General features: G+C 49.3%; 6 protein-coding genes across 27 annotated transcripts in view; 2 read left to right on the plus strand and 4 right to left on the minus strand.

The window, feature by feature from the left end:
* Window positions 1–5,418: 5,418 nt before the first annotated feature.
* On the minus strand, window positions 5,419–15,765 carry Psmd2 (proteasome 26S subunit ubiquitin receptor, non-ATPase 2). The gene is made up of 21 exons (XM_052740125.1): window positions 15,590–15,765; window positions 15,137–15,193; window positions 14,684–14,848; window positions 13,977–14,098; window positions 13,607–13,831; window positions 13,177–13,335; window positions 12,882–13,026; window positions 12,649–12,709; window positions 12,137–12,283; window positions 11,883–11,989; window positions 10,851–10,978; window positions 10,525–10,612; window positions 9,071–9,233; window positions 8,853–8,954; window positions 8,528–8,673; window positions 8,201–8,284; window positions 6,871–7,039; window positions 6,695–6,789; window positions 6,438–6,564; window positions 5,919–6,037; window positions 5,419–5,756 (listed from the first exon to the last, which is right to left on the minus strand). Exons 1-21 carry the CDS (start codon window positions 15,722–15,724, stop codon window positions 5,574–5,576), a joined length of 2,727 nt encoding a protein of 908 aa, XP_052596085.1. The 5' UTR covers window positions 15,725–15,765; the 3' UTR covers window positions 5,419–5,573.
* Window positions 15,766–21,704: 5,939 nt separating this feature from the next.
* Window positions 21,705–57,476, minus strand: Ece2 (endothelin converting enzyme 2). Of its 7 annotated transcripts, XM_052740161.1 has the most exons (20): window positions 56,503–57,372; window positions 50,839–51,122; window positions 38,110–38,187; window positions 37,632–37,767; window positions 37,232–37,447; window positions 36,326–36,450; window positions 36,078–36,224; window positions 35,849–35,914; window positions 30,907–31,095; window positions 29,953–30,095; window positions 29,463–29,577; window positions 27,349–27,459; window positions 25,268–25,366; window positions 25,093–25,170; window positions 24,278–24,381; window positions 23,995–24,105; window positions 23,802–23,869; window positions 23,445–23,635; window positions 23,261–23,356; window positions 21,705–22,588 (listed from the first exon to the last, which is right to left on the minus strand). In XM_052740161.1, the coding sequence occupies exons 1-20, from the start codon at window positions 56,696–56,698 to the stop codon at window positions 22,412–22,414; spliced, it is 2,730 nt and encodes a 909-aa protein (XP_052596121.1). In that variant the 5' UTR covers window positions 56,699–57,372; the 3' UTR covers window positions 21,705–22,411. The 7 variants fall into 7 exon arrangements, with proteins under 7 accessions (XP_052596121.1, XP_052596116.1, XP_052596119.1 ...); XM_052740156.1 differs by lacking the exons at window positions 50,839–51,122; window positions 56,503–57,372 and adding an exon at window positions 39,731–39,861 and having other exon boundaries at window positions 35,756–35,914; XM_052740159.1 differs by lacking the exons at window positions 50,839–51,122; window positions 56,503–57,372 and adding an exon at window positions 38,490–38,797 and having other exon boundaries at window positions 21,705–21,974; window positions 35,756–35,914.
* Window positions 47,360–49,528, plus strand: Camk2n2 (calcium/calmodulin dependent protein kinase II inhibitor 2). The gene is made up of 2 exons (XM_052740166.1): window positions 47,360–47,750; window positions 48,529–49,528. Exons 1-2 carry the CDS (start codon window positions 47,582–47,584, stop codon window positions 48,597–48,599), a joined length of 240 nt encoding a protein of 79 aa, XP_052596126.1. The 5' UTR covers window positions 47,360–47,581; the 3' UTR covers window positions 48,600–49,528.
* A 58-nt stretch (window positions 57,477–57,534) lies between the features above and the next one.
* Window positions 57,535–62,946, plus strand: Alg3 (ALG3 alpha-1,3- mannosyltransferase). 3 transcript variants are annotated; one of them, XM_052740163.1, is made up of 9 exons: window positions 57,535–57,748; window positions 59,712–59,811; window positions 59,908–60,055; window positions 60,150–60,310; window positions 60,759–60,879; window positions 61,410–61,615; window positions 61,772–61,847; window positions 62,388–62,533; window positions 62,689–62,946. In XM_052740163.1, exons 1-9 carry the CDS (start codon window positions 57,553–57,555, stop codon window positions 62,849–62,851), a joined length of 1,317 nt encoding a protein of 438 aa, XP_052596123.1. In that variant the 5' UTR covers window positions 57,535–57,552; the 3' UTR covers window positions 62,852–62,946. The 3 variants fall into 3 exon arrangements, with proteins under 3 accessions (XP_052596123.1, XP_052596125.1, XP_052596124.1); XM_052740165.1 differs by having other exon boundaries at window positions 61,772–61,848; window positions 62,391–62,533; window positions 62,689–62,827; XM_052740164.1 differs by having other exon boundaries at window positions 57,537–57,711.
* An 87-nt stretch (window positions 62,947–63,033) lies between these two features.
* Window positions 63,034–79,552, minus strand: Vwa5b2 (von Willebrand factor A domain containing 5B2). Of its 11 annotated transcripts, none has more exons than XM_052740146.1 (22): window positions 79,206–79,552; window positions 78,602–78,690; window positions 78,001–78,026; window positions 77,634–77,782; window positions 77,385–77,555; window positions 74,875–75,106; window positions 74,562–74,719; window positions 73,796–73,927; window positions 73,437–73,561; window positions 72,926–73,081; window positions 72,215–72,325; window positions 71,927–72,135; window positions 71,731–71,842; window positions 71,092–71,277; window positions 67,319–67,490; window positions 66,918–67,234; window positions 66,360–66,549; window positions 65,910–66,263; window positions 64,391–64,528; window positions 64,239–64,319; window positions 63,945–64,150; window positions 63,034–63,858 (listed from the first exon to the last, which is right to left on the minus strand). In XM_052740146.1, the coding sequence occupies exons 1-22, from the start codon at window positions 79,228–79,230 to the stop codon at window positions 63,310–63,312; spliced, it is 3,888 nt and encodes a 1,295-aa protein (XP_052596106.1). In that variant the 5' UTR covers window positions 79,231–79,552; the 3' UTR covers window positions 63,034–63,309. The 11 variants fall into 11 exon arrangements, 10 of the variants coding, with proteins under 10 accessions (XP_052596106.1, XP_052596109.1, XP_052596107.1 ...); XM_052740149.1 differs by having other exon boundaries at window positions 74,887–75,106; window positions 79,206–79,549; XM_052740147.1 differs by having other exon boundaries at window positions 66,918–67,231; window positions 79,206–79,548.
* A 15,583-nt stretch (window positions 79,553–95,135) lies between these two features.
* Abcf3 (ATP binding cassette subfamily F member 3) overlaps window positions 95,136–101,003 on the minus strand; it is a 14,274-nt gene continuing 8,406 nt past the window's right edge. For all 4 annotated transcript variants that reach the window (XM_052740169.1, XM_052740167.1, XM_052740168.1 and 1 more), the window contains 7 exons: window positions 98,420–98,464; window positions 98,204–98,336; window positions 97,379–97,467; window positions 97,177–97,268; window positions 96,861–96,993; window positions 96,644–96,731; window positions 95,136–96,556 (listed from right to left, as the gene is read on the minus strand). In XM_052740169.1, the coding sequence (XP_052596129.1) occupies window positions 96,398–96,556; window positions 96,644–96,731; window positions 96,861–96,993; window positions 97,177–97,268; window positions 97,379–97,467; window positions 98,204–98,336; window positions 98,420–98,464 (739 nt within the window). In that variant the 3' untranslated portion in view covers window positions 95,136–96,397. The remainder of the gene's footprint in view (window positions 96,557–96,643; window positions 96,732–96,860; window positions 96,994–97,176; window positions 97,269–97,378; window positions 97,468–98,203; window positions 98,337–98,419; window positions 98,465–101,003) is intronic.

The raw sequence follows: 101,003 nt of genomic DNA on the forward strand, positions 1-101,003 counted from the left end.
CATGATCATGTTGTCTTTTTGGTCTCTTAGGCACCAGGTGTGCATGTGGTACACAGACATACATGCAAGCAAAACATTCATACAAATAACTATTTAAAAGTAAATTGTTAAAAATAGGAAGATTTTTTCTGATGGTGGCACAAGCCTTTGATCCCAGCACTCAGGGAGGCAGAGGCAGGTATATCTCTGTGAGTTCAAAGCCAGCCTGGTCTACAGAGTGAGTTCCAGAACAGCCAGGGATACAGAGAAACCCTGTCTCAAAAAACAAACAAAAAACAAAAAGGGAAGGTTTGAAACCAGCCTAACTCAAATTTAAGCTTTTAACCATATATTTTTTTTTTAGATTGTTTAATCTCAGCACTTGGGAGGCAGAGGCAGGTGGATCTCTGTGAGTTCAAGGCCAATCTGGTCTACAGTACAAGTTTCAGGATAGCCAGGGCTACACAGAGAAACCTTGTCTCTCGGAAAAAAACAAAACAAAAAAATCCTGCAATCTAAGCTATGGTGGTAAACACTTTTTTTTTGGTTTTTTTGAGACAGGGTTTCTCTGTAGTTTTGGTGCCTGTCCTGGATCTCGCTCTGTAGACCAGGCTGGCCTTACAGAGATCTGCCTGGCTCTGCCTCCTGAGTGCTGGGATTAAAGGCTTGCGCCACCGCCACCCTACTCAACAACAGCTTTAAAGAAATAAAAGCAAAATACACACTTAATGGAAAGAAACAGGGTGAAAATGTGGAGTGTTTTGTGACTTTTCACTTGTGTTCAGTGACTGCTGTCACATAGGGCTCCCTTTTCTGCTGGCTTTTTCTTTCTTCTTTGTTTGTTTGTTTGTTTGTTTATTTATTTGAGACAGGGTTTCTCTGTGTAGCTTTGGCACCTTTCCTGGAACTCACTCTTAGCCCACAGAGATCCGCCTGGCTCTGCCTCCCGAGTGCTGAGATTAAAGGCGTGCGCCACCACGTTTGGCTCTGTTCCCTAGTGTGGCCTGGAACACACAGAGACCCTGCCTGATAAGTGATCGGATTAAGGGCGTGTGCTGCCTGACTTATTTGTTTACTTTAAATGGCTAGCCTTGGGGCTGGAGAGATGGCTCAGAGGTTAAGAGCACTGACTGCTCTTCCAGAGGTCCTGAGTTCAATTCCCAGCAACTACATGGTGGCTCACAACCATCTGTAATGAGATCTGGTGCCCTCTTCTGACCTGCAGTCATACATGCTGTATACTAAAATAAATAAATCTTAAAAAAAAAAAAAAATGGCTAGCCTTTACCCCCTGAACTCTGGGCAAGCTTTATTAAACCACAAATAAAATATCACTACACAATTACTGTATGAGGAGGAGATTAAGAAGGAGAAGGGGAGAAGAGGAACCGGGGAAGAGGAGGGAGGGGAAACTTTGGTTGGGATGTAAAAAGAACAAATAAAACTATTACTGTATACCTGATGACTCTCTCAGCCCATTACTAACCAGAAAGCACTCTAGAACTCCTTTAAACAAGGTACTATCTAAAAAAAATTCATATCCTAACACCTCCCCCAGACATATGCCCAGAATGAATGAACGTCATTGGTCCCTTATCAATGGAGACTCCAACTTCACCCCAAATACTTAGTTGTTCATTGTAGTGGCTTGAAATGAGAATGGCCCCCCATATATTTGAATACTTTGTCCTAGTTTCAGGGAATCCAAACTCCTCTTCTGACTTAAGCAGGTACCAGGCACACACACAGTGCACATATAGACATGCAGGCAAAACACTCACACGAACCGGGCGGTGGTAGCACACGCCTTTAATCCCAGCACTCAGGAGGCAGAGCCAGGCGGATCTCTGTGAGTTCGAGGCCAGACTGGTCTACAGAGACAGGCACCAAAAACTACACAAAGAAACCCTGTCTTGAAAACAAAACAAAACAAACAAAAAACTCATACACACAAAAATAAACTAAACCTTTAACAAAAAATCAAGGCCTACTCATCTTATCTGAAAACATAACCAGGCTGGTGACATGGCTGTGTATACTTACCCATGCAAATCTGGAGACCTGAGTTCAAGCCCTGGAACTGACTTAGAGGAACTAAAATTTTTAGAGCCCACCAAACTTCCTTCTCCCCTTCCCCTCCCACATCTACTGCTCCAGCTCTGGCTGCATGTCCTATTCCTTATCAACTGACTCTGACACCCAGAGCTTCATCCAGACACATCCTCTCACCTACTCTCATTCAAAGTCCTCAGGAAGAACTCTTAGCAAAACTCAGCTTTTAAACCTGGCCTGAACCTGCATTTCTTTCCTTCTTCTTTCCTTTTTGTTATTGTTTTGCTTTTTGACACAGGGTTTCTCTATGTAGCTCTGGCTGTTCTGGAACTCACTCTGTAGGCCAGGGTGGCCTTGAACTCAGAGATCTGCCTACCTCTGTCTCCCAAGTGCTAGGACTAAAGGCGTGTGCCATCACCCGACCTGAGCCTGAATTTCTAGCTTAATTTCCTCCACATTTCCCTGGACTCCATATACTCAGCCAAGAGAAATTAAGCATGGTCTCTAGAAACAATGAACTGTCCCTGTTTGCCTCTGCTACTCCAAGCCACATCTTACTGTCTTTGCCTCTGTATGCCCATGTTTCTTCTGACCTCAGACTCTCCTGCCTGATCCAGGTACTTACACACTTTCTTTTTTTTGGGGGGGTGGAGGTGGAGGAGGCATTATTGGGCACTGGAACTAGGGCAAACATTCAAAGGCAAACACTCCATTAAGCTATATCCCCAGTTCTCTTTTTGTTTTTTGAGACAAGGCCTCACTATGTTGTCCAGGGTAGTTTTAAAACTCATTATGTAGCCCAGGCCAGCAGTGAACCTTCTATCAGACTCACAAGTAGCTGGAGTTACAGGTCTATAGCACCTGGCTCTGGCCTTGGGCCATCTCAATGGTACCAAGTACAATACTGATCACAACACAAACACACCACAATTGCTTTCATGTGACTTTTCATTACATAATTCAGTGAGGCTGTTGGACAAGATTTCACTCTGTAGACCAGAATGGCCTTGAAACCTTGGAAATCCTTATGCCTCAGCTTTGAGTCCTGTGATTACAGATGTGAGCCAGCACACCTGGTTTGCATTTGTTTTATACTTTTTAAATTACATTTTGTGTGTGTGTGTGTGTCTGTGTGTGGAGGAGTGGGGAGGTTGCATGTGCCAGTCAGCAGCAAACTGCTAATAGTTGGTTCTCTTTCCACCATGTAGGAAAGTGCAGATACATCAAGTTCAGGTCATCAGGTTTGGTGCAGGTGTCTTTACCCACTGGCCCCGATTTTGTTTTTTGTTTTTAAGATTTATTTATTTATTATGTATACAGTATTCTGCCTGCATGTATGACTGCAGCCAGAAGAGGGCACCAGATCTCCTTACAGATGGTTGTGAGCCACCATGATTGCTGGGAATTGAACTCAGGACCTCTAGAAGAGCAGTCAGTGCTCTTAACCTCTGAGCCATCTCTCCAGCCCCCTGGTTTTGTTTTTTTGAGACAGGGGTCTCATGTAGCTCAGGCTGGCCTCAAGCCAAGGATGACTGCTTCTATGCATCACCTCACCCAATTTATGCAATGCTGGACATTAAACCTAAGGTTCTATGCATGAAAGGCAAGCACTCTACCACCAACTAGGTAACACCACTAGCCAACATTAAACTTTTTTTTGAAGACAAGGTCTCAATATGCAAACCAGGCTGGTCTGGAACTCACAGAGATTGCCCAGTCTCTGTCTAAGTGCCCTAACTTACCTTATTGCCACTACATCTAGAAACCAGGTAAGGCAATTAATTGTATCACTATTAGGCAATAACCAGCTCCTTCAGTCAGCAGTCACATTGAAAGGGCACAATAGTAGGCTTGCTGACATCCAAGGTTAAACCTTCACACAGCTGTCAATGAGAGCAAGATGATTATGGAGATCTAAAGTTACTGTTGCTTCTCTAGCTAAGATCCTGAGGTATTGGGGCACTGGCTCAGTGGTGAAAAGCACTGGCTACTCTTCCAGAGGACCTGGGTTTGATTCCCAGTACCCACATGGCATAACCATCTGTAACTCTAGTCCCGGGAGATCTGATGCCCTCTGTAGCCACTTCACACATATCTGAGCACAACACCCCTACACATAAAATAAAAAATCAAGCCAAGTGTGGTGGTGGTGCACACCTTTAATCTCAGCACTCAAGAGACAGGCAGATGACCACTGAGAGTCTGAGGCCAGTCTGGTCTACATAAAGAGTTCCAGGACAGGGTTATAGAGAGACTCTGCCTCAAAAAAACCAAAAAGGAAAAATAAAAATGGTGGGGTTTGTTTTGAAAATCAAGGGGGCCCGAAGTCTCAAATCCCAGAGACATATTACCATAGTAACTAAGGCATGAGAAATATTTCAGATCCCAATCCTTGTCTCTACCTCTCATGTGACAGTGAGCAAGTTATCAACCCCTTGGGAAAATATAGGTCTGTACTCACCTCTGAAATTGCTGGTCTCCAAAACACAAACAGTTATTCTCCCAACATTTATAGCACCTATTTAGTACCAGCTACTATTCAGAGATTAATTCAAGGTAAGTGCTGCCAGGATACCTTTCCATCTGAGCTGCAATGCTTACAAACATTACCTATGATTATTTGGTAGGACCATATGCTACTCTCACTACCAGACACATACATCCACAGAGACTAGGCCCCAGAGTAGTGGATTATACTTGTACCAGCCACACCCAGAATGAGTGCTGCCCATCAATAGTGACTACTTTCCCAGGAAGAAGCTGCTCCTCTTTCCTATGATTCCATGTGGCCAGTCAAAGTCAAGCTCTCTAATTTCTCCAATAGTCCAGAGATGCTATCATGACCAGATCACTCTAGCAGGAACCTCCTAAGAGGAACACAAGGTGCATCACAGGAGACACACAAATCAAGATAGAAAAGAGTGGGACTGTACATTCTTGGGCATCTTTAGCCCAAAGTCAGAAAAGATAGACTTCAAGGGAGGAGTGCACAAAATCCAAAGTCCTTTGAAGGCTGGCTGTAAGAGTTTACACACAAAAACTGTACAGAAGAATCTTCTACAAGAGTCATTAAAGCTGGGTGTAGTGATGCACCGTCTGTAATCTTAGCACCCTCAGCGGGAAGGCAGAAGTATCAAGATTTCAAGGCCAGACTCAAGATACTAAAAGACAGCACCTGGGTGCAGAGGCAGGCTGCTCCCTTGAGTTTGAAGCAAATGTTGTCTACATTGAAAACAAAATAAAATTCCATCAAATCTATCAACTTCTAAGGGACTAATGAGCTTAGTCTCTTTTAGGCTCAGTGTTACTCTGAACAATGCTTTCTCACATCCTCTCCACTCTCCAGTCTAACCCCAGGCCATGACACCCAGTAAATAGACAGCGACCTTGGGGATAAAGGTCTTTATTCAACAAAGTTATCTCACTTACAGTAACAAAACAAGAGGTAACAATTCCCCCAAAGATCTGGAACAGTGTCTACCCATGGCAGGCAGTATGGCCTGCAAAAACATCATCTGCAGCCCAGGGTCTCTAGTGGCCACTTAAAGGTCATAGTTGGGGTTCTTCCGGAGGATAACAAAACCTTCCAGAATGGGGGTAACGGGAAGAAACTCCTCAGTGGCCAACTCTGCCCGCTCCCCATGGGCCAACAACACTGGAGTTGTGTGTGTCTGGAACCCTGTGATGGTTTTAGGCTTCCCAGCCTGGCCCACCACATCCACTGCCTGTGGGATGAGAAAATTGAAGTAAAGGGTTTCCAGTAAAGGGAGAGAAGCAATATCCCCAACTTCCCTCACCGTCCACACCAGTATGTCAGAAAGGATCATATATACGCTGTCCAACTTCTTCGGTACACCAAGCCCCCCTTTTTCTACCCAATACCTCACCTGACCCACACGGACAGAAACTGGCAATGGTCGCAGCTCCTCATCAAATGTGACCAGCATTCGGGGCTGCATGGCAGCCACCAGCCCATAGAGCACATAGTGGGATTTGCCTAGAATGACTGAGGGAAAGCAGTACAAAGAACAAAGAGTTGTAGACACTGCGGCAAGCCTGGCCTGAACTTTAGGAATCTATCCCAGCCCTAACCCACTAACCTACTAAGACCAAACTTTGTTCCTTGTACACCCCACCACTAACCCAAGATGCTTCTACCCTTCTTTGCTCACATCCCTAACCATGAAAATCACTTTTCCTAGTTACTAAGGAGTAGATTCACCTTGAAATCTTTTGGGCCAGATCAAAAGTGTGAGAAGTTAAGGTCTCATGAGGCCTCCCACAAGCCCAACGAATCTAGAAAAACAGAGCTAACTTGGGATCTTGATCCTGACTACCAAGGTGGCCCTGTAAGGGACAGACATAAGGCACACGTGCACCATGCCTAGTTTCCAACAGGAACTCACTGTTTCGGACATCCAAGAAGGAAACAAGCACAGTGAGCAGACCAGCCACAGCTACTTGACTCATGAGCTGCCGATCACTGTGGTAGGGGCAGAGGGTCAACGTGCCCTTCCCTAAATGTGTCAGGCCCTGCAAAACACACAGAAGTGTCCAGTGAGGAGTCATAGCTGAGAAGACATGCTCCTTCTTCCCAGGCCCCCCTGCATCACCACAGGTACAGCGCTGCCACACTAGAAAAAAGAAAACTCCTATTCTTTACCTGTGCCAAGCGCACCATGAAGAGGTTATTGGGGTCCTTGGCATGATACTGGGCTAACTGGCGCAACATAGCAGCCAGACGAGCATTATTGGTACCTAGAAGTAAGAAACATTATAAAAATTTACAAAAAGAACCTTAAATCTTCTAGTCTGTTCAAGATTTTTTCCAGTACTCACCACTGCCCACCATGCCCATGGCAAAAATGGAGTTATAGGAAACTTCCGGATCAGCATCATGAGAGAATTTGCTTAGAGTATCCAGGATGTTGAGTCGCGGATTTGAAACCGAGATTAGTGCCAATGCTAAGGGTACAGCCCTCCGGAGGGTCGGTTCCCCATACCTCAGCTGGCGATAAAAAGAAACAAAATCACAGCATGGGAGAAGAGGGGAAAACTAGTTCAGGGCTGAGACAGTTCCATGGGTTAAACTGCCTGCGTGAAGACCTGAGTTTAAACGCCTAAAACCAAAAAAAAAAAAAAAAAAAGACTAGCAGTGCGGACATCTGCAGTCCCAATGCTCCTATGAGAAAATAAAGCGGCGCAGACAGAGAATCTCTGGAAGCTCTTGGACCAGCTAGCCTGGTGTACTCAGAGGAAAAATGTTAAGAGAATGTGGTGGTTTGAATAGAAATGGCCCCCACAGGCTCATATATTTGAGTGCTTGGTCACTATGGAGTGGTGCTACTCAACAGATTAGGAGGTGTGGCCTTGTTGGAGGAAATGTGTCATTGGGGGTGGGCTTTGGAGTTTCAAAAGCCCAAGCCAAGCCTAGTGTCTCTCTGCCTGCTGCCTAGGGATCCAGATGTAGGACTCCCAGCTAATCTCTAAGCGGTTCTCAACCTGTGGGTTGCAAGCCCTTTGGGGTTGAATGACCCTTTCACGGTGTCACCTAAGACCATCGTAAAACAGATATTTACACATTACAATTCATAACAGTACGCACAATTTGTTAAGAAGTAGCGACGAAAGTAATGAATGAAAAAAATGAATTTCTTTATAGTTGGGGTCACCATAACATGAGGAACTGTATTAAAGGGTTGCAGCAAGGAGAATACTGAGAACCATGGCGCTAGCACCATGTCTGCCTGCAGGCCACCGCTTTTCCCACCATGCTGATAATGCACTAAACCTATGAACTGTAAGCAAGACCCAATCAATTGTAATGTGTAAATATCTTGCTCTGTAAGAGTTGCCATGGCCGTGGTGTCTCTTCACAGCAACAGAACACTGACTAGGACAGATACCCTGTCTCAGACAAGGTCTAGGCACCTGTTGGCATTTACACATGTGTATGTGTTGCACATCAAGTTCAATTATAGGAATAGGATAATGGGTCAAAGGGGACTTCCTTCTCCATCAAGGAACTCTAGACCAACAAAACTAGAATTAGCCAGGGCTAAGGTGCAGCGTGTCGGTAAATCACACCCATGCATGCCCTGAGTTTAATCCCCAGTAAGACACATGCACATGCACACATGCATATTCTAGTCCACGCTGTGCTACTCACCAAGTGACCAAAGGTTCGCAGTGCCATCTCTGCACCGATCTCTTCCCCCATAGCAATAAGTGCAATCCCCAGGACAGCTACTCCCTGCAATGCCAGAGGCACAAGAACCAGTAAATTCCAGGAACAAAAACCAAGTCATCCAACTTGACCTGTGGAAGGAAGAGCTATCCTGTAGGGACACCTTCCTCTTCATGGACAAAACTCAGTTCTGCCATTCTGTCACGTGGCAGAACCTGGGGGAAGAAGCAGAGGCCAAAACAAAGCTAACTCTGCTCCACCTCTCCTATCCACACTTATCTTTTCTCAGAGTGCCTGCCGGCCCCACACCTGATGTGCTCCCATGTCAGCAGGAGCTTCCTTCTTGTCCTTGTCCTTCTTTTCCTTCTTGTCCTTGTCCTCCTCCTTGTCCTTGGAGTCAAAGTGCTCACTGCAGATGTGGAGGAGCTGCTGCACCTTCAGCACATTCCCAGAGCCTTCAGGGGGCAGTGAAGGAAGAGATAAAAATGAGAGGACAGCAAGCAAAAGCGTACTCTGTAAACACAAGAAGCCTTAAGTGATCTAAGGAGCAGACAGACAGACAGACAAAGGGGAAACAGCCTGAGAAGAAAAGGACAAGAGTGAAGTGGAGCTGCTGGGAGACTGAGGCACAGACCTGCATAGGCACATACATCCACCAGAGTGTTGGCAAAACTGCGGAATGGTTCCGACACAACCTCCAGTGCAGCCAGGATCGCCTCGATAGCTTCACCCTTCCCTACAGGAACCAAAGGGTCCAAGGACACTGGCTTGTATCCAGCTCAGTCTGATGCATAGACCCTCCAATTGTGTTTAATTACTGTCAGCTCTTTGATAAAATAAACATCCTCTCACCCAAGTGATTGAGGCCCAGGCCAAGAGGAAGCCAACGAGCATAGGTGTCCTTGAGCTCAGTCTCAGATTTCTCCATGATGGTCTGAAGGATGGTGGAAGTGACATCTCCATTGCAGGACCCCACTGCTATCATTCCACAAGCTAGAGCTGTCACACCTGCTACCTAGAAATAAGAAAATCAGCATTATGCACAGTAAAGTTTCCTTTTCTTTTCTTTGTTTGAGACAGGGTCTCACTATGTAGACTAGGATAGCCTGGAAACCCAGAGATGTCCCTGTCTTTGCCAGTGTATGTTGGATTCAAGGTGTATACCACCATACCCAACCACAGTAAGATATTTAAAATGCTTGCTCATGTGTCTTTATTCAAAACCTACTTCTTCTGGTCCACATTGGGTTATTGATGTCTGTAAGATCAGTGAATACTTACATATGTCAGACATTGTGCCAACCCATTTGCATACTCTTGTTTTATTGCATTTACTTATTCAGCATCTGCGTACACACAGTACATGTGTGGAGGTCAGAGGACAATTTGCAAGTCAGTTCTCTCCTTCCACCATGCAGTCATGAAGCTCGACTGCAACCCTAACAGCCTTAGCTTTGCATACCCTACACACTTAGTCCTTATAGCTTCTGCTTGGAAGATCCAAAGATTTGGATCATTTTACTCTAAAATCTCTGCTTTTGACAATCACACAATATTTATCACTAAAATGACTGTTTAAGCAAGAAAATTTAAGGTTAGCTAATGACTAGCTGCGGCTTAGAATCACATCTAGAATGCCCCCCAAACCACATGCAAGAAGGCCTGGACTGCTTACAAATATAAGGTGTTGGCACTCTTGGAGATCTTGGGAAGTGGTGGAAACTAAGGGGTGTGGCTCATTAGGAAGCCTTTGAATCATTAGGGGATTCCCTTGAAGGGGACAGTGGGGAAAGGGGTTGAATGGGGGCGGGGGAGGACCCTGGCTCCTTCCTCTTTGCTTCCTTGGCTGCTGCTAAAGTGAACAGCTTGGTTCCACCATGTGCTTGTCACCATGATGTGTTGCTTTGTTATAGTGACAGAAAGCTGGCCAGTGCAGTCATCAACCCTTAACTTCATCAAGTTTCTCTTCCTTAAGTGGTTTGACTGGGGTTTCAGAGGCTGGAGCTCAATACGATACAACACAACACCAAGCTTCATCAGGGCTTTACATTCCAGTCTGCTTTTCTCCCCTTTCTGGGGGGTGGGGAGTGAGGTAAGAGTAACAGGGTGCTTGATACACAATTTTATTCTGTAGCCCAGGCTGGCCTGGAACTCACGGAAAATTTCCTGCCTCAATCCCCCAAGTACTGAGATAACAGACATGAGCCATCACACACAGCTTGAAATTGCAGTTCTAAGAGATTTTACTGAGGTGTCCCCCAACCCCAACACACCTCCCCTACCTTTTCCACTAGGAAATGACTCACCTCCATGCTGGACTTGGAATCTCCCATCACAGGTAGCAGCAGTGTTAGAACATCTTCCCGATTGGAGCCAGCATAGGCCAAGCCTAACCTACAAAGTCAGCAGATAAAGTCCCCAACATATACTCAGGGACACAGCAAAAAGAACAAAAATAGAACTGGTCACCAACACATTCACCAAGAGCTAGATACTCAACAGCACATGGCAGTCTTTGGCAATATCTTCTCTAGAATTTAAGCTGAGCACTAACAGAGAAGCAAGTTGTCTCAGAAACCTAAGAACTTAAAAACAAGTAAATAAACAAGGAAAGAGCCGCAAGAAACCTTACCCAAAGATGGAGCCAAGTCTCATGGTATTGCTGTTATGGAGAACATAGTCTGAAAGCAGTGCGAGGGCAGGGTCACACTCATTCCGGACCCCCGAGTTCACGATACCACAGGCAAGGAGAGCTCCTGACTGCAAAGAGCAAAACAGACGTTACTTCAGCGGTCGTCCTCTTAACTACAAAGTGTGCAGCATGGCCTCTGTGACACCTGCATTACCTGGAGTGAAAAACTGGGCCTGCCTAGGTGGTGGTTTGAATTGAGCACAGTCCCCATAGGCTCAACGTTTGAATGCATGGTCCCTAGTTGGTCAAATTGCTCTGGGCAGGACTAGGAGGTGTGGCCTTCATGGAGGAGGTGTGCCACTGAGGGTGGGCTTTAAGGTTTCAAAAACCCAAGACAGGCCCAGCATCTCTGCCTCCAACTTGCAGATAAGACCTAAGTTCTTTTTTTTTTTTTTGGTTTTTCGAGACAGGGTTTCTCTGTGTAGCTTTGCGCCTTTCCTGGAACTCACTTGGTAGCCCAGGCTGGCCTCGAACTCACAGAGATCCGCCTGGCTCTGCCTCCCAGTGCTGGGATTAAAGGCGTGCGCTGCTGCTGCTGCTGCTGCTGCTGCTGCCGCCGCCGCCGCCGCCGCCGCCGCCGCCGCCGCCACCACCACCGCCCGGCTTAAGACCTAAGTTCTTAACTACTACTCCAGGACCATTCCCGCCTGCCTGCTGCCATGTTCCCCACAATGATGGTCGTGGACTGACCCTCTGAAACTGTAAGCAAGCCCCCCAACTACTTTTTTTTTTTGGTTTTTAGAGAGACAGGGTTTCTCTGTGTAGCCTTGGCTGTCCTGGAACCCACTCTGTAGAACAGATTGGCCTCGAACTCACAAAGATCTGCCTGCTTCTGATCTACAGAGCAAGTTCCCAAGTACCGGGATTAAAGGCATGCACCACCATCACCTAGCTAAAATACTGTCTTTAAAAAGGAAGCACTAGAACATGAGAAGAAAAAGTCCCCAGTGAATAAGCTTTGACCAGACTAACCTTGATATAGTCCTCAGAGGAGTACAGATACTTGTCAATCTGGGTGAGGCCACCATCCACATCCCACAGCAGAATCATGCCAAGGGACGCAGCAGCACTTAACATCCCTATGACAAGGAAGACTATCAGCTTTAGAAGGGCCTATCCAAAGAAACTTTTAAAGGGATCCCCTGGAAACTAACTGTGGATCCTTCTCAAGTAACACCTGACTGTCAGGTGACATCTGACCTTATGACAAAAAGAGAAAATTATACCGTGGTCCTTGTTCTTGTAAAGCCATTTGTTGCCATCATCAGTCAGCAGCTTATCTTGACCAAAGGCTGCATTCACAAAACCATTCACAAAAGAGGAGGCCAGGTTCATTCGGGCAGAATCCACCTGAGAGCCACTGCCACCAAACCCTGTACAAGGGGAGAAAGGAGAGGCAGTTTAGCATAGGACCTGAAAGGAACAATGCCTGGTAGACAGTCCCTGATTTTTGTTGTTTTTGTTTTCGAGACAGGGTTTCTCTGAGTAGCCTTGGCTGTTCTGGAACTTGCTCTGTAGACCAGGCTGGCCTTGAACTCAGAGATCTACCTGCCTCTGCCTCCCAAGTGCTGGGATCAAAGGCATTCGCCACCACCACCCAGCTTCAGTCTCTGATTTTAAGTTAGTCCCTTAGTCTATGTCTCCAACAGTGACCTGGACACAAAGTTCATGGGAATTTGAAGTTCTCTATCACAGGAACAATTAATAGTCCCTCCAATCCCCACACAGAGCTACTCACGGTTATTCTCTAGGTGGGTTTTGTAGATGTCATCAGGCACCTTGGGCTCCATGATGTCCAGCTAAAGAGAAGCCAGAGGGTCACAACTGCCTCCCCAGTATTTCCCCAGCTATCCCTTCTGCTATCCAACTGAACAGCAACTTTAACCAGGAGTCTAGTGAAAAGTGGGAAAGAGGTAGCATGACAGGTAGAATTTTAACAAAAAGCTTTAGGGCAAGAGCAGAGAATCTCACCTCCCGAGCTAAGGCCAAGAAGTTGCTGTTGAGTTGTACATTGGACATGATTTCTGTGAGGTCTTCGTATTCCTCCACATCTTCACTCAGCTCCAGGAACACCCCATGCCGACCCAACATGAATGCCATCTGCTTCTGTACCACCCTGTGGGGAAAGCCATCACACCTCCTCATTTTCACCTACTACGGGACAGAGAAGCATCTCACGCTCTGACCAGAAACTGTCAAGTCTCTGATTTCCACACAAATACTCATGCACAAACGTATCTCTTCCTTTACCAACTTCTCTACATACACATCCTTGCAGGAGGTGAAAATGTCTTCTACCAGTTCCATGTCATTGAGCATCAATGCCAATCTCAGAGCTTCAGGGAAGCGGCTAAACTTTCGGAACACACCCAAGGCACAGCGCAGCAGGGCAGAGTTCTCAGGCTCTGGTACATAATTCACACAACTGTAAATGCAAGAGGAGCAGAAATTCAGAAAGTGCACTTAACTTATTTAATTCCTTTACCCAAATATATACTAAATGCCTACTATGTACAAGGCAGTGCACTACGTTCCAAGATAGCTAAGGAGACACAGTTTCTGTCCTCAAGAAATTCATGGCATCAACAAGTAACTACAGCCTAAGGTGACCCTATGAACCTCTGGGAGAAGAGGCAAAAATGAGATTAGTGCCGAAGAAGGCAAGCCTGCTATCCTCCTCAGCCATGCTCACTTACCTGGTGAGATAGAGGCAGACCTTTGAGTATGCATTCTCATCTATGTCCTTCTCCAGCATATCTACCTGCTCAATTTCCATGAGCAGGTCACAAGCCTCATGCTCTGCATTATGAGCCATATTGTAGGGAACAATTTCCTTCACCAAGGTAAGCAATGGTTCCCGCTGGGCTTTCTCTGCGTCATCCAGCTCTTGCCACTCCTTAGCCACTTCTCCTGCCAGATGTCTATGGACAGACACCATCATTAGGGAAGCAGTCCCCGGAGTCAAGGCATTCAGTGTCTGGGGAATTCAATACATCGATATTTTCCCAAGCCAAAAGAATTATGCTTCCAAGTCCCTTCACATTCCCAAGAAAGAAAATATCTTACCTGACATACTCATGACCCCATGATGCCAATTCCTCCTGGGAGCCCACTAGCCGATATTTGAGGCATTCACGCTCACCACTCATGGTCATGGCCAAAACAGATATGATGTCAGCAGCAAAACACTGTAAGGAAACCAATCTTTTAAGGTCAAACCCAACAGTCCAAGGAAAACAGTATGTGACATTAGAAAATTAAGATCTGTGTCACCAAAATTCACCAAATTCAGTGCATACTAGTTTCTGCACTGAAAATTTTCATGGATGTAAGCTAGGCTTCACAGAAAACCTAAAGTTGGTGTTGCCAGCTCCCTCTGACGCCAGCCTAACTGATGGCGACAAGCAATGGGGAGTTGGAGAAAGAAAAAGGCTCCTGGGCTTACGTTGACGGAGATGGTGGTTCTTATTACATCGCCTAGTTTGACTTCAAGAGATGCTGAGTGGCTGGGATTAGAAGTACCCACCATAACCAGCATAAATTCTAATGGTAATAGTAAATTATTGAAAGGTTTTAATAAGCAGAGTGGTGGTGGCGAATGCTTTTAATCCCAGCACTCTGGAGGCAGAGGCTGGCAGATCTCTGAGTTTGAGGCCAGCCTGGTCTACAGAGTGAGTTACAGGACAGCCATGGCTGCAGAGAACCCATCAGGGGAAAAAAAAAAAAAGGAATTCTTCAACTGGACAGCCCCCCACCATATATATCTGAATTACCTTATTCTCCCCAGGAGCCATGTTCTCATAAATTTCCTTCAGTTTGCCATAGTGTGGACGCAGAAATTTGAGAGGCTTGGGTACTGAAGTCATGGAGGTTGTCGAAGAACGAATCTGTCTTCTCAGTTCCTCCAGAGCTGGTCGGTATAAGGATGTATCCTTCTCCTGATCAGGGGATGTTAGGGTTCAGACCGAAAGGAGTCACATTCCTCCACATCATAACCCAGACAGAATCAACTAACACTTTGCTCAAAGACATAACCGGCTCCTATTTCATGATTCCACAACTCCTGTAAACTGCCTGAGACACAAGACCTCATTCAAACATCCTTTGTTATCTTTTCCCTCCAATTATCATAATATCTAATATGTGATATCCAGTTGTCGCCTCAAAATGAGATAGAGCAAACAAGTGGGAAACATCCAAATACACTCCGCGTCAGGTTAACTCACCCCAAGTCGCTCCACGAGCATCTCCAATTCATCTTGAAGCTGTTTGTCCTCCTCAGACTGAAGGGTTGGGGGAAGAAGTTCATTAAACGAAGGCACCCCAACCACATTCTCCTCCCATTCACCCGGGGACAGGTGGAAAGGGCAAGTGTATTCTCAGGAGGGACCAGATGGACAGGAAATGGAAGTGGGGTGAGAAGCAGCCTTGCTGGAAAGGCAGTCCAGCCAGGCAGGCTCTGCATGGAAGCCGGTCTAGAAAATTATGTCGACGACCCACGAAACGGTGGTGCGGGCCGCGGGAGGTGGCAGTGCGTAAAGAGGGGGGCATAAAGGCAAGGTCTCCCCACTCCGTGCCTCCCGGGTGTGGTGGGCCGTAGGGAGTCGGGCCCGCGGCCTTCAAGCCAGCAGTGACTCAGCCCAAGGCCTCCTCCCCGGGCTCCCGAGGCTGCGCCTCACCAGCTCCTGCTCTTTGTCTTTGTCCCCGGCATCCCGCCGCTCCTTGCCGCTCGACTTCTCGTCGGCGCCAGCGGGGGCCGTCGCCGAGGGCTGCTGGGACTGCACAGGCGTCTTGTCTCGTCCACCCTCCTCCATCTCGGCCACCACTGCCGGCCCGCTGCGCGCGCACCTGCTCGCACCGCCCCTTTTCCCAGACGGCCTCGCGCGGCGTCCCCCAGACCGGAAGCGCCCTGCGGAAGCCGGGCCCCGCCCCCTGAGGCAGGCCGGGAGTTACAGTTTCGGCCTCCGGCGCGGGCGACTCGTGCGGCTGGCTTTACGGTGTCTCTGACTGTGAAGAGGGCTCAGTCTAGATGCCTCGCTCTCCTCTCCCGTGCCTTCGCCAGAGCTGGATGCGTGCTGCGACAAACTCTTGAACTCTTGACTGAGATCTGTGTGACGGCAGTGTAATTAGGTCTAGCCTCAACCAATGTGGAATAGTAACCGCAAAACATCCCCCGCCCCCCCGCCGTGAGAATTAGTGATACTACCTGAAGCTTACTTATTAGTACAGGCTAGCCTCAAGCTCGCTGAAGCAGAGAATGACTTTAAACCTCATGGTCCTGCCTCTGCCTCGGGAGTGCTGGGATTACAGGCATGAGCCACCACACCCTGCTACTGCTCATTTTTAAAACCTATCACTTTTGCACTCAGTGCTGGATTCTAGGTATAACCATCCATTTCCACTGCCAACGACTTCTCCAGCCTTTCGACAGAAACTGGACAGCCCGAAGCTGCTCTACTGTTTTGTCTTTAGGATGTCCATACATTTTCACGCTTGCTTTAGTTCTCTGTAAGGAATTTCTACCAGTTTCTGTTTCTATGACTTCTATCACAGATCTCAGAATACACACATACATGTACACGTGTGCGCACGCTGCACACACACACACACACACACACACACACACACACACACACAAAATACAGATAGATAGAGATGAAATCAGTCAGTCACATAGCAATCAGTATGTTGGAGAGGAATTGGATGTTGTGCCATAAAACAGTTTATCGAACAGCTGATGAGTCCAGATGAAGATTGGCATTGATGCTCAGTGATATGGAACTGGTAGAAGACATTATTAATTTGGGATTAAATTAGGAGGCAAAGGCAGATGGATCTCTTTGTGTTCAAGGCCAGCCTGGTTTTCATAGTGAGTTATAAACCAGCCAGGAACTACACAGTGAGACCCTGTCGAAACTTTTTAAAAAGTGTCTAACAGTTACACCACTTGGGATGATAATCTCCCCCCAAATGCCATAGACGAACAAAACTCCCAGTGCCGGGCATAGGAAACCTTTAGGGTTGTTGGTCAGGGGAGTCCAGGAGACTCCTAAAACAGTGTAAGCTATCGCTGTTGCTCTTGGTTGCCTCCCAGACCTTGAAGGTAAGACTTTGTTACTGAGGACACCACACACGTCACAGGACTTGGAGGAAGTGAATGGAACTGACCTGGAAGCCTTCTCCCTAGGGACTAGCTCTCATAGTGTCTGAAGACAATATGCAAGCTGCCAAGGAGAAGAGCAATCAATAGTCCTACCCAGCTGTAAAGTGTGTGAACCGCAATGGCCAGCTCAGTGTCCTATTCCCCAGGGTGCAATAGTGGCACTTATATTTTGGGAGTAACCAACAACCACCTAATTGGACTCAAGAACCGCTCAGTAGGAGGGAATTTATGCCAAGTACTGTAAACCTAGCCAACAAGGATTGCCACTAGGAGTACATAGTGAGATTGTGCTGCCATTTTCTGTATGTGATATTTTTTCAAAAGCTGAACGTTTTGTGGAGGTTTTTACTGTTAACTTTAGAAATGACAGCAGATGTTTCATTCACTCACTACTACCCAGGTGGAAATTATATTATGTCCCTTTCATTTATACTCTGATCATCCTAAACATTTCACATTTCTGAATATTCTCCACTCCTCCAAGCTGATTGCCTTTTAAAGGGGTCATTCCTTTTGTAAGGATGCCCTTCAATGTTCAGCTGGTAAATTCTACCATCCTCTGAGCTCCTGTTCAGTGTTACCTTCTGGGATACTTTTCCTTCCTTGCCTCTTAGGTTACACATTTCTTCCTGAGTTCCTGCTGTACTTGACACATATCTCTCACACCTTGTACTCTGAGCTCCTGGAGGGCAAGGCACTGAATCTGGTTAATCTTTGTCCTTTGTACCCAGCTAACACCTGGTTTGAGGCAGGCCTTATCAAATACTTAACAGATGACTGAATGGTTTTGCATTGGTCATTAGGTCATTTTTGTATATAATAAGAATTTGGGGTTTCTCTCTGGAGCCTAGACCAATGAATTGGAAAACTGTCAGGATTCTCTACTAGTGAACCACAAGAGGCCCTTTGAAATTGTGCTTATTTTTATAGATTACTCTCTTCTAGCCTGGTATTTCTAGAGTTTTATCAAGGGTAAAATCATGTGTCTTGGTAGGCTTCATTATTTTGGTTGGGAATGAGTTACCCAGTAGGATAGCATGGAGGTCCAGTAGTGTTTATTTCTCTTCTGCCCCAACACAACAGAATATTTAACAGAAGCATCATTCATCAACTTGACAGGGCTATTAAGGGGGACGATCATATCTACTACCCAAGGCTCACTTTGTCTTACCTGTGGAACCAGGTCCCTGCAGAGTGCCCCACAAAGACATACTCCCTGCTTTAACTTTGGTTCACTGTGTATAACTTTCCCATAACTACCTGCCCATACAGGTGCCTGGCCTGGGAAATAAACCTGTTGCTGGGGATGATCCCCCTCAGCCTGATGAAGACAGATATCTGCATTTGACTTACAAGATTAACTGCCGGTGATTAAGAGCATCCCAAATGTGTCTTTAGTACACTCTGTCTTGCCTGATATTGGCAGTCCTGGAGTTCTTTCCCATTTTCCCTGATCATGAAACAGAGGCAGTGGTATTGTAGGGACCTCAGATTTTTCTTTTTGTCAGACAGGGTTGGCCTCAAGTTCTTATCCGTAGCTGAGGATGATCTTGAACTTCTGACCCTTCTTTGTCTACCTCATGACCTATTATGTGAAGGCATGTCGAAGTGCACATGTGTGGAGTCAGTTCTCTTCTTCTACCCATATGTGGGTTCTAGGGCTCAAACTCAGGTTAACCACTGGGCCATCTCACTGGCCCCAATCAGGGTTTTAGTCTTGTTTTGTTTAGACAAGGTCTCAACATGTAGCCAGGCTGAAATCACACGCATGCGCAATGCACACACGCACGCACGCACACACACAAAAAAAACCTGCTTCTGCCCACTCCCAAGTGCTGAGATTTCAGGTGTGTGATACCATGCTTGGCCTGATTCAGGCATGAAAGGAAAGCAGAGCTATATCCTGCCAAGCACCTTGTGAGGTCAATATGCTCTAACATTGTTAGTCTTACCCTCTGCTCAGCAGCTAAGCTCCACACGTTATTAGTGTCTGTCTAAGTTCTGGAACTTACAGAGCCCATACATTCATTTTCCCCCAGTATGTGAATGAACCTAGGACCTCATTCACACTAGACAAGCAGTCTACCACTGCCTTAGGCCTTTTACGTTATTTTGAGACAGTGTCTCATTATGTTATCCAAACTGGCCTCTGACATATGACCCTCCTGCCTCAGCCTCCCAAATAGATGGGATTAAAGGCATGTGTCATTATGCCTGGGTTGAATTTCCCTTTCAACGCATTGAAGCTGAATGGTCTCAGAAATCATTTTACCCAATCCACTTATTCTACAGACTGCCGAGATGCCAAGGCCTGGAGAAAGGATGAGCCCCGCCTGGCGTCAGGCACTAGTGGGTGACCACAGCTGGCACCAGAACTAGTTCTCCAGAAAGGAAAGCTCTCCTCTTCCCAGTACACTTTGCCATTGGCCCTGTAAGTGAGCCTAGAGGTTCAGACCTAGCAGTGTGGCTCAGTGGTTCGAACGACATCTTGTTCCTTCTGGAGTGTAACTGCCCTCCTTCGGTAAGCAGCTAGCACGTCCAGGGTAGCATGGCATGGCCCCATATGGGGACACTCCGGTCCACTGAAAAACTGGGGTAGGACACAGGTTATGGGGTACATGTTAGTGACATACCCAAGAGACCAAAGACTCCAGAGGCAATTGTAACAAGCCCTCACTCTGTTCTTGCAAACCTGGCAAACTCACCCCTACTTGAACTGAAAGGACCGAGCAGACACCATAACAGGCTGCTCAGTCTTCTCTCAGAGATCAGGCCTCAATTGCAGTTTCCTGAGACTTGAGCAAGCAATTTCTGGGAGGGCCATGAACAAAAGACACAGTCCTTGCAGTAGCTCCCTTTCTGCACGTACTCTGACTGCTCAAGGTTCAGCCAGTTGTTTACTGTCTGTGACCCCTCACCAACTTAGAGCTACATGCATGGGTCAATATGAACGTGCAAGGCCAGCCAGCCCCCATGACAGCTCAAGGACAGAGCCTGGGCCACTGAGTCAGCCCCCACAGTCAGTATGTGCAAGGCCAGGCAGCCCTCATGACAGCACAAGGACAAAGCCTGGGACTTGTTCAGGACTGCCCCCAAAATGATAACTGTAACCCCTAACCAGTAACTTCAAAGGTTACACACCCTCACCCAATCATATGACACCAAGGCTTGTACCACCCTGTTTGCAGTTTTTCCCTTTAAAAACTCCTCACCCTGAGAGCTCAGGGCCGTCCCCCTCCACCTGGTTAGCCAGTGTGTCGGTCGCGGACCAAGCCTGGGCTTGTAATAAACCCCTGTGTGTTTTGCGTCAGATCTCCGCTCTGTGGGGGTCTTGCGACACAGAGCACCTCCAGAGCACTCTGTGGCTGGACTCTTCCACTGCTCTGCTGTCACTCTCCCTTTTCAGGTGAAGACAGGAAGGCTCCAGGGCTGAGGCCACAACCATCAGAGCCTCAATTTCAATCCCCATGTCTTTGGCTGCAGTAAAGTGGTTAGGGCTAGACCTGCATCACGGGAGCAGATCACTGGGAGGATATCATGACTGTGGGGACTGGATGAGCTTGTGAGAATAAAAATGAAATAGCTGAAGCCCCCAAAGGACAGAGACCACTTTATCCTCCATGCCTGAGGCATAAATTACTGGTGGGTAGCCAATATATCATTCAAAAGTAAATCTAAAGAACAATAAAAGTTGAGTGTGATGGCAAATGCCTTTAATCCCAGTGGTTTGGAGGCAGAGGCAAGTGGATCGTTGAGTTCAAAGCTAGCCTGATCTACATAGTGAGATCCAAGCCAGCCAGGGCTATATAGTGAGACCCTGTTTCAAAAACACAAAAACCAGCCGGGCAGTGGTGGTGCATGCCTTTAGTCCCAGCACTCGGGAGGCAGAGCCAGGGGGATGTCTGTGAGTTCGAGGCCGGCCTGGTCTACAGAGCAAGATCCAGGACAGGCACCAAAACTACACAGAGAAATCCTGTCTCGAAAAAACAAACTAACAAAAAACAAAAACCAAGCTGACCTGACCACCTACTCTCCAGATCCAGTGACAGGCTGGCCACAGAGGCAGTGGCCGACAGACCCTTCCAGCTGTGAAGAATGTACCATGACCAAACAGACCCAGCTGTGCTCCTCTCTCCATCTTTATCCCTTTGGGCTTCAAATCTCGGGTCAGTATCTAAAGAATATTATTGTGGTAGTTTGAATGTAATTGGCCCTCATAAGCACATAGGAAGTGGCACTATTAGGAGGTGTGGCTTTGTTGGAGCAGGTGTAGCCTTGTTGGAGGAAGAGTGTCACTGTGGGGGCGGGCTTTGAGGTCTCATATATGCTCAGACCACCTCCAGTGTCTCGGTTCACTTCCTGCGACCTTCAGATCAAGATTGTAGGACTCTCAGCTCCTTCTCCAGCACCATGTCTGCCTGTATGCTGCCATGTCCCACCATGATGATAATGGACTAAACCTCTGAAACTGTAAGCCACCTCCAGTTAAATGTTTTTCCTCATAGGAGTTACCATGGTCATGGTTTCTCTTCACAGCAATAGAAACCCAAACTAAGACAATTGTAGTTGCTCAAATATTGACCGGATAAGAGGATGAATAAGGAAAAAGAAGACTGAAGGGAGAGACAGGGTGACTGATATGGATCTATTTATTAGCAAAGGGTCCTATAAAGCCAAGACCACACCCTCCCCACCCTCTTCCCTGCAAAAATAAACTCTTCCCTTTTCTCTACTGGGTCTGCTTTTCTGTTTGGCCCAGGGACAATCGGCCATCCTGAAGACTCGTGCCCTGAAACACGGGACCAGCACGAACTAGACATACACACTTCTTCTCTCACCCGAGAGAGCCCTTGGCTTTCCACTTGAGTTCAGTTGCTCTGTCCTGGAGGGGAGCAGCGGTGCTAGGGGGAGCACAAGGAACAGGTGGGGGGAGCCTGAGGGTGGGGCTAGCCTGAGGGTGGGGCTGCAGGGAGCTGAGCTCATTTCCATATAGTACTGAATATTCCTGGGGAGAGATGGGCATGCCCCAGGCATATCCTCTTGGCCCCAAAATTGAGTAAGCTTGGAGCCAAAAGAGACAGAATCCTCTCTGTAGGAACTGGCACTTCTGCCTAGACTTCCTCCAGGGTGACACACTTGAAAGGATGTCACAGTGAATAGTGGCATCTCTGCTAGAGGCACAGGCACCCCCAAAGCAGAGGCACGATGTGGTGGTGCAGACTAGATTTGTGTCACTTGTGGTGTGGAGAGACAACCATACCAGCTGATCTTTACTTTCCTCCTAACTTGGAAGCCCCAGTCCCTGGCCACAGTGGCCCATTTCTCTCCCAACCCAGGTCTACCACACCTCGCATAGCTGCCCTGGGTTCATGGGGGAGCCGACAGGGCAGCCGAAGTGTCGAAGGAAGTCACGGGAGTTGGAGAGAGTGCCCAGCACTCGGAAACGGGCAGGGCTGTGGGGGTCGGTCACCAGCCCCTCGTGAGAGCTCTCTGGTGTGCGGACCGAGCACCACACCTGCGGGCCAGGACAGACATGGGGACATATGGTGTCTAGTGTGGAGCTGAATTAGGCCATAGCTTCAGCTATAGCAGAGCCATCTTGGTCATGAACCACCGTCCAGCTGGTGAGTTCAGGAGTTGTCAGGGCCACTGCAGGAGGCTTGGCCAGCTCCAAGGGAGGGGAACAGGCCCCCTCAGTTCCTTGAAGCCTCTAAAGAGCACCTGGACACCGGGTAACCCAGCCTGTGGCTGTGGCTTGGCTGTGGGGAAAGGCTGTGCCCTTTAAGATTGCTTACTGTGGTGCAAAGTACTTGAAAGAGGCCCTGCCTGGGTGCTAATTCTGCTTCTTATTTTATTCCGGGGTAACCCTGAACAGCCATTTTGTATTCCCAAGCTACAGTTTCTTTTGTCACATTCTCCCACAGTAACAGGAGGAGATCAGTGCTTGCTCCTATCCATTCCGCTAAAGCTAGCAGCCCTTCCCTTTCAAATAAAATCCTACTGAAGATTTCTCTCTCTTCAGGTTATTTTCATGGCTCTGGACACCAGGTTTCTCTCAATGCACTTCCCACATGGTAACTGTGGCCCCATTTCCCAGCGCCTTTCCTGCATGACCCCAACTTCTTCTAATGGCATCCTTTGGAGGGAGTGGACAGGAGACACACGCAGTTCTCCCGAGGGGCCATACCTGGGCAAATCCCACAAAGAACAGTTGGTGATTGGTGAGCCCCACAGCAGGCAGCTGCTGCTCCTCCCCATGTGTCCGCAGCCATGCTTGGTAGGCCTAGGGGAATAATAAGAAACAAGTCCACCAGCACCTGCCCACCTCCCCAAGCACCCTCTACACAGCCTGGGAGACCTCGGCCACTCACATTGTAAGCAGCCTTAAGGCCCCCGTTATCGGCGATGTTTTCCCCCAGTGTCTGGAGTCCGTTGAGCCTCTCCCCGTTGACCTGGTACTGGTTGTACTGTTCTTCCATGCAGGCTGTGTGGTTCTGGAAAGCCGTCAGTGACTCATTCTGCCACCAAGGACGCAGATTCCCTTCTTTGTCATACTCACGCCCTGAGAAGAAATTATCTTGGTGCCCACCAATAGGACAACTCACCCACAAGAGAACAAATGCCCCAACCAACCTTGACCAGAGACACCAGGATCCCCAAGCTTTGCCCCCAACACCCCAAAATCCCTGCAGCAGTCCCTGGGAATTCTAGACTGGGCCCCTCCCTACCTTGGTCATCAAAGGCATGTGTCAACTCATGGCCCATCACCACGCCGATGCCACCAAAGTTCAAGGCCCTGGTAGATGAGAAATGCTGAATAAGGACAGGGTACGAGCATCTCCTGGTTCCTCCTTCAGCTCTTTTCCCAGTTCAACCACGCGGCCAGACCCCAGCACCCAGACCCTCCCGCCTCAGACACACTTTGGGTGGTTGTGAGCGTAGAAAGGGGCCTGTAAGATGCCAGCAGGGAAGACAATTTCATTCTTGGTCGGAAGGTAGTAAGCGTTCACAGTCTGAGGCGTCATGCTCCACCTGTGGGAGGAAGAGAGCGGCTGGGGCGCCTTACTGTCCCCGCGTTCCTCAGCCCAACAGCCCAGGCCTGCCCTGCCTGCCTCCTGCAAGGGCCTTGTGCCGCTCCTCACCCCAGCCCCAGAAGCCCTGGTCTACCTCTCCAGCTGCCCCGTGTCTCCCCTCCCGTTCTCACTGGTCTCGGCTGGGAGGTTTGCGGAGCTGGTCAGCCATCACCTTAGCAGAGAAGTTGTACAGATTCAGCATGTTTTGGAAAAAAGAATCTTCAGAGACTTCATACTACGGGAACAGCGGAAGAGAGAAAGCAAGTGACCACATGTTGGAGAAGGTGAGAGTCCCAGACGGATCTTTCCAAGCAAGCCTCAGTCTCCCCCACTGTAAAATGGAAGTAAACAGCTAACTGACAATATTTTAAAGGTGCTTGTGCTTCAAGTGCTGTTTTGGACTTTTGTTGCTTTTTTTTTTTGGAGACAGAGTCTCACTGTTAGAACCTACTATGAGGACCAGGCTGGCTTTGAACTCACAGAGATAGATCCACCTGCCTCTACTTCCTGAGTGTTGCTGAAATTAAAAGCATGGGCCACCACCATGCCCAGCTCCCCTCCACCCCCCACTTCCCATACAGGGTTTCTCTGCGTAGCCCTGGCTGTCCTGGAAGCCACCACCGCCTGACTTTTTTTTTTTTTAAAGATACATTCTTTTATTCTTATCACCCTGTGAGGTGAGTACTAGTAAAGCCCCATATTACAGATGAAACTGAGGCCTAAAGACGTCCTAAGAACATGATCCAGTTAGTCTAAGCTCCAAATCCCTACACTCATTAATGCTGTATTCTACTGCCATCTGGCCCATGTCTGGCACAGAACCCATACTTAAGCAGTCTAATTACTTGTGACTACTCCACTGACGACTGCTTGAACTTCGATTACTGAGGCCGGGGAACAACGGCCCATGATTCTGAAGGTTAGTGCTGTGAACAAAGGTACTTACCCCATCATAAACATCATCCAGCTCTTTGGGCTCCAAGATGAAGTCAGGGAAACCAATCATATCATAGATGGCATCTGCCTGAAGAGACCATGTTAAGGGTTTCCCTCCCTGTGCCACAAAACTGTATTCTCTACTACCACCTCAAGATGGCGCCCCAAACACAGCCATGGCTCACTTTCTCCTTGGCTGCCAGCCGGGTCTTCTCATCCATCCAAACCAGCTCTCCTAGGGTCTCCTCAAAAGCAGACCGGATTTCGCTGATCATCCCCTCGGCCTAGGGGGGAAGGTCACAGGTCAGCCTCCCCCCTGCACTTAGAGCTTTCCTGCTCCCCTCCACCCTCAGGTTCTATCTGGGTCTATCCGGGAGTCATGGGATTATGAAGACTCCTGAAGAAAGGCTGCCCAGCAGGGAGGTGACCACTGGTGATAGTATTGTTATTGTTATTGTAGGTAGCTTTTTTCTTTTCTTTTTTGTTTGTTTGGTTTTGGCTTTTTGAGACAGGGTTTCTCTCTGTAGTTTTGGTGCCTGTCCTGGATCTCGCTCTGTAGACCAGGCTGGCCTTGAACTCACAGAGATTCCCCTGGCTCTGCCCCCACCGCCCACCCCTGAGTGCTGGGATTAAGGTCGTGTGCCACCACTGCCCGGCTACTTTTTTCTAATTAATTAAATAAACATTTGAATTGGCAGTTAAGTAAGTTAATATTATAGCTTCAAATACTACCATTGATCTTTATCTGATTATGAAAGAAATGTATGAACACAATTTGTATTGAAAATAGAAGAAAATCAAACATTTGTAATCTCATCACACAGCTCTCTTCTTTTAATAGTCTAGTGTTTCTGCTAGCCCAGAAAGTAATACAAAATATGGAGCTGTGTTATGCAATCTGTATATATTTTTTGCAATCTACTTTTGTCCTGCTTTAAAATGTATCACTACACCAGGTATGGGAAGCAGAGGCAGAAGGACCGTCACAAGTCTGAGGCCAGCCTGGTCTACAACAGTGAATATGAGGCCAGCCTCAGCTCATGGTTGGGTTTCTCGCTTGAGATAACAAACTTGTCAAGCATGTTAAGGGCTCCAGATGCAGTACTGGCACCACCAATTTCTTTTTTAACCAAAAAAAAAGAAAGCCAGGCATAGTTGTTTAATTTAAAAAATAAATTCTAGTTGGCCCTGGTGGTGCATGCCTTTAATCCCACCACTGGACTGGGGGGAGCACAGAGGCAGGTGGATCTCTGAGTTTGAGGCCAGCCAGGTCTACAGAGTGAGTTTTAGGACAGTCAGAGCTACACAAAGAAACCCGTCTCAAAAAAACAAAAACAAAAACAAAATAATAATAAATAAATAAATAAATAAATAAATAAATAAATAAATAAATAAATAAATAAATAAATAACTTATCTTCAGTTTAAAAGTGGAATCATGGGGCTGGGGAGATGGCTCAGTGGTTGGGAGCACTGGCTACTCATCCAGGGGACCCAGGTTCAATTCCCAGCACCCACATGGCAGCTAACAACTGTCTGTAACTCCAAGATCTGACACTCTCACACAGACATACATTCAGGCAAAACACTAATTCACATAAAATAAAAATAAATTAATTAAAAAAATAAAATAAGCCGGGCGGCGGCGGCGGCGGCGGCGGCGGCGGCGGCGGCGGCGGCGGCGGCGGCGCACGCCTTTAATCCCAGCACTCGGGAGGCAGAGCCAGGCGGATCTCTGTGAGTTCGAGGCCAGCCTGGGCTACCAAGTGAGTCCCAGGAAAGGCGCAAAGCTGCACAGAGAAACCCTGTCTCGAAAAACCAAAAAAAAATAAAATAAAATAAAATAAAATAAGCACAAGGCCCTGAATTCGGTCCTCAGCTCCAGAAAAAAAAAAGAAAGAAAAAATAAAATAAAATAAATAAAAGTGGAATCATATCCCATCCTATCATTTATTTTTCTTTTACTCCATGATTGAACATTTCAGTTTGTTTCATTTCTCCCTACAAGCAACTCTCCCATAAACATCCAATATTTGAGCATATCTATTGTTATCTCTTAGTATTTTTTGATAATTATATAGGTAACATAAACCCAGTATAATAATTTGTACAATTACAGAAAACTTTAAGGAACCCAATGACCCATAATCCCACCACCCAGTTTGCTGATTAGGGAACTCCCTTCCCAGTTTTTCTATGCATGCACACATACGACCAGCAGATTTTTAAACAAATCAAAGGGTAGTTTTAGAAGCCTGAAGACTCACGATTTCCTTGCTTCGTCGGTCAAACGTGGCCTTCACGAAGAGCGAGCCCAGAGCGAAGCCAAGGGCGTCATCTGTGTTGGAGATACAGGTCTGCCACCTTGGCGTACAGGACTGTAAAGGGACAAAGAGCAAGATCTCCAGAGAGAGCACTGACCTCTAGTCGGAAGGCTTCTTTTCTTCTCTGGGGCTAAGCCTCTCAGCTGAGCAGCAGACACTTGGGCTTGGGGTACCACTTCTCCTTCAGACTCCAGAGACAGGTAAGGCAACATCTCAAACTATGCCCACCCAGCCAAGCTCCAGCAGAAAACGGGCATGCCGCCCACTCTGTTCCCAGTTCTCACTCTACTATGTTCCTAATAGTCTCCCTTGGGTTTTAGACATTTCCTTTTTCTTTCTTTCTTCCTTCCTTTCTTTCTTTCTTTCTTTCTTTCTTTCTTTTCTTTCTTTCTTTCTTTTTTTTTTTTAGATTTATTTATTTCTTATATATACAGTATTCTGTCTGCATGTGTGCCTGCAGGCCAGAGAGGGCACCAGGTTTCACTACAGATGACTGTGAGCCATCATGTGGTTGTTGGGAACTGAACTAGGGACCTCTTGAAGAGCAGTCAGTGCTCTTATCCTCTGAGCCACCTCTCCAGCCCCCTTAGACGTTTCTTTGTTATGTTTACTTATTTGGAATGGGAGACATTCTGACCTACCATGGTCCAAGTGTGGAGGTCAGAAAACAACCTAAAGGAGCCACTATGTAGGACTTGGGATCAAATTCAGGTCATCAGGCTTGATGGCTAGTGTCTTTACCAGCTGTTCTGAACCATTTTTTTGTTTTGTTTTGGTTTGGTTTGGTTTGATTTGTTTTTTTTTTTTGTTGTTGTTTTTTTGTTTTTTTGAGACAGAGTTTCTCTGTGTAGCCTTGGCTGTCCTGGAACTTGCTCTAAAGACCAGGCTGGTCTCACACTCACAGAGATCCACCTCCTTCTGCCTTGCACCATCATTGCCCGGCTGTTCTGAGCCATCTTGCTGGCCCAAGTTCAGCAGTTGCTTTGCTCAGTTCTACAGTTCAGGCTTATATGCCATCAGTCCACTATCCCTGAAACCTGGGCATCACCCCAGCTTCCTCTATCGCCTCCCCTCCCAATCCAGTCTGTCACTAGTGACTACTAGCTCATCCTCATCATTTCTTGAGGAGCATGTCACCATTTTCCTGCCCTGTAACACTGTCATCACTTGTCATGGTCAGACTCCTTTTTTTTCTTTTTTTGTTTTTTGTTTTGTTTTGTTTTTGAGACAGGGTTTCTCCGTGTAGTTTTGGTGCCTGTCCTTGATCTCGCTTGTAGAACAGGCTGGCCTCGAACTCACAGAGATCCACCTGGCTCTGCCTCATGAGTGCTGGGATTAAAGGCGGGCGCCACTGCCACCCAGCATAGTCAGACTTCTTAATGTAACTGCCATGATGTCCCATGCCCACCTTACCACACTCAGTCTGCAGCCCTGCTCTCAAGCTCCTACAGAACCCCTGCAAGCACACCAAGCTCCTCCAGGCCTCCGTGTTTTTGTTGCATGTGTTGTTTCTTATGCCTGGAATGCCCTTGTCCCCTGCTTTCTCAGGAGTTTATTCCTCACAAGGCGTCTTCTGAGAAAATTGTCCAGTTACCTTCCCCATTGTCCCCCACATAGACTGTGCCTGTCCCAGCTTCAGCTTTATAATACAAATGTTTTTCACTCACTGTGAACAATTAATACTTTCAAAATACATGCATTTGATTGCAGGTTTACTCCCCATACTTAGTGAGGCCTCTTGAAATGAAGAACACACTTGATCATCTTCATCCTCATCATCAAAGCTGAACGCCTATCTACACCACGTGCGGACGTTGACTTAAGCCAGCCTTGAAACATATTCCTGTTACAGATGAGGAAACGGAGCCAGAGCAACGTGCTCACATGCCCAAGGTGCCATAGACCAAAATATGAAGGAACTAAGATTGGAAATTATGACAGCTTGAGTCCGACCTGTGTTCCATACCATGTGTTCATGTACCAAGAGGAAAATGATCCTGACACCCTGTGGGCAGGTGGCACCAGCTAGGTTTGTTCAGAGAGGAAGCAGAGCCCACCTTCTTGGTGCCATAGAGGGTCTCCAGCAGCTTCTCCTGCGCAGACTCAAAGCGCTGGTCAAGGCTTGAGGTGGTCTTCTGCACCAGGTTCCAAATTAGATAATTGTTCAGGACGCTATTTCCATACCAGAAAATAAGGAAAGACATGTGTGGAACCCTTTCCCCTCCCCAGCCAGTCCCCAGGACCATGCAGGCTACGGGAGTCCCGAGAGTTGTGTGGCAAAGTGATCCTGAAACCTTTCTCTGGGACATAAATGCCTGCAGAAATCAGCTTGGAGCAAGGTGTGGGAATAGAGGTCACAAATGGATACCCTGAAACTGCCCAGGGGGAGAGTCCACAGACGTTCTGATATGAAATTTGGAAGGTTCAGGCCTTACCACTCAGTCTGTGTACCAATTCACTATGGTTGGTCCTTCCAGAAATTTCCAGAGCCCTGAGTCCCCTCCACCACTGGTACCTCCCCTGCCCCCTCCCGTTCCCCAGTCACACCTTGGTTCTGTGCGGTTGATGAGCTCCGACACCTGCTGTAAATACTCAGTCCCGTACACCACCACAGGCTCAGAGTCACCCAACTCGAGTGGTGACAACAAGAAAGAAAGGAACCCGAGCCAGTCCATGGAGGGCGCTAGAGTCTGAAAGCAGAAACTCCTCAGGCTCCCTGCCTTCCCACCGGGCTCCCGACAGACTCTTTCCCCCATTGGTTTGTTATAGCCTGGGCATCTTTCCCATTGCCATAGTAACAGTTACTGACTGCTTGGGGACCCCTTCCTGCAGTAAATGATTTTCCAGGCCTGAATGCCCTGCTGTCTGGGAGTCTAACCACTTTTTATACAAGGAAAGCCACTGTGTGTGATATCCAGCTTGGGGACAGAAATTCAAATATTTTCATGCCGGTTGATGAAACACCACTTCCCCAACATGCCCCACATACCTGGTCTCTCTACAGAATCTCCTTTCCCCTAGTCTTTCCATAATTCAACCAAAAGGGGGCTGGCACAGGAGGCTCATTAGGAGATATTTCCGTACACATTCTGATTATTTTGTAGATATCTCATCAATTTGTTTTTCCATTTTCTTGCTTACTTGAGATGGGGTCTCACACCTGTCGCCCAGGTTGGCCTGGAACTCACAGAAATCCTCCTGCCTCAGTCTCCCAAGTGTTGGGGTTACAGATGTGAACCGCCACATCTGGCTAAACATTTTAAATACGATCTCTTTACATAGTCCTGGTCAACAGGACTAAAAGAGACTAGAGGATGGCCTTGAGAGAGGTGGCTTAAAATGTTGACCATTTTTCTTTCCAGGATAGCGATACACATCTGGAAAGCTCGCAAAAGCAGGACGTGGGGGGAAGGACTGGCTGCCTCAGGAGATAAGGGGATGGGGTGGTCTTTATCAAGGGCTAGCCTCTCCCTAACATCTCTAGTCCCCCGCCTACCCCACCTGCAGCTCCGAGATGCTCATCTTATGATAGATCTTCTCTTCATCACGCCGCTGGTCCTGGGGCACAGTGATGTTAGCCAGTTGTGTCTCCAGCTCCAGAACTTGCTGCATCTGCTCCCGGGTGGAGGCTGGCTGTCCACCCAGCAGCATGCCCAGCTCTTCCATGTAGTCCAGGTAGGCAGTAAGCACCTGTGAAGGCCCGTCATCCTCAAAGCCAGGAGCAAGTCCTGCCCAAGGCCAAGATCCGCTCGGGCCCTCCCTCTTCTCACCATTCCTTGGCTTGACGTGCTTTATGGACGTCTCGGTGGCCCTGTTTAATTCCTGATCCGTTGCTGACCCCTGTCAGCTTTGGCTTGCTTAATTACCTGTGCTCATATCATCTGTTTCCCTCAGTGGACACTGTTCAAATTTTGTCAACTGTTTGCCACTGAATCCCAAGAGCCTGGATCAGGGCCAAGCACAGAACTGGTCCCCTGTAAATGTTTACCCAACGGATGGACTCCCATAGTTCTTTGCCTTCTCATTTCCTATCGCCCTTCTAATTACCCAGTCCGTCAGGAGCCATGTGCTTTTACTTGAACAGCTGCATGGACCCGACCCTGTAGGGGGTCTGCCCCTTCGCCTCCCTTCCACCTGTCATCCTAACAGGCCTCAGATGTGCTTTTCTCACCCTCCCTTGTATCCAGGGGAGAGAGAAAGCACAGAAGGAAAAAAAAAAAGCACTGAACATTATGTATCCCCTGACCAGATGGCTAAGGGATTTACATATAATGTATCTTGCCCCACACCCTCATAGCAACTCCATAAAAGCCATAGTCGTTCCAATTTCCATAGAGGGAACAAGCCTGAGGAGATGAGGTAAGGACTCCCATCACAAACTCCCCCTGACAGGGTCAGAATGTGGAAGCCTGAGCACTACCTGGGCCTGCCTCAGGCCAGGCTGGCACTATCAGGACAAAGCTTGTTTGCTTGTTCGCCACTGGAATCTTGGGTTCAAGTACAATGTCTTCCCTATGATAGTTCACTAAGTATTTGTGGAGGAAAGGGAAAAAAACATGCAGATAGATCGTCAGCTCTAGCCAGCAACCACCTCTGTGGTTCCCCTCCCCTCTTTTTGAATAAAGACTTCAGGTGCTGCAGGGAAGTAATGTGGCGCAAGCACGTCTTTTTTTTTTTTTTTTTTTTTTTTTCTTTTTTTCTCCCAGAGCTGAGGACCAAACCCTGGGCCTTGCGCTTGCTAGGCAAGCGCTCTACCACTGAGCTAAATCCCCAACCCCCACCTCCCCTCTTTTTAAGACAAAACCTCACTATGTAGCCCAGAGTGGTATGAACTCACAGTTCTCCTACCTCTGCTTTCAAGTGTTAGAATTGCAGGCATATACCACCATGCCGAGTTTCCTTCCTACTCCTGAACTGAAGTCCCACCCTGGGCTCACTTAATGCTAAGGCCATCTCTTTTCTTCACTGAAAAGTTTTGGTCCCTTGATATTCATTCTTTTGTTGTTACTGCTGTTTTGACTTTTCAAGACAGGGTTTCTCTGTGTAGTCCTGGCTGTCCTGGAACTCACTCTGTAGACCAGGCTGGCCTCGAACTCACAGAGATCCACCTGCCTCTGCCTCCCGAGTGCTGGAATTAAAGGCGTGCGCCACCACCCTACCCTCACCCCACCCCACCCCCGGTGATATTCGTTCTCCATACTACAAAACTTCTCCTTTTCCCCACTCTACTGTTGCTGGTGTCAGAAGAGTATCACTCTGCCCCCATCCTAGCTGCTAGGGGGACACAGTTAGCCCAGTCACGGACCTGGCACGTGTGTGTACTTTTCTCTCCCCACCTCCTTGTCCTCAGCTTAAGACTTACTCCTGAGACTTTCTTGAGTTCTCCGCACCCCTGGTTTTCATCCTGTCTCGGCCATTGCACTACATCTTCCCCGATTACGGCAAGAGGCTTCCTGCCTAAGGAACCCAATGGTGCAATAAGAATCAAACATGAGGCCTTTTCCAAAGCGAGGGCTAACACGGCTCTTCCCTGCGCGCTCTGTCTGTCTGTCTGTCTGTCTGTCTCTCTCTCTCTCTCTTGCGCGCGCGCGTGCGCACGCGCACGCACGCACGCACGCACACACGCACGCACACACACACGCACACACACGCGCACACACACGCACGCACACGCACGCACACGCACACACACACGCACACACGCACGCACACACACACACGCACGCACACACACACACGCACGCACACGCGCACACACACGCACGCACACGCACGCACACGCACACACACACGCACACACGCACGCACACACACACGCACGCGCGCACACATACGCACACACACACGCGCACACACACGCACACGCACACACACACACGCACACACACACACACACACACACACACACACACACACACACACACACGCAAGCATGTGTGCGGGCATGGCCTGCTACTCAGGTCAGGGGAGAGGCTAGCTCTTGAGAGCTGGTTCTCTCATGCCATCTTGTGGGACCCGGGAGTCGAAGCCTGTATCTGCTGGGCCATCTTTCCAGGGACCCAGTTCCCTTCTTTTGGGATAAAGTCTAAACTTGCTGCTACGGTAATGTGTGTGTGTAGTCCTAGCACTCAGGAGGCTGGGGCAATAAAATCACTAAAGTCCAGGAGTTAAGACCAGCATGGAATACTGTAAGATCCTATCTCAAAAAAAAAAAAAAAAAAAAAAAAAATGGCTCCTAAATTCTAAATTAGACCACATATTTGTCCAGAAGGACTGGATCACCTTTCCCTATTTCATTTCCTCGCTCCTTCAGTCTGTCAACAAGCTGTCCATCTTCCTTCCTGAGAGCCTGTCTGAACTGCTTCTTCGGTGGGCCCCTCTTTCTCAGTCTCGGCTTACCTTCCCCCTCATCCAGGGCGAGTTCCCAGTTGGAATCAAATTGGGAGCCTCACGTATCTTCTCTGGTTGTCCTAATGACTGTGACCAAAACAGCATCATGAGAGGCTTCCTAGTCTCTCCACCACTGAGGGAAGAGCGGCAGTCTTACTCACACATGTCTAGAGCAGGGTCTGGCTGAGAAGTCCAGGCAATGTTGACGAAGGCATGGCAGAGGGACACAGGACTCTCCAGCTGGTCGCTCTTTCTTCCACAGCCCTCGACACCCAAGCATCGCCTCCTTCGTCCCACCTTTCTCGACGTTAAAGGAGAAGCCCTGAGCTTCCAGCTCCCTTCACACTATCCTCTCCAGCGCTCCACCAACTTCCGTAGCTGCCTACAGACCTCTCACACAGAAGGTGCCCACGTTCCTCAAACTCACATGTCTAAAATGAGAGACTCTCCCATGCTATCTGTTCTACGCAGGAGCATTGGCTGGTACCCCGCACCTCAAACCTATGCTTCTCTTTTTACAGTCAAGAAACCAGCCTCAGAGACACCAATCAATTACAACAAGCAGGAGAGCTGAACTTGAAATCCAGGTCTGGTTTCAAAGTCGCTCCCTGTCTGTGACATCACACTGTCTCCTGGTCCCCAAGTTGTCCAGGCTGATTCTTCTACAGATACCACGGACCCCCTAAGGCCTACTCCATTTCACCATCACTCAGCCTTATAGCTGCAATCATCTTCACCTCTTTCCTCTTCTAACATCAGGTAACTAGCATGCCATGGTTCTAGCGTGATAGGTCTTGCAACCTCAGCTTAGCACTCACTCTGCCTCTCCCTCCGTCACCTGGGCCATCACCAACTCAGAGTCCAGGCACTGCGAAGACTCTCATCTCTGGGCTCCAGGCTCCCTCCTCTGCGTCTTCTTCTTACCTCCAGACAAACTGGCTTCCCAAGGCACTGCTAACCTCATCCCTCCATCCCTGTTCTGGAACCTGGAGGTGACTCTTGGGCTGCAGAATAAATCTTTGAAGCATTCAAAACCTCCTCCATAACCAGTCACCGACCTCCTTCTAGCCTCCCATGTGCTCAGCAGCACATCTCGCCAAACCATACTTCTTCTTATGTTCCAAACACATCTAGCCTCTCTGGCTTCCACGTTTTGCTCAACACATCCTCTCTGTGCAGAAGGCCCTCTGTTGCTCCCTGGACTCATCCTCACGGTCCAAACACACTAAGCCTTCTTCTTTTGAACACTTGTGTAACCTATCTCTACATAGGATGACCTCTGATGAGCCTTTGTAGTCTCTTCTCAAAATTACATCTAGTTATTTACTTGTGGGGTGTGTGTGTGTGTGTGTGTGTGTGTGTGTGTGTGTGTGTGTGTGTGTTTACGTGAGTATAGAGTAAAAGGAAATCTTGGAGAAGACAGTTCTCTCCTTCCATCATGGGTCCTAGGGATTGAACTCACAATATCAGGCTTGACAGTCAGTGCCTTTACCTGCTGAGCCATGGTGCTGGCCCACTTCTTTGCTTTTATAGGGGTCTGACTCAAATGTGATCTCATAAGGGAATGCCTGGATGCCTGCATCTGGCCTAAGTCCTAGAGACCTTTTGAACCTTGTTCTCAGACCCTTAGATCCACAAACCTATTGATATCCAAAACTTCCTGTGACAGTGACTCTGAAACAGACATCTCAGAATTGCTCCAGAGATTCTGGCGTACAGTAGGTACCCATGAAATGTCTTCCCAGGGCTGGGGATGTAGCTCAGTGGTAGAGTGCTTGCCTAGCATGTGTGAGGCCCTGGGTTTGATTCCCAGCACCACAAAAAGAAAGAAAAAAACATTTCTTGGAAGAATAATAGGAAGAACGGAAGGGAGGAAAGAAGAGACGGAGGAAGAGGATTGAGGAGAGGAGAGAAGAGGAACAGAGGAGAGCCTGCTTGCCAGGCAGCACAATAGGCTCACCTTCCCCACTCTGACCCTAGGCAAAGAGGAAGGTATACAGGGATGAGCCAGCTCAGCAAGGGATGGGGAGAGAAGTTCTAGGCGGTGCCTTACTTTCTCATTGGCAGTTCTATTTAGGTAGTAATCTCGAGAGGGCAGGAAAAGCCCAGACTGGTCCACCTGCAACAGCAACAGGTAAAAGTTAGTCTCTCCTACTTTAAACCTGAGACTCCTGGGCATGGGGGTGGGAGGGCGGGTATTCAGCCTGCCTGTCAGAGGAGAGGGGAATCTTGGCTTGCTTGGCAAAGGTTCTGTGAGTCCCTCCCCTTTCCCAGCTAGGCACCTGGATGACATTGCTGTTGGAGCTCTTAGAATCAGCACTGACATAGACCGTGAAGAAGGGGGTGGCTCTGTAGGTCCCGGCTACTGCCTTTAGCACTTCCATGAAGTTGTCCTCATCCCAAGGCCCCGTGATGTTCCAGCCACCGATCTGAGTAGAGAGCATGCGTGAAATCTCTGGTCCAGGGATTCTCAGAGCTTCCCTGGACCACATCCTGTCCCTCCTGCCCGAAGCCCACCCAGTGCCCCTGCCTTGTCAATGAGGTCTCGAAGTGGCTGGGCTCCTAGCTTCTCAATGCGCTCCAGCTGGAGGCAGGACAGGTAGAAACGCCGCGTCTTCCGCTCAGCTTCGCTGCTGGAATTGAAAGTGGTATTCTCTGCAATGGGTAGAACACAGGACAGGATCCAGGGAGCAGTTAGATTAACTGTTGCAGGGGAGCCCCTGGCCTTCATTCTTCTCCTTGCCCCCCCCCACGTGTGTGTGTGTGTGTGTGTGTGTGTGTGTGTGTGTGTGTGTGTGTGTGTATGTGTGTATTTATATATGTATGTATTTTGTGGCACTGGGGATTGAATTTAGAACCTTTCACATTAAGCTGTAATCCCAGTCCTCTATTTTTGGTAAAGTCAAAAAATAGGGTCTTAATAAGTTGCCCAGGCTGGCCTTGACCTTCCAATCTCCCTGCCTCAGTCTCCTGAGTAACTGGAATTATTGGCATACATTAGCAAGCCAGGTTCTCCTTTCTCTCTCTCTCTCTCTCTCTCTGGAAGTAGTCTCACTATATAGTCCTGATAGGCCTGGAACTCACTACGTAGACCAGGCTGGCCTCAAACTCACAGAGATCCGCCTGCCTCTGCCTCCAGCGCTGGGATTAAAGGTGTGCAGCACCCATGAAGACTGAGGAGTTAATCGGGGCTTTCCCTCCTCTGTTTGTGGAGACCCTCAAAGAAGCCTCTGTTATTCTTAGAGGTCTGCCCCCAGGTAACCCATCTCCAGCTACAGAGAGCTCCTGCTCTCTGCATACTCTCCCTCGGGAGCGCCACAGAATGATCCACCTAGTTCTCCGCTGGTGGATATTTATCGAGTACCCACTAAGTGCTGGACCATGTGCTAGACGCGAAGCCTAAGATGGGCACAGCACTCCTGTAGCCATCACTCACCAAGCAGGTGCTTCAGTATGGCCTGGTTCTGGTCCCAGAGGCTGTTGAAGGTGTTCCAGCGAGAACGCCCATTGGACAGAGGGTTTCTTCTAATCCAGCCTCCACAGGAGAACTGATAAAAGTCCTGACAGGGGCTCACCCCACGGTCCAGAGACTCCAGGATTTTCCCAGCCACTCGAATGCAGGCTTCTGTGAGGCAGGTGCTGTGGGCTGGGTCTGTGGCAGGGGACAGGATGGAAGGTAGGAGACTGTCAATCAGGATGGAAGAAGAAAACGTTTTGAGAAGGCAAGGACTTCAGGAAGTTGGGAAAGCTAGCCCCAACAAGAAAAATATTTAGAGGCCCTTCCATTTCTAGCCCCCACAGCTATGAGGACTCCTGACAGGCGTGGACCCACCTACCTCTGTGGTACTGGACCCACAGAGCCACGAGGCAGCCCAAAAGAAGGGCAGCCAGCACTAGAGAGAGGCCTGCCAAGACCAGCTCCAGCTGTGTGTGTGAACCAAAGAGTCTTCTTGTCCTCTTCTGGAACCCCACCTGGGCAACACAGGACAGGGAGCAATTGAGCCGCATTGCAGGGACTTAAGATCACAGAAGTCCTTCCAGCAAATAAAGGTATGAAGGTACAGCCCGTTTCTAGAGTCATGGAGCAAATAGCTAGTGGGGTTAACTTGAGGGCCCAAGAGCAAAGAAGTAGGAGCAGCCTGATTTGTGCAACGTCATGGCTTTGAATCTCCTCACCCTAGTCCTGGCGCAGAGGCCAGAGATGGAGTGGAAACTGGAGCAGGTGACCCACCAGAAGAGCCCAGAGCACATGGTTATGACAGGCGCCATGCCAAGGGTGAGGCCTGAGGAGAAAGAAGGAACCCCCTTGCCCACCTCCAATGAGTCCTGGGTGGCCCTGCCTTCTACTGGAGTCTCCGGTGCTTCTTCATCCTGAAGCTTAGCAAACACCATCTGCAAACAGTTCAGGAGCGCCAGCTGAGGTCAGGCAGCTAGGCCTTTTGCCCAAGGCCTTGCCCGGGTGTCCGTCGCTGGGCCAGCTTCCTCCTACCTGTAGGGAGGGCGCTTCCCAGATGCCGGGCTCTCAGGCTGGGGTCCCCTCTGACATCATCCCTCTCTAACCCGCATAAGAAGCCCCCATCATCCGCAAGCCCGAGTCCCTGCCAGATGCTGCCAGCTCACTCACACCCTCCCCTCCACACTTCGTGCCCTCTCCACCCGGGTCCTCTCCCCTGGAGCCCAGGGCCACCACTCACACTGCCTCCGCCACCCAGCTCATGCAGCGCGACGTTCATGGTGGCGTGGAGCAGGGCCCGGCCGCGCCTTAGGGCTGGGCGAGGTTGACCCGCCCAGGAACTACGGCCCAGGCCACCCGCTGAGCCCCGGCGCGGCCCTCCATCACTGCCACCGCTGCAGCCCCTGGCTTGGCCGCCGCGGCCCCGGCTTTCTCAAGTCTCCCCCACCCAGCGGCGCGCCCGGGGGTGGGAGCGAGGGGGAGGGGCGGAGCGCGCGCGGCTCCCCGCCAGCTTCGGTGCCCGGGACCGTTCTTGTGGATATTGCCTTCCCTGCAACCGCGGCTCTCCATCAAGCCCGAGGGCTCCTCAGGCAGGCCATCGATAATTTGCTTTCCTTTGGTTGAGGCCCAATCCCTGCTAATATTCTTTACCCGAACTCTCCAAATTGCAGGCCTTCTCCAACACTTTTAAACATCATAGAGGAATCATGCCCCGGCGAGGAGCCTCTTTACCTACTAGTCTGTCCGCGGGGTCTTTTTACAGTCGGCACACATAGATAGACACCACTGGCAGGCAGTTCACGCCTTTACAGGTGTCCACAGGATATACAACAGCACACAGACTCCAAGCACAAGTGTACACAGAGACACTCAGAAGCAACCACACTGAACATTCACAATGTATATATGCAAAAGCCCAGTGTCACTGGGGGACACACACAAGCACACACCAAGTGTTAGGGCAGCATGCACTGTACACACAGTTCACACTAATGCCACTCTTACACATTGCTTCAAGATGGCACTTTTACTCTCCAAGATAATTGCTGTCATCAGATCATCTCATAAAGGGAGGGTTACAGATGGTGACAAATTGGCAGGGAAAAAAACAGCCATGCACAGATATTTAAAGAAAAGACATGCTAACACTTCTAACTCAGGAAGGCAAGCGATTTTATTTGGGAGGTTTACAAGAAAGAAAAAAAAATAAAATAACACCAAGCAATATTTAACTGAAACGCAACAGTGTGGCATCCATGCATCTGCCATCTGCCTTCCATATTGTCATCCCTTAAACAGGCAGGGAGTGTGACAGTCTGTTGCACCAAGGAGTGCCTCATGTTTTTTACAGTGCTGCGGAGGGAACTGGGGCACTGAGTCACCGCCTCATCTTCTTCTCCCTAACCTCACCAAGAGAATACAAGAATGTGACATGAGGAAGCTTTACGTAGTGGCAGTGGTTAATCGTTTATTGATTCCCACCTCGGTTCTCAGACATCTTGTTGCAAGAGGTTCCAGCGTGGAATATTCTTGTGGCTGAGAAGAGATGCATGATGAATGGGTTCAGCTGAGAACTGCTGGGCTACTTTCTGAGGCAGGTTTTCATCCCCAAACTGCATGTTCTCAAACAAGACAAAAACAGTGTTGCTGTTAGGATGAACAGCTCTGGATTCAGACCAGCTTTCCCCATCTGTAGAATGGAAGAGTAGGATCTACCTCAAAGTGTGTTTCTAGAATCAAATGAAACAGTGCATGGCACATTAAGAGTATATTATGATTCAGTCTGGTTTTTCAGGTTCTGGGTATTGAACCAAGGACCCTGTATCTGCTAATAGGTAATCTACCTCCACATTATTTGAGGGCTTTAAAGGATTATTTTTGAAGCTGGATTGATGGCTCAGCAGTTAAGAGCACTGGCCACTCTTCTAGAACAACCAGAGCTGAATTCGCAGCAGCCACATAAAGGCTCACACCCCTCAGTAACTCAAGTTCCAGGGGATCCAACACCCTCTTCTGGCCTCCACATGTACTGCATGCACATGTTGCACAGACAGACATGCAGGCAAAACATCCAAACACATAAAATACAAATAAATAAACAAATAAAAAATTTAAATGAAATAGAAGTTCAATAATGTTTTGGGGGATGAAGTGTCTTAAAATAAAGGCTATTTTTGGCTCACTATGGTGATACACACCTTTAATGCCAGCACTCCGGAGGCGGAGGTAGGTGGATCTATGTGAACTTAAGGCAGCCTAGTCTACATATTGAATTCCAGGCCATCCAGGGCTACATAATGACTGAGTCTGTCTTAAAAAAAAAATACTATTCTTATTTTAAGGGAAAATCTCACTAAATTGTCTAAGCTGACTGTAAACTTTCAATTCCTCTGCTTCAGTCTCCCCAGTAGCTGAAATTAACAGGCCTGCCTGATTTTATTTTATTTTGTCTATTTTGAGACGGGATCTCACTAAGCAGCCTGGGCTGGTCTCCACCTTCAGTGATCTTCCTACCTCTGCCTCCTGAGTACTGGATATAAGTGTACACCACCATGCCCTGGTATTTTAATTATTATTATCATTTAAGCCCTATAACTAGAGTAAGTAGGACTAGTTAGCCTGGAGGTAGCATGTTCTATTTCTCTGATGGCGGAGCAGGCTAGGTTAGTCAGGGGTTCCCTAAGCAACAAGTTTTCACATCTTGCCATACTGCAGTCCGAAGCAGCGATCTACTTGGGACGAGTCTTTGGCTTGTTCAGGCTCACTCCAACAATTTATTTGTTTTTATTGTATGCCAATTTGTGTTTTGCCTACATGTATGTACATCTGTATGAAGGTGCCAGATCCCCTGGAACTGGAGTTACAGACAGTTGTGAGCTGCCATGTGGCTGCTGGGAGTTGAACCTGGGACTTCTGGAAGAACAGCCAGTGCTCTTAACCTCTGAGCCATCTCTCCAGCCCCTCAGGCTCACTCTAATGGTGACATGGAATCACAGCATTTACCTCTCCATCTCCCTTCCAAAACTAGATGAAAGAAAATTCAACACTTAAGAGTCAGGTGAGGGGGCATATGCCTATGCCTGGAAGGTGGAAGCAGGAAGACCATTCATTCAAGGCCACCCTCAGTTATACAGTGAGTTTGTGGCCAGGCTAGGATATATGAGACCCTATCTAAGGAAGAAAAGGAAAGGAAGAGGGAGAAAAGAAAAACAAAAAACAAAAAAACAGAATGAGTCAGAGCTGGTGGTACAGGTCTGAAATCCCAGCTACTCAGAACTAGAAGGATAACAAATTTATAATGGCCTGCCTGAGCATCCTGAGCAACTTGGTAAGACCCTTGTCACAAAACCAAAAGGAGAAAGATGACTGGGGATATAGTTCAGTTGTAGAGCACTTGCTAGCATGCGTAAGGCCCTGGGTTCAATTCCCAGCAATTGAAAGACAAGGAAGGGACGGGAAACCCAAACCATCAGGTACACACAGCACTTCAGTTTGTGTTGGTTTGAATGAGAGTGGCCCTCATAGGTTCATATAGTTGAATACTTGGTCCATTCCAATTGGTGGCATTGCTCAGGAAGGAGTAGGAGGCGTGGCTTTGTTGGAGGAGGTGTGTCACTGGGGATGGGCTTTGAGGTTTCAAAATCCCACACCAATCCCAGTTAGCTCTCTGCCTCCTGTTTGTGGACTGTAATCTCTTAGCTACTGCTCCAGCACCATACCTGCACACCTGTTGCCATGCTTCCCACCATGATGGCCATGGATTCACCCTCTGAAACTGCAAGCTCTCATGAAACATTTTCTTCCATAAGCTGTGTTAGTCATGATGTCTCTTCACAGCAATAGGAAAGTGACTGAGACAACTGTTCTAGATGTGTTACATATGCAGAGTCCTTCATCCTTGTGACACAGTTTCTAACTGGCTGAACTAGGATCCAAATTCAGGGCTTCTGACTCCTTTCTGGAAAGCAAATTGGAAATGTGTCTCAAACGAAAGCCAGGTTTCTTCAATACTATTGCTGCTCTTTTACCATATCTCCTCCAAGAAGAATAAGAAGAAACACATCTGTTTTGAAACCAGGCTGACTTGGATTCAAATCTAGGCTCCTTTTCTTATTAGCTAACGTCTTTATCAAGTTACTTGACAGCACTACATTTTCCATGCTGTAAAACAAAAACAACTATCCCTATCTCAGAGAACTAAACGCAAACCACCCACACAGGAGAATCTAGTACGTTTACAGTGTTCTCAGGTTCACAAAGACCGAACCTGAATATTTGTTTCATGTCTCCTTCATGATCAAAGTCAGTCTTTCGGCCCATAACTGCTCCTGTCTACATTTCTTATTAGAAACTTGAAGATATTTCTATTCTCTAATTCTATTATCTTCTCTTTGTGTTTACCACCCATTCCCCCCTATTCTATTGTGTCCTTCTTTCTCTGTTCCTCCTTCCCTCTGTATCACTCATTTATTTGTTTGTAACAGAGTCTTAGGATGTAGTCTAGACTGTCCTCAAACTTTCTATCCTTCTGTCTCAGTGTCCAGGGTATTTAGTTCAGTAGAAATATACCTCCAAGCTTGGCTTTCCTACCACCCTTCAGTCTTCCTTCCCTCTAATGATTTGAATGAAGTGTCTGAATGGCCAGACACTGTTCTCCCAAATTTACAAGGACAGTGTGGTCATGATGATAGGAAACACTAATAATGGTCAATATTTACAAGGATGGAGAATATGGTCACCTGCATACACTACAGTCAGCTTATAAATCCAGATATTCTTTGTACTATGAGAGATGCAAATGTGTGTACATTCTGATACAGAAAGCCTACTTCTAGAAAATTGTGTCAGGAAATGTTATCCAAAAAAATGTCTTTATTAAATAGCTTTTGTTCCATAACAAACCACACCAAATTTAATGGGTTAAAGTAAGAACTAAACCGGGCAGTGGTGGTGCACACCTTTGATCCCAGCACTTGGGAGGCAGAGGCAGGCTTGGTCTATAGCCCAGGACAGCCAGGGCTACACAGAGAAACTCTGTCTTGAAAAACCAAAATAAATAAAGTAAGTACTATTACTTTTCATGTTCAGTGGTTTGGTTGGATGGTTCTTCAGGGGCTGGATAGTCTACAGTACTTAGATGGCCTCATTTGTTTTATGGGCTTCGGTTGGGATGACCAAATCCTATGTAGTTAACTCTTCTTCCAATAACCATGCTGTATCAGAATAACAAAAAAAGAAAGATTGAGCTAATGTTATTCATCATTAGAGTTCTCATCATCAACAACAACAAAAACAGGATCCTGCTCCAGTACACAGCCACCTCTCAGACCTTTGCTTCATCACATTCGGTAGTGCTCCCACAGGGCAAGTGAGTCCTGTGGTCAAAGTCAGACTTAGGGATAGAAAAATAGGCTCTACTTCTGTATTGGGAGAGCTATAAAATTTGGGATTTTTTCTACAACATGTGCTCATCACAGCAGTATTTACAATAACCCCCCAAATAGGGAGGAAATAATGTATAAATACAGAGGGCTTGTGGAATAACCCAAACATCCACACACTGGAACACTATGCAGCACATGCAAATAATAGAAGAGGAATAACCAATAGGAGAAAACGCCATACAAAATTAAGAGAAGGGGTTTTTTAAATTTTATTTTTATAGAGCAAAATAAACTAATACATACATGCAAGCACAGGTTTAAAGACGTCAAAAGGATGTAAACAAAATGTTTAGTGTGAATGTGCCCAATGATGATGTTACTTCCTCTTTTTTTAACACTTATTTATTCATTATATGTATGTTTGCACATGCCATAGCACACATGTAGGGGTCAGAAGGACAACCTGTGGGCATCTCTCCTTCCATCACGGGGACTGAAATCAGGTTGTCAGTCTTGACAGCACAGACCTTTACTTACTGAGCCATTGAACAAGCCTGTTGTCACTGTATAACAACAGCTACAATTTCTATGCACTTTACGTTAATTTAATACTTATAGTCTAATAAAATATATCCCACTAATGTAATTTCCCTGTCTTATAGATGAGAAACCCAGGAGACTGGAAACTTAACAACTTGCCTCAAATCAAATCGTAAACATAAGGCAGGATTCTGATCTAAACTTCATACTCATTAATCACCACACTAATCTATCGGAGTCAACTGATGTGTTGGGGCTCCAGTGTGATCCTTGGTAAATGTATTCTATCATCAGTGGGGTTTTGTTGTTGCTCTTTTTCCATGCTGGGGAACCAACCCACAGCCTTATGCATATTGTGCAAGCTGCTTGATCACTGAGTTTCATCCCCAGCCCTTGCTTTTTCTGAAACAGGTTCTCAATGTAGTCCAGGCTGGCCTTGAACTCATTATGTATCCCAGGCTGCTTGAGATCTTCCTTCTTTAGCCTTCTGAGTGCTGAGTACAAGAGTGTGCTACTATACCCCAGGGTTTTCAATTTTAAAAAAATTCAAAGTGCTATTCCAATATTCCAAATTTTATCTCAGCAGGGATGAAGAACATCAAACTTTTGAGTAGAGGATCAGAATATAAGGAATTTTCCTCACACTTTAATAACTTAAGTAGAACTTATGTATATTCACTACTACAAAGTCTTTATAGTTCTGCACTTGGATCTTTTGCTTAACTACGATCCAGCATGCTCAGGGAGACAAGAATAGATTATTTAAGATTATTATTTAAGGTTTGGGAGGTTCAAGGCTAGCCTGGTCTATACAACAAGTTCCAGGCCAGTCAAGGCTACATTGTGAGACCTTGTCTCAAACAAAACAAAACAGAAGAATCTAACCAGCTGAGTGTGGATGCACACTCACGTACTCCTGGAAACATTGGAAGCTAAGGCTAGGGGGCTTACCTGAGCTATATAAGAAGCTTTCAGGCTAGCTTGGGCTACACAGCAAGATCCCCTCTTTAAAAAAAAAAATGAGTGAACGAATTCCAGGTTAAATTATTATCCTTATCTCTCTCATTCTAGAGAAAAGAGATTTGCTTCTGTTCCCATACAGTATCACCCTTGGCAAGAACCCCAGAGCTCCTTCAGCAATTTGGGTGAGGGGCTTCTCAGATCCTGAAACAAGGGAGTTTAGCTCAGGACCATTTCATCCACAAAACTGGCCTTACTGGGTAAACTGTTTTCTCTGTATAGACTAGTGCACCAGCTCAGAGAGGTGCACATGCTCATTGGGGAAGACAAAGGATACACAGCCAAGGTCCAGTGTGGTTTTCTTTATTTTTCTAAAGCTATACAAGTAGAAATGATTTTTTCTTTCTTTTCTTTCTTTCTTTTTCTTTCTTTCTTTCTTTTTTTTTTTTTTTTTAAGGACAGGGTCTCACTGTGTAGCCCTGGCTAGCCCAGAACTCACGATGTAGACTCAGCTAGCCTCAGAGTCATAGGAATCAGCCCGGTTGAGTTCAGGATGAAAGGCCAGCACCACCAGGACCAGCCTAAATGATTTTAAAAAATAACATGATTATTGGGCCTTCAATTCAAGGTCATTCAGAAAATGGCAGATTATGGATTGAAAGTCATTGCTGTGCAACTTCCAAGGGAGGGAGATAGTCTGGGTTCTCTAGTCACCCAGAGTTAGATGTCAGGGACCTTCTCACCACAGGGCCCAGCTGGCGGCCCCCCTCCCAGCCACGAGGACAGAGTACAGGAGTGTTAGAAGGAACCTCTGGTCAGGTTGAGACCCAAAGGTAACCACACCGAGGCAGTCCTGCACACCTCCTCCCGACCTCACAGGCCCCATTCTGACAGCAGCTATCTTGGCAATTAACACCTGAAAAAGCGGTGTTGACGAAAGGAAAGCCAGCACCCGGCTATCTCGCTAGCTGCATGATTTGGCGGGACTAAAGGGAAGGCCTCTTGCTTGGGGCATGGACAGAACCAACGGCGTCATTATTATTTTTACCAGCCCTTCTCTGTGAGTGAATGAGACACACCCTCCCTCCCAAGGCCAGTGATTGCGACAGAGCCCTCTCGCGCCAGAGAGCTGGTGACGCTGCTACTGACGGCTAGCAGGGCAGAGGCGGGGTTTGGGGGGCGGTAAGAGGTACAGGGAAGTGTGCGTGTTCCGATCTGTGGGGGGGGGGGACTCTACCCCGGGCCCCAGCAACAAGGGCGGGGGACACCCTGTCCCTCCTGGCGCTTACTAGCGCGCGTCTTGTGTTCAGGCACTCCGGGCTTCCCTGCGTCATCCGCATCCAGGGCGCCCGCCGCGATGCTGCCATTCATTTCTCCCACACCGCCAGCTAGAGCGAGCCTCCAGGGCTGAGGGAACCGCGTGGAGCGACTGGCGCTTTGAGTCTGGATTTTGGCGCCAACAGCGGGGCTAGGGTTTGTGGGGAGTCTACTCTGCTGCGCGCTACGGTTGCGGTGTTAAGATCCTTCCGAAAGGCCGCATGGTAGTGTCTGGAGAGAGACCCAATGGTACGCATACCGGGGCCAGGTATGGGGGCAGATACAGACAGTCCAAACCCGACACACAGAGGCCAGATCAGACGCACAGACGTAGACTGACAGATGCAGAGACAGTCGAATACAAATTGACCAACTGCTGGAGACCTGCGAGCATCTAGGATACAGGGACGCGCCAAGCACGGTGGCACCACCCCCAGGCCCGAGCTCTTCCCGCGCTCCGGTCGGCTGGTACCTTCCCCTCTCTTCACGCGTATTCCACCCTGTCTAGGCGCCTTTCGGAGTCCGGGCCGTGCCCACTGCCAGTCTGCCCGCCGCCTTCCGAGGCCCCGCCGCGCCCCCCAGCTTTTGGCGCTCGGCTCCCGGGCGCTCTCCCCTAGCCGCGGCGTCCGACCCTCCCCTTTCTCCCCTAAGCACTAGGCGACCCGCTCTCGGCTAGCCCTCCTCTGCACCGGCCGCTGCGGTCCCCCCGGGCCCACGTGGCGGCCATTCCGGGCCACATCGCGGGAACCTCCCCCGGCTGCTCGCTCCACTCCAGGGATCACCGGGCTCGCTCGGACCGCTGGGCCCCGCCTCTTTCCGCTGGCCGGTGCCCGCCCCGCCTCCACCGCGCCCCGCCTGCCGTTCTCTGCCGCAGTCGGGCGCTCATCGTCATTCCGCTCTCGCCGCCGCCGCCGCCCCCGCCCCGCCCCCGCCCGGTCCCCGCCGCTGCCGCCGCCGCCTGCCCAGCGGCCCGGGAGGCGGAGGCGCGGGGGAGGAGGCCCCGCTCGGCTCCGCAGTCCCGGATGCTGTATGACTTCATCCTTCCGCCGGCTCCCCTGCTGAGCTAGGGCCGGTCCGGCAGCTAGCCTCTGCCCGTGCCCCGCCGCAGTCCCTAGCCCGCCCGGTGCCCGCCATGTCCGAGATCCTACCCTACGGCGAGGACAAGATGGGCCGCTTCGGCGCAGACCCCGAGGGCTCCGACCTCTCTTTCAGCTGCCGCCTGCAGGACACCAACTCCTTCTTCGCCGGCAACCAGGCCAAGCGGCCCCCCAAGCTGGGCCAGATCGGCCGAGCCAAGAGAGGTACGCGGCCCGGGCCCGGAGTCGCCGCCTGACCCAGAAACCCTTCGCTCGGCGTCCTCAGGCTGCCGTTCCCCGTCAAGTGGCAGCTGCTCTTGCCGCAGACCAGCGCAGCCAGCTGCGCACCCGCCCGGGGTGGGGAGGGTCCCTGCTGTGGAGTTGTCCCATTCTTTCCCTCTCCCGGGAATACAGTGTCCCGGATTCGAAGCTCGCCACTTCTGGAAAAAGAGCCCTGGCTCCTGGTCGAGGGGGAGGGGCCGCTTAGGGTATTTGGGGCCGCTTGGCACTGGGAACGCAGGATGGTGGGCCGATTCCTTGGGCTGAGATGAGTAGGTGGATGTTACTGGAGGGCAGGGAGGCCAAGGGTTCGGTTGTCTTGATCGTTTGCACGGGGAGGGGACTCCCGGGTGCCAGTCTCAGAACAGGGATTCAGGTGGAGGAGAGGGTTACCCCAGGTGGCAGTTTCATCCGAGCCCAGTTTGAGGAGGGGTCTCTGTCGAAGGGAGAGGTTTCCGATCAGTTTAGGTGGAGGAAGGCTCAGGTGACGGGAGGGCTTGCACTGGGAGTCTTTGGAAGAGGGGTGTTCCCGCACAGGGAGGAGAGGTTTGGTAGCAGGTAGCAGGGTCCGCAGGAGAGTTCGGGTGGGGAGGGCATGGGTTTTCGAGTGGTGTCGCGGGAACATAGGCAGTAGAGTAGATCTGCGCGGGGCGTGAGGACACGGGCCCCACTCTCGCCGCCGCCCCCCGAGACCACGCGGCTGATGCGCTTTCTCCCTGCGCAGTGGTGATCGAGGATGACCGGATAGACGACGTGCTGAAGGGGATGGGGGAGAAGCCTCCGTCCGGAGTGTAGACGCGCCGGCTCTGGCGGCGGGCTCCGGGCCCAGCCCCGCAGCGGCCAGGAGCACGGGCCGGCGATGCGGCTGCCGGCGCACCCCCGCCCGGGCCGGGGTGCCTGCGGGCGGGGTCAGTGTTGCTACCGCCGCTGCCAGGCGCTCCGGAGCTGTCCGCTTCAGCACCACGGCGGCGGCGGTAGTGGTGGTGCGGACCAGCCCGGAGCCCGCCGACGCACTCATGCACTTTAGAACCTCGGGCCGCAGCTCCACCCCGCACACCGGAACCGACACAGAGACCCACGGCCCCCAGCCCGCCCCCTCCCGCACGGCTCCCCTGCCCCGCCCCTCCTCCGATCAATCTGGTCTGCAGCCCGGGCAGCTGCGGCGTCGGACTGCGCGGCCAGGGAGGTTTGGCTGCATATTTGCATGAGCTTCCTACCCACCTCAGCCTAGCCCTCCGGGCCTTTCCTCAACTGTATCCCTGTCTGGCGTGACCCCAGCCTCTTTCTAAGGGACTTCCTCAGCACATTTGTATTTTTATATCCGATTCTTTGTTTACTGGCTCCTCTCATGGTTTGTGCCCTTCCCCCACAGCCTCCGCCATGCTCTTCTGCGCCTGGCAGATAGGACGGGTGTTGAGACTGGGATGGGACAAGCCCCCAACATGGTAACTAACCACATGGCCAGTCCGCCCAAACCTGACCCCAGGAGGCTCATTGGGAGACTCCTTCCTCCCAAGGTATCACCTTTTAAGGGCCCAGATCTGATTTTACCTTGGACCCCTTCATGCTATCCCTGGGAACCCAAATGGGGACTGCTCAGTACCTTTGGATGACACCTGTGGACCTGAAGATGTTCTCAACCCAGGGTTGTCCTTTGTAAAAATGTTTCTCCATCCTCAATGTAACAGGAGTGTGTGAATAAACACAGACCTCCGTGTGTGTGAGTGTGTGTGCGTGTGTGTCTGCTACTTCAGTCTGCTGGGAGACAGGTGTGGACAATCTTGGGTGCAAGTTCCTGGTGGGGAAGAGTCACCGAGTGAGCACTAGCCAGGCACCCTTGTGTGGGAACATCTTAACTATATGGCCTCCTTAAGTACATGCTTAGCCTAAGCAGGACAGGTCGCCAGTGTTGGGGCTGGACTGGGATCAGAAGCATAAGCAATCTAAATTCAAGATTCTTAGCCTCTTAAGGATAAATCTACCTTGGATGGGAATACCCAAGGCTGGCTGGTTTGCAGAGGAGCCGTGTTGAACTTTACCCCAAAAGATAAATCACAGGTCACTCAGTATGTCGGAGGAGGTGGGAGAAGCCTGTAGAAATTAGAAGCCAGAACCCTGGGGTCTGGGACCTAGCTGGACTCATACTGTATTGGTTGACATGAGCTTGATCCCACGGGCACTGTTTATGCATGAGACCTCTGGGATTTGAGAATCCAGTGACCAAGTCCTCGGCCCCAATTTGGGAAGTCCAAATCCCTAGGAACCTAACGCACAAAGCCAGGGAGGCTTGGAGACCATGCTTCCAATCTCACAGATGAATGGCGTTGAGGAAGTCCTCATTATCTGAGTCTTGGAGGAAGCAGGGTGAGGCAGGAGGACTGGGGGGTGACAACATCTGGGCCCCCAGGCCCAGCTGGGTCACACTGAGCTCTCTGCCCTTATGCATGACGTAAAAGTGGAAATGAAAACCACTGCCATAGGTCGTATGCCTCAGTGACCAGCCATAACGGGACTGAGCGTAGTGTCTGGTCCTAAAGTGGGGACCCGCAGAAGTCATTGAGATGAACCGGCCTCCAGGGACCAGCACCCGGCTCACCTGCAAGGCAGACAGAGAAGCCGTCAGTGTGGAATCATCTCCAGGTTCTCAAAGGTCAGTACTACCCACAATGACGACCTAATCAACCCTTAGAGACCACTCTCTATCCAGTAGCTCAGGCTTTCTGAAGCGGAGTAAGCCACTCTCTGCCTTTGGTTGTTCTATATGGGGCTCAATTCTGGACAGGGAGGAGCATAGTCAGGTATTGCTTTCCTGTCAGCCACTCACTTTCCCGATCTGTGTCACCTGTCTGGAACCTGGCTACTTAACTACCTCTTCCCTGTGTCAAACCAGTACTTGTGAGCCTGGCCACTCCAGTCTCACCTGTTCTTCAGAAAACCATACTTCCGAAGTTTCTGATTTTTGAGTTCCTCCGATCTCTCGAAGGTTCAGCCCCCGTCCCCAGCATCTTGATCTGCTGTCTTGCTGCTTCCTCACCTCACTCAGCACCTGGTCCACAGTGTGGATCCCTTCAGAAGATACGTTCCAGGGATCCCGCTCCCCAGCCAGCAGGGCATCCAGTGTGCCCTTCTCAAGTACAACATCAAAGGAATCACTAGGGAAGTCCAGTGCTCGCACATCCATGGTCTCCCAGCGCAGACTGGGCACGTGGGCATAGCGAGCGTGCATAGCTGCCACCACTACTGGAGAGTAATCCACACTGGTCACGTTAGGGAAACCTCCGAGGAATAACTCGTAGCTCAGGGCACTGTTCCCGCAACCTGCCATGGGGTGGGGTGGGTAGCAAAAGGGCTAGGTTAGCTTTGGTTCTCATGTTCCACAGTTATTTAATCACTATTGGCCCCATTTTCTCTCCATTCACCCCCTGACCCCACACCAAGTATTTAAAGCAACAGGGTATAGAAGACTGTTGAGCTTTGGAATCACAGAGACTTGGGCACAAACTGTCGCTCGTCCTTAGCTATGTGGACTAGGGTAAGTTGCTTCTGTACCAAGAATTTGGAATTTCCACTGAAGAGAATGATGAGAACAGTCAGTAGCTAGCCTACCCACAGATGCAGTGCACTAAACTTAAGAGCTGAAGTCATCTGTGGAGTTGCTGAAGGAGCTTGGAACTCAAGAGTTCAAAGACTTGGATTCTAAGAATTCAAAGATTTCTCAGTCACAGAAAAGCATTTGATTCTGGAGCCCCGGTTCCCTCAAATTCAGAATGTGTACAATATTGGCATCATTAGGACCACAATACTGTTACCCTAATGATATCGCTAACCTCTTAAGAGGCTCTTGGAAGATAGCAACCCCCGGAAGATGTCACGTTAGGGGTTCTAGTCTTACGTTGACGTTCAAGGCAGAATTAATAAACTGAGGGAGAACAAGGTGGAGACATGCACAGAAGTAGGCTGCCAAGAACTTCAGATGCTGACTACAGCCTCTCCTCAGAAGAGCTGAAAAGCAAGCAGTGTCTTGGGGGGTGGGATGGAGGCAGGGAGGTCTGCGGTAAAGTGTCTACAATGCAGTCTCTAAGCTAAGCATGGTGGCGCACACCTTTAATCCCAGCACTTGGGAGGCAGGGGCAGTCGGATCGCTGTGAGTTCGAGGCCAGCCTGGTCTACAGAGTGAGATCCAGGACAGGCTCCAAGGCTCCAAGAAACCCTGTCTCAAAAAACCAAACCCCGCCCCCCGCCCCCTCCCCCCCCCCCCCCCCCCCCCGCCCCCACACCACCAACAAAAGAATGCAGTCTCTAAGAAGGCAGGGATAAGGAGAGGGAGGTGGAGATTATGACAGTAGATGCACAGCCCAGTCGGCACACCTGCTGGAAAGATGCAGCGGTCTCCTGCGGCCGGTCTTGGGCTAAGAATGGGGTTAGACATCAGCTCTTGGCAGGTCCCGTACACGGATCTCTCCTTCTTGGGACCCAGACTGCTTTGAATCCTTATTTATCTGTGCCATGGAATCCTGAGATTAGGAATTCAAGGCCAGCTTCATCTACATAATGAGTTCCAGGCCAGCCTATGTTATATAACACCATGCCTCAAAAATCAAAAACAAGCTGGGCTTTGTGGTGCACACCTTCAATCCCAGCACTGGGGGACAGAGGCAGGTGGACCTCTGAGTTCCAGGCCAACCTGGGCTACAGAGTGAGATTTGCTTTAAAAAAATTTTAAAGTACATTTTTAAAAGTACTTTCTTTTTAGACAGGATGGCTATATAGTTGAGAATGATCTTGAATTTCTGATCTTACATCTGTCTCTGGAGCCCTGGGATTTCAGATGTGTACCGCCATTCCCAATTTATGTGACACTAGGAACTGAACCCAGAGCTTCCTGAATGGTAGGCAAGCACTGGACCAACCAGCCCTCCCCACCAAATAATTACAGTTAATAGTCACTGAACACTCAGTATGATGCTAATTTGTAAGAATTATCTGTTTATTTTCAATATAGATTCACGCAGAACTAGTATTTTATCATTTCCAGTTTTTAGATACAGAAATTGAGGAAAAGTAGGTAAGGAACTTTCCCAGGCTGCAGAGTAAAGTCAGAGTCAAGGAGCTAGAATTTAGGCCTACATGTTTCACTCCAAGCCAGAACTTTTTTTTTTTTTTTTTTTGGTTTTTCGAGACAGGGTTTCTCTGTGTAGCTTTGCGCCTTTCCTGGAAACTCACAGAGATCCGCCTGCCTCTGCCTCCCGAGTGCTGGGATTAAAGGCGTGCGCCACCACCGCCCGGCCAAGCCAGAGCTTTTAAACGCCACACTTAACTGCCTTTCAGTTTTCAAGAGGCCCACTCCAGTCCAGTGGTGACCCTCCAGCTTGTGTTACATTAGCATGATCAGTAGGCTGTAATTCACTATGTAGCCATTTCAGAGTTCTCATTGCCTCTCCCTGTCTGAACAGCAGAACTAGAAACTCTGAAGTCAGAGAGCATCCTCACATTTCCTCACATGTCACATGACAGCAGCAGATACTGTCTGTGTTCCCCCCAGACGCCGGTAGCCTTTTATAGGTTTTGATATGTCCCCAGGTATGTATTTTGGTATGTATTTACTTCTAATGGTTTTCATCTGTGATGCTTCAGGCTGAAATTATTCTTGGGGAAATTCTACCTGAGATCACAACTTTGTTTATCTTCTTGCCTTTCCCCATTCTTCTTCTTTTTTTTTTTTTCCCTTTCCCCATTCTTACCAGTTTCTCCTGGAAGCTACTACTGGAAGAATAACTTGGATATGAATCTCCTTCTCAGGATTCTTTCTGGGGAACTCAACCTAAAACAATGACTCACAGTAGAATCAGTATCTCTTTTTATAAATAAGGTTTGGGGCAGTTACAGTGACTCATACCTGTCATCTCAGCACCTAGGAGGTAAAGGCAGACAGATCTCTGTGAGTTTGAAGCCAGACTCGTCTACTAGTGAGTTTCTGGCCAGCCAGGACTACACGAGACTCTGTCGCAAACGGAAGTTTTATTAGAGAGCATCAGTTCTTTGTTATGTACTGTCTATAGCTGTGTGTCTGTTGGCATAGCAGAACTGCGTATCTGTGACAGAGATCGTGAAGCCTAAAATATCCATTATCTGGTCATGTTTAGAAAGGTTTATAGACCCTTAATGTTCAGTAACTCTTTTTTTTTTTTTTTTTTTTTTTTTTGGTTTTTCGAGACAGGGTTTCTCTGTGTAGCTTTGCGCCTCTCCTGGAACTCACTTGGTAGCCCAGACTGGCCTCGAACTCACAGAGATCCGCCTGGCTCTGCCTCCCGAGTGCTGGGATTAAAGGCGTGCGCCACCACCGCCCGGCATGTTCAGTAACTCTTAATACTTGTTCCTCAGCTTTAGAAATTGATTAAATAAGTTAGAAGGGCCCAGCATTGCCGGGTGCTCTACTCATACTTAAGATGAAATATAATATAGGTGACTGACTCCCCAAATTCTGAGTCCTGTTTTTAGATATTGAAGATCTAAGCTTTCTGAGAACCTTAACTTTTTTTTACATTTAGACTTTTCATCCCTCCTATCCTGAAAAGGGACACCTCCCAGTCAAGAAGATTTTAATTCAGTGTCCTGCCCACCAGCAGCAAGACAATCAGCTGGGGAGATTGCTGGGAACAGAGTCCTGAAGCCGGCTGGCTGGTGCCCATCCACAATCCCGACACTTGGGAAGTGGAGGTGGAAAGTGGTTATAAGTTCAGGGTTAGTCCGTCCTAATTAGTGAACCTCAGGCCTGCCAGTCTACATAACAAGGCCCTATCTCAACAAAAGGAAAAAAAAAATACCTACAATCTATCTTAGACCTCCCTGGAATCGGGAGTCTCGGTATGGTACCTAGCTTGCCAGTTAATTTTGAAAGGCACTAAAGTTTGATAAACAGAGTTCTATGGTAAATCTACAAATCAACACAATACTATATAACTACAAATTCAAGAAACTGTTTACTTCTAGTGTGGAGAAGTTATGGGAAAACTACAAGGAAACTCTGAAAACACATGAAGCTTTTTGCCAGGTATTGGTCTAGATAGTTCACATGCTCATCTAGTCACTAAAAGAATCTATATGAGCCGGGCGGTGGTGGCGCACGCCTTTAATCCCAGCACTCGGGAGGCAGAGCCAGGCGGATCTCTGTGAGTTCGAGGCCAGCCTGGGCTACCAAGTGAGTTCCAGGAAAGGCGCAAAGCTACACAGAGAAACTCTGTCTCGAAAAAACCAAAAAAAAAAGAATCTATATGAAAGTCGGGCAGTGGTGGTGCACACCTTTAATCCCAGCATTCAGAGACAGGTGGATCTCTGTGAGCAATGTCCAGGACAGCCAGAGCAGTTACACAGAGAAACCCTGTCATGAAAAACACCCCCCTTCTCCCCCAAAAAACCTGATATGTAAGTTTTCATTTCCTTATTTATTTTATGTTTTGTTTTGTTGAAACAAGGTCTCTCTATGTAGCGGTAGCTATACTGGAACTTGCTGGGTAGACCAGACTGCCTCCGATTCACAGAGGTTTGCCTGCCTCCTGCCTCCCAGTGCTTGAGATTAAAGGTGTGTGCCACCACACCCAGCTAAGTTTTCATTTTCTTAAAGCATGGGAATAGAGGCACAGACACTTAAAGATTTTGTGCAAAATTCCAATACCAGCTAAGCCAAGTTTCTTACATTAACTACCTGATCCCAGAGTCCAAATTCTTAGCCACTAGGTTATACTTTCTGGTCCTGGTCATGTTCTACTCCCAAATTGAGTAGGGCAGACACACACATTATATTATTTATACTTTACATATATGCTGTATGTATAGGAGATATCCTTTTTATCTTTATCAAGTATTTTACTTAAATGTATACAGACTTTAGAGGCAGAGGCAGGTGGATCTCTGTGAGTTCCGATACAGACAGTATTACACAGTGAGACCTGTCTCAAACAAAACAAAATGTATACAAGCTTTTACTGAGCAAAAATTTCAAAAACTGTATTTGATAGTCAACTCTACTCATTCAAACTCATCCTAAGAGTTTCCAGCGGCTGACGGTGGGAGAGACACACCAAACGGCACAGCTGGACCTCACGGAGATCCGCTTTGCACTGTAGCATCTCCTTTTGAGAAACAACACCTACCTCAGCAGCAATTCCCCATCACACGCAGAGGGTGTTATTCTACCCCATCAGTGTTTAGAACCAAGTTTCAGCGAGGGCTCAGAGAAGTGGTAACTCCCTTTACCTGACAATAGCTCCAGGTACCCACTGGTGAGAAAAGAAAACTAGATGTGATGCTCGAGGTGCCTGCACATGACTTACTCCAGAAAAATCCGCAATCCCATTTCTAGACATGGAAACGGAAGCACACAATGGATTCATGACTTGTCCCAGGTTACACATGTTGAGACTTGAAGTAGGTCCACAGAGATGAGCTCTCCGGTGTGCTAGGCTGCCTCCAGTGTCTGGGACAGGGTAATGCCCCTCTCTGGGACACGGAAGGGCTGTCTTTTTCCAGAGTACTGACGATCTCTTATTTCAGTTTGCCCTGGCTAAATACAGACGGATTCTGAAGGTACTGAGTCTTGACTCCGAAACGGAGTGTCCTCGTACAGGAGAAAGCAGAAGGGAAGAAAGCGGTTGAGGTCTGGCCAGCGATCCCTGGCTGGGACAGCACCGGGACTACCCACCTAGCACGAGGATACGGTCCTCAGGACACAGCTCCGGCTCTAAGAGGGCACGGAAGGAAGCGAAGTCCCCGAACCACTCGTAGGGTCCAGAGTCGGCCGCATCTTTGTAGCGCCGGTCCCAGTATTGGACTTGGCAGTACTGGAAGTTCCGCTCGGGTAACTCCGGAGGGGACACTGGAGTCCGCGGAGAGGCCATGCTCTGGGCTGCGCCGCAGCCAGGGCGGGGCTTAGGAGCCCAATCGCGGAGGGAAGAGATGGGAGGAGGAGCCTGTGGCTCCGCCCACTCCTGCAGTTGCTCTCCACGAACACGTGGAACTTCCGGCGTTTCCTAAGCTCTGTTTTGAAAATCTTCCGGCTGGGAAGCCGAGTTATTTGGCGTCTTAACGTATACCCCCCTCAACTCGATCCCACTTTCTCGTGTCAGGCTCACCCAGGCTCATCACGGCGTCCTCTCGGGTTAGGTTTCAATAACGTTTTCCATTAAGAAGCCTGACTAATGAGAGATTCCCTTCCGAAGACGTTTGGATCGCCCGAAGGAAGGCGAGAGGAACGCAGAAAGCAGCTTTGCCACCTACCATAAACACAAAGACTCGACACAGGCCAAGTGGAGAATTGGGCTTGGAGAACAGAGGCCTGAACTGCTATTTTCTAGGCAAACATTCTGATATATTAGCATTTATGTGCTCTGTACGGTACATACACCAAGAAGTGTGTGGTTACTCTTATTACAACAGCGTGTAGTCCTCCAAAGGAGATGCGTTCTAAGCGCCAGCTATCTTATCCTATTCAGGTCCACATATCCATATTAGAAATATTTCTCGCCACTACATGTTATAAGCACCAAACGTGTATGTAATGAACCATCTTTAGCTGGAAACCCTGGCGCCCTAAGCCCGATTAGAAGAAATAAACTGCAATGGAATAAAAAAAGAATCTTGTTACTCGGATCAGCGTTTCGTTCCAGAGGACGCGCGGGGCGGGGAGCGGAACCTAGTGTGTTGGGGTTGCTTTTCCCTGGTGGTGGGACCGCAAGAGTGGCGCACCGTCAAGATGGCTGCTGGGCTGCGGAAACGCGGCCCGCCGGGTCCCGTAGCCCAGCCGGCGGGACTCTGGAAACAGTGGCTACAGCGGGCCTGGCAAGAATGCTGCCTTCTGTTGCGAGAGCCGCGCTACACACTGCTGGTGGCCTCCTGCCTTTGCCTAGCAGAGGTGGGCATCACCTTCTGGGTCATTCACAGGGTGGCATGTGAGTTCACTAAAGGGGAGAGAACTGGAGGGAGGGATGGAGACCCGAACCTTGGACGCAAACCAGATTACAGAACATTCAGTCCTCATTCAAACCCTACCCTTTACCCGAGCCCCAAGCCCACTTTCCAGAAAAGAGATCATAATCTCTCTCCCATCAGGAAGGGAGGTGATCCTAGAGATTGCCCTCAGCATTTAAAATCCAGCCTGCTAAGCCTGCTAAGAAAGCATAAGCGGCCTGGGAGTCAGTTCTGGCCACAATTAATGTGCCGTTGCTGCTACTTGTCTGTACCCTTAGACAGTCACTTCCCCTCCCAGATCTGTTTTTTCATGCATTTAATTCTTATGTCTTGAAAGTCCTTCTAAAGAATGAAGAACTTTGTGACCACTTGAGTTCATTAGGTACTACTGGTGTCTTTTTTCCGGGATCAGTCTACTTTTTTTTTTTTTTTTAAGGGTCTCATTGTGTAGTCCTAACTGGCTTGGAACTTGCTATATAGACCAGGGTGGCCTCAAACTCAGAGATCTGCCTGCTTCAGGCTCCCAAATGTTGAGATTAAAGGTGGGCACCATAACTGGCTTCATAAAGACCCTGTTTTTGTTGTTGTTGTTCTTGTTGTTTGGTTGGTTGGTTTCTTAATGAGAGTAAGGAACATTCAAGAAAGATACTCACCATTAACTTTTAGCCTCATGTACACATATATGCATACACACCCACCCACATGTGCACCCACACGTGTGCATATGCACACACAAAAGAGAAAGAGAGAAAGAGAGCAAGCATTTTTCCTTTTAAGAACTGAAAAGGGGCCGGGCGGTGGTGGCACACGCCTTTAATCCCAGCACTCGGGAGGCAGAGCCAGGTGGATCTCTGTGAGTTTGAGGCCAGCCTGGTCTCCAAAGTGAGTTCCAGGAAAGGCGCAAAGCTACACAGAGAAACCCTGTCTCGAAAAACCAAAAAAAAAAAAAAAAAAAAAAAAAAAGAACTGAAAAGGAGGGCCGGAGAGCACTGACTGCTGTTCCAGAGAAACCAGGTTCAATTCCTAGCACCAATATTCCCAGCTCACAACTGTCTGAAACTCCAGCTCCAGGGAATCTGACACCCTTACACAGAAATACAGCAGGCAGAACACCAATGCATATATAATAAAAATAAATAAACCATAAAAAAAAAAAAAGCAGGGCGGTGGTGGTGGTGGTGGTGGTGGTGGTGGTGGTGGTGGTGGTGGTGGTGCACGCCTTTAATCCCAACTCCCGGGAGACAGAGGCAGGTGGATCTCTAAGTTTGAGGCCAGCTTAGTCTATAGAGTGAGTTCCAGGACAGCCAGGGAAAACAACCCCCTCCCCCAAAAAAAGTGAAAAGGATAGAAGTGTATGACAACATGGTACCCAGGCTTGTGGTACTATTCAAGGAACCCAGGAAGGAGAGTGAATTTGGAGTAGGAAGAAAGATCATAAATTCAGTTCTAGATGCTGAGTTTGAGATACCTGGATTCATGGGACTAAGGGGATGGCTTAGCAGGTAGTGTTTGCTGTGCAAGTGTGAAAAACAGTTCAGACCCCAGTACTCTACATAAATGCCAGGCAGGCATGGTGGCCCACCTGTAATCCCAGCACCGGAGAGGCAGGGCAGGGGGTCCTTGGAGCAAACTAACTAGCTAGACTCCGATGTACCATATGCCTGTGTATGTGTACACATACACACATGGTAGAAAGTGATGGAGGAAGACACCAAACGTCAACCCCTGGCCTTCAGACACACACACACACACTCACACACACACACACACACACAGAGTACCTGGGATCACCCAGAGAATGTACTCTGTGCAGTTAGACAAGGGATAATGATGGAAGAAGCCCCTGGAATAAGAACCCTGTGCTTTGGTGGTCTGAGGACATGGGGGTTAGAGGCAGGCAAGTCCTGGACTCAGAAGTAACTGGACCATGTCATCTTCTTCCAGACACAGAGATTGACTGGAAAGCCTACATGGCCCAAGTGGAGGGTGTCATCAATGGCACATATGACTACACACAGCTGCAGGGTGACACCGGACCTCTTGTGTGAGTGCGGATAGGGATTTGAGGAGACTGTGATGGGCTGGGAGGGCACCAGGTTGATTGCCCTGGCCTAGGCTCACGGTCCCTTTCATCTCCCAGCTACCCAGCTGGTTTTGTGTACATCTTTATGGTGCTGTACTATGTGACTGGCCGGGGCACGGACATCGCCATGGCCCAGAACATCTTTGCTGTGCTCTACCTGGTCACCTTGTTACTTGTTTTCTTGATATACCACCAGACCTCCAAGGTGAGTCTGTGCCATGGGACCAGCTGGCCCTGGCCTGAAGTGGGGACGGGGATGACTCAGGTTTGGGAAGCTGACCTTGGCACCCCCCCTTTAGGTGCCTCCTTTCGTCTTTTTCTTCATGTGTTGCGCCTCTTACCGGGTCCATTCCATCTTTGTGCTGCGGCTCTTCAATGACCCAGTGGCTATGGCATTGCTCTTCCTAAGCATCAACCTCTTCCTGGCAAACTCCTGGGGCTGGGGCTGCTGCTGTTTCAGGTCAGTGCCTCGCCCTTCTGGCCCCCTCTGTCACCATGGGCATTTCCATTTCTCCCCGGTGTTCTGCAACAGAGGCCATAAAGAGTCATTAGATAATGTTCATCACGCTGAGCCTCCCTGAACAAGTCCAAGGTCTGTAGAAAGTCCCTCTTTCCCTGTGTTTTCTTCCCATCTTGTTCCCATGGCGTCCGTTTTGGAGTTGGCCCTTGAGCACTGTAAATGTGTTATTTAGTTTGTGTTAGTTAGTCTGGACGTAGGGACGAGGTGTTACTCCCTTCCTCTCAGCCTCCCTCTGGCCATCTTATGCCCCTATAGCAGTTCTGGATGGGAACCACATCCTGGTGCTTGCTGGCCTGGGGAGAGACATCTGTGGGGAGGTGGGGATGTCTTTGCATGGGGCACATAGTCCTGGAGCTGATCCTCCGCCATCCCTCCTTTGTCCTTTCAGCCTGGCCGTCTCTGTGAAGATGAATGTGCTGCTCTTCGCCCCTGGGTTGCTCTTCCTCCTTCTTACTCAGTTTGGCTTCCGTGGTGCCCTGCCCAAGCTGGCCATCTGTGCTGCTGTTCAGGTGCCTCTTCATCCTCCCCTTAGCGATGAGAAAGAGCCACTTTCAGGTCTCCTTAAATCTCCTGTGGCTTCCTCACAAGCCGTTTGGAGTTGATTCTGAACTGGGCAGCCACTGGCTCTGCTTTAGTTTCCATGGCTACTGAATTTGGCAGGCATCTGAGAGGCTTCCTAGAGCTGCCTGCTTAAGACCTGGTGAATCAGCTGGGCATGGTGGAATGCATCCTTAACCCTAGCACTTGGGAGACAGAGGCAGGTGGATCTGAGTTCAAGGCCAGTCTGGTGTACATAGCAAATGCCAGGCCAGCCGGGACATACGGGGAGACTCTTGAGGAAGGCAGTGTGATCACCTCCCTCCTATGCTGCTGCCGTGGTGTCTGGCTCTGGCAGGGGGTGGGAGTAGGGGGGGCTTCCTGCTACTCCTGGTGGGAATACGGGAGCTTCTGGGGCTTCCATCCCACTGTGTGCTCCTAATGATTACCCTGAAGGCTGGGGTGAGCCTTAGCAGCTCTGCTGGCACACCCCCATCCTCAGGTGGTACTAGGACTGCCCTTCCTGCTGGAGAACCCCATTGGCTACCTATCCCGCTCCTTTGACCTTGGCCGTCAGTTTCTCTTCCAATGGACAGTGAACTGGCGCTTCCTTCCCGAGGCCGTCTTCCTGCACCGTGCCTTCCATCTGGCCCTGTTGGCTGCCCATCTTACCCTCCTCTTGCTGTTCGCCCTCTGTAGGTGGCACAGGTAAGAAACCAGGGCGACTGTCATGACGGTTCAGGGAATGGAGTGAAGAGCTTAGGCCTTAGGAGCTACTTGGGGGAGATGGTAAGTTCATGGTGGTTGATCTACAATTTGGCACACAGTTGGGGCTTGCTAAATCTCTCACTGACTTCTCTTCAGAACAGGGGAAAGTATTCTGTTGTTGCTGAAGGTTCCTTCCAAGAGGAAAGTTCCACCCCAACCCCTCACACCTAACCATATCCTTTAAATCATGGAAAAGTAAGTTTTGATCTGTCCAAGTACAGGTAGAGGCTTAGTCTGTTGGCCTCAGATTCCAGAGCTGGCTATCTTGAGAAGAGGCAGGAGCCCATTCATGGAGCCTGTCCTCTGCAGCAAATATCGCATTGAGCACCTTACACATCCTAGCACAGTTTATTCTGAATTGTACATACAGGGCCAGCATTGTGGGTGCGTGCACACCTCTTTGTATTGTCCTAAGATTCCATACGTCCTAATGTGTAAAATCCACCTGAGTTGGGGAGGTACTCGGATTAATTTTACAGAGGAAGAATTAGGGCTAGTGAGGGAGTCAAACTCCTTTAGGCTTTACAGTCCCAAACATTCCTGTCACCCTACTAAACTGAGGAACAGATCCAGAGAGGCTTGTCCAGGGCATGCGTGTGGGAGTGGCCGAGCCAGGGTAGGGTGCATTCTGACCCCAGAACTTTGCCCCTCTTTGAATCCTTACCCTCCACCCACCCCTCTATTCCTGCCCAAAGCCTTAACTACCACTTTACAGATTGTGTCCACCCTCTTCACCTCCAACTTCATCGGCATCTGCTTCAGCCGCTCCCTCCACTACCAGTTCTACATCTGGTATTTCCACACCCTGCCCTACCTCCTGTGGGCCATGCCTGCACGCTGGCTCACACACCTGCTCAGGTACTGCCTGGGACAACCTAGCAGAGGGGGCAAAAGCTAGGGAACTCCTCCCCTGAAAGCTGTGGCCCTCGAAGGGGACGGTGGGTGGGTGTAGGGCCTGAGAAGTCCAAGAGCCGCAGACCTGGAGATGGGTAAGACCCATTTCTCGCTTCCAGGTTGCTGGTGCTGGGACTCATTGAGCTCTCGTGGAACACATATCCATCCACATCCTTCAGCTCTGCCTCACTGCACATCTGCCATGCTGTCATCCTGCTGCAGCTCTGGCTGTCCCCTCAGTCTTTCCCCAAGAGCTTCCAGCCTAGCAAGAAAACTCACTGAAATCCACTTCATCCTTCTAGGACCCGCCCGGGATCGTGGGTGGAATGGACTCTGTATTAGAATAAACCTTGCCAAGTCCACCTTTGTGCAGCCTACGTAAAGGTAGTGGTTGTTCATGCCTAGGCCATCCTGTGCCTAGATGCTATGAGGTGCATCTTCCCAACGGATAAAAACCCGTCAGGCAGTCTTCGAGGCACTTTATTGCATAGGGTTTGGGGCTGTGGCTCTCCCCTCTTCCATTGTCCTGTAGAGAGCTCAGAGCACATGGGAGGGTATGGTGTGGGAGGAGAGAAGAGAGCACAGGCAGGCACTTCCTGTGGTGGCAAGGGTGTTTGGGGGGAGGGAATGAAGCGGTGGAGGACAGCAGACACCAACTTATTCTATCCCAGCACCAAGAGACTGGCCCTGGGTGGCAGTGACTTCATGTCGGGGGTCGCTAGCCAGAGCTGCAGGCAGCCTTACACATTTGCAGGGCTGTAACACAGCAAGTGTAGCTGCAGATTTTGGTCCCAGTGTCGTAGTAACAAAAAGAGCCCCCGGGCAGCGGCTTTGAGAGCAGTCAGATCAAGGCCATCGGGCAGGTGTTGGGCCCTCAGCCAGCAATCAGCTTTGGATGCTGTCAGTTCCCACTCGCCAAAGGCAGCTGCGCAGCGGTGCTCCAGCCATGCCAGGGCCACTGCTGTGGCCCAGGTGCGCCCCCGCAGGTCAGAGCTGCCTTGCCTTGCCACTCCTTCTGAGACCTCAGTATCTGAGCCCCGTCCACTGTCTGCTTGGCCTGGACCCTCAGAGCCTGAGCTGGGGGACTGGCTGCAGGAGGCCGTGGCGCTGTCACCCTGGCCAATACCAGGGCCCAGCAGTGCCCAAGGGGATGAGGCTGAGGTGGGGCTGAGGCTGGCACGGTGAGCAGCAAAGGGTGAGGCTCGGCACAGGCGCTCTTGAGGAATGCACACGGCGGCACAGAAGGGCTCGTCCAGGCGGAAGGAGCCCGGCGCCTCTTGCAGTCGCACCTGAGGAGAGAAGAGGTGGGGGGAGAGGGGAGCTGAGACAGAGCTCTGGCTCCGGTGGTGCCACCCTCCACCTCCCCAGTCCTCACCAAAGGCAGGTAGTCGTGGTTGCTGCCATCACTGGTGCTCTCACTAATCTGGCCCTTATTGGAGCTGCAGAGTCTGCGATGGCGACCCAGGCTGAGCCTGGAAGAGGCTGAAGGCTGGCGGGGCAAGCCACGATGACCTCCAGTAGGAGATATGGGCTCCCCCAATGCCGACTTGGAGTTATCATTTAGGTCCGGGTCCCAGGCACCTGCAGAAGAGCCTCCCTGATGTCCTACAGTAGGGTCACCCAATACCTAAAGGCCCCGTGTGCCCAGCCCACTGCATCTGAGCCATACCTTTAGAGTGGACTGCTGTGGGCAGAGGGGCTGCAGCTAAAGGTTCTTGAGAGGCAGAAGTGCCTGAGAGCTCAGCTGGATCTACAGGAATACAGGAGTCAGTCCCACTGGGTAGCCAGCGAGGTGAGAGTCACACCAGGGAAGGACCGTACCTGAACTCCACACCTGCAGGGCTCCAGGCAAGACCTCCCTAGTGGAAGCATCTACAGCAACAGGGCAGGTGAAGTGGGATGGGGCAGAGCTGGCCTTGCTCGTCTGAACGGCTCGGAGCCAGGACCTTCTGACTCGGCCTGCGAATCAAAGCAGCAGCATGCTCGACTCTCACCATCTATAGAAAGCTGCATAAAAACACTGGAAAGCCAAAAGTGGCTTTGATCCCAGCACTCGGGAGGCTAAGGCAAGTTGACATCTGTGAGTTCCAGGCCAGCCAGGGCTACAGGGTGAGACCCTGTCTCAAACACAACTAGAATGTTCCCTATGACTCCTGTTCCCTTTGAACATCGAGGATGGCCAAAGGTGATCCAGAACCAGCTCTTCCCGACTTTGACAATAGGCTGAATCTCCAACCCACGGTAGGACCAGGACCCCCCAGAGCCCAGAAGTTGGTAATCTAGAGTGATCCTCCTGCCTTTGCCTTCAGTGTTGAGATGTACACGACATTCATACCCAGCTTTTCTTCTTGTTTGTATGATCCAAATGTAGGGAGGAGGTTGGGCATAGGCAAGTCTTAGAGTACCCAAGGGTATTGGATGGACCACCCCAGGACATCAGGGAGGCTCTTTATTTTTGACAAGGTCTTATGTAACCTAGGTTGGCCCAGAACTTTCAATCTTCTTGCCTTAGCCTGCCGACTGCTAGGATTTCAGACAAGTGCCCCAATCCCCAGCACGATCCCCAGCACGTGTACTGTCGTCCACCACTCCACGTGTACTGTCCACCACTCCAGTTGTTCATGGAGATCAACTGCAGGGGTGGGCGGAGCCACAGGCTCCTCCTCCCAGTTCTGTCTGCATGATCCAACCTGGTAGTCATTAACGTCATGTGACTGTTGAGTACTTACAGTGTGGCCAGGGACAGTGAGGAACTGAAGTTTTAACTTGGATCTTAATAGTCTCCTTGAATCGAAGATTTATTTTCCTGTTGCATTCACTTTATTACAAGATCATGCTGCCTTCCATTTTGGCTGCTAGGAAGCATCCTAATTTGGGGTCCTATGCTTGCAAGGGTATATAACTTAATGTTGTGTATCTTGTAATATACCTTTGTGTTTCCTTTTATCGTTTATTATTGTTTTATGTGTGTGGGTGTTTGGCCTGCATGTGTGTCTTTGCATTACATACATGCCTGGTGCGCATAGAGGCCAGAAGAGGGTGTTGGATTTCCTGGAACTGGAGTTACAGATGGTTGTGAGCCACCATGTAGATGCTGGGCATTGAACCTGGGTCCTCTGGGAGAGCAGCCAGTGCTCTAACCACTGAGCCATCTCTCCAGCCCTAGTTTCCTTTACTTTCACTTTTTCTCATTACTCCGCAAAATTTCTTCCCTTGTCAGTGTGGTGAGTCCCCTCAAATCTGTGACCGAGTGAGGAGCCGTGATTTAACACGCAGACCTGCACTTTACTAGTCTCCGTTCCAAGCCTTTGTGCCTGAGCTGTGTCTACTGGCCACTTACCTTGCTCGGCTGTGGTTTCGGCTCTTCCACGGAGAGCCAGCTGTTCGTTGTCCCGGACCACAGAGGCTGCAGTCAGCCGGTGGAGTGCCTGATCCCACGCAGCTTCTCTTACGGGGAGTGATGCAGGCTGTGAGCCATCCCCAGGATCCCAGAGCTCCTCCAGCCCTACACCCACCTCCCAGCACATTGGCTGGTCCCCGCACAGGGCCCGGATCACCACATGACAACGTGGAGCCTGGGGAGGCAGAGGCTCTGCTGGAGGGGCTGAATCCCCATTGGGTGGCATAGCCTTGAATAAGAAAGATGGTTCCATCAGCATGTCCCAGTCCAGGGGAGCTGGGGAGAGCAAGTTTCCTGGGGAGAGATGTCGGGTATAGGCGACATGGTGCGCTATGCTGCATGTCCCCACAGCCTTGGTATCAGAAACCCAGTTTCCCACCCAACCCTTACCTGAATCATCCAGGCCCTGACCCAGCTGTTGTCTTGGCTCAGGGCCTGTTCCATCTGCTATTGCATCTAGAGAGGGGTGCCGGGGTCTACCAGGGACTGGGTTTGCCCGGCCTGAGGGAGATGAGAGACTTCGCCCAGCCAGAGCTGCTCTGTGCCCACGGCCCAGCACCTCAGCGCTCAGGGCTCCCACCTGTTGGTGAGATGTGGAAGGTCACTAGTCAAGGAATTCAGTTTCTGGCCATCAAAAACTTGGCAGCTGCCCATAATTCTATGTCATCTAACAGTATTTCCCACTTCAGATTCTTTCTTGACTCTTTTTATATATGTGCAAGAATTTGCTGCTTCTCCTTGGCATACCTTGCATTCCTAACTCCCGCTAACAGTCCTTCTGATCTAAGCACCCATACCATGTCTCTCTATGCTCATTACTGGTTGTGACATCACAGATGTAGACTACTCATCTATCTCTCTAGTTAGACAATAATAAACATTGCACACGGAAGATGGTAAATAAATGTTTGCTGGATACATGATGGATGAATGTGTGCTAGATCTCACCTTGAATGGAGCTGGTGGGGGTACAGGCAGGGGGCAAGAGCGGGAGCCCGCAGGTTCTACCCAGGCCAGGCTTCGGCAGCCCTGCTGAGAAGGGGGATCCAGGGGAAGACTGCCACTGGGGGAGCCAGGACCCTGAGATCCTGGGGACTGGCTGCTGCAGGTGGAGCCTGGGCCTGGCTCGGGGCTGGCAGAGCAGTGGGTTAGCACATACTGCTCCCGGATGTATGAGGACTGGAAGATTCGGCGCCATATAGCCGTGTCAGATGAGGGATTGGGTCCAGGGTCCGTAACTGGGTCTGCCAGGGCTTCGATGCCTGCTGGAAAGCAGGAGAATAAGCCCAGCCCCAACCCTTCCCCTCGCCCTGTCCAACACAGCTACAAACATATGCCAGGGTGCTCACTCTGCCCTGAGTCTCCTGCAGCCCACGGGCTCGACAGCTCTGCTGACACAGTGCTTGTTCCCAGTGGCTCTGTGGTGTGTGTAGGCTCAGTACCAGGGCTGGTGACAGAGAATGCCTCCTCTGGAGATGGGAACACTGAACCACCCAAGCTCTGCCAACCAGGCTCTTGGCCCTGGGGAAAACGGTATTGAGGAAAATTTATGCTAATTAATACCTTTTCCCAAGCATATATATATATATATATATATATATATATATATATATAGTTTTTTTGTTTGTTTTTCTGAGACAGAGTCTCACTATATAGTTCTGGATGTCCTAGAACTCACTGTGTAGACCAGGCCGACCTCAAACTCACAGAGATCCACCTGCCTCTGTCTCCTGAGTGCTGGGATTAAAGGCGTGCGCCACCACATCCAGCTCCAAGCATAATTTTAAGTCATAGCAAGTAAAAGCTAACAAGTAAGAAACAAGGACCAGCAAAATGGCTCAGTGGGTAAAGGCACTTGCTGTACAAACCTGACCACTTATGTTTGACCCCTGGAACCAATGTAAAGGTAGAAAGACAAACTGAGTGTACAAAGTTGCCCTCAGACCTCCACATGAATGTTATGGTATGCATACACCCACACACTCAAGTAAATAAAAATGTAGTACGGTTTTTAAAGCCTTTTATTTACTATCATTAGGGATGTGTTTGTATGTGCGTACAAGCCACAGCTTACTTGTGGCGGTCAGAGGACAACTTGCAGGAGTTGGTTCTCTCCTACCATGTGGGTCCTGGGATTGAACTCAAGTCATCAGGCTTGGCAGCAAGTGCCTTACCACACTGAGCCATTGCCCAAGCCCAAATGGCACACACCTTTAATCCCAGCACTCGGGAGGCAGAGCCAGGTGGATCTCTGTGAGTTCAAGGCCAGCCTGGTCCACAGAGCAAGATCCAGGACAGGCACCAAAAATACAGAGAAACCCTGTCTTGAAGAAAAAAAATCTGCTGTATGATTGTATCTCCTAGAAATGAGAGGAAAGCCAGACCCATGATACCTCAGCATGGCTGCCTAAACAAGACCTAACAATGACTATACTTATTGCCAATTCTGCTAACGTAGAAAGGAGAAACCATACCGTTTCCACTCCTAGAAAAGAACTATAGGCAACTAAGAATTGCTGAGAGAGGGAAGATCAGTCTCTCCCAGGGATGAGTCCCCTAATTAAGTGGTCAGCCCTGAAATCATAAACACACAAGCAACTTTAGACAAATTGAGCAGTGTGTGTGTGTGTGTGTGTGTGTGTGTGTGTGTGTGTGTGTGTATAAAACAATAATAAAGATAAGGTCATCAATTTGAGGGGGGGACATTGGAGGGGTTGGAGAGAGGAAATAGAAGGGAAGAAATGATATAATTAGATTTTAATTAAAATTTTAAAATATGCCAGGCAATAGTGGCACACATCTGTAATCCCAGCACTCAGGAGGCAGAAGCAGGTGGATCTCTGTGAGTTCAAGGCCAGCCTGGTCTATAGAGCAAGTTCCAGGACTGTTTGTTACACAGAGAAACTCTGTCTTGAAAAACAAATAAAAAGTCAAAAAATATTTTTAAAATTAAATATAAAAAAATTTAAAGAGAAAACAGGAGGCTGGAGAGTTGGCTCTGTGGTTAAGAGCACTTATTGGTCTTGTGGAGAACCCAAATTTGATTCCCAGCACCCACATGGTGGCTCAACTGTATGTAACGCCAATCCCAGGGGAACAGACACCCTCTTCTGACCTCCACAGGCACCAGGCTCACACATGGTGCGCATACACAGGTGCCAACAGAACATTCATGTACATAAAAAATTTAATAGCACTAGCTGCCCTTCAAGAAGATCCGGGTTCAATTCCCAGCACCTACAATGGCAGCTCACAACTATCTGTAACTCCAGTTCCAAAGGATCCAACACCCTTACACAGCATACATGCAGGCAAAACACCAATGCACATCAAATAAAAGTAAAAATAAAAAAATAAATAAAATGAAGCCAACATGTTGGCCTTGACAGTAATAAAGCTGCTGTAAAGCTGAGCTGCAGAATTGGCCTGAGCTGGCCACCTGGCAAGGGCACACAGTCTGTTCTGTGGCCTCATAATCAAAAAAGGAGGAAGCATGAGTAATTCCTCTAGAGAGAGTTTCATAAAAAATAAATAAATAACAGCTACATCTCAAAGCCCTACTGTGTGAAGTATCCTGCCAAGAGCACTCCAGGTCTGCTTCCCGGCAGCCCATGATACACATCATCTGTGGCCGGAGAGGTGGCTCAGAGGTTAAGGGCACTTGTTCCTGTACAGGACCCAGGTTTAGTTCCAGCACCCACACGACAGCTCACAACCATCTGTAACTCCAGTGCCAGGGGATCTGATGCCCTTCTTTGACCTCCAAGGGCTCTAGGCACACATGGGGGGCACATGCAAACACTCATAAAATAAATTAATTCAAAACACTACCTAAAGCCGCATTATTTCCCTAGGAGGCACTGGGCTCAGAGAGGCTAAGTGACATGCTGACATCAAATGGCCAGACTGTGACAGAGCTGAGACAGGAGCAGCACAGACATGAGCTCTCCTATCAGCAAGTGTCACCAGAATGGCCAGGCGGTGCTTGCTTGCTTTAAAAAGACTTTTAAGTTTTGTTTTATGTGTAGGGTGTTTTGCTTGCATTATGCCTATGCACCATGTGTGTGCCTAGTGCCCAGGGTCACAAGAGGGGGTCAGATCCCCTAGATCTGGAGTGATGGATGAGCCACCATGTGGGTGCTGGGAACTGAGCCTGGGTCTTCTACAAGAACAGTGCTCTTAACGGGTGCGCCATCTCGCCAGCCCAGATGGTGCCTTCTGAAAGGTGCTGCGCGAAGTTTTAGGTGCTTGCCACCAAGCCTGACAACCTGAGTTCAAGCCCCATGCCTCACATGGTAGATGGAAAGAACAAACTCCCACAAGTTGTCCTCTGACCTCCAAATTACACACCATTGCGAGTACACACATGCATGTGTACACTTACACACACAAAAACAAGTAAGTGTAATTTTAAGAAATAATTCTAGCCGGGCAGTGGTGGCGCACGCCTTTAATCCCAGCACTCGGGAGGCAGAGCCAGGCGGATCTCTGTGAGTTCGAGGCCAGCCTGGGCTACCAAGTGAGTTCCAGGAGGGGCGCAAAGCTACACAGAGAAACCCTGTCTCGAAAAACCAAAAAAAAAAAAAAAAAAAAAAAAAGAAAAGAAATAATTCTAAAAAGAATAAAGCCAGGTAGTGGTGGTGCATGCCTTTAATCCCAGCACTCTGGAGGCTGAGGCAGGTGGATCTCTGTAAGTTTGAGGCCAGCCTGGTCCACAGACCGAGTTCCAGGACAGCCAGGGCTACACAGAAACCCTGTCTCCTGGCTGAAGAGGTGGCTCAGTGGTTAAGAGCACTGGCTGTCCTACCAGAGGACCCAGGTTCAATTCCCAGCACCCACCCACATGGCTGTAACCCTGGTTCTAGGGTATCTGACACCATCATACAGATATACATGCAGGCAAAACACCAATGCACATAAAGGAAGGAAGGAAAGAAAGAAAGAAAGAAAGAAAGGAAGGAAGGAAGGAAGGAAGGAAGGAAGGAAGGAAGGAAGGAAGGAAGGAAGGAAGAAAGAGAAACTGTCTCAAAAGCCCAAAGAAAGGAAGGATGCCAGGGAAGGAGATACACAGACTTCAGCCCCTGCAAGCCCACCTAGCATACCGTAGCCTGCCCAGTCCTACCCCCAGAGCATGGGACCGGAAGCCATCCACCCTGAAAAGTGAGCAGTAGCCAAGCAGCTGGTCCCCAGGGTAGAGTGCTGGGATCTCCCGGGGTGTCAGCAGAGCCTCCACAGCATCAGGCACAAACCAGTCCACAGAGATGTCACTCAAAGCAGGTTCCAGCGCCTTCCGCAGAGCCTGCACCAGCTGGAAGGGATGCCAAAGGACACGGGGGTGGGGGGGGAGGATGTCACAGACAGACAGACAGAGCTGGCAGGCTGCCCTTCCCCAATGTCCTCTGTCCAGCCCTGTGCTGATGGGGAGCATAATCAGGCTGGGTCAGGAAAAGGAGTTGGGGTATACTCAAGCAAAGGAACCAAGTACACAGTCTTGGGGCTTGGTCTGTCTCCTGGGTGGGACAGACTTGAAGATGAGGCTCCTTTCAGGGGCTGGCCAGAGGCTGCGTCCCCATACCTCTGGCCTTCCACAGCCTCCCTCCTCCTAGCATCAATAGTTCTAGTGGGTTTCTCGGGGAGAGAGACTGACTAGAAAGAAGTCTGGTAAGAGTGCCAAGATCACAACAGACCAGGCTGTTTCAGATTCCATGTGTAGCTCTGGAGAAAGCCCTCCAGAAGTAGGTGACCACAGGCTCACACTCACCTTAGGCTGCAGTCTCTCCCCAGGCCTCAGGAAGTAGGCCTGCCCCCTGCTGAGAACAGACAAGCCATGGAGCAGCTGGTGGCAGGCAGGTGCCAATGCAAAGGAGAAGCACCTGGCAGGGGAGGGAAGCAGCTGTGACATTCAGGAGTATCTTAGGGGTGTCGATCTCAGCGAGTTACACCTGCCCACTCCATACCTGGCTGCCCCTCTGTGCCACCTCATGAACTCCAGGGCTTGGTGAGAAGTGGCAGCCATTGGTGAGGCGGCAGTGATCAGGAACAGCTGTCGAGGATGTGCTCTGTGCTGGGGTTGCCCTAAGGCCCAATCCAATACAGCCAGCAAGTCAGGGGGCCCACTCACAGCCTGCAGAGTCTCAACGCTCTCACAGATCAGCTGCACAGTGTCCTGGAGAGAGAAGGCTTGGGCTGGGCTGGGCTAGACTGAAACATCTCCATGAGGCCCCCAAAGCCTGGCCCATACTCACATCACTGCAAGGCCGGCTCTCTGGGAAGAGTGGCTGTACCAATGTCCCAAACGCGGCTAGGTTGACAAGCGTCTGGGCTGGGAGGGATTTTACAGCCAAAACAATGGCATCCTGGGGAAAGCCAGGAAGAAAAGCATGAGAGGCCCCATTGGCACTGGTAGAGAGCAAGGAACAGCAGAGTGTTTGGCTTCTCCAGGCTATCATTAAACAGGGGCTAGCTGAGGTCATGTGGGAGAAGCCCGGAGCATATGAAGCAGTGGGTCCCTGGGAACATAAGGGAGCCTCGAAGTACATAGTTTTCATCTTTGTGCCTGGTTGGCAGAGTGTGAGCACCAGGGGTGGTGGTGCACGCCCTTAATCCCAGCACTTGGGAGGCAGAGGCAGGTAGATGTCTGTGAGTTCAAGACCAGCCTGGTCTACAGAGTGAGTTCCGGGACAGCCAAGGATATATATATATATATACAGCGAGAGAGAGAGAGAGAGAGAGAGAGAGAGAGAGCGCACTCCTGTCTCAAAAAACAAAATGGAACACAGAGTGGCTCTTGGAGTCTGGGAGAGACCCACGGAGGTAGAACTGGGCCCCTCTTTGGTAGATAGTATGGTAAGCAACAAGGGAGGGAATCCCTGACCTCAGGAGGCTGCCACAGCCTGGCACCGCCTGCTGCCCACCCCCACGCCCACGCCCACGCCCACACACTGAGCCCCACAGGCCTTGTGCGCTGCACTGCTGCCGTCCAACAGGAAGAGGAGCTCCCGAGTGGCCGCACTCAGGTGTCCAGGTGTGGGGCTCAGGTCTGGGCAGAAGCTCAGCACCAGCACAGGGTTCAGCAAGATGTCCTTGTGGAAACGCCGCTGCAGGAACCACACCTGAGCACAGGAGCCGAGTTAGCCTTAAGCCAGATGCAGTGCAGATATGTCTGGGTGGGGCAGGGGGACCCAGCCTTGGGGCCTTTTTTCTGGCAGATTCACCTAAAGGGGGCTCTCTTTTGTAGCAATTGAATGACATCCTGGCTGTTGTCTGCCTACATTAGACCTGCCTCCCTGCTCAGAGACCTATCTCAGAGGGATTCATGCAGGGCTCCTGTGATTATTGACTACCCTCTGTGATGGCGGGGCACTACTGAGAGCGTCCTGAGAACAGAAGCCCCACTCGTCCCGACATGGGTCCATCTGCCTGCTTCTCATGTGCGGTTTTAGCTAGCTCCACAGCCTGGTCACATACCTGCCGTTCTCCATCACTGTCCCTTCGCTGCAACCTCTGAAAGTCATGGCGAGCCCTCACTTGGGCCTCATACTCTGCTGCGCTCAAGCTACCAGCCTCCAGCATCAAGTGTGGCTCATGGGGCTCTGAAAAGAAGATACACAACTCTGTCAGGCAGTCCCTGCCTCTGAACCCCAACTGCCCAGCCCTCTGTCTTAAGAGGATGCCTGCAGGTTCAGCCTCTTTGCCTCACTGGGCCCATCCTCCCAGATGACTTGGTTCATCTTGCCTGGAGTTCTAAACCGTAATTGAAAACTGCTTCTCAGGCATGCCATTCATAAGCGTATCAGAGCTGGTCCACCGTGTGCCCCATCTCTCACCACTGGGGTACAGGAGGATCTCCAAGGCCCGGTCACATTGATGGCCCTCTGCCAGTGTGACGCAGATAGTGGTTGCAGAGCTGGCATGAGGGAGGGCATCCGCACGCAGGGCATGAGAGGGGCTCTCCAGGCCTGCGCGACAAAGAGGTAAAGATGAGTCACTCATGGGTCACCCCAGGCCCCAAGACACAGGTACTGGCTTCCCAGATAACGCTGGCTATGGGCAGGGATAGTGGCTGATGTAGCTATGTTCCAAGTCTGATCTTCAGGCTTACATAGAGAAGGAAGGATACATCTGCTAACAAGGGCCAGAATGGGGGTTCCCAGTTCTGTGCTCGAGCTGGTCCGAGGGTGACATATTCAATTAGCATCCTCCCTCCAGCTCTTGCACCAAGAAAAATCTACTTCATTACTTGGACCACTGCCACTGTTAAGTATCGCTCTTGACACGATGAATAGAGTAGTATATAAATGAATTACATTGATAAAAATAGTGTGGGAGCCAGTCTGGTACAGGCAGTAGAGAGAGACAGGAGGATCAGGGGTACAAGGTCGTTTTTAGCTACCTAACAAGTTTGAGGCTAGCCTGGACTATATGAAACCCTGTCTCAAACAAACACACAAGCAAAAACAAAAATACTATTTAGAGGTTCCTAAGACCAGTCTCTGCCTTCTTTTTACCCCTGTTTTCTTACCTATGAGCTGTGAATTATTTCCCAGTCTGCCATACTGAGTAGGGTGGGTAGGCTAGGCTAGATACACCTACCTGCCAACAGACATGGCCCAGTCACCAGCATCTCGAAGGAGAAGGTATATGGAGCTGGACAGTGGGCAGGGCCTGAGAACACGTCCGGAGGGGCAGTTGGTTGCTCCCAGGTCAGCCCTTCCTCCTCAGGGCTGCCTACCCCGAAGCAGCTGGTGGGGCTAGAAGGGAGCATGGGGAGGGTTGGTGGGCTACTGTGAAGGTCACTCGCCCTTCTGGCTGACTGATCCCCACCATTCTTCACTCCGCCCATCCCCTGGGGCCCCCTCACCCTCACTAGACCCAGAGAAGTGGAGGGAGGGATGAAGAGAATCACCATAGGCCCAACCTGTCGTCACAGAGCCCCGGAGACCTGGGGGACCCTGGCAGGCCTGGCTGGGCCAGTGGGGTGAACACAGTGGGCAGGGCCACATGCATCACCCCATCAGGCCTGGAGGGCAACTCCCGGCTGCTGCACAGGGTCACTGTCATGGTACCAGCTGCAGCAACGAGGCCAGTGGGCAACACCAGCGTGGACCGGGCTTGGGCCAGATCCAAGACAAGATGACCTATGGTAAGTGAGAAAAGGAGTCAGAGAATACTAGAAGTGGGGAGGATCCGGGAAGATAGTGGGGGGGGGGGACTGAGTCACCACAAAGTCTGGTAAAGCAGGACTTTGTGTAGTTGGCAAGACACATGAGACAGGATGACTCGTGAGGTGAATGATGGTGAGAGAGGCAAGCTGATGGGAGATCTGGTGATCACCAGGCAAGAGCACATCCACACCACAGCTGATGGAGCCCTGGAGGGAGGGGCACACCCATTCCTAAGGTCCTGTTCAACCCTGGTCTGCAATCACCCTCAAGAGCCTCTCGTGCGTGGACGGACACCTCCTTCTCTGCTCACAAAAGGTCCAGGGCCCCCCAGTGCCCACTAGGGTGGCTCCTAAAGTTTCTACCTTTTCAGAGAGGTTAGGGGCAGCAATGTGCTTAGAAGCAGTTTGGAGGACACAGAACAGCGTTCACACGCAAAGGACAGAATCTGTTTAGAATGTAGACTTCTTTGAGGACTGGTGGGGTCGAGTCACCATTGCTGCTGGATGTGAATCCCAGCTACCCAGTCTGGCCTCAGTTTACCTTTACAGCCCCACTTTGCCTTGTCTCATAACAATCATTTGTTCATCCTTTCCAGAAATACTTACTGAATAAGTTAAGGGAAGAAAAAGATTAAAAAAAAAAAAAAGAAGGAAGGTAAATAAAAAAAGTAGGTGAGAGAGAGGGAGTGAGAGAAAGCCCAGCATGATGGTGCACGCCTTTGGGAGCACTTGGGAGGCAGAGGCAGGTGGATCTCTGAAAGTTTGAGGCCAGCCTGGTCTACAGAGTGAGTTCCAGGATAGCCAGATCTTCTTAGTGAGACCTTGTCTCAAAAACTGAAAACAAACAAACAACCACCACAAAGTGGGGCTCCCGTGCAGCCGGCCGATGACTGACACAGTGAGAAGAATACAGTCAGGTTTTGAGCCTGAGTGCTGTGACTTCTAATTGTGTCATTTGACAATCCTCTTGGGAGCCTTCATTTCCTCTTACATAAAATGGAGAACACAATTATATCCCGAAGATTATGGTGAGGAATAAATGAAATAACGAATGCAAAGCTCCCAAACTTCAAGGGCCATGGCCATCACTTCCATTGCCAATAAGAGGTCGAGGGAAACAGTGCACATTCTATACATTGTGTAGAGTATAGAACTTCATGTAGGCTTCATAAGCTGAAAATCACTTAGGGTCCTGTATTGCTATCATTTTTGTTTATACCATCACCCCTAATCTCCACTTCACCAATTTCTATTCTTTCAGTTAAATACTGGCTCCTCTTTCTGGAACATTCCTGGGGTCAGAGCCCAGACCTTATTCTTGAGTCTACCTGTCTGTGAGGCTTTAATCCAACTCTCAACACCAGTGGATTCTGTCCTTTTTCTTAACTGATAGTCCATATGGGCAAGAATTGAATGAGTATATAAATGAATACACAAAAGAAGAGGGTGTGAACCACAGAACACAGCACAGGGCGGGACTTCCGTCCCCTTCAGACTCCCTGGGTCCCTTTTCTGTGTCAGAGATGGGGTCTAGAGACCAAAGCACAGCCCTGAAAGCTAATGCTTCAGGAGAGACAGCTGAGCAGGTGCAGTGACAATTCCGCTCCCTCTTAAGTGCTTCGGGCTGAGGAGCAAGGGAAGAGTGCAATCAGTTATTTGTGGAGGATGAGGGAGAGAGAGTTTTGTAAGGAGAAGCATACGAATAACTCTCAAAGAACGAGCAGAAATGTGCTAGTTAGAACCAGGGGTGGTAGAGCAGGAAGGTATAAAAGGAGCTGTTGCAGAAGTTCTGTGGTACCTGGTGCCAGAGGGAGGCTAGCGAGATGGAGTGAGAACCTGGTCTGTTAGGCAGGGCTTTGCATTTGATTCAGGAACTAGTAGTCAGTTCACAGGTTCACGGGGACTAGGCTCAGGTGTGTAGCCTAGGAGATAAGGGACTGGGGAGCGCTCCCTCGGGGAAGAGTGCTCTCTGCCTCATCCTAAAGAGACCATGGCCACCTGGACGGTAGGTACAGTGCCTGCTGTGTCTGTCTGCCTGGCTGTGAACCTCAGACTCGGCCTGGGCCACATTCTTCCAGCACTAGGTCCAGGTCAGGTGCCCAGTCTATGATTGTTGGATGAAGGGATGAATCAATGGATGGAAAATAAAATCAGTGTCTGGAAGAAGAAAGAAGACTGGCAGGAGGCACGAGGGTGCAAGAACCCGAGCTGTGGCTGGCGTTCGAGGGCGCGGGTTCGGGCTCAGAGCTCACCCTGCGCACAGCGGCGGGGTGTAGAGGTCCCCAGTCCGGGGCCCAGAGCGCGGCAGCAGGGGGCCTGGGAGCGGCGCCGGCTCTGCAGCTGGAAGGAGACGCGCCGTCCGGCTGCCTCGGCCTCGAAGCCAGATACCACCTCCGCCTCGGCCAGCGGGTACACGAACACGCCTGCGAGCGGAGCGGGCAGATGAGCTGTCGAACCCCGCCTGACACTTGCTACCTCCCCGCACCCGCACCAGGCCTCACCGTCCACTGGCTGGGGCTGCGGGTTGTGGTAGGTGAGCCGCGCCCGCAGGCTGAGACAGGGTCCCTTGGCATAGGCCCGGACACAGGAGTCGGTGAGCGGCAGCGGCGTCCAGCTGGAGGGGCAGTACAGGCCGGGCATGGTGTCCACCCTGCGCGAACAGGGGCTGGATGAGGGGCGGCCCTCTCTGCGCCCTGAAGGCTAGCTATGCTACCTGGCCCTAACTAGGGCTGGGGACTCAGGAGAGGAGAGGGCGCAAGGCAGAGCCGGGAACTCCCTCCCCTTCCCCCGCCTCCAGGCAGACAGGTGGTGGGGCAGATAAGAAAGGGGGGTTGTAGGGATGGCAAGATGGGCATCCTTGCCCGTTACCTGGGTAGCTGGAGCGTAGGGCAGCTCTGAGCAGCGGAGAAGTGGAGGGTTAATGGTTAACCCTCCAGTCCAGGCGCCCGCCAGTCCCCCTGCGGGTGTGTGTCGGGGGTGTCCACAGATGTTCCTGCACCTTCTCAGGGCCTCGCCACCACCCCCGTACCTGCCCCCTTCCGCTGGGTTCCCCACGGCTGCCAGCTGTCGGAAGTGGCGCGTATGGAGAGATGGAAGATACTCTGGAGAGCAAAGGTTTAAAGGGCCAGCATCGACCCAGGCGCCCCTAGCTCCCCAGGGCCCGGGTGAGACAAGGAGCCGAAAGGGCTGCAGTCTTTATCTCTCCTTGCCTTTCCGGATGGAGTACTGAGAGAGGCTGCAGACTGGCTTGCAAGGTTGCAGTAGGAAGAACAAGAAAGGGACGCGAAAACGCGTCTGGGGAGGTCGGATGTGCAGAGGTGTCGCGGCAGCGGGAGTCCATGGGATCTGTCTAGAGCGCCTCTCCCTGCCCAGGCTGGCCTGAGACTAGATGGCTGCTGAGGTAGCCACGGGGGATGCTACAGGGTGGGTCTTGGGATCACCCCCTCCCTTTGGGCAGCCCAAGCCTCACCGTCACTTCTTGGCGGAGTTGTGGGCGTCGCGACCAGACAAGAGTGGGTGATGCCTCCCCTGGGCTCCAGGCTGCCCTTGTCGGTGCACCTGCGGGGTCCAGTTAGGAACTACAGCCGAGATGCTGTAAGCCGGGAGACTGTCGCCAGTCTGGCTGCTGGTAGTCCCGCCCGGGTTGCAAGGGGCCGCCCCTCCAGCCCGCCTCTGCCCCGCCCGCTCGCCACTGCGGTGGGGGCTGCGGCTCCCCTCCTTCGGGCACCGTACCGCCTCCGCGTCAGCCCAGGCCGGCGGAGCCAGGCGAGACTCCGCAGTGCAGAGACAGCACCCCAGCGGCTGCACGACCCCCACCAATGCCAGAGTGAGGACTCCGAGGCCCCACCTCCCTCCATCCCTCTGGAGGAGGTGAGGAGTTTCGTGAGCAAACCAGGGCGGCCGAGTCTGCAAACACACGCCCGCTTCCCAGCTCTGCAGCGGCCCACCCACCACCACCCCGCCCTTGGTGGACTGCCATTCACTGCAGTGACCCTCCCTCAAAACCGCAGCGGAAACCAGTGTCCCACCATCTAAGCCTCGTCCCTGCAAGAAGCAAAACACTTCGCAGTTACCTAGAAACCTCTCCTTTCGCGGCATGTGCCTCCGTTTTGTGTGCTCACTACCCTCAATCGAGGCTCCCCATTACTGCCGCATCGTCCCCACCCGGAAGCAGCCTGCCCAGCCATCACTGCGCTTATTCCCTTCCTCTGCTGGGAGTGGGGAAGACGTGCCGGGTGGCTTGCTTACTCAAGGAGTAAGCCTGGAGACTGAAAAGCCTTCCAGCTTTCCCAGGGGTGCGGACTGTTCCTGTCACAGCAGCGACCCCCGCCCCCCACCATCAGCATAGCACCTGAGGGAAGAAAACATTGTTGCTTCAAAAACAGGTCCCTTGTTATTGGCAGGATTTTCGCGGGTTTGACAGTGTTCTGTAAGATTTCCCCCAGGACCTTGAGGGAAGAGTCCAAGAATCTCGGGAAGTGGGAGGACGTATGTTTGGGGTCACCAATGCAAGCACTCCTAAAGATGCCCTACTCCAGTTCCGCAAAGAGAAGTTAAGGAGAGGTGTGGGTGGAGGCAGCCCGGGAGGAATGGCTTTTTCAGCCAGACCCAGGCGTTTCCACCCCTCTCTTATTAACTCTATCCGGCTAAAACCAGTTTTCATCACCACACAGTCCTAGGAGCAACCCCCGCCTCACCTGAACCCTCAGTCCCAACCTTCTCTTTTGTTAGCAAGACAGACAGGGTTTGGCCTTTGCCTGCAGAGATTTTCCTGTCCCGTCCCCTTTAGGTTTTTTGGTTTTGTTGTTTTCTTTTGTTTTTGGCTTTTGGAGTCAGGGTTTCTCTGTGTAACAGCTCTGGCTGTCCTGGAACTCACTCTGTAGAGTAGCATGTAGCATGCTGGCTTCCGATTTACAGAGACCAGCCTGCCTCTGCTTCCTGAGTGCTGGGATTAAAGGCTTAGGCCACCTGAGTCCCTCTTTTATTATTATTATTTTTTTTTTGGCGCGGGGAGGGGGGAATCTCACACTGTAAACCATGCTGACCTAAAATCTGTGGCAATTCTCCAACCTTAGCCTCTCAGTGCTGGGATTACAGGCACAGAAGGGCCACTGTAAGTTTTGTTCAGCTGTGAGATTGAAGTAAAGGGTTTTTTGTTTGTTTGCTTTATATACAGAGTCCAATAGCTCACACTGTTTGTTAAAAATACTATTTGGAGCTGGGTGGTGGCGGCACATGCCTCTAATCCCAGCACTCATCAGAGCTACCAAAGAAACCTCATCTCGTAAAAACCAAACGGAACTCCTTGGGGATAGCTCGGGGGGTGAGGGTAAAAGTGCTTGCTGGCAAACCTGACTGCCTGAGTTTGATTTCTGGGACGCCTCATGGTGGGAAGAGAGCATTTACTCCTACAAGGTATGTGAATGCCTCACCTACCTGTCTGCATGTGAATGACATGCATGCCTGGTGCCTAAGGGGCCAGAAGAGGGCATCAAATGCCCTGGAGCTGGAGTTTTGCATGGCTGGAAGCCATTGTGGAGGTGCTGGGAACCCAACCCTGGTTCTCGGCAAGAACAAGTGCTTTTAACCCCTTAACCATCTCTCCAGTTCCAAATATATGCAATTAAAAGAAAACTTTTAAATACTATTTTTGGGAGGCAAAGACAGGAGGATCTTGACTTTGAAACCAACCTGGTCTATACAAGACCTTATGCTGTGGGGTGGTCTTTCTGTATGCTGTAAGTATGTGTTGCTACCATTGGTTAATAAAGAAGCTGCTTTGGCCTATGGCAAGACAGGTTATAGCCAGGTGGGAAATCCTAGCAAAGATACAGGGAGAAGAAAGGCGGGGTCAGGGGCCAGCCCACTGCCCAAGGAGCACCATGCCAGTAGACCAGCAATGCCGTGGCCACATGGCAAAATACAGATTAATAGAAATGGGCTAACTTAAGATGTACTAGCTAGCAATAAGCCTAAGCCATACACCAAACAGTTTGTAATTAATATTAAACCTCTGACTGGTTATTTGGGTACCAGTTTAAAAAAATGAAATAACAATAAAATGCTCTCTTTTCCTGTACTGACCTGCTCTTGCATCTGTCGGGAATAAGTCTGTAGGCCTATGGGCTGGTGGCTCAGTGGGTGACGGCGCTTGCCACCAAGCCTGACGACCGGGGTTTTGTCCCTAGAACATACATGGTAGAAGGATGTGCACTCTGGCATCACATGCCCTCTCCTACAAACATGCTCACAAAATAAATAAAATGCAATTTTAAAGCTTTCTAATTAAAAGTCTTCTAGTTATGCTTGTCTAAAGGTAGCTTTTGGTTTTCTTTTTAAAAAATTTTAATTATTTATTTATTCTTGTTTTACGTGCATTGGGTGTTCTGCTTGTATGTAAGTCTCCATGAGGGAGTCAGATCCCCTGGAACTGGAGTTACAGACAGTTGTGAACTGCAGTGTGGGTGCTGGGAATTGAACCCAGGTCCTCTGCAAGAGCAGCCGGTGCTCTTGACTCCGAGCCATCTCTCCATCCCCAGTTTTTGGTTTTCTATGATGCTTCTTAGATATTTGTTATTTTGCCCATATCACAGCTTTGATTACTGAAGATAGATTATCTTCAATTCCCAGCCTCCGAGCCACCTCTCCAGCCCTAGCTGGAATTATTGTCATCCTTTTTAACAGTGCATGTGGGGTGTGTGTGTGTGTGTGCGTGTGTGTGTGTGTGTGTGTGTGCGTGTGTGCCACGTGCCATAGTGCACATGTGGAAGTCAGAGGACAACTTTATGGAGTCAATTCTCTCCTCCTTTCTGTATGCGGATCAAACTCAGGTCACCAGTCTTGAGTGGCATCTGTCTTTACACACTCAGCCATCTCACAGCGCCCCCACTGGAATTCTTGATTTGGTAAGTGATGAATCTAATCTGTACTAATGTGAAATTCCACGGTCTGTACTGAGCTTGGCAGACTTCTCAGCTGCAGAGCACAGAATCCCTGCCAGAAGTATAATAATTCTTCTCTCTATTTTTTTCTTTCTTCTTCTTTTTTCTTTTGTTTTGTTTTTTTGTTTTTTCGAGACAGGGTTTCTCTGTGTAGCTTTGGGCCTGTCCTGGATCTTGCTCTGTAGACCAGGCTGGCCTTGAACTCACAGAAATCTTCCTGGCTCTGCCTCTCGAGTGCTGGGATAAAAGGCATGAGCCTCCACTGCCAAGCAATTCTTCTCTTTTGAGTCCAAGTCTGCTAAATGTCCAGCCTGAACTTTCCTTCAACTGCAGCAAGACTTTTTATATGATTTATTTTTATTTTATTTTATGTGCATTGATGTTTTGCCTGCATGTATGTCTGTGTGAAGATATCAGAAGCCCTGGAGCTGGGAATTGAACTCAGGACCTCTGGAAGAGCAGCCAGTATTCTTAACCAGTGAGTCATCTCTCCAGCCCCTCCAGCAAGATTTTTTTATAGGTAAGATGAGCCCAATGTGGTAGTGCACCCAGGAGGCAGAGGCAGGTGGATCTCTATGAGTTTGAGACTAGCCTGGTCTACAGAGCAAGTTCCAGAACAGCCAAGGCTATCCAGAGAAACCCTGTCACAAACAAACAAACAAACAAATTAGCCAGCTGTGGTACAGGCTGAGGCAAGAAGAATGTTGTGTGAATACAGCTTGGACTACATTAGCAGGGCTTGAAACCCTGTCTCAAAAAACAAAAAACAAAAAACAAAAAACAAAAAAAAAAAGAAAGAAAGAAAAAAAGAAAGAAAGAAAGAAAAAAGAAAAAAAGAAATGGAATAAAGGGAATGGTGACCTCAGGGTAATATCCCACCCAGTTAAATTTCCAATTTATGAAAAGAAATTAAATAAAAGCTTAGAGCCAGGTGTGGTGGGGAACACCTTTAATCCCAGCACTGGGAAAGTAGAGGCTGGTGGATCTCTGAGTCTGAGGCCAGCCTGGTCTACAGATCTGGTTTCAGAACAGCCAAGCTTAGGTAGTGAAGGACAGAAAGCTGGTGAAGACACAACTGAACGAGGAGGCCACATTCCAGCCCCAGTAAGCAGCCGAACTTGGCAGCTTTGACCATGTGGTTCTGGAGCTAAGGATAGAAGAAAGGGGCTATAGAATTTGCCCAAGATTGGGGCTGGAGAGATGGCTCAGAGGGTAAGCGTACTGGCTATTCTTTCAGAGGTCCTGAGTTCAATTCCCAGCAACCACATGGTGGCTCACAACCATTTATAATGAGATCTGGTGCCCTCTTCTGGTGTGCAGGCAGACTACTGTATGCATAATCAATAAAAGTTAAAAAAAAAAAAAAAAGAATTTGCCCAAGACTAAGGAAAGCTGCTGAGGCCAGGCCTGTGTCAGGGATGTCCCTGAGTAGAGGCCTAGAGAGGCCATTACGTGAAGTTGAAGCCTGGATTGCTTTGGAGACCCCAAGATATTAGAGATGCCAGAGTCATGGGATACCTGCTGAGGAGAGCTGTTACCAGAGAGTGGAAGCAGTGCAACAGAAAGAAGTGTGCTGCAGTCAACAAAGCTGAAAGGAGTTGGAGATCTGAAGAGCATTTTGGCATCAGACATGGAGGTGCAGAATTAGAAGTTTGCTCAGCTGTTTTTCGGTATTGCTTTGGTCCAGTATTTTCTTGTTATGCTCCCTTCCGTATGTTTTGAAATGGTAATGTATATCCTGTGCCATTATATGTTGGAAGTATGTGATCTGTTTATTTTGATTTTATAGGAGACTACAGTTAAGAGATTACATGAATCTCAGAAGAGACTTTGAACTTTGGACTTTTAAACATTGTTGAGACTGTGATAGACTATGGGGACTTTTGAAGTTGGACTGAATGCATTTTTGCATTATGATATGACTACAAGCCTTTGGGGGTCGGGGAGTTGGATGTGGTGGCTTGAAAGAAAATGACCCCAAAGGGAGTGGCACTAGTGGGAAGTCTGGCCCTGATCGAGGAAGTGTATTAATGTGGAGTACTGTGAAATAATCCTCTTGTACACTGTAAAGATTTGTCACTCAAATTGGTTTAATAAAAATCTGACTGGCCCGTAGCCAGGCAGGAAGTATAGGCTGGACAACCAAAACTAAGGATGCTGGGATGAAGGGTGGAATCAGAGGAGATGCCAGCAGATGCAGAGGAAGCAGGACATGTAGAAAATGAGATAACAAGCCATGGGCCACATGAGAGAGTAGATAAGAAATATGGGTTATTTTAAATGTAAGAGTTAGCTAGTAACAAGCCTGAGCTATTGTCTGATCATTTACAATTAATATTAAGACTCTGAGTAGTTATTTGGGAGCAGGAAGTTGGGACAGGAAAACTCCACCTACAGTGGAGGTGAGCTTTGAGGTCTCCTAAGCTCAAGGTACTGCCCAGTGAGACAGTCCACTTCCTGTTGCCTTCTGATTAAGATGTAGCCAGCACCATGTCTGCCTACATACCATCATGCTCCCCGCCATGATAATGAACTAAATCTCTGAAACTGTACACTATCACCTCAATTAAATGTTTTCCTTAGTAAGAGTTGCTATGGTCATGGTGACTCTTCACAGCAATAGAAACCCTAACTAAGACAGCCTCCATAGAATCATATGTTTGAATATTTGGTCCCCAGTTATTAGATTTGGGAAGAATTAGGAGGTATGGTCTTGTTGGAGGAGGTATGTCACAGGGGGTGGGCTTTGAGACTTCAAAAGTCTCCTGTGATCCTCAGTGCTCTTTCTCTGCCTTGTGTTTCCAGATCAAGATGTAAGCTCCCCACTCCTCCATCATGGACTCTAACCCTCTGGAACAGAAAAGTCTGTCAGATATTCTGGGCCTGTAGGCTGAAAATGGATTCCCCAACATTGCAGAGGAACCTTGGGTGACTGTCCAGGGAGCCAGCTGTCTCTGTCATTTCTATAGTTTTTGAAGTTGCTTCTTCTCTCCACTTCCTATTTACTCAGGTAATATTTTATCTTCAGGTCTCTGATGGGGTTGAAGACTAGATAGTTACAATTTTACAATTTTTCTTGTCAATTCAGAAAAGAAACTCACAAAAGAGATGTAAAGTTTATAAAGGTTAAGAGACATAAAAGGTTAAGTTGTTTAAGAAAATATTTTAAGGTCTAAAAAGATATTTTTAGGATGTTAACACAAATTATGATAGAAAGTGATTTAGGTACAAAACTTTGGACTCATCAGGATAGGATAGATAATGGAATACTTTCTCCAAAGCTGTCAAATGCAGGTGGACTGGACATTGCGAATGCAATTCTTTCTCTATATAGTTTTACTGTGTTAGAGTTAAAAACCTTTCCTTTTTATTTAGACAAAAGGGGGGATGTGAACCCTGAGTTTGCATTTGCATTAATTAAATAAGATCAACCTTTGGTCAGGAGGTAGAGCCAGCGACTGGTTGACAGGAAGTAATCATAGAGAGTCAGAGAGCATCTGGAAGACAGAGAGACACACAGGAAGTAGTAGGGAGGGACTTTGTGGTGGTCTTTTTTGGTTTGGTGGAGTGGAAGGAAGCTCTCTTTTGGAGATGCCGGTGAAGAGGGAAGGTCAGCTGGTTGCTCCTCAACCTCTGAGCTAGCAGGTTTTCACCCCAGCCTCTGACTCCTGAGTCTTATTGATAAATAGAACAATAGAGATTTAGTTAAAACTATATTTGGTGGCAGGGGAAAGAGGCAGATCTAGTAGGATATAAAAGTCCCACAGAGCCACTACTGGATAAGTGGGCCAGTTACCACGGAGCCACAGTTATTGACAGAAACAGCAGTAGATTCAGGTGCAGTCACTGTGCCAGAGACAAAACAACAGCAAGAACTCTGCTAACAGAGATGAAAGGAGAGAGAGGCCTGATTCCAAATGGAATAAATGGAGCAGTGTCCTCAGTGAAAGACCCCATCCAGCCAAGCTTCTGACTCCTGACCCTCAGGCAAGGCCTGAGGGATTTTTCTGCTCCTAAAAAGCAATCGCAAATCAAAGCAGGTATCAACATGATTTAAGGGTGCCAGAGTTCAGCCCAAGTTGATGGTAAAAACTGGAAGAGTCATCCATGTGGTTCTGACTTTAGAATCATAAAGGATCGCAAAGGGGTTGTGTGGAATCTTCCTCTGTGGTTAAGGAAAGCCTCTGAGGCCAGGCGTGTGGCCGGGGAGTTCCTGCATGGAGACCCTGAGAAGCTGTGTGTGAAGCTGTGAAAGTGAAGCTTGAATTTCACTGGAGCCCCCAAGATGGTAGAGGTGCCAGAGCTGTGGGATGTCTACAAGGGAGAGTGGGAAACAGGAAGTAGGATTAGCCCAAGCAGGACTATGTGCTGCAGTCAGCAAAACTGGAGAGCAGAACCATCTAAACCCCTTGACATCAGACATGGAGGTACAGGACTTGAAGTTTGCTCTGATGGGTTTCAGTATTCCCACCCCCACAAGGTCTGATTATTCACTTGTTACTTTTTTTCTTTTCCTTTCCTTTTCTTCCTTTCTTCTTCCTTCCTTTTAATTTTTTTTGTTTTTTTGTTTTTTTTTGTTTTTCGAGACAGGGTTTCTCTGTGTAGCTTTGCGCCTTTCCTGGAACTCACTTGGTAGTCCAGGTTGGCCTCGAACTCACAGAGATCCGCCTGGCTCTGCCTCCCGAGTGCTGGGATTAAAGGCGTGCGCCACCACCGCCCGGCCCTTTTAATTTTTTTTTTTTTGGTTTTTCGAGACAGGGTTTCTCTGTGTAGCTTTGCGCCTTTCCTGGGACTCACTTGGTAGCCCAGGCTGGCCTCGAACTCACAGCGATCCGCCTGGCTCTGCCTCCCGAGTGCTGGGATTAAAGGCGTGCGCCACCACCACCCGGCTCCTTTTAATTTTTTTAATAAAGGGTCTCACTGTATATATCCTGGAACTCAATATAGACCTGGCTGGCCTAGACCAGGCTGGCTTCAGACCTGAAGAGATCCACCTGCCTCTGCCTTCCAGGTGCTGGGATTAAAGGGGTGAGCCACTATGCCCCAGCGTCTTGCTACTCGGCAAGACTTATTTTTGACTGGACTCAGAAGCAGAAGCTCTCAACAAGGACAGCCTACATCTCTTGGCAATCTGTTCCTGGTATTTTTCTTTGGCTCCATCCTCTAAGCCTGTAGCCTCCTCATTTTTCTTAGTGCATTGTTTCTTCTGAGCAATGCATCTAAATCTGTATTGCAGGACATTGGAGTTACAAGACACTGAATATTAGGTGTGTTGGTCCTGGGCTTTTTCTTTAAGGGCTTTCTGACAGGATATTGGTGGACATGTTATCTTCTTTAGAGATTAAAAACCTGTCAGATTCTGCCAGCTCTTTTGGGCCCCAGCCAACAAGGCACAGTGGCATGGCAGTCCAGGAATATCCTCTCTCTCTCTTTTACAATAACCAAGTTGAGAATACTTAGATTGGCATCCACAATTCAACCTGAATGTTACAGGTAGTCCACCAGAAATGGGCACTAAGTCACAGTTTCTAACCAATAGAAGGTCTTCATGTCAGCTGGTGTTAATCCCAAAGATGGGAAGAGAAAGATTACTAACCCAAATCATCATGGCCAAATTAATTAAAGCAAACAATTAAAACAAGCTTTTTGTTTTTGTTTTTGAATTTTTTGTTTTTTTGTTTTGTTTTTTCAAGACAGGGTTTCTCTGTGTAGCTTTGGAGCCTGTCCTGGAACTTGCTTTGTAGACCAGGCTGGCCTCGAACTCACAGAGATCAGCTTGGCTCTGCCTCCCGAGTGCTGGGACTAAAGGCCACCACTGCGTGGCCTTTTTTTGCTTTGTTTTGTTTTTCAAGATAGGTTTTCTCTGTGTATCCCTGGCTGTCCTGTGACTCTGTCGACCAGGCTGGCCTCAGACTCAGAGAGATCTGCCTTCCTCTGCCTTCTGAGTGCTGAGACTAAAGTCTTGTGCCACCACCGGCAGGCTTACAGCAAGCTTTTTAAATAGTGTACACAGGCTGCCTCCCACCTTAGGTGGGGTTCGAGAGGTTAGCATTGGACGTGAGGAACACAAACTTTTTATAGCTCAGGAGTAGGGAGTTCCCACATAGGGAAGCTGGCAGGCAATAGGCGGGGTTACAGGAGCAGAACATGACCACAACAAGTTAGTGCTAATGACCTCCTGAAACAAGGACATGGTTGCAGGGTGGGCATAACAAGTCATAACAACAGGTAGTCATAACAACCTTTTGAAATAAAGGTAGGGTTGCAAGATGGTTATAAACAACTTTTGAAACAAAGACCATTTCCTGGAACAGGCCATATAGAACCTATAGGCAGTAGTTAAAGTCACAGGTGAGGGATAGTACAATCCTTGAGAAACAGGTTTAATCATAAACAGGAATGAACCTAGTTTGCCTTCACTATAACATGGCTTTTAAGCCTAAAACAGAGGCAGGCTGGTTCATCACAGGCTGTGACTATACTCAGGTACTTGGGACCCAAGTGTAGCCCTGAGTATTTAGGGTAGGGGTTTTTTAAAGGCAAAAACTACATCCAGTTGCAGGGGGAGGTTTTCGGCAAGCAAGCAGTTTAACAGAAGCTAAGATAAATTAGCTGGGGGCATCTTGACCTCAGGTTCCTAAAATAGAGTTGGGTAATTTTTCACGGAATTCTCCATTAAGGAGATCAAATTTTAGTTAAACCTGAAATGGCCTCAGCAAGAATAGAAGATGGAGAAACCTCTGCAGGGTCTTGCCCTGTCACATGAACAGACTCACACTTCCTCTCTCCAGTTCTCCTTGGTTTAGAACAATTCCACCCCTTACTCAACAGCAGGCACCCTCTGTTGTGGATCAAGACACCTTGCTTCACAGGAAAACCTTGTTCTTCCCATCGCTGATTGGGATTGGAACCACATAACCCTTCCATTCTTCACCCAGAGCATCAGCAGCTACATCTGTGGCCATGAGCTTCTCACAGAAGAATATAGAGCTTGCAAGCATACATTCATTGTCCCCTTCAGTGAGTTCCTGACAGCAGGTGGCTGGGAAGGAGACATTCAACTTCATCCGACCCAGCCTCCTGCAGGAGGTGCCACGTGGGGTGGGGGAATGACACACAACTGAACTTGGACTCTTTTTTTTTTTTTAAAGATTTATTTATTGTGTATACAATGTTCTGCCTGCATGTATCCCTGCAGGCCAGAAGAGGGCACCAGATCTCACTACAGATGGTTGTGAGCCACCATGTGGTTGCTGGGAATTGAACTCAGGACCTCTAGAAGAGCAGTCAGTGCTCTTAACCTCTGAGCCATTTCTCCAGCCCCTGAACTTGGACTCTTAATTAAACAGTGTTAAGACCATAGGGGATGTTTGAACTTGGATTAAATGCATTTTGCATTGTGATATGGCCACAAGTCTATGGGAGCCAGGGAGTGAAATGTTTGAATGACAATGCCTCGCCTGGACTCAATATTTGAATACTTGGTCCCCAGTTGGTGGAACAGGGATGGATTAGGTATGGCCTTGCTGGACGGAGGTGGGGTGTGTCACTGGGGGTGGGCTTCAAGATTTCAAAAGACTCAGTGCCATTCTGTTAGGTCTCTCTGCCTCCGAGTTTTGGATGAGGATGTAGATCTCAGCTACTGCTCCCCACCATGATGGCCATGGACTCTAACCCTCTGCAATCATGAGCTACAAACCAAGTGTTTTCTTTTCTAAGTTGCCTTGGTCACAGTGTCTCTTTATGGCAATAGAGAAGTAACTAAGACAGATACATATGGAGCACCTGGAGCAGTCGACTGGATGTAACTTTGTCTAAATATACAACTTGTTCTGATACTTATGTATTTAAAGATACTTTAGGATTGATGAAGGCTGGCTCAGTGCATCAGAGCATTTGCTATGCAGCAATGAGGACCTGAGTTTGAATCCCAACACCTACATAAAAAGTCAAGCACGGTTGTATATGCCTGTAACTGAACCTTTGGGGGTGAAGACAGGAGGATCTCAAGAGCTCACTGGCCAGCCAGCCTAGAGCAAATGGGGAGCTTCTGCCTCAATGAGAGTCTCTCCTCATGGCTATAAGGTGGAGAGAGACAAAGAAAAACATCCAATGTCCTGCTCTGTTTTCTGCATGTACATGCACACGCATGCACATACACACACATACATGAAGACTTCAGAAAATTAGGCAATATGCAATTCCCAGGTTAGTTATATAAGGTGTTGGACAGTGCACTGAGAAAAATAACAAAACCAGTCTCAGGTAGGCTGGGGCTAGCTCCCAAGGAGAGACGCGCCTCTTTGAGGAGCAGGCAACCTTCCCTTTCCCTTAGAGTAAGTCTCTCAACTTTCTGAGTAGTCAGCCCTTTATGCACCCAACTGTAACAGACTGCATTGTGGGTAAGGACTCCAGGGGAGCGGTCCTAGAAGGCCAAGAGCCCAGGTGACCCTGCACTGCCCTCTCTCAGGAGGGTGCAGTCTCTCTCTCTTTTTTTTTTCTTGACTGCTAAAAACAAATGCTCAACTGTTTGTTCTACCTGTGCCCATGTGAATCCTCCTCCCTCTGGAGCCCAGCTCTGAGATGGCTGCTGTGGCTGGGAGACTGCTGCCTTGGTCGGAACCTGGGACAGTTAGGAGGGATCTCTTCTTGGTGCAGAACACAGAACTTATTTCATGAAACCATTTGAACCTTCTAGAATATTTTAGTGTACATTACCTGCAGACAACATCACTCCTGCCCAACCACAGATGCTCACCCAGACAAGACATTACCAATAATGTAGCTTTACTATCTAATCAACATCAGCTTCCGTTTTGCTGGGATACATGATCTAGCAGGGCAGAGAGGCGTTGAAGGGCATCATAGGCTGCTGACTCAGGAGCTTATCAGGAAAACTGCAAGGGGCAGGGTTGGGGTATGTGGTGGTGATGGGGCACACTCAAGACCTCACCTTGCTCCTGCAGGTGTGCCTCTCACCTTTCTCTGTCCTTGTTGGGACAACGACCTTTGAGGACAAGAACAGCATGAGTCAGTGCTGTTCCTTAGGCCCAGGCCCAGTGAACAGTCAAGGGACCATCAGGGCTGTGGGAGATGTCACATGAGGAGGCATCTTTGAGCTTTACTTTTCACAGCTTTAGAACAAAAACCAGTCAGAAAAGACAGGGGATTGACATACCCACCCCCTCCTCTTTGTGAACTGAATCAGGGCCTTGAGCTTGCTAGGCAGGTATCTAGCCACTGAACTCTATCTGCAGCCCCTGGCAGACCAGTTTTACAGAAGGGAAGGATAAGCCTCTAGCATGAACACTTAGGAAATGTCCAATCAGACGGACGGCCTTTTCCTCAGCACCCAGATGTCCTAAGAACAAGCCTTGCTGCTGTCCCAAGTCACAACCACACTGAAGTGGAGGGTCCTAACACCCACACTCCATCATGATTAAGTGGCCTATTCTGAGAGGCAGCCTGGGTGGAGAAACAGTCACCTCAAATTTCCCTTCTGACACATCAGCCCTGGTCTGAGTAAGTAGGAAGACAGCCCTATAGAATCAATGAAAGCATCCATGCCAAGCCAAACATTTCTTTGCTGGGTGGTGGTGACACACGCCTTTAATCCTAGCAAAACAAAAACAACCCCCCAGAACCCCCCAAAAAGCAAAACCCATTTCTTTTCTTGGAGTTCATGTCAAATAAGCTGGGTAGGCAATTGTGATTACTTAAGGCTATTGGAGACCATCAAGTTAATATTGTGAACTTGACAGTCACCTAAGAGATAAACCTCTGGGATTTCTTAGAAGGGAATTTCTTTCTTTCTTTTTTTATTATTTTAAAGATTTATCATGTATAATGTTCTGCCTGCAGGCCAGAAGAGGGCACCAGATCTCATTACGGATGGTTGTGAGCCACCATGTGGTTGCTGGGAATTGAACTCAGGACCTCTGGAAGAGCAGCCAGTGCTCTTAACCTCTGAGCCATTTCTCCAGCCCAGAAGGGAATTTCTTTAAAAAAAAAAAAAATGTGTATACGAGTTTGTGTATGTGTGTGTGTGACCTGTGTTTAGGATCTGGACTCATAGGCAGTTTTGAGCTGTCTAACATGGGTGCCGGGAACAGAGCTCAGGGCCCCCGCAAGAGCTCTTCACATCTCTCCAGCTTCTGTGGGCAGTTTCTAGACCAGGCTATCTGAGGTGGGAAGACACACTCTAAATGTGGAGAAAAGGAGCTGAGCACAATGTTAGGCACGATTTCCTAAATTATTATTGCCAGAGTAAGCTACAGTCAAACAGTTTATCATTGCCATTGAACATTCAGCTGACAGCCAGGTGGTGGTGGTGCGTGCCCATAATCCCAGCACTAGAGAGGCAGCACAGGGGGACTGTCCACAAGACCAAGGCCAGCCTCAGGTAGGCCCTATCTTAATAAAACAGGACAATGGCTTCCCTGGCATGGTGCTACACAAGAGCAAAAACCCAGACTTCTCCAGGGATCGAGGGTCACCAACCTCAGGGAGGAGGAGGAGGAGGAGGAGGAGCACATGGGAAGAGGAGGTGATGAAAATGAAAAGTGGACCTTCTATAAAGTGTTGGTGTAGGTTTAGTATAGAACATCCAGAAAGAACTAGATGTGTGTGTGGTCTGTGCATGTGTGTGCAGAAGAATTAGAAGAAAACATCTTTACAGTGGAGAAGAATCCAAGAGGAGGTTCTTTCTGGGCCCGACATCATGAAGTGAAGGCGTTCATTTTGACTGAGGAATTCTGACTAAATGCAGTGGTTTTTCCAGCCACATAGCATTACAAGCAATAGCTCACTAAAAATCAACAAGGCAGCTGGGCGGTGGTGGCACACACCTTTAATCCCAGCACTTGGGAGGTAGAGGCAGGCTATCACTATGTAGCCCAGGCTGGCCTCAAAGTCGTTGAGATCTGCCTACCCCTGCCTCCTGAGTGCTGGGATTAAGGCTTACACCACATCTAGCTTTTTAAAAGCATGGTCTGTGTACCTGTGCATCACAACATATGCATGCAGGTCAGGCCAGAGGACAACGTATGGGAATCTTGCTCCTGCTGTTTGGGTCTGGGGATTAAACTCAAGTCTTTAAAATTCATGGCTAGTGCCTTGCCCCACTAAGCGATCTCACCCACTCCAGAACTAGTCTTTTTTTTTTGAGACAGAGAGTCTCTGTATGTACCCATCTGTCCTGAAACTCACTATGCAGACCATGTTGCTGGCCTACAACTCAGAGATCTACCTGCCTCTGCCTCCCCAAGCGCTGGGATCAAAGGTGAGCGCTACCACAGTCTTAATGAAAGCTAAGAATCACAATGGGAAAGGAAAGTAACTAGCTGAATTGGGGAACAGCCTCCAGACCTGCCCATCACTCCAGGTTCAAGGCCTCCTACGAGGGAGGTGAAATTCTTTCACAGCCTGGGCCCACTTTGCAAGCATCTCCTACCCGGCGTTGGCATCCATTCTGCACGCTCAAGTCCAGTGCAGAGCTAGCCAGAGGGAACAAGCAAAATGTCTATTAGACTTCACCTCAAGACAGTAACAGCATATGGGAGTGAACAGCTTGTGGGCTGGCCTAAGTGCCTTGTGCGAACTGTGCTGAGGGACCCATGGCTTCTTACTGAGGGCCAGTCAAGTTACCCAAGTGGTGCTGGTGAGTATGGTCAGGCCGAGAGAGGCAAGGAGTCCAGGACTCTAGTGAAGGCTGGAGCCCAAGGTCCTTCACCGACTAGGCCCTGGTCAGCTCAAAGGCCGGATGTCGGCAGAACAGTTCCAGGATGAGCAGCTCCAGAGACTACTCCCAGCCGGGGTCAGCCAGGCCAGGAGGTGGCTGTTGCGATGGAGAGCGCTCCAGGGTGGGGCTCCTTCCCTCTTGTGTTTTCTGAAACAGCGCTGGCTGCCACCTTCCCAGGCCTCTGGGTCACTACCTTCTTGTCACTGCCATCTCAGAGTTCTTTCAGCGTGGGTAGGCTTGCCTCCCTGTACATGGGGCTCTTCACAGTTCACGGAATGGTAGTCAGCACCTAGTGCCTTCCCAGAGGCTCCAGTACACTGTCAAGATAGTCTGGGTGCCTGCAGCCTTTCTTTAAGCTCAGACGGGTCCATGATTAGTTACAGAAGTGTCTTCTTTTTCCAGTCCTTCCAGTCAGTGTAGGCACCCAGCAAACCCTTTCTGGATGTTTTTTTTTTTTTTTTTTTAAAGATTTATTTATTTATTATGTATACAGTATTCTGTCTGCATGTATACCTGCAGGCCAGAAGAGGGTGCCAGATCTCATTACAGATGGTTGTGAGCCACCATGTGGTTGCTGGGAATTGAACTCAGGACCTCTGGAAGAACAGTCAGTGTTCTTAACCACTGAGCCATCTCTCCAGCCCCTCTGGATGCTTTTATACCGTGTGGTGGCCAGTCCCTTAAGAGTGGCACAAAAACCCGGCGGTCAGGTCGTTTGCTTTACTCTGGTTCCACTGTGGCTCCTTCCACTGATACCAGTAAGTGCGGAGCCTTTCCTCACACCACCTTCAGTTCCAGTGTTCTTGGTGCTCAACGTTCTCCCAGGGACCTTAAGCACTTGCATGACTCCTAGGGGGCTTACAAACTAAGAGGGGTTTGGGGCTGAGCCTGGAAGCCTGACAGGCACGGGGCCTACGGTTCCCCAGTACTTATCTGTGGGCTTCAAGGTGGAAGAGAACTGTCTGAAAAAGCTTCCATCACTGCTGGAGTACACACAGCCAAGCACAGGGATGTGTACAGGGAATACTTGTGACCTGAGGGAGGGAAGCTGAGGGGTGGACAGGCATCATCAGTCCACCAGCTCCAGCTCTGTGGTCACTACAGCCTTCTGGAGCTGGGATGTCACGCAAAGGCTCATGTGCTGGAGGTCTGTCCCAATGCATGACGCTCAGAGCTGTGGCTTTCAGGGTCCTATGCACTCTTAGGAGGGAGTGGGTCCTTGGGGCATTCTCCAGCAAGCGAGAGATGGCTACCCTGAGCTACTGTATCAGCACCTGCCCCACACTGTGTTCTGTCCCACTACAGACACCACAGCCCAGTGCCCAAGTTTTAGGGTGTTTAGTAAAGAACTCTGTCACAATACAAGGCTAGCTCATACATTCTCCCTTACCCCACAGGTTCTCGTTCCAAACTTCCTAGACTACAACGTTCAACACAACTTGGTCAAGATTCTTGGGTTGAGACTCATGACTACAATTTCTAGTAGGCTAAGACAAGTTCCTCTGTTGACTCCATTGTAATGTCTTTTACCTACTGCTTAACTATAGCACTCAAGTCCTTGAGAACTGATGTAAAAGCCAGACTCCTGCTGAACACCTCTCTTCCCTCTCTTATGAAGAGATGGGTTTCCCAGGTCAGGCTGGTCTCTTAAATCGATCCAAGTGGTCCTCCAGCTTCAGGCCCCAGGGTGGGAGTACATGCACAGGCCACCGCACGTCTTCCTCTTTAAAGTCTGCTTTATTTGAAAAGAAGGAGTGTCCTGTTCCTTTCATTTAGACAATCTCCTGCTTCCCAGGCTGCTTTTACATGGTTAGAGGAAAAACCCAGAGCATTAAATCACTAATGCAAACTGGGAACAACAATAGTTTCTCTTGAGTCCTAAGGTCCGGATTGGAGAACTGGAGGCTGGACCAGAGCCCCTGGAGAAAGCAGTTGGTGAGCCATGTACGAGGCCCGATTCCAGAACCAGTGCAAACGCCCAAGCAGCAGGGGTTGAGACAGCAGAGCCCAAGATGCTTTCAGCTGAGGCTGAGTCTAGGCTAGGGTATGAGCACTAGTAATCCCACAACACTGCTTCCCGTTCCCCCAGCTCAAGCCTACCCGAGGGGCAGACGACATCTCCCAACAGAAGAAGGCTGCTACTGCTGTCTCTCTGTCTGTGTGACTGACATTACATCACAGGAAAACACCAGTCAGAGAACCCAGAACCACAGCAGAAACCATGGCAAGCCCTGCCCACAGAGGAGCAGAGGTGAGGAGCAGAGGTGAGGCGAGAGAGACACAGGAGGACATTTCATTTACATAGCAGCCACGTGGGGCCCTGTCAAGCTGGGCAGTGGGACACTTGTAACCCCAGATGGCACCCCTCATTCTTTTCCATCAGGACTGTCTTCACAGGCCCTTGGGTAGGTCTCCCCACATTGTGTAGAGGATGCTCCAGTTGAAAGGAAAAGAGAAATTTGGGAAATAAGGCTGTCCCCAAGTAGGGAAGTCCTAAGTCTGGAGTTGGTTGCCTACACGGTAGCTCAGGGGTCTTTCAAGACCAGTCCATGTCCTAGGCATAGTCCTTAATCAGCCGGGGGCTCTAGAGGAAGCCTTCCCGGCGGAACTGTTCTTGGAGGAGGGCACGGTACTGGTCAAATCCTCCCTCAACCCGGGTCACACTGCCTTTCTCACACACCCACAGCTCCTGGCACACCAGTCGGATGAAGCGCTCATCATGGGAAACCAGAATTACGCCACCCTGCAAGACAGAAGAGAAGTGTTCAAGGGAATAGAGAGTGAGGGTGCTGAGACCTAGGGAAGAAGAGGCAGGCTAGAGCACGCTCACCCTGAAGTTGTTGAGAGCATGGCCCAAAGCCTCAATTGTCTCCATGTCCAGGTGGTTTGTGGGCTCATCCAGAATGTAGAAGTTGGGGCTAGAAGGAAGAACACAGAAGTTACAAGACGGGAGAAAATAGTTTCTTATGACACAAAGATTTGAGAATCATTTTGTACTGGCCAAGAAGGGGGAATGAGAAGTAAGAACCCAAGAAAATGAGCCTCACCAAGGCATGGTCATCTGAGCAAAGGCTACCCGGCTCTTCTGGCCCCCAGACAAGCTCGCAACAGGGCGCATGGCCAGTTCTCCAGAGATGCCGTACCGACCCAACTGGTGTCGATATTCCTCTTCAGGTCGCCCTGGAAAAGGCCCCACATCAGATGGGCTCTCGGCCCCACGCCTTTACCACTCCCGAGGTTCTCCTTCTCGGTGCCCATGTTCTCATACCTAGACGTAGGCAAGCTGCTTATACTGACCCACGGCAGGCCTAGGTACACAGGTCAGCCTAAACACCCGGTGCTGCAAGCCCTATCCTAACGTACCAGGGAACTTTCGAGCCAGGAGCTCCACAGCGCTGACATTCAGGTCTAACTGCTCCACGTGGTGCTGGCTGAAATAGCCTATCTTCAGATTCCTGGAAGGAAAATGAAAACAGAAGGCACCGCTGTGCAGTGGTAAAGGTAGCTGAATGTGTATTGAGAGTGCATGCAGTTCATGGTGTGTGGGGGCAGGAGGGTCCCTTACCTGTGGGCATGCCTGATACCTCGGACAGGGGCCAGGTCCCCCATGAGCAGCTTTAGCATAGTAGACTTCCCAGCCCCATTCTCCCCAACCTGTAAGAAGCACAGGCATGTTCAGTGAGTGTGCATGTGCGGGGCACAGAAGGGAAGGAGTAAGAGGCCCTGGGTAGTCTCAGCCTTATGCCAAGGACTCTGAGGAAGTAGCACATGCAAAGCTACAAAGGGAACTGATACTTGAGTACTTGCCAAGGAGCGAGGGTTCCTCCCCCCAGTAACCAGGAGTGGTATGTCCCCATGTCTGGGTACGTCTGGGCACAAATGTATGTGTGTGGAGGCCCATGGCAGTGTCAGCTGTCTTCCTCAGTCTTTTCTAGAACCCACAGTTACACTAGCTGGCGAGCCATCTTGCTCGGCGATTCCGTCTCTGCCCCTTGCACACAGGGATTATGAGGGCTGCCATGAGCACTCAACCGTAAAGTGAGTTCTGGGGACTGAACTCTGGCCTTCACATTTGGGCAGAGAGCACTTCCTACTTGCTGGGCTATTTCCCCAGCCTTTACTTCCCTTCTGAGAAAAAGGAAACTTCCTAAACCAAGCTATAGAACGGCATACTCTAAACCCTGACCTGTAGCCTATGTTCTTACTTTAGGGTCCCATGACTGACATAATCCAGAACCAAGAACAGTAAGGTAAATGACTGTTCTATATATTCAAAAAGGCCACCTCTGCAGTACTCTGTGAGACTACAGAGGACAGACACCGCAGTGTAAGCTTAATGTCCAGGCCCCACCCATTTCTCTGTGTACACAGAAGAGAAGAGCAACCATACCACGCAGATTCGAGACTCAAGGTCAGCAGAGACGGACAGGTGACTGAAGATGATGTGTTCAGGGTCATAGTAGAAATCCACCTCATCTAGCTGCAGAATTGGTGGTGAGAACTTCTCGAACCCATCCGGGAACCTGCAGGAGGTGCAAGTGTGGAGTGTGGAGGCAGAGGCTCCAGAGACAGAGGCTCCCCATCAGCTCCCCGGCTTGGCACTCACTTCATCACCACCTCCGACTCCTTGTCCACTGGCTTCAGCTCAGGTCTGGGAGGAGAGATGGGAAAGGACTGTTTAACAAGACATGCAAGTGGAAAGGAGAAGAGCGGGGGTGGAGAGGCTGACGCAGGGAAGGGAGACAGGAAGATGAGACGAGGGTCAACAAACACTAACAATGTATGGAAAAGCCACAAGGAGACCTGATACTTTATCAGCTAATTAAAAACCAAAAAAGTTTAAACAGGAGTATCCTGTGTGTGTGGCTACAGCTGCTCCAAGAAGCCACAGGTTATTAAGAAAGTCCCCGGGCCAGGGCTGGTATTCCTCCGTACAAGCAGTTGTCAGGAAGGCCTTTGAAGACCCAAAACAATAGAGGCAATAGTTAGCTGCTCACCAGCACAAGGTGGTCAGGACACACACACACACACACACACACACACACACACACACACACACACACACACGGTTATCCTAACCGTCAGCATCAGTATCAAGGCCATGACGACTCAGGAGTAAAGAACTCCCCTATGCAGAAACACGTGGTTACAGCACAGAGGAAGCCGGACAACGGAGGTGAAGCCTCTGCCCTGCTGGCTAGCCCGCGGTGCTGGGAGGTGCCAAGCCGGCTGCTGGGGGAGAGCTGCATCAGCAGTCCTCCTTCGCCATGGACCCGGGTGCCACACCACTGACTGCCCACGCAAGTGTGCCTGCTGGCAAGTCTGCGTGGGCTAACCCAGGGCCTTCTGATGGGAACTGAGGCCTGCTCCACAGGAGGAATCTGTCTGTGCTGCAAACCAGATCAAGCCTGTGGCCAGAGAGGACACAAGCGCTGGCGTGGAAGCTACAGCTATTCGTTAAATCACCACGGTGTGCCCATCGGACTGCCTTACAGTAACGATGCCTATCCAGGTAGGTTAGTCAGCTACGGTCTGAAAAGCACTAACTGCAGAGACGCAGAACTGGCCAAAGTGCTGAGGACTAGAGACTGGTGGGTGCTCAGCCATGGAGGCCAGAATCCCCTCAAGGGCTCAGAGAACACGTTGGAAGAGAGAGCAGAAGAAATAGGAGCTGGAGGGCGGGGTGGAGTGTTAGGGACAGTCTTCTGGGTGTGACATGGCCGTGGCACTCAAGCTCACAGCTGCTACGATTTACCTGCACAAGACCTGCACGAGACTGGGCCTGTCAGTGTCCTGTCATGAGGGGCTGAGCTCATGGGGTCCTACCACTGAGGAGCTACAGGCAGTTAATCATTGCCGGGGGAGGGAGAGACATTCTCTTCAGGAGTGATGCCACGGGTGAGGTGCCTATGCTTCTGAAATGACACCTCACCCGTGCTCTTGTAAGCAAGCCAGTGAAACGGACAGGGCTGCCAAAAGACAGAAAAGACATCAAAGCTGAAGGGAACGAGCTGGGAAGAGAGACAGATGGGAGGGGAACAGAGAGAGCAATGGGGATGGGTACGATCAAAATACGTTATATCATTTATGGTAACACACTCATAAAAGCAGCCAAAGAATCCACTTTATGTTGACTGCGGTAACACACCCACAATCCTACCACTTAGGAGGCCAAGCCAACCTACATAAACATTTTGTGTTATGTAGAGAGACTCTGACTCAACAAAATGACAAAAATTAACGAAACTTAAAGAAAACCTGTTCCTCTTGCACAAGTAAGTGCTTGGAGAAAACAGACCTGTATGTCTTTCATTTGACTAACACTACAATAAATTCTTCTAGTTCACTATCTCTAAGAAAGAGAATCATCTTCTTTGCAGCTTAAAAAACAAACAAACAAACTTGGGGCTGGAGAGATGGTTCAGTGGTTAAAAGCACTGGCTGTTCTTTCAGAGGACCTGGTTTCAATTCCCAGCAACCACAGGGCAGTTTACAACTGTCTGTAACTCCAGTTCCAGGGGATCTGACACCTTCACACAAACATCCATGCAGGCAAAACACCAATGCACATAAAAAACAAACAAGCAAACAAAAAACTAACAAAAAAAACCTTTCTCTCTCTCTCTCTCTCTCTCTCTCTCTCTCACACACACACACACACACACACACACACACACACACACACACACACACACACGCATATATTGGGTGGAGTGGTGCATGTTTTGGATCTTAGCATTTGGGAGGCAGAAGCAGGCAGATCTGATTTTGAGCCCCACATGTTCTACATAGCACGATCCAGGCTAGCTAAGAGTACACAGAGAGTGTATGTAGTTTCAAACAACAAAATAAAAAAAGTTTATACATACAAAAATTTAAAAAGCATTAATTTAATATATTTCTTAGTTTATTTCTACCATGAGTCCCCTCCCAGCTGAATGGTTCTCCAGTTAAAAAAACAAAACAAGGGCTGGAGAGATGGCTCAGAGGTTAGGAGCACTGACTGCTCTTCCAGAGGTTCTGAGTTCAATTCCCAGCAACAACATGGTGGCTCACAACCATCTGTAATGAGATCTGGTGCCCTCTTCCTTGCAGGCATACATGCAGGCAGAACATTGTATAAATAATAAATAAAAATCTTTAATAAAAAAAAAAAAAAAAACCAAAATCCAACCCCATCTTTCAACAGC

Source organism: Peromyscus californicus, unplaced genomic scaffold, assembly GCF_007827085.1.
Source record: "Peromyscus californicus insignis strain IS unplaced genomic scaffold, ASM782708v3 Scaffold_16__1_contigs__length_79575227, whole genome shotgun sequence".
Classification (NCBI taxonomy): Eukaryota; Metazoa; Chordata; class Mammalia; order Rodentia; family Cricetidae; genus Peromyscus; species Peromyscus californicus.

Bases quoted from the DNA above. Each gene is read 5' to 3' on its own strand.
- Alg3 (XM_052740163.1), top strand. From the start codon at position 57,553: ATGGCTGCTGGGCTGCGGAAACGCGGCCCGCCGGGTCCCGTAGCCCAG. The intron at 59,812-59,907 runs GTGAGTGCGGAT...TTCATCTCCCAG, and splicing joins GGTGACACCGGACCTCTTGT to CTACCCAGCTGGTTTTGTGT. The intron at 61,848-62,387 runs CATATCCTTTAA...ACTACCACTTTA, and splicing joins CCCAACCCCTCACACCTAAC to CAGATTGTGTCCACCCTCTT.
- Camk2n2 (XM_052740166.1), top strand. From the start codon at position 47,582: ATGTCCGAGATCCTACCCTACGGCGAGGACAAGATGGGCCGCTTCGGC. The intron at 47,751-48,528 runs GTACGCGGCCCG...CTCCCTGCGCAG, and splicing joins GATCGGCCGAGCCAAGAGAG to TGGTGATCGAGGATGACCGG.
- Vwa5b2 (XM_052740144.1), bottom strand. From the start codon at position 78,989: ATGGAGGGAGGTGGGGCCTCGGAGTCCTCACTCTGGCATTGGTGGGGG. The intron at 72,326-72,925 runs GCCTGTGGGGCT...GGCTTTCCCCAG, and splicing joins GCAGCAGTGCAGCGCACAAG to GATGCCATTGTTTTGGCTGT. The intron at 66,264-66,359 runs GTAAGGGTTGGG...ATCTCTCCCCAG, and splicing joins TCAGGGCCTGGATGATTCAG to GAAACTTGCTCTCCCCAGCT.
- Psmd2 (XM_052740125.1), bottom strand. From the start codon at position 15,724: ATGGAGGAGGGTGGACGAGACAAGACGCCTGTGCAGTCCCAGCAGCCC. The intron at 13,832-13,976 runs GTAAGATATTTT...GTCTGTCCATAG, and splicing joins TGGGGTCATGAGTATGTCAG to ACATCTGGCAGGAGAAGTGG. The intron at 11,990-12,136 runs GTATAATTTTCT...TCCTTGTCATAG, and splicing joins TTACAAGAACAAGGACCACG to GGATGTTAAGTGCTGCTGCG.
- Ece2 (XM_052740161.1), bottom strand. From the start codon at position 56,698: ATGGCCTCTCCGCGGACTCCAGTGTCCCCTCCGGAGTTACCCGAGCGG. The intron at 36,451-37,231 runs GTGAGTGATGGC...TACCCATTGCAG, and splicing joins CATACTGAAGCACCTGCTTG to AGAATACCACTTTCAATTCC. The intron at 23,636-23,801 runs GTAGGGAGGGGC...ATTTCTTCTCAG, and splicing joins ACATGCCTTTGATGACCAAG to GGCGTGAGTATGACAAAGAA.